The 144,179-nt window shown below is 47.8% G+C and overlaps 3 protein-coding genes across 3 annotated transcripts; all 3 read right to left on the bottom strand.

The window, feature by feature from the left end:
- Positions 1-8,618: 8,618 nt before the first annotated feature.
- MRPL51 (mitochondrial ribosomal protein L51) lies at positions 8,619-15,183 on the bottom strand. Its single transcript, XM_083149694.1, has 4 exons — positions 15,032-15,183; positions 12,753-12,834; positions 10,092-10,196; positions 8,619-8,875 (listed from the first exon to the last, which is right to left on the bottom strand). The coding sequence occupies exons 2-4, from the start codon at positions 12,832-12,834 to the stop codon at positions 8,679-8,681; spliced, it is 384 nt and encodes a 127-aa protein (XP_083005820.1). The 5' UTR covers positions 15,032-15,183; the 3' UTR covers positions 8,619-8,678.
- Positions 15,184-31,171: 15,988 nt separating this feature from the next.
- On the bottom strand, positions 31,172-62,112 carry TNFRSF1A (TNF receptor superfamily member 1A). The gene is made up of 10 exons (XM_083149693.1): positions 61,762-62,112; positions 57,286-57,493; positions 42,875-43,003; positions 41,773-41,922; positions 40,847-40,931; positions 39,789-39,850; positions 37,716-37,859; positions 37,291-37,313; positions 35,103-35,271; positions 31,172-34,199 (listed from the first exon to the last, which is right to left on the bottom strand). The coding sequence occupies exons 1-10, from the start codon at positions 61,780-61,782 to the stop codon at positions 33,940-33,942; spliced, it is 1,251 nt and encodes a 416-aa protein (XP_083005819.1). The 5' UTR covers positions 61,783-62,112; the 3' UTR covers positions 31,172-33,939.
- A 16,622-nt stretch (positions 62,113-78,734) lies between these two features.
- SCNN1A (sodium channel epithelial 1 subunit alpha) lies at positions 78,735-136,697 on the bottom strand. Its single transcript, XM_083149692.1, has 13 exons — positions 136,564-136,697; positions 117,878-118,186; positions 117,095-117,359; positions 115,819-116,009; positions 108,316-108,422; positions 105,687-105,850; positions 104,454-104,552; positions 99,184-99,301; positions 97,309-97,387; positions 94,400-94,457; positions 93,377-93,420; positions 92,385-92,460; positions 78,735-80,120 (listed from the first exon to the last, which is right to left on the bottom strand). The coding sequence occupies exons 2-13, from the start codon at positions 118,183-118,185 to the stop codon at positions 79,734-79,736; spliced, it is 1,896 nt and encodes a 631-aa protein (XP_083005818.1). The 5' UTR covers position 118,186; positions 136,564-136,697; the 3' UTR covers positions 78,735-79,733.
- Between the last annotated feature and the right edge of the window lie 7,482 nt (positions 136,698-144,179).

The raw sequence follows: 144,179 nt of genomic DNA, 5'->3' as shown, positions 1-144,179 counted from the left end.
GGGAGCTGCTGCGTGTCCGGAGAGTGGGAGCTGCTGCGTGTCTGGAGAGTGGGAGCTGCCACGGGCTGCACTTCACTCCGGCTGGGCGGTACAACGGGCGTCTCCCTCTCTCCTGGCCCGGACGACGGCACCCGACTGGGGAGGTACCCCTCAGACCAATGCGGAACCCCCCCACCCCCGTGTAGTAGGTGGGCACCGGGGTGCCCCGATCCCCCTTCGCCTGGGGCGCTTCGTGCCTTGCACCGGCCCTGGGTCTACTGGATCCAGCTCGTAACAAAGACACCTCCCGGCGCCGGGGACTGGTGTAACCACAGGGTTACACCAGTCCCCGGCGCCGGGAGGTGTCTTTGTTACGAGCTGGATCCAGCAGACCGCCAAAAATTTAAAGGCGTCTCAGACTAAAGTGATCCGAGATCCACAGCAGCTGCCGCACTCCGGACACGCGGCAGCTCCCACTCTCCAGACACGCGGCAGCTCCCACTCTCCAGACACGCGGCAGCTCCCACTCTCCAGACACGCGGCAGCTCCCACTCTCCAGACACGCGGCAGCTCCCACTCTCCAGACACGCGGCAGCTCCCACTCTCCAGACACGCGGCAGCTCCCACTCTCCAGACACGCGGCAGCTCCCACTCTCCAGACACGCGGCAGCTCCCACTCTCCAGACACGCGGCAGCTCCCACTCTCCAGACACGCGGCAGCTCCCACTCTCCAGACACGCGGCAGCTCCCACTCTCCAGACACGCGGCAGCTCCCACTCTCCAGACACGCGGCAGCTCCCACTCTCCAGACACGCGGCAGCTCCCACTCTCCAGACACGCGGCAGCTCCCACTCCCCGGACACGCAGCAGCTGCCACACTCCGGACAACGATAGGATGAACCGAATGAAGCACGCGGTGGGATGAGTTTGGCGTCTGCATTATAAGCTGGGACACTAAACATCCTTGAAAAAGTGCGCTAGTCGTATGAAACGCGTTGGGACCAAGCGAGAAGACCAGCACGCTGACCCGACACCCGCTTCACAACACCATCCCGCGGCCGCGGCACCACTTCCGGCAACTTCCGGTTTTGGCGGGAGCAGACGCCGGGGACCAAAGACAGCAAGTAACATCAAGCGGCGCCCGGCCCCGCAGCAGCGAATCACAACAAACAGCTGCCCCTGCAAGAGACGCCGCCTCCACACAACAACAAAAGGAGGTAACCTCTTTTCAGGAGAGTCAGGGTTGTAGTAGGGACAGCAAGCTGGTCACTTTTAAACATCCACCCAAAATATTCCCCAAAAGGGTGTAAACAATTTAACTAACCTGTTTTATTCCACAGGTACCACTCAAACTTTTTTCTATCCTTTCACCTTCCCCCCCTCCCCACTATATACCAATTTTCATAATATAAACATGTACACTTCCCCCATAGAAATCAGCGCTCTTCATTAACCTTCCATTACGGTGTACATGTTTGGCGTGCGCCTTCGGCTCGCACTGTCCCTATTTTCAGTTTGTCTGGCTCCTACACTTTCATCCCGGCTCCTAGATTTTAAAGAAATTCGTAGAGCCCTGGCTTATTAAGCAGCGTGTGATTTGCCAGGGGGTGTGGAACTACAAGCCAGGACCAATGAGAGCATAACACCAGCAGAGCTATCAGTATACTCTAAAGCAGGCATGGCCAAACTGTGGCCCTCCAACTACATATCCCAGCATGCCTTGCCATAGTTTCAGCATTCCCTAATAGCAAAACTGTGGCAAGGCATGATGGGACTTGCAGTTTCACAACAGCTGGAGAGCCATAGCTTGGCCATGCCTGCTCTAAAGTGACATGTCACAGCTTACACAGTGGTGCAGAGATATGGCCTGGTGCAGCAGGTAACAGTGTACTTCTGCCCCCCAGCCGCTGCAATGTGCTGTGTACTGACACTATGGGCCTGATTCAGACCAGAATCGTATAATCGCTGCCTAGCAAGCATACAAACTCCGCCGAAGATGGCCCGATTCGGGATGCCGGCCCAAGCAGGATTCAATACGTGTGCATAGGAAAAGGGGGGATTGGGGTGCGCTACTAGATATAAACTCTGTACCTCCCAAAACACAATTATAATAACATTTATATAGAATTTCTTTAAAATTTCATTAAAATTTCATTCTCTTGAATTTTCATCCACAATGATTAGACCCAGTCCATGTCTGGAAAAATATTTCTTTTATTAAAGATCAGAAACCCGACGCGTTTCGTCTAAAAGACTTCATCAGGGGTGATCACGATTGGAAAAAAGACAATTTCATGCAGCTGATCCTGGTATGGAATATTTCTGATGATCGAATAATATGTAAAATCACAGTTTAGGTATAAATGGTAAGAACCGATAATAAGATCCGATAGTAGTAAGATCCGATAGTGGACCTTTTCTGATCTTCGATAGATTTGTGGGTATCCTTTATTATCTCAGGACAATAGCTTCAATGACCTCCTCGCTCTACATCCAAAGTGGGAATGAGCTCATTCCCACTTTGGATGTAGAGCGAGGAGGTCATTGAAGCTATTGTCCTGAGATAATAAAGGATACCCACAAATCTATCGAAGATCAGAAAAGGTCCACTATCGGATCTTACTACTATCGGATCTTATTATCGGTTCTTACCATTTATACCTAAACTGTGATTTTACATATTATTCGATCATCAGAAATATTCCATACCAGGATCAGCTGCATGAAATTGTCTTTTTTCCAATCGTGATCACCCCTGATGAAGTCTTTTAGACGAAACGCGTCGGGTTTCTGATCTTTAATAAAAGAAATATTTTTCCAGACATGGACTGGGTCTAATCATTGTGGATGAAAATTCAAGAGAATGAAATTTTAATGAAATTTTAAAGAAATTCTATATAAATGTTATTATAATTGTGTTTTGGGAGGTACAGAGTTTATATCTAGTAGCGCACCCCAATCCCCCCTTTTCCTATTCATTACTATATTGTTCCTCACTAACAGGAGGAACTTTGGTGGTGCTGCACACACAAATTAGCGCAGAAACAGAGTCAACCCCCCTCTTCTGTTCAATACGTGTGCATTCGCTGAATCAGGCCCTATGTTACCTAGTAATGTAACTGCACAATGCAGAACTCACATTATCTTCAGCTGTTCCTGCAGATTTTCTCCACCTGCCTCTGAAGTGGGTTATATACAGTCCCAGGACTCGGCCCAGCCCACACTGCAGCACTGGTGATGTCACATACCCGGGCAGACACCAGTAGCTGCAGGGACAACACCGGCATCAGAAATTCTCATCAGAATCCAAAATACAGGAGTAGCTGTATGAAGAGGAGAAGTGGCCCATGGCAACCAATCAGCACTGAAGTAACATCGTTAATTTGCATACTATAAAATATTACAGAGCAGATGATTGGCTGCCATGGGCCACTTCTCCTCTGGCTCACTTCTCCTCCCTTATCACTGCTTCATACATTTACCCCCAAAGACACTTCCGACCGTCTGTTGGGTCTGACGTAGGGATCTGTAAGATGTACAGCGTAAGGTTATATTATCAATATATGACAGTACAGTACCTATATCTATCTCATATCGCGACTGGGTTTAATGTTGGTACTGTCCAATGGTTTCAGATATTTAGAATGACTCACAAAGAAGACAGGAGAACCCACTTCAAGAGCGTGCACTCATCCCTCTGCCGAATAAATGGTTAAATCAGTACTTTACTGATAGAATATTATTACAATTATTCCATGAGTCTGATCACATATTATACTTGATTAAGGGTGTATTACCCGCATTACTTTACTATTTAGAAAGTGCCCTAAAGGGGTATAGTGATGATTTAAAATCAAACCCTGTGTGTTTTTATATGTTACTTGGATACTCCCCTGGGATGTCCATATCTGTATGTGCTAGGGTGTAGTAATGTTCATAGGTCCCATTAATAACAGAGCTGTATAATCTTATATCAGGTTTATGTGCATACTTGCCTACTTTTGAAAACTAGTTTCAGGGAGATTATAGTCGGTAATAGAATTTTGCAAAGCCCCCCATTGAGGGGGCGTGTCATGCTCCTCCCAAAGGGCGTGTCTAGTTCCATATATGGAGAGATTGTGAAAAGAGATTGTGAACGTGGCACCTAGAAGCGTGGGTGTGTACTGCTACATCTGAGAGGAATTTTTTAAAATGACATATATACAAATGTAGATGAGCCACAAAGCAGTTAGCAAGAGCTACTATACTTGGTAAAGTGCTGGGAAATGGTGCAGATGACTCAATGTAACTGTATCTATCTCTCATTCCTTTTTTCCTCAAAAATGAAACAGTGTAATGTGGGCTAGGTGACATGAGGGAGATTGCTAGACTAATGAGGGAGAGGGAGATTGCTGCTATGTCAGGGAGTCTCCTGCAGAATGCAGGAGGGGAGGTAACTATGATGTAACAGTGTAATGTGGGCTAGGTGACATGAGGGAGATTGCTAGACTAATGAGGGAGAGAGGGAGATTGCTGTTATGTCAGGGAGTCTCCTGCAGAATGCAGGAGGGGAGGTAACTATGGTGTAACAGTGTAATGTGGGCTAGGTGATATGAGGGAGATTGCTAGACTAATGAGGGAGAGAGGGAGATTGCTGCTATTTCAGGGAGTCTCCTGAATGCAGGAGGGGAGGTAACTATGATGTAACAGTGTAATGTGGGCTAGGTGACATGAGGGAGATTGCTAGACTATTGCAGGAGGGTAGGTAACTATGTTTATGTGTATTAACCTCTTCAGTGGTGTTTTTTTTTTGTAGGGAGCACCCCTGACTGGGTGAGTTTTTTGGGGGGGATCGCTGCCTAAAAAAACTCTACCACTGTGTCACGCTGTACACAGCCGGGGGGAGGGGGCGGAGCAGCGGCTGAAGCTCTGCACTCAGCTCAATGGCGCTGCCCAGCAGGAGGGGGCGCAGAATTTTCTGGGTTTGCAAGTCTGGGCACCGCAGCATAAGCCCAGAAAATTCTCGGGAGTACCACTGAAGGGGTTAAGGCATAGGGCGGTATTCAATGTGAATACCGGCGACGTGCAGCGAATCCTGTTTAGGATTCGCTGCACATTCGCCACTGGTCGTCGCGTTCCGGAGCCTCGCCGGCTCCGGTATTCAACGAGTCAGGGGCTCGCTGCCCCTGACCGGCGAATATGAGCTCCTGCGGCGAACGCCCGCAGGGAGCCTGAGGACGGTGGCAGGCAGGGAGATGGAAGTCTCCCTGCCTGCCCCAGAACGTTTGTGGGGGGGAGGTGGGCTCCCCGGGAGCCAGGCAGCACAGGCTGCCCCCCGGGGGTGCCAGCAGGGGACCGGGTATATTCACTACACCCGATCATAATTATATAATGATCGGGTGAAGTGAATATATGAATATCTAATGAGCGGCTCGGCTCCGGCCCCCTGCTGGCTGGTCTGTGTAAAAAAAAAAAATATATATATATATATATTTTTTTTTTTTATTAAATATATATTCATGTGCTTACAGCACATGAATAAAAATAGCATGCCCCTCCTCAGAATAAAATTCCAGAATTTTTGACACCAAATGTAAAAAACAAAACACTTTATTTTAAAAGTTCACATTCCACTTCACCATAAAAAGATAGCGATTGCTACTCGGTGAATCCTGGCGAAAAAAACCTTGAAATGTATTCGCCATCTGGTCATTGAATAGGGTGATTCACCGTTTTAGTCAGAAATTCGCCAAACAGCACAAAATCGCCATAAAAACCTGGCGAATCAGCCTCATTGAATACCGCCCATAGTGAATGATCAAATGCACAATATAGATGGCAAGTAAGACCTCTTATATTAGATAGGATATCTCCAATACCTCACATCACGTTAATGCAATGTTCTAAACATTCGCTTCTGATGATAGTGTTTATATTTCATCAGAGTGTTTTGGGGCCTACACACGTGGCGATGCTGCCGAGAGATCTGTCAGGGACAGTGTTCTCCAGTGAGAAAAGCAGAACAGGGTGGTGCTAGCGGGGCGCTCAACATGAGGAGCTTGACCTATTGTAGCAGCTGCAAAGTCGCGGGTAGTCGTACCCGATGGTGAAACAAAAGGAGAAGGTTTCAAGCAGCGCAAATTGTTAGTAAATAATAGATAACACTGACAATTGGATGATCTTTAAATAAAAAATATTTAATTTCATTAAAAAAAATCTAATTGACATACATTAAAACACACATGAAAATATGGATAGCACATAATGGACTTTATTCTGGTTGATTCGAGTCCACCAGACACCGGCCTGCGAATGCCGATACGCACACCCCATTTGTTTGCAGGGTCTGTGAATGGGGGAACGTCCACATCAGTCAATAGTTGCCGACCATGAAATGATGTGGAAGGCGCACGCACATCTAAGGATACTCTGAGGTAACCTTAGCTGTGCGCGGACGGGCAGCTGACATCCGGTGAGGTCACCTGCCTGCCCCCACGTCACAGCCCGATTACCATGGGAACACAGCGTTTTCATAGAAACACCCACTAAACGCTGGGCGTTCCCATGGGCGCGGCTATCCACCGCCGCCCCACGCCCGCAATGTCGGGTGTGTACACCCTGCAAACATTCTTTTCGCCGTGGACGCAAGCACCAGGTGCATGCACATGTGCAGAAATGCGGCTGTGCAGACGCCAAACATCGGTTCCCGTGCGAACGGACCAGAATAACCCCCAATAACCCTTGACCATATATGGCATAGGGGTGGGTCTGATCCTAGATTGCCCTCGCACTAGCAGCCCATCCTAATAAGGGAATGGGTGATAGCAATGTCTATAATAGGGTGTCCACACCGGATATGGATAAGTCCTCCCGGTCTGTGGCAGATGAATTAGGTTACGGTGCAAATCCCCAAAGGCCGATTGGAGGTCTATATCCAATGGGGTCAGTGTGTCCTCACCTGTGATAGGACCAGAGTGGGGTGCACAATTGCCCAAGTGAATGGACCAGAATAAGGGCCTTTGTCTCTAGTATTAAAGTGCTTTGTTCTGCAGATGGGATGTCTATTAATCACATGATAAGGTCATGTGACTACGGTGTATGGGGATTACAGATTCGATTCTGACTTCTGTCACCAGCACTTAATATCCAGAGAAAAAGGTTATAACATGTGTCCCCATGGGTATGGGTTGACACATAAAAAACCGACCATGGTCCCGCCAATCACACGTCGGTGTCTATCTACTTACCGCTGCTGACTGTCTTTACTCATCTAACAAAGCTGGTTCAACTGGGTGGTCAGCTATAACATGGTCAATCTAAACCCCATCGACCCAGCATCCTGATACCGCGTGTACACAGCTTTAGATTAGACTTTAACCTAGAATATCACAGCGGGATCTCTGCTCAGTCCATGTACTGTATTATAAGGAAAACATTTCCTATCACCCTGATGCACTCCGCAAGGGACCAGCATTCAGCCCCAGTATAGCCCAATAGACCACATTACCCCTGAACTTTTGTCCATCCAACACTATACAACATATGGCTCCAGCTGCTACCTACAGAGACCCAGGGTAGAACTATAGGACATAAGAGATGCTAGATGCCCATATTCCGCCAAGAAAGCCATAACCCACGGGCGATATCACTTGTCTACTTCAATTACAGGAAGTTAAACAGATATAATGTTCCTGTACCATCTAAGCGGAAGGTTTGAGCTTGTTTTGCCTCAGTGGCAGTAATTAAATGAACTCAAGCCCCCAAAACAATTCAGGATAACCAATACTCGGTCATTTGAGCTTCTGTGACATCACACCCACTGCCCCTCCCATGCGGAACACACAGTGCATTGTTAGAGTGGAAACCTACCAGAGAACCACAATTACCTTAAAGCAGCAACTGCTGCGCTGGAGGGAATGGCTGGGTGGTGGATAGAAGATCAAGCTCCACACCCCCTTAATTCCGTGACCCTTATACTGTGTTGGACCGGGGCATGAGGGGCCCACATGGGGGAATGCAGTCACCCCATGATTAAGGGGTGACTTAGCATATGGCTCGCTCCCACAGAGACTTGGCCAGTCTTAAAGACCCCGTAATTGACCCTCTAATAGAGTATAAAGAATATATAACTTGATTGCACACGGGCAAATGTATTAAGCCTGGTAAAGGGATAAAGTAGAAGGTGGAAATGCACCAGCCAATCAGCTCCTACTTGCATTTTTTTCAAACACAGCTGATTGGCTGGTGCATAACCACTTTCTACATGATCACTATACCAGGCTTAATACATCGGCCCCAGAGTCTGGAACTTTACTTTAGAGGAAAGAGCAGGAATTTTCTGTTACCCAATCTGACCCCACACCCTTACTTATAACAGAGCCTGAAATGTCCATATAGTGAAGCTCCACACTCGTTTATATGCGATTGACGGGTAGATGATAAGGGAGGAGGTGAGCCAGAGAAGTTGCCAATGGCAACCAATCAGCTGCTCTATATAATTTTATACAGTATTATGCAAATGATAGAAGTTACTTCAGTGCTGATTGGTTGCCACGGGCCACTGCTCCTCCCTTATCACTGCTTTATACATCTGCCCCTCAGTGACTGAATTGATCACAGGAATACTTTACCGCCCCAATAAAGACACTGTGCAGCCAATGACAAATATAATATGAAATAGTTTATTAGGTGCTTGCAGAGGTGACACAGCCCCGGCGGCCTCAGCGGTGTTTTCCGTAGCGGTTGAATCTCCGGTACAGGTAACTGATCCTCTTCTCCAGGTTATGTCTCTCCTTATAGAACATCCTGCTCCCGATCATCATCTTCTTCCTGATGCACCTCTGCAGCTCGTTCCCTTTCCAGCCTCTCAGCCAGTTGGGCCCGATAATCAGGTGTTTGGGGTGCGCTTTAAAGTCGCCTGCAGTGGAAAAAACAAAAGAGGACATAAGGGTTGACACATGAAAAAAAAAAAATGGGAAAAACTAAATGATAACTTAAATGTAACAGTAGAACCTGAAAGGAAATTTCCAATAATTTGAGTGGTAACCCCAATAATATATTGAGGGTACACACCTAGTGTTCATTCTAGTACCCTGCAGAACCTGTGCAGTTCCTCTTTCCTGCCTGGGTTGTCGCTCTCTGGTGTGATGCTTCTAGCACAGTGTGGTCTGTATATCAGTGCTGAAATACAGGCCAGGCTGTGCAAGAGCACCACAGCAGACGGTGACACCACAGTCAGGAGAGAGGAACTGCATCGGTTCTGTAAGGTGCAGGGTGTTAGAATAAAACACTACCATCCCACATTTTTTGGAAATCTCCTTTAAAATTCCACAAAGCAATTTTCATTTTATTTTTCCATTTTGTTATATCATTTATTTGCAATGGGACCTAAAAACCTTTGTTGCCCATTACATTACGGCATATTTTATTTTTTCCTATTTTTATTTATAAATCCATATTTGATTTCTACATTCTGCTGGGAGTTCCTTGGGTTGTATCTCCTTCCAAGGAAATGCTAAGCTTACAGCGCACCCCGGACCCCTCTGATACACAGTGTACACTATCCTAGATCTTTATGTGGGACACACGTCACTGACTCCTAGTCATGTGCCACTGAGGACAATTCCACAGCTCCACACATTGGGCCCGATTCAGAACTTTTACCCAGACTGAATATATTAGTGCACCGAGAGGACGCGTGCACTTTAATCGGTGTCCATGTCAACATTCGGGACAAAAAAAACGTGAAAAACCCACGTCGACCTTCCCAATGTCTAACTAATGCTTGTGCCGACCTTATGACCGTGTCAACATAAAGCAATGTAGACCTTTTTTTACGTGTTGACCTAAAACCTGTCGTCCTAATAATCGACACAATGCGCACACGTCCTAGAACCCTCTGATCGCATCATTCTCTAAGCACTTTTCCCGTTGGCTGGCTCTCACACTATGGGGTACATAGCTGTAGACCTGTACGCAGCTCCGCCTTCCTCTCTCTATTAACGCACGGTCTCCTCTTTACCTCTGTAATATGCTGGAGGATGGGACGGGACAGACGGACAGATGGACATGCTGGCACTACAGAAATAAATGTTAATAGTAACACTGCCGGACTACACAAATAACACACTTACCCAAAATGCCAATATTATCATAAGAACCGTATAGCGATCTCTTAGGGTCCCAGCGATCGATGTTTTTGGGCTGTGGTAAGGGTTTCCAGACCTGACAGCAGCGTCCTGCAAGAAACACAGCACCCTGAGTCCTGGTGTATGGTAATCGCCAGCACTACCTCCTAGCAGCGAGGTAAGTAGTGAGCGATGTTATATAACACAATAGTGCACGGATGGAGGGGGGAATGGGAGGGGGCGATGATGACATCACCCTGAGTCCTGGTGTATGGTAATCACCTGCACTACCTCCTAGCAGCGAGGTAAGTAGTGAGCGATGTTATATAACACAATAGTGCACGGATGGAGGGGGGAATGGGAGGGGGCGATGATGACATCACCCTGAGTCCTGGTGTATGGTAATCACCTGCACTACCTCCTAGCAGCGAGGTAAGTAGTGAGCGATGTTATATAACACAATAGTGCACGGATGAGGGGGGAATGGAAGGGAGCGATGATGACATCACCATGAGTCCTGGTGTATGGTAATCGCCGCACTACCACCTAGCAGCGAGGTAAGTAGTGAGCGATGTTATATAACACAATAGTGCACGGATGAGGGGGGAATGGGAGGTAGCGATGATGACATCACCCTGAGTCCTGGTGTATGGTAATCGCCCGCACTACCTCCTAGCAGCGAGGTAAGTAGTGACCGATGTTATATAACACAAAAGTGCAGGGATGAGGGGGGAATGGGAGGGGGCGATGATGACATCACCCTGAGTCCTGGTGTATGTAATCGCCCGCACTACCTCCTAGCAGCGAGGTAAGTAGTGACCGATGTTATATAACACAATAGTGCACGGATGAGGGGGGAATGGGAGGGGGCGATGATGACAGCACCCTGAGTCCTGGTGTATGGTAATCGCCCGCACTACCTCCTAGCAGCGAGGTAAGTAGTGAGCGATGTTATATAACACAATAGTGCACGGATGAGGGGGGAATGGGAGGGGGGAATGATGACATCACCCTGAGTCCTGGTGTATGGTAATCACCCGCACTACCTCCTAGCAGCGAGGTATGTAGTGAGCGATGTTATATAACACAATAGTGCAGGGATGAGGGGGGAATGGGAGGGGGGAATGATGACATCACCCTGAGTCCTGGTGTAAGGTAATCGCCGCACTACCTCCTAGCAGCGAGGTAAGTAGTGAGCGATGTTATATAACACAATAGTGCACGGATGGAGGGGGGAATGGGAGGGGGGAATGATGACATCACCCTGAGTCCTGGTGTAAGGTAATCGCCGCACTACCTCCTAGCAGCGAGGTAAGTAGTGAGCGATGTTATATAACACAATAGTGCAGGGATGATGGGGGAATGGGAGGTGGCGATGATGACATCACCATGAGTCCTGGTGTGTGGTAATCGCCGCACTACCTCCTAGCAGCGAGGTAAGTAGTGAGCGATGTTATATAACACAATAGTGCACGGATGAGGGGGGAATGGGAGGGGGCGATGATGACATCACCCTGAGTCCTGGTGTATGGTAATCGCCCGCACTACCTCCTAGCAGCGAGGTAAGTAGTGACAGATGTTATATAACACAATAGTGCAGGGATGAGGGGGGAATGGGAGGGGGCGATAATGACATCACCCTGAGTCCTGGTGTATGGTAATCGCCGCACTACCTCCTAGCAGCGAGGTAAGTAGTGAGCGATGTTATATAACACAATAGTGCACGGATGAGGGGGGAATGGGAGGGGGCGATGATGACATCACCATGAGTCCTGGTGTATGGTAATCGCCGCACTACCACCTAGCAGCGAGGTAAGTAGTGAGCGATGTTATATAACACAATAGTGCACGGATGAGGGGGGAATGGGAGGGGGCGATGATGACATCACACTGAGTCCTGGTGTATGGTAATCGCCCGCACTACCTCCTAGCAGCGAGGTAAGTAGTGAGCGATGTTATATAACACAATAGTGCACGGATGAGGGGGGAATGGAAGGGAGCGATGATGACATCACCCTGAGTCCTGGTGTATGGTAATCCCCCGCACTACCTCCTAGCAGCGAGGTAAGTAGTGAGCGATGTTATATAACACAATAGTGCACAGATGAGGGGGGAATGGGAGGGGGCGATGATGACATCACCCTGAGTCCTGGTGTATGGTAATCGCCCGCACTCCCTCCTAGCAGCGAGGTAAGTAGTGACCGATGTTATATAACACAATAGTGCACAGATGAGGGGGGGGGAATGGGAGGTGGGTCGGCGATGATGACATCACCCTGAGTCCTGGTGTATGGTAATTAAAGTAAGTAAGTAAGTAAATACCCCCCTGCGGACTTGGAATCTTTTGGGGTGGACCCAGACCTGGAGCCTGTCTCCCAATAACAGGGAGAGAAAAACCATCTATTGCATTATAGCAAAAACCGGTGCTCTGATATAGGATCTGGACTTCCACCATTTCTCCACAGGGGAGAACCACAGTTGATGCGGGACTGGTAACTATTGCTCATTATATAAATGTGATATTGTCTCAGCCAAGAGTGCAGCCATATAAGCCTCATAGCCAGCCCACGCCTTATGTGTTTTATGTTGTATGTCTTATTTGAGTGTCATGAAACTGTACCACAAAGATCAACCAGAGCACAATGTCTTATTTACAGAGAAACTCACCGAGAGAGAACGTGCGGGAGGCTTGGGACAACAGGGGGCCCAGAGGGCGGCTGCCCCCCAGCAACTGTGTCACACTCCACATCTGCAACAACACACAACAGCTGCGTTACTGGCGGTGGCAGGCGGAATCAGATTGTGTAGAAAAGAAGAAAGAACCTCTGACCCTTGTCATTGATGTCATTTCCAGAGACAGCTACAGTCCCCGCCCACTTGTGTAATTTACCATCCTCACTCATCACACCCCACCTCATAATGATATCACAGACACTTCTTATAACCATAACAATATGTCACATTGGGCCTGAATCAGACCAAGCGATTATTGAACAACTGCACGTTTGTGGACGGCACGCCTGAGTTTTCTAGGATTCATTGGGAGGGAGAGCCGCTGATGTCAGCAGCAGCCTCCTTCTCCCCACAGCCATCGCAGTCGTATTTGCAGCTGTGCACTCTGATAGTGCTGCATTTTCCTGATCGCAGGACTTCAAAGATTTGCAGCCCAGCAATCAGGTTGGAATCAGGCCCATTGTCTCGTCATGTCTCAGTCAAATGCACACATACCACTGTCACATGCTGGACATTACACACAGGAGAAGTGGTACTGTGCAGTCACGTGCATACATAACGCTGTCACATACTGGGCATGACACACAGGAGAAGTGGTACTGTGCAGTCACATGCAACACATAACACGGTCACAAACTGGGCATGACACACAGGAGAAGTGGTACTGTGCAGTCACATGCAACACATAACACGGTCACATACTGGGCATGACACACAGGAGAAGTGGTACTGTGCAGTCACATGCACACATAACACGGTCACATACTGATCACTACACACAGGAGAAGTGGCACTGTGCAGTTACATGCATACATAACACTGTCACATACTGCACATTACACACAGGAGAAGTGGTACTGTGCAGTCACGTGCACACATAACACTGTCACATACTGCACATTACACACAGGAGAAGTGGCACTGTGCAGTTACATGCATACATAACACTGTCACATACTGCACATTACACACAGGAGAAGTGGTACTGTGCAGTCACATGCACACATAACACTGTCACATACTGGGCATTAAACACAGGAGAAGTGGTACTGTGCAGTCACATGCACACATAACACTGTCACATACTGGGCATTACACACAGGAGAAGTGGTACTGTGCAGTCACATGCACACATAACACTGCCACATACTGCGCATCACACACAGGAGAAGTGGTACTGTGCAGTCACATGCATACATAACACTGTCACATACTGCGCATCACACACAGGAGAAGTGGTACTGTGCAGTCACATACATGCATACATAACACTAACATACTGCGCATCACACACAGGAGAAGTGGTACTGTGCAGTTACATGCATACATAACACTAACATACTGGGCATCACACACAGGAGAAGTGGTACTGTGCAGTCACATGCATACATAACACTGTCCCATACTGCGCATTACACACAGAAGTAGTGGTACTGTGCAGTCACGTGCACACATAACACTGTCCCATACTGCGCATTACACACAGGAGAAGTGGTACTGTACAGTCACGTGCACACATAACACTGTCACATACTGCGCATTACACACAGGAGATATGGTACTGTGCAGTCACGTGCATACATAACACTGTCACATACTGGGCATGACACACAGGAGAAGTGGTACTGTGCAGTCACATGCACACATAACACTGCCACATACTGGGCATGACACACAGGAGAAGTGGTACTGTACAGTCACGTGCACACATAACACTGTCACATACTGCGCATTACACACAGGAGAAGTGGTACTGTGCAGTCACATGCACACATAACACTGTCACATACTGGGCATGACACACAGGAGAAGTGGTACTGTGCAGTCACATGCACACATAACACTGCCACATACTGGGCATGACACACAGGAGAAGTGGTACTGTGCAGTCACATGCACACATAACACTGTCACATACTGGGCATCACACGCAGGAGAAGTGGCACTGTGCAGTCACATGCACACATAACACTGTCACATACTGCGCATTACACACAGGAGAAGTGGTACTGTGCAGTCACATGCATACATAACACTATCACATGCTGCGCATTACACACAGGAGAAGTGGTACTGTGCAGTCACATGCACACATAACACTGTCACATACTGCGCATCACACACAGGAGAAGTGGTACTGTGCAGTCACATACACACATAACACTGTCACATACTGCGCATCACACACAGGGGAAGTGGTACTACGCAGCTACCTCACAACACAGCCACCTCTGCTCCGATCACAGGTCACCTGCTCCTCACAGACGTCGCCATATTGCTCCCAGGAAGCCACGCCCACACCGCAAATACGACCAGAGCGAGTTTTGTGACCGCTAGAGGTGATGTGCCGCCATTTTGTTGTAGACACAGAGCGCGGTCACCGTCCGAGATAGAGAGAGAGAGAGAGAGAGAGAGAGATAGAGAGAGCAGCAGCGCTCCCGTGTGTCTGCAAAGCAGAACTGCTCCTATAGAAGCGATCAGAGGAGAGCTGGTGCTGGCTGGGTGCATCAGCCTGCTACTTCATACAAGATTCATGGTTGGTCCAATATTCTGGATATTATTACTACTAGGTGATTCATCGCGCCCTACGGGCGCTCTTCACACCGGCGTAAGGGGCTACGCCCCCTTAATTTGTGAACATTTGTATTGTGAGAAATATGGTTAGAATTGTATGAAAGATGCCTGTATTGCAGCTTCTGGCAGTGGGTGAGGGTCCAGCGTGGCAGCACAGGAGTACCCGACAGTGGCCCTGAGTCAGTGTCTCCTCCTACTGGGTGGGAGTAAGGGTGCATGAGAGCAGGAGGCTGGGATATGAGGCATGATAGGGGTATGTGGGCAACACAGCGTCAGCGATTACCCAGTGGTGGAAGTTACGGTTCAGGAGAGCAGGAAGCTGGGTAGTGATAGGGGTGTGTGGGCATACGGGGGACTAAAGAGGGTGGTGGACACTGTGCAGCTTCTGCCAGTGGGTGAGGGTCCAGCGTGGCAGCACAGAAATACAGGAGTCAGTGTCTCCTCCGACTGGGTGGGAGTTAGGGTGCATGAGAGCAGGAGGCTGGGCGGTAAAGCATGATAGGGGAATGTGGGCAACACAGGGTGAGCGGGTCTCCACTGGCGGAAGTTAGGGGGCAGGAGAACAGGAGGCAGGGCAGTGTCCTCCCACATTGATGGCAAAAGTATTCAACATCGGCCATAAACCATCGATTATTTGAAAATCATTGATGGTCAATGGGCATCCCTAGAACTGGAGGAGGGTGGGGGACAGTATGCAGCTCCCGGCAGTGGGTGAGCGTCTCCTCCCACTGGGAGGGAGTGAGCGTGCATGAGAGCAGGAGGCTGTATAATAGTGGTATGTGGGCAAGACATTGATAAAAGTTGTGGCGCTGGTGCAGAGGGCAGTGGGGAAACCTGCAGTGCGGCAGCCAGGGCCGGATTTCCCACCTAGGGGCGGTACCTGCTTGTGGTGGTACAGGATCCCCCATTGTCACGGGGGTACGTGAAATGCTGGAGCGGGGGCCGCGGTGGTCCGCTGGGGGGTGGAATTGCCGGAAGGGGGTCTGGGGGGTCTGCAAATTGCGGGAGGGGGGGGGGTGGTGTGTGGGGATCCGCGGTTAGCGGGAGGGGGCGGGGGTCCGCAAATCGTGGGCGGGGGCGCGGGAGGGCTTGAATCGTGGGAAGGGGGGTCCGCAAATTGCGGGAGGGGGGTTGTCGGGGTTAGTGAATTGCGGGAGGGGGGGTTGCGGAGGTCCGTGAATTGCGGGAGGGGCGCGTGGGGTGCCGTGAGTCAAGGGGGGGTGGTGCGGGGGTCCGTGAATCACGGGAGGGGTCATGAATCGCAGGAGGCGGGGGTCGTGGGGGGGCTGCAAATCGCAGGAGGGGGGGTGTGGGGGGTTGCCGTGAATTGCATGAGGGGGGCGTGAATCAAGGGAGGGTGGGCGCAGGGGGGTGGTGCGGGGGTCCGTGAATCGCGGGAGGGGGCATGAATTGCGGGAGAAGGGGTCGTGGGGGGTTCCGAATCGCAGGAAGGGGGGTATGGGGGGTGCCGTGAATTGCGTGAGGGGGGCATGAATCGTGGGAGGGGGGGTCCCCGAATGTGGGAATTACGGGGCGGTCGCAAATCGCGAGAGGTGCCGAGGGGGCCCGCAAATTGCGGGAGGGGGGCGCTACGGGGGGTTTCGTGAATCGCGGGAGGGGGGGTCGTGGGGGGTTGCGAATCGCAGGAAGGGGGGTGTGGGGGGTGCCGTGAATTGCGTGAGGGGGGCATGAATCGCGGGAGGTGGGGTCCCCGAATGTGTGAATTAGGGGGCGGTCGCAAATCGCGAGAAGTGCCGAGGGGGCCCGCAAATCGCGGGAGGGGGGCGCTACGGGGGGTTCCGTGAATCGCGGGAGGGGGCGTCGCGAATCGCGGGAGGGGGGTCGCAAATCACAGTAGGGGGGGGTGCCGTGAATCGCGGGAGGGGGGGGCGCGGGGGGCCCTTTTAATGCCGGGAGGGGGGGTCGCAGGGGTCCCGCGAATCGCGGGAGGGGAGGATGCAGGGGTCCTTCGAATCGCGGGAGGGGGCTCGCGGGAGGGAGGGGTCGCTGGGGTCCCGCGATTTGCGGGAGGGTCGCGGGGGTCCCGCGTTTCGCGGGAGGGGGTGGTTGCGGAGGTCCAGCGAATCACGGGAGGGGGTGGTCGGGTCTGGGACGGATATTAGACAGCACTTACATCGACAGCCATTACATCGACACCATTAGTTCGACAGCTCAATAGGTCGACATGGTTTTAGGTCGACATACCATTAGGTCGACATGTCATTATGTCGACAGCTCATTAGGTCGACAGCTCATTAGGTCGACATGTTTTTAGGTCGACACTGCCATTAGGTCGACAGAGTCTATGTCGACAGTCAAAAGGTCGACATGGGTTTTTTTGGCCGAAATGTCGACACAGTCGACATGGACACAGTTTGAAGTGTACCGCAGCCGCTCGCTATGCTTCGGGCACGGTGCCTCGCTGCGCTCGGCACACTATTTTATTCTCCCACCACGCCCTAGTGGATAGTAGGGCATGAAATACCGCCTGTCGGCACATGTCGGCTCAATAAACAGTGAAAAAACCCATGTCGACCTTTTGACTGTCGACATAGACACTGTCGACCTAATGGCAGTGTCGACCTAAAAACATGTCGACCTAATGAGCTGGCGACCTAATGAGCTGTCGACCTAATGAGCTGTCGACCTAATGAGCTGTCGACATAATAACATGTCGACCTAATGGTATGTCGACCTAAAACCATGTCGACCTACTGAGGTGTCGAACTAATGGTGTCGATGTAATGGCTGTCGATGTAAGTGCTGTCTAACAATAGTCCGGATACCGTGGTGGTCGTGGGGGTCCCGCGAATCGCGGGAGGGGGGTCGCAGGGGGTCCCGCGAATCGCGGGAGGGGGGGTTCGCGGGGGGTCCCGCGACTCGCGGGAGGGTGGAAAGCGGGGGACCCGCGAATCGCGGGAGGGGGGTGCGGGGTCCTGCGAATGGCGGGAGTGGGGGTCATGGGGGTCCCGCGAATCGTGGGGGGGGTCGCGGGGGTCCCGCAAATCGCGGGAGGGGGGTCGCGGGGGTCCCGCGATTCGCGGGAGGGGGGGGTCGCGGGGGTCCCGCGATTCGCGGGAGGGGGGGGTCACGGGGGTCCCGCGAATCGCGGGAGGGGGGGTCCCGCAAATCGCGGGAGGGGGGGGTCGCGGGGGGTCCCGCGAATCGCGGGAGGGGAGTCGCGGGGGTCCTGGCAGAGGGTAGGGATGTGCAGGAGTAATGGTGGATGGTGGCTGTGGAGTAATGGTGGATGGTGGGCGTGTACTGTAGCCCTGGCTGGGCGGGGGGAGGTGATGTCAAGGGGGTGGAACGTCAGACACATGAAAGTGAAACTGTTCTACACAGGAACGTTCTCCACAGGGGTTGAGTGACAGATCTGGCTAAATATATAAAAGATAATCATAATTATTATTATTAGTATTGTAGAGGTACTATTTGGCGTGCCTCAGACTTTGTGACTTGGCTAATGCAACAAAAGTCCATTGCAAGTTCACAAGGGCCATATTAACAATGGGGCAGATGGGTCTAAGTCGCGCCAAGAGTTACACGCCATATGGTGCAAACATATTAGGCAAATGAGGACATATTTGCAGCTACCAACTTATAGAATCCAAAACCTATGAATGTAATGTTGAGCATTGTATTCATCACATACTTGATGACTTTTGGAGGGTGGAGGTCAGTACTATAGGTGGGCAGTGCAGGGGTATAAAGGCATGATTGTGTCATTGTCGCTCCGACCCCGGCTATACAATGCCCATTGGGAATTTTTTTGGCGGCGCTGTGATAATGCGATTCATTGTGAATTGTGTCCATGCCCCGCCCACCTCTGCACTGCAAACAGGCGGAAGAGGGACTAGGGGTGTAGGAAGAGCAATTCTGGGAGACTTACCGGCTTTTCCAGGTGTCCAGGAGTGCCACTCCCTTTTCGGGAGCCTCCCGGCTTTTGGGGGAGATTAGGCAAGTATGATTCAACATGGATGTATTGATTAATGGACATAAATGGACATTTCCAATAAGGCTCTTCCACAGACAGATGGATCTTTGGCGGCATGGACAGATGGGTGTTGTAGTTACTGATAGAACTAATGTACACAGGGGATGCAGTCAGTTTACCTACAGTCACAATCCCAAAGGTCAAAATGCTGACCACCATTGACCGACGATCAAAATACCGTTATGTTGAAAATACCGACATTCATTATACCGGCATGGTCAAAATGCTGACACGGTCAAAATACCAACATTTAAAACGTTGACGGGGCTGACCTCATCCTTCGTGGTCATAACATATTCTTTCCCATTTCAGAGTCATCCGTTGCACGTCCCTGGCTGGTCACCACATGACTCAGCATCCCGAAGTGCAGACGGGGTAAGGTAAGTACCCGAATACTGCACACCACACCCTCCGCCTTTGCCTTCTCTTAGGTTGATTTCCCTTGGATTACAAAAATAAGTTATGTGCTTTATTTATTAATGGCAGCTTTATATGAGGACAGCGAGGAGCAGCGCAGATTTCCCCCATTTCTGTGACGTGTTTTTCATGTTTTATTTGCCTCTGAAATTGGCTTTACTGTTCCCACGGCCTTCTGTTCCTTTATCACGTTATCGTGACTTAAAAATGCAATATATTATTTTAGCAGAAAGGCATCCCTTTGGGTTTGCAGCCAAACTCATACTCACCAGGTTTATAAAACCTGATTGTACACTAATAGGTCAGTGCTATGAGACCCCCCTAACAGGGATCCCCTTGTTACTGGCACAGGAGAATACAGACTTGGCCAAGCTAGCACTATATGAATTGTATCACTTACGCAGGGGAGAAGCGCAGAGCATTTCTTTATTTGTATCTCAAATTGATTTTTTTGTTTCGTCTGCAAATCACTGTCATTTTTATTATTATTAATAACAGTTTCTTATACAGCGCACACATATTCAGAAGTGCTTTACAGAGAATATTTGAACCTTCACATCACTCCTTGTATGAAGATTTAGGTTTTCAATAAACACAAAGCTTTGGAAGCTACAGGAAATTTTTATACAAAGATTGGAATTGTGGATTACAGATAACTAATCTATTCGGAGTATTAGGCTGTGGGCACACGGGGCGGAATGTACCAGTCCATATTACACCGTAGTTTCCCTTCTTCACATGACATCACACAGTGCCACTTGTACACATTCTACTGCAGCTGCACATAGGGTCACACTGCATTGCAGCACACACACAGGGTTACATCACACTGCACCAGCAAACACACAAGGTTACACCGTACTGCACCAGCAGCATAGTGTTACAGTGCACCTCGAATACAGTGTGGGTTACAGTGTGCATCAGATACAGTGCAGGATACAGTGTTGGTCAGATACAGTGCAGGATACAGTGTTGGTCAGATACTTTGCAGGATACAGTGTTGGTCAGATACTGTGCAGGACACAGTGTTGGTCAGATACAGTGCAGGATACAGTGTTGGTCAGATACTGTGCAGGATACAGTGTTGGTCAGATACTGTGCAGGATACAGTGTTGGTCAGATACTGTGCAGGATACCGTGTTGGTCAGATACTGTGCAGGATACAGTGTTGGTCAGTCAGATACTGTGCAGGATATAGTGTTGGTCAGATACTGTGCAGGATACAGTGTTGGTCAGATACAGTGCAGGATACAGTGTTGGTCAGATACTGTGCAGGATACAGTGTTGGTCAGATACAGTGCAGGATACAGTGTTGGTCAGATACTGTGCAGGATACAGTGTGGATTAGATACAGTGCAGGATACAGTGTTGGTCAGATGCTGTGCAAGATACAGTGTGGGTCAGATACTGTGCAGGATACAGTGTTGGTCAGATACTGTGCAGGATACAGTGTTGGTCAGATACAGTGCAGGATACAGTGTTGGTCAGATACTGTGCAGGATACAGTGTTGGTCAGATACAGTGCAGGATACAGTGTTGGTCAGATACTGTGCAGGATACAGTGTGGATCAGATACAGTGCAGGATACAGTGTTGGTCAGATGCTGTGCAAGATACAGTGTGGGTCAGATACTGTGCAGGATACAGTGTTGGTCAGATACTGTGCAGGATACAGTGTTGGTCAGATACTGTGCAGGATACAGTGTTGGTCAGATACAGTGCAGGATACAGTGTTGGTCAGATACAGTGCAGGATACAGTGTTGGCCAGATACTGTGCAGGATACAGTGTTGGTCAGATACAGTGCAGGATACAGTGTTGGTCAGATACTGTGAAGGATACAGTGTTGGTCAGATACTGTGCAGGATACAGTGTTGGTCAGATAATGTGCAGGATACAGTGTTGGTCAGATACTGTGCAGGATACAGTGTTGGTCAGATACTCTGTTGGTTATAGTTTGCTTCGGATACAGTGCGGGACACAGAGCAGGTTAGATACAGTGCGGGATACAGTGTTGGTCAGATACTGTGCAGGATACAGTGTTGGTCAGATACAGTGCAGGATACAGTGTTGGTCATATACTGTGCAGGATACAGTGTGGATCAGATACAGTGCAGGATACAGTGTTGGTCAGATACAGTGCAGGATACAGTGTTGGCCATATACTGTGCAGGATACAGTGTGGATCAGATACAGTGCAGGATACAGTGTTGGTCAGATACTGTGCAGGATACAGTGTTGGTCAGATACTGTGCAGGATACAGTGTTGGTCAGATACTGTGCAGGATACAGTGTTGGTCAGATACTGTGCAGGATACAGTGTTGGTCAGATAATGTGTTGGTTATAGTTTGCTTTGGATACAGTGCGGGACACAGAGCAGGTTAGATACAGTGCGGGATACAGTGTTGGTCAGATACTGTGCAGGATACAGTGTTGGTCAGATACAGTGCAGGATACAGCGTTGGTCATATACTGTGCAGGATACAGCGTGGATCAGATACAGTGCAGGATACAGTGTTGGTCAGATACTGTGCAAGATACAGTGTTGGTCAGATACAGTGCAGGATACAGTGTTGGTCAGATACTGTGCAGGATAAAGTGTTGGTCAGATACTGTCCAGGATTCAGTGTGGGTCAGATAATGAGCAGGATACAGTGTGGATCAGATACAGTGCAGGATACAGTGTTGGTCAGATACTGTGCAGGATACAGTGTGGGTCAGATACTGTGCAGGATACAGTGTTGGTCAGATAGAGTGCAGGATACAGTGTTGGTCAGATCAAGTGCAGGATACAGTGTTGGTCAGATACAGTGCAGGATACAGTGTTGGTCAGATACTGTGCAGGATACAGTGTTGGTCAGATACTGTGCAGGATACAGTGTTGGTCAGATACTGTGCAGGATACAGTGTTGGTCAGATACTGTGCAGGATACAGTGTTGGTCAGATACTGTGCAGGATACAGTGTTGGTCAGATACTGTGCGGGATACAGTGTTGTTCAGATACTGTGCGGGATACAGTGTTGGTCAGATACAGTGCAGGATACAGTATTGGTCAGATACAGTGCAGGATACAGTGTTGGTCAGATACTGTGCAGGACACAGTGTTGGTCAGATACTGTGCAGGATACAGTGTTGGTCAGATACTGTGCAGGATACAGTGTTGGTCAGATACAGTGCAGGATACAGTGTTGTTCAGATACTGTGCGGGATACAGTGTTGGTCAGATACAGTGCAGGATACAGTGTTGGTCAGATACAGTGCAGGATACAGTGTTGGTCAGATACTGTGCAGGACACAGTGTTGGTCAGATACTGTGCATGATACAGTGTTGGTCAGATCAAGTGCAGGATACAGTGTTGGTCAGATACTGTGCAGGATACAGTGTTGGTCAGATACTGTGCAGGATACAGTGTTGGTCAGATTCTGTGCAGGATACAGTGTTGGTCAGATACTGTGCGGGATACAGTGTTGTTCAGATACCGTGCAGGATACAGTGTTGGTCAGATACAGTGCAGGATACAGTGTTGGTCAGATCAAGTGCAGGATACAGTGTTGGTCAGATACTGTGCAGGATACAGTGTTGGTCAGATACAGTGCAGGATACAGTGTTGGTCAGATACTGTGCAGGATACAGTGTTGGTCATATACAGTGCAGGATACAGTGTTGGTCAGATACTGTGCAGGATACAGTGTTGGTCAGATACTGTGCGGGATACAGTGTTGTTCAGATACTGTGCGGGATACAGTGTTGGTCAGATACAGTGCAGGATACAGTGTTGGTCAGATACAGTGCAGGATACAGTGTTGGTCAGATACTGTGCAGGACACAGTGTTGGTCAGATACTGTGCAGGATACAGTGTTGGTCAGATACTGTGCAGGATACAGTGTTGGTCAGATACAGTGCAGGATACAGTGTTGGTCAGATCAAGTGCAGGATACAGTGTTGGTCAGATACTGTGCAGGATACAGTGTTGGTCAGATACTGTGCAGGATACAGTGTTGGTCAGATTCTGTGCAGGATACAGTGTTGGTCAGATACTGTGCGGGATACAGTGTTGGTCAGATACCGTGCAGGATACAGTGTTGGTCAGATACAGTGCAGGATACAGTGTTGGTCAGATACAGTGCAGGATACAGTGTTGGTCAGATACTGTGCAGGATACAGTGTTGGTCAGATACTGTGCAGGATACAGTGTTGGTCAGATACAGTGCAGGATACAGTGTTGGTCAGATACTGTGCAGGATACAGTGTTGGTCATATACAGTGCAGGATACAGTGTTGGTCAGATACTGTGCAGGATACAGTGTTGGTCAGATACTGTGCAGGATACAGTGTTGGTCAGATACTGTGCAGGATACAGTGTTGGTCAGATACAGTGCAGGATACAGTGTTGGTCAGATACTGTGCAGGATACAGTGTTGGTCAGATACTGTGCAGGATACAGTGTTGGTCAGATACAGTGCAGGATACAGTGTTGGTCAGATACTGTGCAGGATACAGTGTGGATCAGATACAGTGTCGGTTATAGTGTGTTTCGGATACAGTGCGGGACACAGAGCAGGTTAGATACAGTGCGGGATACCATGAGGGTTGGATACAGTGCAGATTAGATTAGTTACATAGTTACATAGTAGGTAAGGCTGAAAAAAGACTTGCGTCCATCTAGTTCAACCTGGTATAGATATCCATTGCTGATTTGGTAGGTTCTGGTATTTTACAGACAAATTATATTTCTTATTTGTACCCATGGATTTTTTTCTCCAGTAAATGTTTGTCCAACTTTGCCTTGAATGAGCCAGCCGTTACCACCTCTCTGGGAAGAGAGTTCCAGAGTTTGACTGTTCTGACCGTAAAGAAATTCTTTCTACTAGCTGAATGAAATCTTTTTTCTTCTATTCTATACTCATGTCCTCGTGTCCTAGATTCCTTTCTAGTAGAAAATAGGGTGTGTTACAGTTCCTTATATTGGCCCTTGATATACTTGTACATGTTGAGCATGTCCCCCCTTAAACGTCTCTTTTCTAATGTAAATAGTCCCAAATTGCTTAATCTCTCCCCGTAGCTTAAATTCTCCATTCCCCTAATAAGCTTTGTTGCTCGCCTTTGGACTTTTTCTAATTCTATGATGTCCTTTTTATAGTGTGGGGCCCAGAACTGTACTCCGTACTCCAGGTGAGGTCTCACCAATGCTTTGTACAGTGGCATAATTACCCTTGAGTCCCTAGTTTCCATTCCCCTCTTAATACATGCCAGAATTTTGTTGGCCTTTTTTGTAGCTACGGGATATAGAGCACTTTGAATACAATGCGGGAGACAGAGCGTGTTTGGTACAATGCGGGACAAAGAGCGGGTTGGATATAGGGCCTGATTCACACCTGCTGGCTGGGCTGCGAGTGTTTGGAGCCCAGCGAGCAGGGAACGCCGCACTGCCCATGTGCACGGATCTGATTGCAGCTGTGCACACAAGGGAAAATTCATCGCTCACCATTGAATGGATCCCCAGCTGCTCGCAAGCGCCCAGTAAGTTCTCATGGAGTAGTGCAGGCGGGGGATTGGGGGCACATGGGCGTTTCCATGCAAATGTCACCGTGACATGGGTGCCGTGCATGTAACTTCACCAGATGTCAGCTGCCCATCCTGCGGGCACCGCAAATCTGAGTCACGCAAGGCCGCAAATGGATTTTTATACATTTGCTGTGCTTGCTGGGGACAGGCGTTCATGCGGGCGACATTTAGTTGGCGGTGTTGGCAGTGCAGGGGTGACTGCGGTGTCCTCAGAGCTGGGTGGTGGCAGTGCTGGAGTATTGGCTGTGTCGGCTGTACAGGTCTGTGGTGGAGGGAGACAATGCAGCAGTGTCAACATTTTTCAGGCGTGCCAGCGGTGTGTGTATTGCCGGGTGGTGGTTGTGTCGGCATTGCAGCAGTGCCAGCGATATCGTCAGTGCAGTGGCTGTGTCGACAGTGTGTGTGTGTATGTGTGTTGGGGGGGGGGGGGTAAGAGGCAAGCACCCAGGAGCAGAGAAGTACAGGGAACAGACAACGGTGAGCAGGCTGGAGATTTGAAAAGTCCTATTGAACTCAATGGGAAACCACTGATTGGTTGAGAGCTGTGACATTGATTTCAATGGGACTTTTGAAATCTCCAACATGTCTGCTGCTTTCGCTGCCTGTTCCCCACGACTGTAAACGATTACAGACAGATTTGGTCATAATTATGAACTGCAACATCAGAGATGTAATCTACTGTATCTCATGCTCCTTCAACCAGAAATATGTAGGAATGACCCCAAGGCCATTCAAACAGCGCATATTAGAACATGTTGGCTCAATTCAGAATGCAGCAGCTGATCTAGCCAGGAAGAAAACATTTCATTAGCTCATCACTTTCATACCAAGCATACTAATACTTGGAGAGATTTAAGGGTACTGCGGACAACCAATATTATTAGGTATATACTATACGTTGATTCATCTTCACACTGCTGTTTTGTTCTGCTTTTCGATGGGACTGTACCGCTTGGTTTAGCAATAATTTATGTTCCCTGCAATGCACACTAGTGCAACAGAGGACAAATTAATAGCCATTTCCATAGCTTAAAACCTCCCACTGCATCTATCCTTTCATTCCTAGCGCCAGTGTGTCACTCTCTCATTCCCTGTCCTATACCCAAAGGGCAAGAAAGGAGAACAGCAGAAGTGTCACACACCTTTGAGGTGCAGCTATTTTTTTGTTATACCACATATCTATAGTGATAAAAGAAATACTACAAAGCATACCTCATCAAACAACCCAGGGATAGTCATTTCTTAATTTTCCCCAAAAATTGTTCAGGTAAAACGAACCTACTGTATGATTTAAATCCTATATATTATTTACCAATTTTTTTTTATAACATAATGGTAGATGAGATGAAGGTCACTATATAATTTATCATGATTTTGCCCGGACCGATAAATAGCTTATTAGGCTTTAACATTTAACACCAACATATTTTTGACACCATAGAGGTGTCTCTGATCTGTGAGCGCTGGAGCCCATCAAATAATTTCTTTCCCGCACCCTAGGCTGCGAATGGATGATTATGCAAATCTTCCATTTGCAGCCGTGTGGGGGATCGCGGGTGCGATGGCGGCCGGCACTGCGGGTGGCATTTAGTTTACACGCAACGTTGCAAATTTCGCAGTGTTTCGTCCTAAGTTTCTTTTCTTCTTCTCCTCTCTTGGTTGTATACTTACTTATTATTTGACTCGGAGGTGCACCAATGACAGTCACCAGATCCAGCACAAAAACTTCTCAATTGTGCTGGGTGACCAATTGGCAATCTACGTTATGGGGGAAATTTACTAATATGGATTCGTAGAAAAAAGGTGTATTCGTAGGGAGAAATACACCTTTTGTTTACGAATTTTTATTTTTGGGATTTACTATCCCAAAAATACAACAATTCGTAGTCCTAGGGATGGAACATTCGTATTTGTATTTACAAATACGAATGTCTACACCATTGATAGAATACGACAGAAATCACCATTCAAAAGAATGGTGGTTCCTGATTTACTAAGCAGCCGTATTTTCTATACGGCTGCTTTTGTCCACGAAAATAAGGCAGAAAAATAGAACACCATTTTCCTGTCGTATTTGCTTTAAGCCTGCACGGATCAGTCAGATCCGTGCAGGCTGCGGTGTAAAAATAAAATAAAAAATAAAAAAACGGCGTAGGGTCCCCCCCACAGCCGAAACCAGCACCAGGCTGACGGAGCCGGTAATTAAAAATCAGGGAACCCGACAAATAGGGGTTCCCTGATTTTTAACAACCTGCCCCAGGCTCCTGCTCTGGGGCTGGTTCCCAAAATACGGGGGACAAAATGACTGGGGGTCCCCCGTATTTTAAGAACCAGCCCCAGGCAAAACCAGCCAGCAGGGTAATGCCACAGCCGGGGGGAGACTTTTTATGCAAGTCCCCCCGGCCAAAGCATTCAGCCCTACCGACCAGTCAGCCTGGCCAGGGGCCCTGGGGGAGTGGGGACTCCCCCCCTCCAGGACTTACCTGACCAGGCTGAAGCCTGGTACTGTCCCCGATGCCCCTGGGCGGTGGGCATCGGGCTGATTATGGTGTAAAAAAAAAAAGATAAAACTATTGTTTTTTTACTGTGGCACTACAAGTGCCAGCAAGCCTCCCCAGCAAGCTGGGACTTAGAGAACCACAAGTCCCAGCCTGCTGGGCAAAAAGATAAAACTATTGTTTTTTACTGTGGCACTGCAAGTGCCAGCAAGCCTCCCCAGCAAGCTGGGACTTAGAGAACCACAAGTCCCAGCCTGCTGGGCATTAAAAGTTTAATACACACATCACAAACACACTGATACTTACCTATCTTGATCCCGTCGGTAGGTCGCTGGCTCCGGTGTCGGCGGATCCGGTGTCGGCGGCTCCGGGTGGGCAGCTCCGAGGTCGGCGTCCTGTCTGAAGAAAATCCATGTTGGACCTGTGGAAGTAAATCCTACTCACCAGGTCCTCCATGGATGGTCTTCTGTCTTCTCTCTTCTTTTCCAGGACTTATTTCTTTATCTTCTGTCTTCTGTCTTCTTCTTTCTCCAAGCTGCCAGCTGCCGGGACTTTCAGAGCTGGAGAGATGTTGCCTCCTCGACGTCTGGACTAAGAATGAATTCTAGCCAATCAGGAGCCGCCTAGTGGCCAATCAGGAGCCAGTAAAGTCGGCTCCTGATTGGCTAGAATTCATTCTTAGTCCAGACGTCGAGGAGGCAACATCTCTCCAGCTCTGAAAGTCCCGGGAGCTGCCGGCAGCGTAAAGAAAGAAGAAGACAGAAGACAGAAGATAAAGAAATAAGTCCTGGAAAAGAAGAGAGAAGACAGAAGACCATCCATGGAGGACCTGGTGAGTAGGATTTACTTCCACAGGTCCAACATGGATTTTCTTCAGACAGGACGCCGACCTCGGAGCCGCCGACCCGGAGCCGCCGGCACTGAAGCCGCCGACACCGGAGCCGCCGACACCGGAGCCAGCGACCTACCGACGGGATCAAGATAGGTAAGTATCAGTGTGTTTGTGATGCGTGTATTAAACTTTTATTTAAAATGTGTGTCAGTGTGTTTTGTGTTCTATTTTTTTAACTGTGGAACCACAAGTGCCAGCGGGCCCTTTAATGCCCAGCAGGCTGGGACTTGTGGTTCTCCAAGTCCCAGCTTGCTGGGGAGGCTTGCTGGCACTTGTAGTGCCACAGTAAAAAACAATAGTTTTATCTTTTTTTTTTACACCATAATCAGCCCGATGCCCACCGCCCAGGGGCATCGGGGACAGTACCAGGCTTCAGCCTGGTCAGGTAAGTCCTGGAGGGGGGGGGACCCCTTCATTGGGGGGGTCCCCACTCCCCCAGGGCCCCTGGCCAGGCTGACTGGTCGGTAGGGCTGAATGCTTTGGCCGGGGGGACTTGCATAAAAAGTCTCCCCCCGGCTGTGGCATTACCCTGCTGGCTGGTTTTGCCTGGGGCTGGTTCTTAAAATACAGGGGACCCCCAGTCATTTTGTCCCCCGTATTTTGGGAACCAGCCCCAGAGCAGGAGCCTGGGGCTGGTTGTTAAAAATCAGGGAACCCCTATTTGTCGGGTTCCCTGATTTTTAATTACCGGCTCCAGGCTCCGTCAGCCTGGTGCTGGTTTCGGCTGTGGGGGGGACCCCACGCCGTTTTTTTTTTCCATTTATTTATTTTTGTACATTTTTTTTACACCTTGCAGCCTGCACGGATCTGTTTGATCCGTGCAGACTGCTACAAATAATTCGTATTAGCAGCCGTATATACGGCCGCTAATACGAATGGTTACACCATCGGAGGGTTACAAAGCAGTCGTATATGACTGCTTTGTAATTTCCCCTCCGGAACACGACTTTGCATACGACTGAAACAGTCGTATGCAGCCGTAGGGGAAATACCAATACGAAAAACTAGGTTTTTCATATTGGTAAATGTCCCCCTATATGTCAATTGTCTCAGAGAATTATACAAATTTTTGCTTATACGAAAAGGGGGTTATTCCCACAATCAGGTGCGGTATCGCTCCAAAAAGCTCTCCACTTTCTACCCCAGTATTGCACCCTAAACCCCCCAGACACTGCCCCCACAGGAAAAAATAAAACACGACAAAATGAAGAAAAAACACATTGGCCTCCCACAGGGAAAAAACAAAACACATTGTCCCCACAGTACAAAAATAAATATATACACTTTCTGCTCCTGTACAAATAGCCGCCGGGTGCGGTGAGTATGTAGCCATGGATGGAGGGGTTAGGTTTAGGCACATACTGGGGGGGGGGGGGGGGGGAGTTAGGCTGCTAGGAGGGAAGGTTAGGGTTAAGCACCACCTGGGGGTTTAGGGTTAGGCAATAAGGGCATAGGGTTATGTTTAAGCTGTGGGGACGGAGGGTTATGGTTAGGCACTAAGGGGGAGGGAGGGTTAGAGGGAGAATAGAACCTGTGGTGAGCTAAGCAAACCACCGAGCCCTCAAGGGGCTTACCTGTGCTCGCCCTCCTGTCGGAGCAGCAGCAGTCGGGATTCCGATGTCAGGATACTGACCGTCGGTATCCCGATTGTCGGACCGCCATACCACACCCAGCTGTTGGAGGGAGGGTCGGTTAAAGGATAGGGAAGGGGGAACTTACCTTCAGAGCCCCTGTCGTTGTGCTATTCACCTAATCACCTCCTCCCACTCCTGTGGTCAAGACTTCTCTTGAGCTGCCCCCCTGCACTGGAACAACCTCCCGCCACCCATCAGGCTTTCTGATTCCCTTACCTCCTTCAAGCGCTCCCTCAAAACCCACTTCTTCCGACTAGCCTATCCCTCCTCCTCCTAACCTCTTTCACTCCTCCTATCCTACCTACCCTACCCCTCCATCTGTTCCCATCCGTTCCTACTTATCATATTGTTTTTCGTTCGTCCACCCACCTCCTTTTAGTATGTTAACTCTTATGAGTAGGGCCCTCCTTCCTCACATACTCACCCTACCTCATTACCTCACCTGTGCTCCTGCCCTGTTCTTCCCTTCCTCTACTTCATCTTCAGTCTCCTTGTCAATTTGGACACCTACTTCAGAACTGATGCTGATTTTAGTTCTATCAGCTATACCCCTATTTATGCTGTATTTTATCATCACACCCTGTACGTTACCTTGTCATTTGTTTTTTGTTTGCTATGTACGGCGCTGCAGACACTTTGTGGCGCCTTATAAATAAACAAACTACTACTACTACTGCTATTGCCCGCATGCAATTGCATGGCTTGTCCACCCCTAGAACATCCCTGACAGCAGCGAGTGATGACCGAGTCACTTTACAGAATGTAACTCCAATATTATGTGCAAAACTAAATGGAGAACTTTATTTGATGAACAGAAAAATTTACAAAGACCTGCACTGAATGATGTCATATCTGTATCTGTATAAAACAGTAGATGACCCATGAGGGTAAATGACGCTTTATAAAAACACCTAGAAAAGATATTTACACAGGTGCATTGTATTAAGCAATATCGCAAAACACATCTGCAGGAATACTTAACTCAAAATATACATTGTGTACAACAAATAATTCAGCCTCGCCATTTACATTATTGCAAGAAAAAATACAGCTTTTGTTTTGATGCTGTTCCAGGCTTGTTTCCTGCTAAGAAATACGCCAGCTGTATATAAGGCCCATCTTTATGATAAGTTTCATTATAAGTACTCTGGAAGGAGACTGGGAGTAGCCTGGTTTTATTAAACAACTATAAGGTTTGGTTTTAGAAGCATACTATATCCCATTTAGTCATTACCTTATACTGTATCTGAGGTTGTCCATTGTCCTGCTTCCTTTTATTGCTTTGGCACTACACTAGCTTTACTGTGGAGCTGACTATTTGTGACCACACAAAGCCACCAGCAGAAGGGAACTTTTGGCACTCCAGCTTTTCTTGAACTACACATACCAGCATGCCCTGCTAAAGTTTTGCTATTTGGCCATGCTAAAACTGTTGCAAGGCATGCTGGGATATGTAGTTCAACAACAGCTTGAGTTCCAAAGGTTCCCTAAACCTGAGATAAAGGGTTAGATGAGGGCAGTGGTTTCAAAAACTCGGTCCTCAAGGCACTGTCTGTAACATACAAGGTTTTAAGGACAGACATATACTGTATACTGGCAGACGATCAATCAGTTTAGTGATATCTCTCAGGTGCGTGAAAGGGAGGGGTAATCTTGAGTAAGAAAAACACATTTTCCGCAGCACACTGAATGATACCAGTAACCAGTTTTAAAAATCTGGTTTATTTTGCAGTGTAAATGGTTGGCGCTTTAAACAAAAATAAGAAAAACTCCCAAAATCCCTCACTGCTTCTCACTCCCTATTACATTTTAGTAGAATTCAGAGATCTTGGTCCCATCCGTCAAGGCTCCTCTGTGTTTTGGGGTCCCTAATTCTACAGTATATCTAGGTGCGGGGTGCAGCACCCTAAAAATCAGCATATGCCAGAAAGCCCAGAGAAGTACACCATTGAGAAAACTAAAGTATAAATGTTAGTGTTAGTGTTAAGAAGCCAGAGCTATGTACAGAAAGTGATACAAAATATTAAAGGAATAGTGTTAGCAAGATTATTAGCAAGAGAGAAGTGTTAAACAAAATGTAATAGTGCGCCACCTCAGTGCCATCCAGCCGCACCAATCCAGGGGCACCGCATCCCATACCTGTGTTATGTTTCCCCAATCTGGGTCCTATAATTAACTAGTATAGAGCCACATGATAATGGCTCTTACTTAAATTTACCTTAACTTATGGGGCCTTGATCGCATAGAAAAAGCCCCTACATCCTTCCGTGGGTAGGGGCCATAGCGATAGGGATGCACGTCCCCGTGCGTCGCTATCGCCCAGCGATTAATATCCAGCACACTGGATAAATCTAATTAATCACCAGTGTCAGTGTCAGTGTTCTCAGTTTTAAGGATATCCATGCTTAAGCACAGCTGATTTGCTGGTATCTCATGTTTTGCTCAGTGGAAAAGGGTCGGGAAAAAAAAAAAACCTGGTCCATTGATTCGGGAATCCAACCTGTATATCGGCCAGGGCTGGGCCTGGGAAATACTGAAGTAAAGGTGCAGCATGGGGACAGCCCATGTCTCCATCAGTTAATTTGAGTATCTGTGCACAAGCATAGACATCCTTAAAATGTACTATTAGGGTACCATGAGAACTGTGTTTGGGAATCACTGGATTATGGAGAAGTGGTGGCCCCTGGTAGGGGAGTAGAGTGGGCGGGGGATGGTGGAATGTGGAGGTGAAGAGTTTAGAGCTAAGAGCAGGCCAAGATGATCAATAGAAAAAGTTAAAAAAAGTTATCCATATACCCTGAGATGGCGATATCCAACTAGATTGTTTTAGATGTAACTGGCTGCAAATTGCAATAAGTGCCTATATAGAACTTTGATAACCATAAAAATCTGACTGGGATATCAAAAATGTCCAACGTCCCGAATAGATAATCCATAGGAATGATTACTGTACATCTGTTGACGTGCCTCATTGTCTTTCCAGTCTACGAGGATCCCACACTTGTGTTGCCAAAATGGCCGCAGATCCAGTTGAGAACATGTAAGAACATGTTATGAAGACAGCTTTCTGTAGCTGACGATGAAGATGACTTTTGTGTGTAACAAGCCTGAGGGGGGAAGTATGGAGAACGCTGAACGCTGTATTTTGCATTCCATGGTTATATCTGGATATCTGGTTTCCTTCAAGTCCACAAAATGGCAGCCCCCATTTGCTACAGGAGCTTCTGATCTCTGGGAAGCTTTGCAGTCCTCGATTAAGTGTTAATGGGCGCAGATCCCTGTTTGGTCCTAGTATGAAATGGCAGCTTTAGTGTTAGTGGAACAAGTCACTTGTTGCCGTGGTATCACTACGGGATTGGTCAATTGTCAATCACTATTGATTAATCATCCTACGGAAGCGAATGTAAGGCCTGGTGGGATTGCGGGAGGCGGAGCCTCTACAGAAAGTAATGATGAACAAGATGGACAGTCTTTAAAAGTCATTTTTAATCCATCAATCTGTGATGATTCTATGTCCACATGCACGGATCCCTGAAATATGGTCACAAGCACTCCTCAATCCTCTCCACACAGCCGCCCAGATCCATGTCTCTCAGCACCCTGAACAAAAAGTCCTTGGTGGCTCCAGAGGATCCTACACTGTCCATCCAGATGCCGAGCATGGCGTACTGAGCGTCTTTGTAATGTTTGTGGTCCTTCTCGGAGGCCTCAATAGCATAGTTGCTGAGGCCCAGACGTCGGGCAAACTCCTTCCAGCGGCCGATGGGAATGGATTCGATGATCATGTACAGTACCTCCGGGCCTGGGAGCATAAAATAAGATGGGGAATGTTACACATTTAGCATAGAAGTCTCTTTTATAGCAGAGTAGAATACTTGTCACGGCTCTTGGTGGCTATAACTCGTTTACGCTAGACGAATCTTCCCAGATCACAGTCACTTATACAACTACCTCCAGTATTCTCCTAAATCCTGGGAAATCTCTGTACAGTACCTATATCCGAGGAGATTGCTCTGTTGACCTGTTACTCTATAAATTGTGCCATCAACATACAATCTATGGAGTCAAAAGGTCAAAAAGTGGACATGGACTTATGTTGACAGGGTCAATAAATAAAAAAAATCTTTTTTATCAAAACAGAAAAGGTCAACATTTTATTATTACCCTAATCTTAGCTCCCCTAATCCCCTGGTACTTAAACCTAACCTTCTCCCTGGTCCCTATCTTCCAAAGCCTAACCCTAAGCCACCCCAAGTCCCTAACCCTAATAAATATAACTCTAGCCATTAAGAAAAACAAAAACGTGTCAACCCTGTGTTGACCATTTGCATGTCAACTTTTCACCATTTCAACCTTTTGAACACTGTCCACCCGAGGCCGTGTTGACCATATACCAATTGTCCTTTTGACATTGTTGACCATCTGGTGTCCACCTATTAACTGTCTTTCTCCCATCCAGCTATCCTACATACTATGGGTGGTTTTGGCCTGCATGTCCCACTGGACACCCCCCCCACACACACCTCCGGTGCCCATTCCTCCAACACTCTTTTCCTCTTTACCCCTTTCAGACCATCACCCACCCCTCTCTAGTCTCTTTTATTGTCACACCCTTCCCCTGCCCTGACACTTTTGTTACTGTCCTGTTTAGCCCCATTCTTCTTCCCCAAGGACCTAACAGCAGGTGACACCTGGTTCCACTCACTCTGCAGGCATGGCGCGGCGGTTTGTAGCGTGACGTCGGGTAACTGAAGTGTAGAACTTTGTGTTGCGTTATTTTTTGCACTTTGTTGTACAATATGAACATTGTCCAACGCACATGGTGTGTATCCAGGGAGAGGCTGACAGGTGTGTGTCATTGTGGTGCCCTCCATCTGCAGGAACAAAACAACACAACATTTAATGTTTTCTCCTTCATTTATCTGGTGTTAGTAAGACTTCTATCCCCCGCAGATCCTATGGATCAGAGCACACTGCTTGGTCTTCTCTATTTATAGCTCTTTTTGTGCCAATGGTATTGTCGTCTAATATAAGATCAGTAATAGACCTAATATGCCACTGCTGAGATACAAAAGAGGTTGTATTTCCCATTACCCTCCACCCAGATCTTGTAATACAGAAGCACCTGGAAGTGCGGACTAATGTGCCCAGCACTGTGAGGTCAGTCACTAATAGGCTAATGTGCCCAGCACTGTGAGGTCAGTCACTAATAGGCTAATGTGCCCAGCACTGTGAGGTCAGTCACTAATAGGCTAATGTGCCCAGCACTGTGAGGTCAGTCACTAATAGGCTAATGTGCCCAGCACTGTGAGGTCAGTCACTAATAGGTTAATGTGCCCAGCACTGTGAGGTCAGTCACTGATAGGCTAATGTGCCCAGCACTGTGAGGTCAGTCACTAATAGGCTAATGCGCCCAGCACTGTGAGGTCAGTCACTAATAGGCTAATGCGCTCAGCACTGTGAGGTCAGTCACTAATAGGCTAATGTGCCCAGCACTGTGAGTTCAGTCACTAATAGGCTAATGTGCCCAGCACTGTGAGGTCAGTCACTAATAGGCTAATGTGCCCAGCACTGTAAGGTCAGTCACTTGTAGGCTAATGTGCCCAGCACTGTGAGGTCAGTTACTAATAGGCTAATGTGCCCAGCACTGTGAGGTCAGTCACTAATAGGCTAATGTGCCCAGCACTGTGAGCTCAGTAATTAATAGGCTAATGTGCCCAGCACTGTGAGGTCAGTCACTAATAGGCTAATGTGCCCAGCACTGTGAGGTCAGTCACTAATAGGCTAATGTGCCCAGCACTGTGAGGTCAGTCACTAATAGGCTAATGTGCCCAGCACTGTGAGGTCAGTCACTAATAGGCTTATGTACCCGGCACTGTGAGGTCAGTCACTAATAGGCTAATGTGCCCAGCACTGTGAGGTCAGTCTCTAATAGGCTAATGTGCCCAGCACTCTGAGGTCAGTCACTAATAGGCTTATGTACCAGGCACTGTGAGGTCAGTCTCTAATAGGCTAATGTGCCCAGCACTGTGAGGTCAGTCACTAATAGGCTAATGTGCCCAGCACTGTGAGGTCAGTCACTAATAGGCTTATGTACCAGGCACTGTGACTTCAGTCACTAATACGATAATGTACCCAGCACTGTGCGGTCAGTCACTAATAGGCTAATGCATGTGGCACTGTGAGGTCAGTCATTAACAGGTTACTTCACCTGGCACTGTGCTGCTAGAAACTAATAGGATAATTCACCCAGGACTGTGAGGTCAGTCACTAACAGGATAAAGCACCCGTCACTGTGAGGTCAGTCCAGGGCCGGTGCAAGGCACCAGAGCGCCCCAGGCAAGTTGGGGTGGGGGCGCCCCAGTGTCTGCCGCCTGGGAACCTGTCCTGCGGCGCTGTAAAGCTGGCGGCGGCAGCGGGGGTCCCTGCAGTCAATAAGAAATAACAAGCGCTATCCCCCGGGCTATGCGAAAGCGCTTCTGTTTTGGAAACACTGGCCGCACGGCGCACGCTGATTGGCTGAATCTCAGCCAATCAGCGTGCGGCCAGTGTTTCCAAAACAGAAGCGCTTCCGCATAGCCCGGCGGATAGCGCTCGTTATTTCTTATTGACTGCAGGGACCCCCCGCTGCCGCCAGCTTTTACGCGCATATACGCCGCAGGACAGGTACCCGGGCGGCAAGGGGGGGGCGAAATACCGCCCTCCAGTGGCCGGCGCCCTAGGCAAATGCCTAGATTTGCCTAGTGGTGGCGCCGGCCCTGGGTCAGTCACTAACAGGATAATGCACCATACATGTTGTGGGTGGTACTACAGAGGGTTGGGGACATCCAAAACTGACTAGGCAAACGATTAATTCACAGTACGCCATAAAGGGATAGAACCATCAGACTTACCAAGGGAGTCTGTACAATAGTTCCTGCAAGAGATGAAACATAACATATAAGAAATCTATAGAACTACATAACAAGCTAAGTCCAGTAATACACAACTGCTGCTTGTAAGGGGGAACCCTCACATATCTGTGTATCACCTAGGCCACAGATTCTCAAACTCGCTCCTCAGGACCCCACACAGTGCATGTTGTGCAGGTCTCCTCACAGAATCAAGTGAAATAATTAGCTCCACCTGTGGATCTTTTAAAATGTGTCAGTGAGTAATGAGTGCACCTGTGCACCTGTTGGGTGACCTGGAAAACATGAACTGTGTGGGGTCCTGAGGACCGAGTTTGAGAATCCCCGCTAGGGACAAGCACTGACTGACATTGTCCGCAGCACGCCGCCATATCATTTCCCCAGGTAGTCCTCGGAGCGCAGCGTACCTTCTATGACGGTGGGAGGAGAGCATGTCTTATTCTGGAGATAGGTGGAGATCCTCTTGCGATGCAGCCACGTAATATAAGCCACCATACACAGAAGGGCCACGGCGAGGGCTATTCCTAATGCCACCATCGGCACTTTGTGTTCTGAAACATACATAGCAAATATTGAACATATATGGGTGTGTAGATAGAAATGTATATTCCTCAATCGTACAATAAAAAGATGCTGTCAGCTAACACACGTGGAGGTGGCGGGTTCCCAAGTGTGGCCGAAACGCGTCAGTTTTGTGGACTCATTGGTTATACTGAAATGGAGTAATTAAAAAAGACCCCCATCGTCTTTTTTTATTTTTAACAAAATAAAAATGTTCCATCGTAATGAATAAACTTAAAATCTTATACACAACCAGCTGCAACAGCGTCTTCTTCAAATATCATTGGCGCGGGCCATGTGACGCACCGTCGCCGTTCTTGTTGTGTATTCAGATGCTGTAAACCCTCTGCTCCAATCTCCATGTGCTCCACTGCAACTTTACTGCCTGACCAGACATCTCCCGGCTGCCAGAAATGAGTAGGGTTCCTTTATCATGTCTTCAATTCAATTCAGCGCAGGATGAATGGCGCAGGGAAGGCGCTCCCATAGCTATTCAATTAATTATGTCGGCAAGTGCTGGTTCTAATGACTTGATCTGGGTGTGCAGTGGCGAGAACCAGAATTCTCCGACATGCGGGCCTGCCGCAATGCTTTTTGAGTCACGCAAAAGGCAAGGGAGGAAGGGTGTTTGAGGCTATTGCCAGTAATACCTGTGACTCCGTGCCTGCCAGGGAGGACTAACTGTCCCTCCCTGTGGCTCAGTTTTTGAATCGGGCCCTGGATAGTCTCAAAGGGACATGTATGTTAACAATTTTGGGTGTTCTCAAGACAGATCTCTCAGTAGCCCTGAGTAGGGGATACATACGGATGACCAGCATCACAAAGGAGGGAATCCCAATAGGGTTCAGGTAAGTATACTTAACTTCCCCTGCCTCCCTAACCCTCCCCGCAGCCTTATCTTTACCCTCCCCCTTCGGCCTGACCCTAACCTTCCCGATGGTGCTTAAACCTAGCCCCCGCACCCCTCCGTCCAAACCTAACCAGAAAATTATTTGTGAATAAAATAATAGACCAATGCAAAAGTCCCTTTAAATCCAAGTCCTTGCATTAATACTGCCCTCTATAGTCGACCGTCGCCTCTCCTCTACCCTGGTCATGGCTTCCCATGCTCGAGTTCAATATTTTGCCCGTTCTGCTCCCCTTCAGTGGAACGCGTTCCCCCCCGCTCCATTAGACTCTCCCCGATCTTGCAAAGCTTCAAGCTAGAACTGAAAACTCACCTATTCATCAAACTGTACCCTTCCGCTGCATAACCTAGTCCCGAGGATGCTCCTCCAACCAACACCTCATGCATACACATCCTGAAATCAGGCCACCTCCCGCTTGCTATACCTCATGTCATCTGTCGGTCGCCCCTTCCCACTAGATCACAGGTTACTAAACTCGGTCCTCAGGACCCCACACGGTGCATGTTTTGCAGGTCTCCTCACAGAATCACAAGTGAAATAATTAGTGCCGTCTGTGTATCATTTAAAATGTGTCAATGAGTAATGACCTGGAAAACGTGAACTGTGTGGGGTCCTGGCGACCGAGTTTAGAACCCCTGCACTAGATTGTTAGCTTCTCAGAGCAGGGCCATCTTCTCTCCTGACAATTCACTAACTGCGCTCTTCTACTACTCCCATCTAAGCTGTAATGTGTATTGAATTGTGGTGCTTCCTGTTACCTGCACGCGATTGTTATTTATGTACTGTAATGTTAAGTTTAGTCTCCCTGTACTGTTCCATTGTATGCCCTCTGTACGGCACTGCGAAACACACGTGGCGCCTTATAAATAAAATGTAATAACAATAATAACAATTTACATTTATGGGTTGTGCTGGGGTTTCAGACCCAAGATGCTAGCGGGAATTTATTACAAGTGGAAATTAGCTGCATATCTCCATAGAGGTTTGTTCTGTTGGAGGCATCGGACTTACCTGGAGGATTGTGAGACTTCAGAGCTGGGGGACAGTGATCTTTACAGTCAGAACTGTGACACCTAGAATCATATACAACGGTTATAACAATGATAACAGAAGTTTATACAGAACAATATAGCACCAGTTTTCCAAATTGTGGAAAACTTACTGAGCTGCAGTACCACTTACAGCCAGCAGGTGGTGATCGAAGTTTATATAGTTATCTATATGTATAAAAGGCTGCTAACTACGCATCACCTCTATGAGGTGAAGTACTGCCAGTGACCACCAGAGGCCACTCAATGGACCAAATTACTCCTTTGTGTGCTAAAAGATGTCACAACAGAAAGTGCAAGCACATTTTGCAGGGACACTGATCTGATTCAAACTTGCTGGCTATGGAGAGAGGGGGCTGTGAAGACAGATATTGGAGATAGCAGCAGATTGGGACTGGGGGGTGGGGTGGAGAGTTTGTAGGTGAAAAACTGTCACAGCTCAAAGTGAAAGTAAAAACGGTCACAGCTCAAAGCGAAAGTAAATTGCAGAAGCCGTCATTTTGACGGGCTTTTAGTTAGTTAAAAAAATATCCCTGTATGTACCTGTATCACGATGAAGACTATTTTAGATTAATATATTATATTAAATTATTATTATTTAATAGAAACTTAAGTTAGTATAGGATTTGGTACCTAGTTAGGTATATATCGTATGATATTCCTAAAGAAGAACCAATTCCTTCATGAAACTGGCCCTGTACAGTCTCTAGGGGCTACTGGCAAATGGGGCGCAAGTAGCGCCATGGATTTGTAATGAAGTACAGATGGAGCGCCTCCCAGCCAGCCTGCAGGATCGCCAAATGTCCTGAGCTGGAGCAGGCTGGTGGACAGGGGCTACATCTGACGGTGAACCATGTCCCAACAGCGCGGCGGCGGGGAGCGGCTTCCCTGCCCTTCTCCGCTTCAGGGAGACAGATAGGGGATCGGGGGCAGCTGGGGGGGCTGCCGGGGAGGTAGTGGCAGCTGGCGAATGTCGATAGATCATTGATCCCAGTAGTCTCAGTGTATTACTTTACTTACTCTTCGCATGAGCGACACTTTCTGATTCCCTCGTCAAAGAAGAATCCGTTAAAACATTGGCAAATGCTGTCATGGACGTCATGGCCTGCGAGGGAAACATTCAGCGTTAATGGTATTGTATATAGGGGCCGATTCAGAGACAATCGTTAGGGTCTGAATTCTGTACCTTCTCCAATGATCGGGGTTTGCACGTGGGAGTGAAGGGGGAGCGGGCAGGGGTACACCCAGTGTTTTATCGGCGTCCCCATAAATATGCCGGACGTTCCCCTTCAGGCGCAGGTGTGGCGATGCCTGCTTGGGGTGAGCGGCTGAAGTCGCGTGATGCCAGCGCCCACCCCGAATTCGGAGAACTGCGGTTGCTAGAAAAGTCAGTCCAGTCTGACTTTTCTTAGCGATGGCAGGAGAATTTATTCGATGGTGAGCCGGCGATGTTTAACTGTTCGCAGTCTAGCGACCAGGTCCGAATCAGGCCCATTCGGAAGTACATGACAGATAGAGAGAATCGATAACAAGAACATTCACAAATAAACGTTTAACCAACTGCCACATTTTATCGGCTGCCCCATTTCCCAGTGCCTTGCGCTGATGACATGGTTTCTTCTTTATCGCGCCTCTCAGTCATTACGTTATACCATCAGGCTAGTCATTACTCTAGGCAAGGCCAAACAAAGGCCCTCCAGCTGTTGTAAAACTACAAGTCCCATCATGCCTTGCCACAGTTTTGCTATTAGGGAATGTTAAATCTATGGCAGGGCATGCTGGGATGTGTAGTTTTACCACAGCTGGAGGGCCACAGTTTGGGTAATGGTTCAGACATGGGACACGGTATTCAGGAGGCAACTTTGTGCTTGGCCAGCAGAGGCAAACCACCGTGCCTGATGGCCACTCCTCACTAAGAATAGGGGCGGGGATAGGGGGGGACGTACATTTGGTTAACACTGTTCCGTTATTGCATTTGCTGCACTCCAGGCATATGAAGTTAATTTTTTCATTTTTCGACTTGAACCGACCCTCAGGACACCCACACACGACATCTTTGTGCGGCATACAGTCAGACGACTTAATTTGGCCATTTTCTAAAAGAAAGAAAGAAAAAAATTATTAATTATCTGCTGATCCATCCAGCCCCACCAGCCATAGGGAAGAAGAGGAGGCTGCAGGCAGGAAGTCAGTTATCAATGACCGTGGCGGGATATTAGTGTCAGGATTGCAATGCAGACTGAGATGATATCAGGTGTATGTATAACCCGGTGGCAGGCAGGTTCCGACCATGGGAATCACTGACAGCCTGATGCCATTCTGCGTTCGTCTTGTAGGGCATAGTATGAATAATTGGTAATTTGCAGCAGACAATTTAAAAGAATGGTGGACCAATCAGAACCTGAGGGCAGGGCTTCACTGGTGTCAAGGGACGGAGATATGCTCTGTGTCTCGGCACATTATAAAAACAACAACACAGAAGCATTGGGTGGTTTTGTACCATCGATGGCAAATCTATAAACCATCGGTCATAAACCATTGATGATTTGGGATCATTTATGGTTGATGGCCATTCCTAAGTTGAAATAGATCTATGAATGTCACCATATATGCCATATCCGAGGTCCCCCATAGGTTACAGGTGACCGCCAGCCCACTGATGCTCAGCTCTACTTTACTTCCCAGAACTTTTTAGAGTTTTGGAAGAGGATAGGGCTTGTTGTGCTATGCTGAGATAACCAACGCCATCTTCAGATGGCCTTCTGCTTCTTCCTATGGGAAGGATTTCCTGGCTGCAATGTGGAATCCGGTCCCCCGTCCCAGCGCCCTCACCAGAAGTGAGCCTGCGTAAACTTGGTTCCCGATTGGTCGCAGCAGTGTAAAATCCTACCGTGGCGGAATATTATGTCGGTATCATGGGATGGCAGTGAGTGAGCGGTCAGACATGAAAGACGTGTGTTGTATGGAGGATAAGTCACACGACACCCACAGCTGACGGCCATTGTATTGCAGCATTGCTAAGGACTGTTTAGATGTGTGGGCACTTACGCGATAAGCACTCACTGCAGGGGTGACAGAATTTAGAGCTGCTGGAAGTATCCATATAGGAACCATCGTCACATTTAGCACACTCTGTGCGATCTCCGGCCTTAGCACAAGGTTTGATCACTTTTAATCCTGGAAGCAGAGATAGGACATCAGTTAGATACAACACCTGCAGGCGGATTCCGTGTTTTCTTGTAAATAATCCAGTCATTCACAGTAAGTGCAGCAATCCAGAATAAACCCAGCTTTCTGAAAGATGCGCAAAATATCCGCTAAAAATGCCCCAGCGTCGCTCACATTTGTTATATAAATTCCAATAAAATATGTGTAAAAAAAAATAATTATATTTCCTATAAAAAAAGGAAACATTACAGGTCATTACAGAAGCCCATTTTATGTGATGTTTCATATTTTAGATGCCGAACTCCTGATCCGATAAAAGCCTGTACACACTGAGCTAATTCTAGCACAGAACAGTGGCCCTTATTCAGATCTGATCGCAGTGCAAATTTGGTCTCAAAATGGGCAAAACCATGTGCACTGCAGGTGGGGCAGATGTAACATGTGCAGAGAGAGTTACTTTTGGGTGGGGTGAGTTTAAACTGAAATCTAAATGGCAGTGTATAAATAATGCAGCCAGTATTTACCCTGCACAGAAACAAAATAACTCCCCCAAATCTAACTCTCTCTGCACATGTTACATCTGCCCCACCTGCAGTGCACATGGTTTTGCCCATTTTGAGAACACATTTGTACTGCGATCAGATCTGAATAAGAGCCTGTATGTACGGGGCTTACTGGGGGTCAGCTACTAAATACAGACAGCAGTACAAGATGGGATTTGGTGATGGGATTTGGGGTGGAGAAAGCCGCATCTCATCCCAACCCAACTGCAAACATACATTTTGGGAGATGATGCTACTGGTTCCCAGTGATTGGATATCTGCATTCTCAGTGATACAAATGGTTCCTTAATTTCAGGATGTTGTTTGAAGATTCTGCCAAAGCAAAACACTCTCCCTGCTCTCACCCAGGTCTGTAAAATGAAGTGGGCCCACCATGATCGCCAATTCCCTGCAATTCTGGCTCCATGGCTCACGATGTCACCAGAGTCAGGACATTTTTATATATACTGTATAAGTAAATATCCTTAGGCTATATAGATCACTGGTAGGGCCTCATCTAGATACTGTGACCAGTTCTGTATAGGTCACTGGTACGGACTTATCTACATACTGTGTCCAGTTCTGTGTAGGTCACTGTATAGGTCACTGTATAGGCCTCATCTAGAATACTGTGTCCAGTTCTGTATAGGTCACTGGTACGGCCTCATCTAGATACTGTGACCAGTTCTGTATAGGTCACTGGTACGGCCTCATCTAGAATACTGTGTCCAGTTCTGTATAGGTCATTGGTACGGCCTCATCTAGATACTGTGACCAGTTCTGTATAGGTCACTGGTACGGACTTATCTACATACTGTGTCCAGTTCTGTATAGGTCACTGTATAGGTCACTGTATAGGCCTCATCTAGAATACTGTGTCCAGTTCTGTATAGGTCACTGGTACGGCCTCATCTAGATACTGTGACCAGTTCTGTATAGGTCACTGGTACGGCCTCATCTAGATACTGTGTCCAGTTCTGTATAGGTCATTGGTACGGCCACATCTAGATACTGTGACCAGTTCTGTATAGGTCACTGGTGCGGCCTCATCTAGATACTGTGACCAGGTCTGTATAGGTCACTGGTACGGCCTCATCTATATACTGTGCCCAGTTCTGTATAGGTCATTGGTACGGCCTCATCTAGATACTGTGCCCAGTTCTGTATAGATCACTGGTAGGGCCTCATCTAGATACTGTGACCAGTTCTGTATAGGTCACTGGTACGGCCTCATCTAGATACTGTGTCCAGTTCTGTATAGGTCATTGGTATGGCCTCGTCTATATACTGTGCCCAGTTCTGTATAGGTCACTGGTACGGCCTCATCTAGATACTGTGCCCAGTTCTGTATAGGTCACTGTATAGGCCTCATCTAGAATACTGTGTCCAGTTCTGTATAGGTCACTGGTACGGCCTCCTCTAGATACTGTGACCAGTTCTGTATAGGTCACTGGTACGGCCTAATCTAGAATACTGTGTCCAGTTCTGTATAGGTCATTGGTACGGCCTCATCTAGATACTGTGACCAGTTCTGTATAGGTCACTGGTACGGCCTCATCTAGAATACTGTGTTCAGTTCTGTATAGGTCATTGGTACGGCCTCATCTAGAATACTGTGCCCAGTTCTGTATAGGTCATTGGTACGGCCTCATCTAGAATACTGTGCCCATTTCGTATAAGTCATTGGTACGACCTCATCTAGATACTGTGTCCAGTTCTGTATAGGTCACTGGTACGGCCTCATCTAGAATACTGTGTCCAGTTCTGTATAGGTCATTGGTACGGCCTCATCTAGAATACTGTTCCCAGTTTTGTATAAGTCATTGGTACGACCTCATCTAGATACTCTGTCCAGTTCTTTATAGGTCATTGGTACGGCCTCATGTAGAATACTGTGTCCAGTTCTGTATAGGTCATTGGTACAGACTTATCTACATGCTGTGTCCAGTTCTGTATAGGTAATTGGTATGGACTTATCTACATACTGTGTCCAGTTCTGTATAGGTCATTGGTGCGGCCTCATCTAGAATACTGTGTCCAGTTCTGTATAGGTCATTGGTACGGACTTATCTACATACTGTGTCCAGTTCTGTATAGGTCATTGGTATGGCCACATCTAGAATACTGTGTCCAGTTCTGTATAGGTCATTGGTACGGCCTCATCTAGATACTGTGTCCAGTTCTGTTTAGGTCACTGGTATGGCCTTATCTAGATACTGTGTCCAGTTCTGTATAGGTCATTGGTATGGCCTCATCTAGAATACTGTGTACAGTTCTGTATAGGTCATTGGTATGGCCTCAAATACTGTGTCCAGTTCTGTATAGGTCATTGGTGCGGCCTCATCTAGATACTGTGTCCAGTTCTGTATAGGTCATTGGTACGGCCTCATCTAGAATACTGTGTCCAGTTCTGTATAAGCCATTGGTACGGCCTCATCTAGATACTGTGTCCAGTTCTGTATAGGTCATTGGTGCGGCCTCATCTAGATACTGTGTCCAGTTCTGTATAGGTCATTGGTACGGCCTCATCTAGAATACTGTGTCCAGTTCTGTATGAGCCATTGGTACGGCCTCATCTAGATACTGTGTCCAGTTCTGTATAGGTCATTGGTATGGCCTCATCTAGATACTGTGCCCAGTTCTGTATAGGTCACTGGTACAACCTCATCTAGATACTGTGCCCAGTTCTGTATAGGTCACTGGTACGGCCTCATCTAGATACTGTGCCCAGTTCTGTATAGGTCATTGGTACGGCCTCATCTAGCTACTGTGCCCAGTTCTGTATAGGTCACTGGTACGGCCTCATCTAGCTACTGTGCCCAGTTCTGTATAGGTCACTGGTATGGCCTCATCTAGAATACTGTGTCCAGTTCTGTATACAGTAGGTCAATGGTACGGCCTCATCTAGAATACTCTGTGACAAGTTCTGTATAGGTTGTTATCTGCTGTCAAATTTAGTATTTCGAATTATGAAAATCATGTCAGCAACTCGATACATAAAAATATGCAGGCATGGTCAAGAGGTTCAAACTGCAGAATGGGGTAAAAATGTGATGCAAGTGACTTTGACACTGGAATCATTGCCGGTGCCTGATGTATTGGTGCTGGGAGAGGGATGGGGGGGGGGATTAATTACCTAGGCCCAGACTTGTCTGAGTGTCCTGGGCCAGCAGCAGGGAGAAGAAAGCTGAGGCGTGATGTTTTTCTGAGTTGATCTGGCCATGCCCCCAGGATTTGGCCACATCTCCCTATTACCCCATGCGTTTAAGTTGCACTAAGCATCTGCGCCGATGGCCTAACGACGCAGGCAGAATTTTTCCTGGTTCTGGTGCATTTGTCAACCTACAACTGCAATTTCTCCAGCATCTTAATTTACATGGCTAGACTGCAAGACTGTAACCTGCGACCAATGCTGCATCTTTATACACAGCAGCCGGGGCTCGCAATGCTGCTGGCGGGCGCCTCAGTACAATCCAGGGGGCTGCAGCATTTGCACTGAATCACAGCTGTAACTGCTGAGTCAGTCCCTAATGTGTTACCTCTGACATGTATGAACACATGTCTCACCAAACCGGATCATTAATGTATAACTATATAACAGCCCGACCCACCCACTTACTGCACATTTCCGTGACAAGTTCAGACGAGCAGTATTAGTGTTATGCATGAGACAGGCCTGCGATGTGTGGGCAGATATAGGAGAGAAACATTTATACCTGTCTATCATTGCTTTATGACATCCACCACACAGGACACTAGAACACGCGCGGTGCCACTGTAAGAGGTTATTACAGGCCGAATAGTGTCCCTGAATCTACACTATGTATGATGCGGTATAGTGTATGTCCATATGTATGATGTGGTATAGTGTACCGTCCTTATGTATGATGCGGTATAGTGTACCGTCCTTATGTATGATGCGGTATAGTGTACCGTCCTTATGTATGATGCGGTATAGAGTACCGTCCTTATGTATGATGCTGTATAGTGTACCGTCCTTATGTATGATGCGGTATAGTGTACCGTCCTTATGTATGATGCTGTATAGAGTACCGTCCTTATGTATGATGGGGTATAGTGTATGTCCTTATGTATGATGCGGTATAGTGTATGTACTTATGTATGATGCGGTATAGTGTACCGTCCTTATGTATGATGCGGTATAGTGTACCGTCCTTATGTATGATGCTGTATAGTGTACTGTCCTTATGTATGATGGGGTATAGTGTATGTCCTTATGTGTGATGCGGTATAGTGTATGTCCTTATGTATGATGCGGTATAGTGTATGTCCATATGTATGATGCGGTATAGTGTACCGTCCTTATGTATGATGCTGTATAGTGTTCCGTCCTTATGTATGATGCGGTATAGTGTACCGTCCTTATTTATGATGCGGTATAGTGTACCGTCCTTATGTATGATGCGGTATAGTGTATGTCCTTATGTGTGATGCGGTATAGTGTACCGTCCTTATGTGTGATGCGGTATAGTGTACCGTCCTTATGTATGATGCGGTATAGTGTACCGTCCTTATGTATGATGCTGTATAGCAGGCATGTCCAACGTTGGCCCTCCAGATGTTTTGAAACTACACATCCCAGCATGCTTTGCCACAGTTTTGCTATTAGAGAATGCTAAAACTATTGCAAAGCATGCTGGGATGTGTAGTTTCAAAACATCTGGAGGGCCAACGTTGGACATGCCTGCTGTATAGTGTACCGTAATTATGTATGATGCGGTATAGTGTACCGTCCTTATGTATGATGCTGTATAGTGTACCGTCCTTATGTATGATGCGGTATAGTGTAAGTCCTTATGTATGATGCGGTATAGTGTATGTCCTTATGTATGATGCGGTATAGTGTACCGTCCTTATGTATGATGCGGTATAGTGTATGTCCTTATGTATGATGCGGTATAGTGTATGTCCTTATGTGTGATGCGGTAAAGTGTACCGTCATGTGTGATGCGGTATAGTGTACCGTCCATATGTATGATGCGGTATAGTGTACCGTCCTTATGTATGATGCTGTATAGCAGGCATGTCCAACGTTGGCCCTCCAGATGTTTTGAAACTACACATCCCAGCATGCTTTGCCACAGTTTTGCTATTAGAGAATGCTAAAACTATTGCAAAGCATGCTGGGATGTGTAGTTTCAAAACATCTGGAGGGCCAACGTTGGACATGCCTGCTGTATAGTGTACCGTAATTATGTATGATGCGGTATAGTGTACCGTCCTTATGTATGATGCGGTATAGTGTATGTCCTTATATATGATGCGGTATAGTGTATGTCCTTATGTATGATGCGGTATAGTGTATGTCCTTATGTATGATGCTGTATGGTGTACCGTCCTTATGTATGATGCTGTATAGTGTATGTCCTTATATATGATGCGGTATAGTGTATGTCCTTATGTATGATGCGGTATAGTGTATGTCCTTATGTATGATGCGGTATAGTGTACCATCCTTATGTATGATGCTGTATAGTGTACGTCCTTATGTATGATGCGGTATAGTGTATGTCCTTATGTATGATGCGGTATAGTGTATGTCCTTATGTATGATGCGGTATAGTGTATGTCCTTATGTATGATGCGGTATAGTGTATTCCTTATGTATGATGCGGTATAGTGTACCGTCCTTATGTATGATGCAGTATAGTGTATGTCCTTATATATGATGCGGTATAGTGTATGTCCTTATGTATGATGCGGTATAGTGTATGTCCTTATGTATGATGCGGTATAGTGTATGTCCTTATGTATGATGCGGTATAGTGTATGTCCTTATGTATGATGCGGTATAGTGTATGTCCTTATGTATGATGCGGTATAGTGTATGTCCAGTGGCGTAACTATAATACAGCAGCCCCCGCGATGGCTTGGAGGAGCTGGGGTCTGCGGGGCGCCCTAAAAATACCTTGGTCCTGACAGTATATGCTGCTCGTGACAGGGGCATCAGCAGAGAATGTGACGCTGGGAGAGCGCCTTTCTGCTGCCACATCCATGGGAGTAGCGCCCGGCACCAGGGTCACTCTGCCTCCTCCCGCTCTGCGAGCTGCTTCTTCCCCCTACAACCTCATCTCCCAGCCCGGCCGCGGGTTCTCCACAGTGACCGGCAGCAGCACTTCACTGCCAGCGCTGTGACACTGGGAGAGCACCTCTGCTGCCAGGGCAGTCCCTGCTGCTGCACTACCACGTCCGTGGGAGTAGCGCCCGGTGCCAGGGTCACTCTGCCTCCTCCCGCTCTGCAAGCTGCCTTCTTCCCCCTCTGTCCTAATCTCCCAGCGCGGCGGTGGGTTCTCCACAGTGACCGGCAGCAGCACTTCACTGCCAGCGCCGGCCGGAGACCGCTGCATGGACATCTTCCTGCATGCCTCCGACAGCAGGCACAACGCACACACTGAGGTGAACGGGGATGGGGGCAGTTGTGTGCTGCGGGAGGGAAGGAATGAGGGGTGGTGAAGCCCTGAGGCAGCCCTCTGTGCACCTGTGACAGAGTGGGGACTCAGCATCTGGGGGTCTGTACATAAAGCATGCTGTGCTGCAAGGGATAGAAGGAGGGGGGGGGGGCACCAGACACTTTTTTAGCTTGGGGGCGCAAAATTTCAAGTTACGCCACTGTGTATGTCCTTATGTATGATGCGGTATAGTGTATGTCCTTATGTATGATGCGGTATAGTGTACCGTCCTTATGTATGATGCGGTATAGTGTATGTCCTTATGTATGATGCGGTATAGTGTATGTCCTTATGTATGATGCGGTATAGTGTATGTCCTTATGTATGATGCGGTATAGTGTACCGTCCTTATGTATGATGCGGTATAGTGTATGTCCTTATGTATGATGCGGTATAGTGTATGTCCTTATGTATGATGCGGTATAGTGTATATCCTTTTGTATGATGCGGTATAGTGTATGTCCTTATGTATGATGCGGTATAGTGTACCGTCCTTATGTATGATGCGGTATAGTGTATGTCCTTATGTATGATGCGGTATAGTGTATGTCCTTATGTATGATGCGGTATAGTGTACCGTCCTTATGTATGATGCGGTATAGTGTATGTCCTTATGTATAATGCGGTATAGTGTACCGTCCTTATGTATGATGTGGTATAGTGTATGTCCTTATGTATGATGTGGTATAGTGTATGTCATTTTGTATGATGCGGTATAGTGTATGTCCTTATGTATGATGCGGTATAGTGTATGTCCTTATGTATGATGCGGTATAGTGTACCGTCCTTATGTATGATACGGTATAGTGTACCGTCCTTATGTATGATGCGGTATAGTGTACCGTCCTTATGTATGATACGGTATAGTGTACCGTCCTTTTGTATGATGCGGTATAGTGTATGTCCTTTTGTATGATGCGGTATAGTGTATGTCCTTATGTATGATGTGGTATAGTGTACCGTCCTTATGTATGATGTGGTATAGTGTATGTCCTTATGTATGATGTGGTATAGTGTATGTCCTTTTGTATGATGCGGTATAGTGTATGTCCTTATGTATGATGCGGTATAGTGTACCGTCCTTATGTATGATACGGTATAGTGTACCGTCCTTATGTATGATGCGGTATAGTGTACCGTCCTTATGTATGATACGGTATAGTGTATGTCCTTTTGTATGATGCGGTATAGTGTATGTCCTTATGTATGATGCGGTATAGTGTATGTCCTTATGTATGATGCGGTATAGTGTATGTCCTTATGTATGATGCGGTATAGTGTATGTCCTTATGTATGATGCGGTATAGTGTACCGTCCTTATGTATGATACGGTATAGTGTACCGTCCTTATGTATGATGCGGTATAGTGTACCGTCCTTATGTATGATACGGTATAGTGTACCGTCCTTTTGTATGATGCGGTATAGTGTATGTCCTTATGTATGATGCGGTATAGTGTATGTCCTTATGTATGATGCGGTATAGTGTACCGTCCTTATGTATGATGCGGTATAGTGTATGTCCTTATATATGATGCGGTATAGTGTATGTCCTTATGTATGATGCGGTATAGTGTATGTCCATATGTATGATGCGGTATAGTGTATGTCCTTATGTATGATGCGGTATAGTGTATGTCCTTATGTATGATGCGGTATAGTGTATGTCCTTATGTATGATGCGGTATAGTGTATGTCCTTATGTATGATGCGGTATAGTGTATGTCCTTATGTATGATGCGGTATAGTGTACCGTCCTTATGTATGATGCGGTATAGTGTATGTCCTTATGTATGATGCGGTATAGTGTATGTCCTTATGTATGATGCGGTATAGTGTATGTCCTTATGTATGATGCGGTATAGTGTACCGTCCTTATGTATGATGCGGTATAGTGTATGTCCTTATGTATGATGCGGTATAGTGTATGTCCTTATGTATGATGTGGTATAGTGTATATCCTTTTGTATGATGCGGTATAGTGTATGTCCTTATGTATGATGCGGTATAGTGTACCGTCCTTATGTATGATGCGGTATAGTGTATGTCCTTATGTATGATGCGGTATAGTGTACCGTCCTTATGTATGATGCGGTATAGTGTACCGTCCTTATGTATGATGCGGTATAGTGTATGTCCTTATGTATAATGCGGTATAGTGTACCGTCCTTATGTATGATGTGGTATAGTGTATGTCCTTATGTATGATGTGGTATAGTGTATGTCCTTTTGTATGATGCGGTATAGTGTATGTCCTTATGTATGATGCGGTATAGTGTATGTCCTTATGTATGATGCGATATAGTGTACCGTCCTTATGTATGATACGGTATAGTGTACCGTCCTTATGTATGATGCGGTATAGTGTACCGTCCTTATGTATGATACGGTATAGTGTACCGTCCTTTTGTATGATGCGGTATAGTGTATGTCCTTATGTATGATGCGGTATAGTGTATGTCCTTATGTATGATGCGGTATAGTGTATGTCCTTATGTATGATGCGGTATAGTGTATGTCCTTATGTATGATGCGGTATAGTGTACCGTCCTTATGTATGATACGGTATAGTGTACCGTCCTTATGTATGATGCGGTATAGTGTACCGTCCTTATGTATGATACGGTATAGTGTACCGTCCTTTTGTATGATGCGGTATAGTGTATGTCCTTATGTATGATGCGGTATAGTGTATGTCCTTATGTATGATGCGGTATAGTGTATGTCCTTATGTATGATGCGGTATAGTGTATGTCCTTATGTATGATGCGGTATAGTGTATGTCCTTATGTATGATGCGGTATAGTGTATGTCCTTATGTATGATGCGGTATAGTGTATGTCCTTATGTATGATGTGGTATAGTGTATGTCCTTATGTATGATGCGGTATAGTGTATGTCCTTATGTATGATGCGGTATAGTGTATGTCCTTATGTATGATGTGGTATAGTGTATGTCCTTTTGTATGATGCGGTATAGTGTATGTCCTTATGTATGATGTGGTATAGTGTACCGTCCTTATGTATGATGTGGTATAGTGTATGTCCTTATGTATGATGTGGTATAGTGTATGTCCTTTTGTATGATGCGGTATAGTGTATGTCCTTATGTATGATGCGGTATAGTGTATGTCCTTATGTATAATGCGGTATAGTGTACCGTCCTTATGTATGATACGGTATAGTGTACCGTCCTTATGTATGATGCGGTATAGTGTACCGTCCTTATGTATGATACGGTATAGTGTACCGTCCTTTTGTATGATGCGGTATAGTGTATGTCCTTATGTATGATGCGGTATAGTGTATGTCCTTATGTATGATGCGGTATAGTGTATGTCCTTATGTATGATGCGGTATAGTGTATGTCCTTATGTATGATGCGGTATAGTGTACCGTCCTTATGTATGATACGGTATAGTGTACCGTCCTTATGTATGATGCGGTATAGTGTACCGTCCTTATGTATGATACGGTATAGTGTACCGTCCTTTTGTATGATGCGGTATAGTGTATGTCCTTATGTATGATGCGGTATAGTGTATGTCCTTATGTATGATGCGGTATAGTGTATGTCCTTATGTATGATGCGGTATAGTGTATGTCCTTATGTATGATGCGGTATAGTGTATGTCCTTATGTATGATGCGGTATAGTGTATGTCCTTATGTATGATGTGGTATAGTGTATGTCCTTATGTATGATGCGGTATAGTGTATGTCCTTATGTATGATGCGGTATAGTGTATGTCCTTATGTATGATGTGGTATAGTGTATGTCCTTTTGTATGATGCGGTATAGTGTATGTCCTTATGTATGATGCGGTATAGTGTACCGTCCTTATGTATGATGCGGTATAGTGTATGTCCTTATGTATGATGCGGTATAGTGTATGTCTTTATGTATGATGCGGTATAGTGTACCGTCCTTATGTATGATGCGGTATAGTGTATGTCCTTATGTATAATGCGGTATAGTGTACCGTCCTTATGTATGATGTGGTATAGTGTATGTCCTTATGTATGATGTGGTATAGTGTATGTTCTTTTGTATGATGCGGTATAGTGTATGTCCTTATGTATGATGCGGTATAGTGTATGTCCTTATGTATGATACGGTATAGTGTACCGTCCTTATGTATGATGCGGTATAGTGTACCGTCCTTATGTATGATACGGTATAGTGTACCGTCCTTTTGTATGATGCGGTATAGTGTATGTCCTTATGTATGATGCGGTATAGTGTATGTCCTTATGTATGATGCGGTATAGTGTATGTCCTTATGTATGATGCGGTATAGTGTATGTCCTTATGTATGATGCGGTATAGTGTACCGTCCTTATGTATGATACGGTATAGTGTACCGTCCTTATGTATGATGCGGTATAGTGTACCGTCCTTATGTATGATACGGTATAGTGTACCGTCCTTTTGTATGATGCGGTATAGTGTATGTCCTTATGTATGATGCGGTATAGTGTATGTCCTTATGTATGATGCGGTATAGTGTATGTCCTTATGTATGATGCGGTATAGTGTATGTCCTTATGTATGATGCGGTATAGTGTATGTCCTTATGTATGATGCGGTATAGTGTATGTCCTTATGTATGATGCGGTATAGTGTATGTCCTTATGTATGATGTGGTATAGTGTATGTCCTTATGTATGATGCGGTATAGTGTATGTCCTTATGTATGATGCGGTATAGTGTATGTCCTTATGTATGATGTGGTATAGTGTATGTCCTTTTGTATGATGCGGTATAGTGTATGTCCTTATGTATGATGTGGTATAGTGTACCGTCCTTATGTATGATGTGGTATAGTGTATGTCCTTATGTATGATGTGGTATAGTGTATGTCCTTTTGTATGATGCGGTATAGTGTATGTCCTTATGTATGATGCGGTATAGTGTATGTCCTTATGTATAATGCGGTATAGTGTACCGTCCTTATGTATGATACGGTATAGTGTACCGTCCTTATGTATGATGCGGTATAGTGTACCGTCCTTATGTATGATACGGTATAGTGTACCGTCCTTTTGTATGATGCGGTATAGTGTATGTCCTTATGTATGATGCGGTATAGTGTATGTCCTTATGTATGATGCGGTATAGTGTATGTCCTTATGTATGATGCGGTATAGTGTATGTCCTTATGTATGATGCGGTATAGTGTACCGTCCTTATGTATGATACGGTATAGTGTACCGTCCTTATGTATGATGCGGTATAGTGTACCGTCCTTATGTATGATACGGTATAGTGTACCGTCCTTTTGTATGATGCGGTATAGTGTATGTCCTTATGTATGATGCGGTATAGTGTATGTCCTTATGTATGATGCGGTATAGTGTATGTCCTTATGTATGATGCGGTATAGTGTATGTCCTTATGTATGATGCGGTATAGTGTATGTCCTTATGTATGATGCGGTATAGTGTATGTCCTTATGTATGATGCGGTATAGTGTATGTCCTTATGTATGATGTGGTATAGTGTATGTCCTTATGTATGATGCGGTATAGTGTATGTCCTTATGTATGATGCGGTATAGTGTATGTCCTTATGTATGATGTGGTATAGTGTATGTCCTTTTGTATGATGCGGTATAGTGTATGTCCTTATGTATGATGCGGTATAGTGTACCGTCCTTATGTATGATGCGGTATAGTGTATGTCCTTATGTATGATGCGGTATAGTGTATGTCTTTATGTATGATGCGGTATAGTGTACCGTCCTTATGTATGATGCGGTATAGTGTATGTCCTTATGTATAATGCGGTATAGTGTACCGTCCTTATGTATGATGTGGTATAGTGTATGTCCTTATGTATGATGTGGTATAGTGTATGTTCTTTTGTATGATGCGGTATAGTGTATGTCCTTATGTATGATGCGGTATAGTGTATGTCCTTATGTATGATGCGGTATAGTGTACCGTCCTTATGTATGATACGGTATAGTGTACCGTCCTTATGTATGATGCGGTATAGTGTACCCTCCTTATGTATGATACGGTATAGTGTACCGTCCTTTTGTATGATGCGGTATAGTGTATGTCCTTATGTATGATGCGGTATAGTGTATGTCCTTATGTATGATGCGGTATAGTGTATGTCCTTATGTATGATGCGGTATAGTGTATGTCTTATGTATGATGCGGTATAGTGTACCGTCCTTATGTATGATACGGTATAGTGTACCGTCCTTATGTATGATGCGGTATAGTGTACCGTCCTTATGTATGATACGGTATAGTGTACCGTCCTTTTGTATGATGCGGTATAGTGTATGTACTTATGTATGATGCGGTATAGTGTATGTCCTTATGTATGATGCGGTATAGTGTATGTCCTTATGTATGATGCGGTATAGTGTATGTCCTTATGTATGATGCGGTATAGTGTATGTCCTTATGTATGATGCGGTATAGTGTATGTCCTTATGTATGATGCGGTATAGTGTATGTCCTTATGTATGATGCGGTATAGTGTATGTCCTTATGTATGATGCGGTATAGTGTATGTCCTTATGTATGATGCTGTATAGTGTATGTCCTTATGTATGATGCGGTATAGTGTATGTCCTTATGTATGATGCGGTATAGTGTATGTCCTTATGAATGATGCGGTATAGTGTATGTCCTTATGTATGATGCGGTATAGTGTATGTCCTTATGTATGATGCGGTATAGTGTATGTCCTTATGTATGATGCGGTATAGTGTATGTCCTTATGTATGATGCGGTATAGTGTATGTCCTTATGTATGATGCGGTATAGTGTATGTCCTTATGTATGATGCGGTATAGTGTATGTCCTTATGTATGATGCGGTATAGTGTATGTCCTTATGTATGATGCGGTATAGTGTATGTCCTTATGTATGATGCGGTATAGTGTATGTCCTTATGTATGATGCGGTATAGTGTATGTCCTTATGTATGATGCGGTATAGTGTATGTCCTTATGTATGATGCGGTATAGTGTATGTCCTTATGTATGATGCTGTATAGTGTATGTCCTTATGTATGATGCGGTATAGTGTATGTCCTTATGTATGATGCGGTATAGTGTATGTCCTTATGAATGATGCGGTATATAATTTTACCAATTAGTGTGCCAAGCTGAATGAGGACCAGTGTACGTCAAGCTGTATAACAGAATGGTCTCGCAAGTAGCTATACAGTGCCATCCTTATATCTATGACTTACTAAACATCACGCTTTATGCCTCGCACATTGAGGCGGATGAGGAGGTAAGTAGACGTACTCACCCGGCTCACATTTGTTGCAGCAGTGATTCTGCCTCCTGGGTTGGTATTCATATATCTGACATTCTATTTTCTCGTTTCCTGTGTCCGCTCGTTTGTGTCTGCGAAGAGGCGCAGTAAATCCCACAGGCGCACCCTGTACTAGCACCGCAGCTCCGAAGGGTATATCATACGCCGGACATATGCTGGGGAAGACCCAGATTATAGACACCTGCAACACAGAAATCATAATGCAGTGTTTAATCGTATACAGTACTGACCCGTAGAAAATATATAAAGGTAAAATTAATATAAGCGACCAAATAACAGTAGAGGCAGCTTTTTAGGCGACTAGGTGTGTGCCGAATTTTGGATTTAGCCATTTTGCAAAGTGTTTTACTCAACCTTTTCCTAACATTAACATTAAGTAAGACTTTGAGCAACAATCCATTCCAGCCTGGCTCGCCATGCGACCCGGGAACCATTCACCGCAATGAATTAGCCGGCGCTTGGAGATGCTCTTACGGGCTTCACTTTGCAAAAATTACCAGGAGAGGGTTCCTGAGGAATCCTCCCTGTCACTGGCCAACTCCTGTTCAGAGCGACCACGGCCCAAATAGAGAAGCGGAATTATTTATTATGCAATCATCTCCCTTCTTTGCACATTGCATGGACGGAATCTATTAGAACATTTGGGGCGGGATGTATTAATATACATCGCCGCCCTTCGCTGCCCGCCCGCCGCGATGCCAGCACATATGTACTAACATATGCGGCTGGCATCGCGGTGCAGTAACGGACCCCCGCGATACTTGTACTGTGGTGTGCGGGGGGTCTCCGTCTCCTCCCTGCCGCCTCCTGCTGCCTACACGCCGGGGACAGCTAAGCAGGCTGTCCCCGGCGCCTCCTCCTCCCCCTGCAGCCGGAAGGATGTCTGGCTGCGCTGCTAGGGGGAGGAAGGGCTTACGTTCCGGGGTCCAGGAGGACCTGCAAGAAGGTAAGCCCAAGGGAGGGGGAGAGGGGGGGGTCGGCGAGGCGGCGGGGTTACGGTGGGCGGCAAAAAGAAGCCCAGCAGCTTCTATAGGGTATCGCCACTCTGGCCGGCGAAATCCTGTGCGGCCAGGTAATAGTACATATGAAAATGCGGTAAAACGGGGGTTTTACTGCATTTTAATTTTGATACATCTCGCCCATGGGGGAAAACTTAATTTCTTGTTATTGCAAATAGCGGAATTAAAAAAAAAATGATTGGGTCTGAAATTGTAATTAATTAGTAAACAGGCGGCTAGTAGATGGAGTAAGTGGTTAAGTTGCTCAAAGTAACCAATCAGCATCTCTGACATTATACTTGAATGACAATAAGAAGCTGATTGGTTGTTTTAGCGCAGGCCTGGCCGATCTGTGGCTCTCTTGTAAAACTACACATCCCAGCATGCCTTGCCACACGTTTAGCATTTCCTAATAGCAAAACGGTGGCAAGGCATGCTGGGACTTGTAGTTTTACAACAGCCGGAGGTTGGCCAGGCCTGTTTCAGCAACTTTCTCTCTCTCCAAGCCTTGATACATTTCCCCCTGTGAATTAGATCTAGCCTACAGAAGAGTTCAGTAACAGGGTGTAAATCAAACTAAGGTTGACATGCTTTGAGTCGACCACTGAAGGTCTACAGGCCTTAGGTCGACACATGAAAAAGATTGACATGGCTAAAGTCGGCATGGTCAAAAGCTCGGCACAAGCATTAGGTTGACATTGGGAAGGTCGACAGTCAAAAAGTCAACATGGGTTTTTCACTTTGTCTTTGTACAGAGTTTCAACACCGTCGACACGGACACTGAAAAAAGTGCACAGCATCCCCTCGCATGGCTCGCTGCGATCGCCATGCTTCGGGCACTGTTATATTCACCCTCCACGCCCTAGTGGATGGTAGGGCATGAAATACTACCTGTCGGCACATGTCGGTTAAAAAAAAAAAAGTGAAAAACCCACAGCAACCTTTTGACTGTCGACATTTTGATCCTGTTGACTTTAGCCATGTTGACCTTTTTCATTTGACGACCGCCTTCAGTGGTCGACGCAATGCATGTCAAAATTAATACTGTCGACCTAACAACCGTGTACACAGTAAAAATAGAATTATTCAGTTGGCCATGGGCGCAGATTGCCATCATGAGGAGATAAGTATCATGTCTTTGGAAGAGGACTAGGGGCACCGTTGTCCATAGCAACCATCAGATTCCAGCTATCCTTTATCTTGTACAATCTATGAAACGAGAGCTAGCGCCAGTTTGCAGCATGTGGGCCGGTGACATTGGGCCAGATTCTCTACGCTTCAAAAGTGATAAAATGGAGAGTGATAAACAGCCAGCCAATCAGCTCCTGCCTGACATGTCACAGACTGTGTTTGAAAAATGTCAGGCAGGAGCTGATTGGCTGGCTGTTTCCACTCTCTATTTCATGGGTCTTCAAACTGTGGCCCTCCAGATGTTGTGGAACTACATGTCCCAGCATGCCCTGACAGTTTTGGCATGCTCTTATAGGAAAAAATGTGGCAATGCATGCTGGAACATGTAGTTTCACAACATCTGGAGGGCCACAGTTTGAAGACCCATGCGTCTATTTGATCACTTTTGAAGCTTAAAGAATCTGGCCCATTTCCAGGAAACCGTCTGCGGGTTAAACGGACACTGATGAGAGCACAGCTAATATATACGCCGGGAACTGGGGACATTATTGAGGCACGAGGCACGGCTTTGCCTTATAAATCCCTGCGATGGAGGCAGAGCACTTGCTGGCGGGGGAGGAGCGGGCACAATCCCTGCTGTGTGTGCAACACCAGCCTGTGACTGTACCATTTCCCGTAACACACAGATTTCCTAATCCAGGAAACACAACTGTGTTCTCCTACTGCCGAGAGGGGAACCTGCTGGTCACTGGCAGACGCCAGCACGCTGCACCAAGGACCAGCACCGTACATACCAGTGCAATGGCCTGCGCCGGGCCCGGCTCACTTCCGAACCACAATACCATAGAATATGTGTACATTGCTTATAGCACAGTAATATTGGGCTGAATTGACTATAATCACACAAATCCTATTGTCAGGTTTGTTTCAGGTTTGTACATACTGACACGTATAGGACACAAACTGACACTGTTTACACCTGTGCACAGAACCCTTACCCAGGCCAACAGACAGTACGGTATACGATATACGGCAGTTTTTTTCTACCACCGTGCCATGGCACACTAGTGCGCCTTGAGCTGTTCTCAAGTGTGCCCCCAGATCTAGAGATGCCCGAACCAGTTTACAGCCACCACCAGTTCAACTGTTATTTACTGGTCTCTTCATGTAAAGGGCCAATGTATTTTATTTTAGTTATCTGTGGGGACCAATGTGATTGTTTTTTTTTATATGGGGGCCAATAGTTTTTTTTTCCTATGGGGGCCAATGTGTTTTGCCCTGACAATTTTAAAATCTTATTTAGTGTACCGCAAGGTAAAAAGGATGAAAATGACTGATATATACGGTATACAATGGATATAGGCAGATATTTATACGGATAGAAAGACTGGGGCAGATCTACTAAGCCTTGGGGAGAGAGAGATCAAGCACCAGCCAAGCAGCTCTCAACTGTCATTTTTCAAACACAGCCTGTAGCACGGCAATAAGGAGCTGAGGAGGGTCAGTTGTGTTAAGCCTGGTGAAGTGATAAAGTAGGAGGCGATAAAGCACCGGCCAATCAGCCCCTAACAGTCAAGTTTAAAACTGAAAAATGTCAGTTATGAGCTGACTGGCTGCTGCATGATCATCTTTATCACTTCAGAAGTTTGAATACATCTGCCCCTGATTGCCTGGTACTTTATCTCTCTCCGGCTTAGTACACCTTTGCCAGAGAGACGTACATAGAGGCCTATTCATCAAGGTGGATGGGTACATTTAAACAAATCCTGTAACAGTTCGTAGCTGATTGGCCGGTCATTTATCACTCACCACTTTATCACCGGATAAGGCTTAATACATTTGGTCCATTATACCATGGGTGCAATGCAGGGGGTATCACAGACGGCACAGTTCCCATGCCCTGTGCCTCCCCATTCTCTAACATGGGGAACATCCAAACACGGAAAATTCAGATGGCGTTATAGCCTGCAGACCCCGGCGCTCTCTTACTGGAAGGAGATCCGGAGGATTAAGTGGGACCCGTTAGGATCATGCTGCCACCATCGGTCCTCGCATTGTCACACTGTCACCGGGAGGATCTGGGCAATGCAAGTGTTTGTGTAGCTGCCGGGGATTGCAACACTGGAGCAAAACTGAATTACTTCAGTTGATTTGGATTAAGAGACAGATAGATAGATAGATAGATATGGGTGGGATAGATAGATAGAGTTCTTCCACCTTTAATAAACATATTAGTAGGACTTTTCAGTGGAAAGAATTCTTAATGTGACACTGCAGATAGCAGCACCCCAGTGACAGCTTGTGTTAACCCATTACTCACCACAAGTAAGATCCCAGTCATTTTTCAGGTGCACCCCAGGTTATTTCCGTCGCACGGTCGGACAGAAGATTTGACGCATTTTTTTCTGAACGCGTTGGAAGCCTCTTCGGGCCGGGAGCGACCCCTAGAGCGGCCTGTCTGTCACTGGTGCCTCAGGGGTTAATCACGCTCTTGACATGTCTGTGCTTGTGTTGTGCTGCCAGTTCCTTTGGACAATGTCAAACTTCAGATCCCAGGGAGGTCTGTCTGATCCCCCCCCCTGTGCTTCTTACGGTCTCATTTCTGGTCTGTCTGCTGTGTGATGGCCTCTCCCTGCCTCTCTCTTTCCCAAACTGGTGAAGTGAAGTGTGTAAAGAAAGTCAGGAAGTGACAGCACTGGGAGGGAGCGAGCAGGCGGGGGTGGAGAGCGATACATATTCTGACAGTCGTCTAATTCTAAAGTATTACAATGTTCCATGGTCACTTCCTGCTGCTATTCACCCTGCTGATCTTGAGTGGGGGGCAGTGGCGTAACTAGAAATGTTGTGCCCCCCCACGCCAGAAAAGTTTCTTGTGCCCAAATCCCCACACATTCATAATACATTTGGTTCTTGTGTATTAGCAGGGCCCCCGTTATGCAGTTTGCGTAGCGGCGATGTCAGAATCAGCGTAGTGTTCTCACGCGCAGCGTAGTCAGTGCAGTCTTACTTTACTTTGTGTTCCATGTCCCCTCGCGGGGCTCGCTACGCTCACCACGCTTCGGGCTCGGTGGGTTTGAAAAGGAGGCATTTGTCAGTATGTAACATGGAGCACTGGCAAATGCGTCCTTTATTTTGCATAAGATGCACTTGTGCCCACATACCCCCTTTGTGCAGGAGACGCAAGTGCGCCCGCATGCCCCTAACCCAGTCGGCAGGGTTGCTGTATCCTGCCGCAATAATTACTGAGACGCACCTGCATCTTAGACAGCTGGAGCTCCTCTCTGCCGGCCCCCGCATGATCCCCTCTCCGCCGGTGTCCCCCAGCGCAAGGGATCTGGCGGTTACCGGCGCTGTGTGAGAGGTACTTACTAGGCTTGCCATGGACGCCGGGGACAGAGCTGGGCTGCCGCGGAGTCACTACGCTAACTACACTAGGCAGCCGTTTCGACCCACTATACCATAACCAAGGAATGTAGGCCATACTTACCTACACTCCCCAAATGTATTTATTTATTAGCAGTTTCTTATATAGCGCATACATATTCCGCAGCGCTGTGCAGAGAATATTTGAACATTCACATCAGTCCCTGCCCCAGAGGAGCTTACAATCTGTATTCCCTACCACATGTACACGCACACAGACATTCTAGGGTTAATTTTGTTGGAAGCCAATCGACCTACCAGTATATTTTTGGATTGTGGGAGGAAACCGGAGCACCCGGAGGAAACCGGAGCACCCGGAGGAAACCCACGCAAGTACGGGGAGAATATACAAACTCTGCACAGTTAGAGCCATGGTGGGAATCGAACCCATGACCTCTGTGAGGCAGTAATGCTAACCATTACACCATCTGTACTGACCCAAGTGGCCAGGAGGGTCCCGGAAATCAGGTCCCCCTCTCGTCTACCCCCCCCCCCCCACCCCCGGGACCCAGAATCAGCCTCAGCACCGCCCTCCCTCTGTCGGTCATATAATTTAGAACCACCCCCTCTCCGAAGAGCCGCGAATCACGGCATTTACAGGAATGGGGGCGGGGCTTAATAAGGCGGGGTTGTGAGAGATGTGCAAAATATCCACTAAAAATGCCAGCGTCACTCACATTTGTTATATAGATTTAAAAAATATAAAAATATTGTGTAAAAAAAAAAAGATTATGGGGCAGATTTATTAAGCTCGGTGAAGTGATAAACTGTCTGGTTTTTATCACCGGCCAATCAGCTCCTACCTGTGTAGTTACAGGCTTGGTTTGAAAAATGACAGGTACGAGCTGATTGGCCAGTGATAAAAACCAGACACTTTATCACTTCACCGAGCTTAATAAACCTACCCCTATATTTCCTATATAAAGTAACCTTACAGGTCATTCTGATGAATACAAATGTTTGCTTGGCAATTTTCACACCTATTTTGACTTCCCTCAAAGGGTTAATGGATGGTAAAATCGCGGCTCATCAGACACAACGCTAATGACATTGAGCCCCTGACATGCTCTCGCTCTGAACGTGAGGCTGAGCCAAGCTGTGTTTTGGAATAAATGCAGAAACGGTTCCTTTATAGAGGGAAATGCTGTAATGTGTTGAGGTTGATTTATCATTTGCACTTTCATATAGTTCTGCTCCAGCTGCTTCCACCTCCGTGCACCTAACCACACTCTTCAGGTCATATGTACAAAGCCGCAGGTGACCTCAACACATTAAACAGCATTAATGATAAGCGCAGACCACACCAGGCGTAGCACTTCATATTAGTGCCACTTTACAGTTTGTGGTCGCTGCCGCTTGATAAATATATCACCTACTGTAGCCATCAAAGGTGTTTCACAAGAACAGAGAGCGGTCTGGGTATTTACCCAGGTGCAGTATAAAGTGGTTTTTGGAGCAGATTAATAAGGGAGAATAATTTTTTTAGGGCAGAACAGATGGCGTAGTGGTGAGCACTACCGCCTCCCACCACTGTGGGCATGAGTTATATTCCTGGTCCATCTGTGTGGAGTTTGTATGTCCTTCCACGGCGGGCATGGGCTTCCTGGATTCCACTCAATGGATAGACTGTGTCTAGTTAGACCAGGGATGGGGAAACTTTGGCCCTCCCGCTGTTGCTGAACTATGCATCCCAGCATGCCCTGCAACAGTTTTAAAATGGCCAAAAAGCAAAACTGTAGGAGGGCATGCTGGGATATGTAGTTTAACAACAGCTGGGGGGGGTCAAAGGTTCCCCAGACATTAGACAGTCAAAAGGTCAACACGTTTTTTTTTCAACTTTTGCTTTATTAACTATCCAGTTGGCCCTCGATTGGGAATAGTAACCTGTGGCGAGGGCAGAGCGGCACCTTGCCCAACGTGGTTCTTAGCAAAGCTGTAATGGTTTACTTTTCCACTAATCGTGGTTCTCGGGGCAGATGACAAGATTATAAGAGCAAAAGGCATCATCGTGACCTATGTCCCGCCCACTTCACTCGCTGCACTCGGCACACTATTACATTCTCCCTACATGCTGTAGTGGATAGGGCATGAAATACTGCCTGTCAGCACACGTCGAATAAAAAAAAAAATCCTGAAAAACTTATGTCGATCTTTTGATTGTCGACTTTCCCATTGTCAACGTAATGCTTGTGTCCCGTGTGTGATAGGCGATATGCACTGTATTCTCCACTGGGGCAGGGGCTGTGACTGAAATAATCTCTGCTTAGTGTGTGTTTGTGCATTACCGTACCTGGACGAGGGAGGAACCTGTACTCCGTTACTATACATAGGACATTCCTGCATATAATTTAGGGTGGGTATCCTGAATCATTTGGGGACAGAGTCTCGCTGAAGCTTAGCTAGGGAGCCCACGCGTAATATCACACTTACACACTGTGTGGGACAAACCTAGCATCCAGCGATGATCAGACGGTATGATTACTGCCAGGGCACAGACAGAAAAGGAGGTGTTAGATTAGGTGTAACTGTGTATATATAAAGGGGAAGTACTGCATGTACAGGACACAGACATGAGCGGAGGGGAAGCACTGCTGTTGTTGTGCACCTTATAGGCCTGTTCTGACCTGGATCTGGCTTGTGCTGTTGTTGGGGCACGCGATCTCCCTGATTTGATGGAAATAAGAGTGGGAGGAATAGGAGGGGCTAGGTTTAGTATGTATGTAACAAGAAACATTATTAATAGGGTATACGGATTCTGTGGGGTTCAGGCTAGAGGAGGGCGCCGGGAACTAAGATTTGGATTTAGATTCCTCGCCTGGATCTGAATTATTCGTTTTTTTTTATGCGCAGCTTGTATAACACTGCGTAGAGGCAGAACAATCACACACAGAACTTCTGACAGTATAATATATGGTGTATACTATTGGGGTGCAGTACACACAAAAAAAATAACGAAAAGCAATTTTTTTTGTTGTTGTTGTGGACGGGGCTTGTATAACACTGTGTGGAGGCAGAACAACCACACACGGAGCTTCTGACAGTGTAGTATATGGTGTATTGGATTGCAGTGCAGCACACCACAATGAAAAAAAAAAATGAAAAGCTGACTGACAGCCTGTGTACTGTACCCCACTACACTGACTGACAGCCTCTGCCCTCTGCACACTGACACAGCCTGCCTAACACACGACCAGTACCAGTGGCGTAACTATAGCACCGCAGCCCCCGCGGTCGCGGGGGGGCGCTGTGCATATGGGGGCGCCGGGGGGGCTGCGGTGCTATAGCAATCCCCCCGCATACTTACCTGTCCGCGCATCCCGGCTCCCCTCCTGGCTTCAATCAATGCTATGGAGACGGACCACAATAAAATGGCCGCCCCATAAAGCAGACTGTTCTCTGAAACTGTCTGCGGTATGGGGGCGGCCATTTTATTGTGGTCCGTCTGCATAGAATTTATTGAAGCCGGGACGCGTGGACAGGTAAGCATGCGGCAATGGGGGGAGGGGGCAGGCACGGGGGGCCGGACGGCCGGGGAGCCCTAAAACAAAGCTACGCCGCTGACCAGTACATTACCCAGCACAACACCCCTCTGCACTGCACAACACCCCTCTGCACTGCACAACACCCCTTTGCACTGCACAACACCCCTCTGCACTGCACAACACCCCTTTGCACTGCACAACACCCCTCTGCACTGCACAACACCCCTTTGCACTGCACAACACCCCTCTGCACTGCACAACACCCCTTTGCACTGCACAACACCCCTCTGAGTCTGCACAACACCCAAGGGTTTGGGATTGTTTGGTCTACAGCATGTTGGTCGACAAGCATTAGGTCAACATGGTGAAAGGTCGACATGGTTCTAGGTTGACATGGGACAAGGTCGACATGGGTCTCGGTCGACAGGTCGACACAAGCATTAGGTTGACCTAGACACAAGGGCGGGCGGCATTAAAATGACACGCAAACCTGCAAAATTCACAGCTTTGTGTATCAACCAGAATAAGGGCCATGTAGTGCACTCCTCTAGGAAGGCAAAAACCCTTTAACAAGATGGCCACCACCTGGTCTTCTGCATGTGCTGCCCCAATGTATGCGAGCAGGGCCCTCATGCCTCTTTGTCTCTGTTAGTACTCTTTGTTCTCAAATGTGAAGCGCAACGGTATAAGCCTGCGTTATATAATAAAGATTTATACATTTACCAGTAATATCATTATCACCGTCAGATCTCTTCCTCCCGGCTTACGAAAATTTCCGTCCATCCAATTCTCTACCTTGGGCTCATTAACCCTTTGAGTGCCAACAGCTCTGTGAGATACTGTATGAAAAATATTGGCTAAAAATGCCAGTGTCGCTCACATTTGTTATATGAATTCAAATCAAAAAATTTTATTAAAAAAAAAGATTATATTTCCTATATAAGGAAAACATTACAGGTCATTATGATGTATAAAAATGTTTGCTTGGCAATTTTCAAACCAATTTTGACAAATTCACTTGGCACTCAAAGGGTGAAAGGCTTCGGAGAAACCCACATAATGTTCCCCCATGGGACAGCAGTTCTTCCTAATCTACACTCCCGGCTGCTCTCCTCCGCAGCCGTCTCCCCCAGATGATTCCCAGCAACGTCCTGTAAGCGGGCCATACAGTTCTCTGATTTTGGGCCAAGAAGCCTCAGGCCAGTCCCATGGCGATGGTTGGTCGCACACGGAATTCTTCCTTCCTTTATTTATTTATTTGAATTTTTTTATTTATTAAAGAGTCAGAAATTCCAATCCAGATACGATGAAATGCACGGCGGAGAGGATAACACAAACACACTTATATTACTTACGGTTCAAATTTGTCTTGGGGGGGGGGGGTTACTGGATTGAGTCCAATTCACCCACAGTTTATAGCAGGCAGCAAAGTTCCTCAGAATACTGGTCATAGGTTCCAACACTTTTAATCCAAATGTGGTTAGAGGGTTCTCTTTGCTACTATTGAGCAATGTAAACTGATTCGGTAATGTATGGGATGGCCAGCACGAGACACTGGAGGATACAACATATAAATCTACTAGTGACCAGTCCTTCAATATGACTAAACAGAATAGTAATCTCAGCGCCGGCTGATTCGATGTGCGGCATAGCTGCCTACCCTCCTGCATTCTGCAGGAGACTCCCTGAAATAGCAGCAATCTCCCTCTCTCCCTTATTAGTCTAGCAATCTCCCTCATTTCACCTAGCCCACATTACACTGTTACATCATAGTTACCTCCCCTTCTGCATGAGACTCCCTGAAATAGCAGCAATCTCCCTCTCTCCCTCATTAGTCTAGCAATCTCCCTCATTTCACCTAGCCCACATTACACTGTTACATCATAGTTACCTCCCCTTCTGCATGAGACTCCCTGAAATAGCAGCAATCTCCCTCTCTCCCTCATTAGTCTAGCAATCTCCCTCATTTCACCTAGCCCACATTACACTGTTACATCATAGTTACCTCCCCTCCTGCATTCTGCAGGAGACTCCCTGACATAGCAGCAATCTCCCTCTCTCCCTCATTAGTCTAGCAATCTCCCCCATGTCACCTAGCCCACATTACACTGTTACACCATAGTTACTGTACCTCCCCTCCTGCATTCTGCAGGAGACTCCCTGACATCAGCAATCTCCCTCTCTCCCGCATTAGTCTAGCAATCTCCCTCATGTCACCTAGCCCACATTACACTGTTACATCATAGTTACCTCCCCTCCTGCATTCTGCAGGAGACTCCCTCATGTATCGTAGCCAACATTACAGTTACATTTTTTGGGAAAAAGGGAATAAGAGACAGATACATTTACATTGAATCATCAGCGCCATTTTCCAGCACTTTAGCCAGTATAGTAACTCTTGCTAACTGCTTTGGGGCTCATCTACATTTGTATATAAGTCATTTTACAAGATTCCTCTCAGATCTAGCAGTACACACCCATGATTCTAGGGGCCTCATTTACAATATCTCCATATATGGAACTAACCACGCCCTTTAGTTGGAGCAAGACTGGTCCCCTCAATGGGGCGCTGTGGAAAATTCTATTACCAACTATAATCTCCCTGAAACTAGTTTTCAAAAGTAGGCAAGTATATGCGGTTCCGTTTATAAAGGATTTTTTTTTTCTTTGACCAATTTAACCCTGGGGACTACTGTATGGTTTAACAGTTGCGCATGTCTTAGAGTTTAGCCTATCAGCTCCTACCTGTAATTTTTCAAACCCAGCCCATAACATGACAGTTAGGAGCTGATTGGCTGGCTGTTTATCTCTCTCCATTTTATCACTTTTTGAAGCTTAGCGCATCTGGCCCGGAGTTCGATTTCTTGCTTAGCAAAAGGCGGAAATACACCGGCAGTTTTGTCAGGGTTGATTTTAAAATTGGAGAGGGATCCAAACGGCTGTAGTAGAGCAGGGTTGCCTACAATCCCGGATATTGGAATGCAGGGGGCGTGGCAATGACAACGAAATCACAATGGCCACGCCCGCAAATACAGCACAGATTTGTTTTCAGCCCTGCCTCCAGCCACGCCCCTTCACAGCATCTCCGCCCCCTTATACAGCTAGCTGGCTGCCTTCTCCCGGAGTAGGCAACCCTGTAGTAGAGTAGAGTCATTTCCTGTGCATGTAAATCACTAGCGTCAGGAGGAAGACTCCGGAGTGTACCCCTGTAAGATATTGGAAAAGTGTATTTTGCCCTGAATCAGGCGAGCTGTATTTACGGTAGTCGTTCACTGTGATAGAGACCTATGTGATAACAGGAGGGTTGCTGGAAAGGGCCTCATTCAGAGGTGGACACAATGCAGATGTTTCTGCAGTTTAATTAATTAAAAATGTTAATTGTGCGTTCTTAGGGCGGGATGTATTAAATAAAAACTGCTGTAAAAACCCTGTTTTCTGGGTTTATTATTTTTAGATGTATGGATTGATATCCAACTTGCCAATGCTGAGGGTAATAGTTACCCTATAGAAGCCTATGGGCTTCTTTCTACGTTCCATCAAATCCGCCGCCACTCATATCCTGTCCTGAGAGCCCCCGCGCACATTCCCATATCCAATGACCTTCTCCCTAGCACCTCCCACTTCACCTTCTGGGTCCAGGGAGGAGGAGGAGCCTGGGAGTCGCTGCATATGGTGGGTGTGGTACGCCGGGCCGATGGTCGGGATTCAGACGGACAGTATACCGACATTGGAATCCTGATTGCCGGTATTCTGACAGGGGGGCGAAGAAGCCCATTGCAGCTCCCCACAGGTTCTATTCTCCCTCATGGGGGTCGTGGCCTCCATGAGGGAGAATAACCCTTGTAAGTCAGAATCCTGACCGCCGGGCATTTAACAGTTGGAATCCCAATTGTTGAGAGGTCAACCGGCACCAGTAGGCGGCACCCGGGGGTGTAGGAGGCAAAGGCCACCTGCGGGCACCCTCTCACTCATTGGCGGTGCCTTCGCAAAGTGCAGCTCTTTTCGGAAGAATTGTCCTTTGTCATTCTAATCACATATGTTAATACATAGGCAATTAGTATCATTGCGACGCTTGGTGGCTTGTATTCCGCACTGATAATACATCCCACTCTTACGGTTTTAAATCGGCGGCACAGCCGCCTGTGTAATCCATATGTCTCACTGATTAAAGGGATATTAAAGAAATTATAACAACACATTATTATGTAAACATAACGCCAAAATACTTCTCTATTCTGGTATTAGTAAGTCTGCTTGCAGAGTTCACATTCAACAGAGATTACTTTGTTTGCCTTCCCTTCCCCATTATCTCCTCTCTAGAACTTGCCTGTTTATGTTACAGAAGTGATATTCTTTCACAATATAGTAGCTTGGGGAGTTCTAGGTAAGCCTAGGGATGGCCATCGACGATTCAAAATCATCGATGGTTATTGGCCAATGTCAAAATCTTTTGCCATCGATGGGGTAGAACCCTCCATCAATGGCACATCAAAACGGATGTTTTGTTTTTATTTTTTCAAAGTGCCGGGACACGGAGCATAGCTCCGCCCCTGATACTCGTGAAGCCCTGCCCCCAAATTCTGATTGGCCCACGGGCCATTCAGTGAAAGAAAATGGATGACTATCGAAATGAGTGACCATCTTTTTTATGTTCAAATATTTTTATTGAAGAGAAAAGAGAAGCATAACAAATTTAGGTACATTGGTTACATAGTTAACACGGGAGCCGGTGACCGATAGGGGGGAGTGCAACAGGGTCACTGAGCAATACGTTCCCTGAGAGAGGATGTACCTAGAAGAACTAATAAGAAAAGTGGGGAGGGTGAATAGGTGCGGGGTTAGAGGATCGAGAGTTGGGTGGGGAAGTGAGAGTGTTGGACGAGGAGGGGAGGGGGGAGGTAAGTGGGGAGAGAGAAGAGGAGATATGGAGGGAAGGCGTTGAGGTTTGTGGGGGATCAGGTAATGATGGGGGGAGGAGCTGGGTGAGATCAGAGTGAAGTTACTCGAAGAGCGCGAAAACTAAGGGGGAGGTTGGTCGGGCTGCTAGGGGAAGAGGACATGGACGCAATGGCAATCAAGACAATCCCGGGAGGTTTTTTGAGGCGTACCAGGGCTCCCATACCTTATGGTACTTCTCCACTGTGTTATTTTGGAGGCTGGTTATGTATTCCATTTTGGAGACAAACCAGATTCGGTTTAGTAATTCTTGGTAGGTTGGGGGAGTAGGGTTTTTCCAGGCCTTGGCAATCTGGAGCTTAGCGGCGCAGGTGATGTGTAGGATTAATTTATTAGAAGGGGGGGGTTAACCGGTCGACTGGGGCACACAGAAGCATTGTGGTAGGTGTGAGTGGGGGGCAAGTTGGGATGGTTGAGTTTATAACCGATTGTACCGTGTTCCAGAACGGCCTGATGCGTGGGCAGGTCCACCAGATGTGAAAGAAAGTACCTTCGCATCCACATTGTCGCCAGCATGCGTTGGGGACAGACGGATAAATAGCATGGAGGCGTGTAGGTACAAGGTACCATCGGGTGTAAATTTTGTATGATGTTTCCTTAATAGCTACACTTATGGAGCATTTAGAGATTGCTAGGCGGATCTCTTTCCAAGAGTCTTCTCCTAGAGAGTTCTCCAGGTCCGTTTCCCAGGCAATTTCGTGAGTTTCTAGAGGATGGCTGTCTGGCGTGAGAACAAAGTGGTATAGGTACGAAATGATGCCTTTATCCATAGGTCTTTGGGAGCAAAGACTTTCTATGGGGGTAGGATTTCTAAGAGAGCCCGTCCCAGAGAGGGAGGAATTAATAAAGCTCCGGATTTGGAGGAACTGGTAAAAGAGGGAGTGTGGTAGGTGATGTTTTTCCTGGAGATCGGCAAAGGATAGCAGCGCATTTTTGTCGTGGACGTGTCGCAAGCATGTTATACCTGCGGAGGACCACGTGGAGGCCATGTGTAGGGATTGACCGGGGGGAAAGGATGGATTTTGCCAGAGAGGAGTCATGGGGGAGGGATGTGTAGTGAGTGAGAGCTTGGTGGTGAGGGAGTCCCAGACTGAGAGGGTGAGGGATATTGTGGGTATGGCTAAGGCTGAAGAAGGTCTAAGTCGACGTGGGACCCAAGGTAAATAGGAAACAGAGAGTGTCTTTGCGAGGTCGGATTCCATGTCGACCCATCTTTTCATATTGCGGGGGGAATGCCAAGCGACTAGTTGACTGAGTCTGGAAGTGTAATAGTATTTGGAGAGAAGGGGGAGGCTCAAACCGCCGGAGGTAGGATTCTTGGCAAGTATGTCTCGGCGTATGCGGGGTTTCTTGTGGTTCCAAACAAATTTACAATAAGTGGTTTGGAGGGTGGCGAGAGTTCGTTTGGGGACAGCGATGGGGAGAGTCTGGAAGAGATAAAGAAGCTTTGGGAGCACAGACATTTTGATGACGTTTGTACATCCTGTCCAGGATATGAAAAGTTTACTCCACCTGTCAAGGTCTTGTGTGATAGCCCGAAAGAGAGGGGGGGGGGGGGGTAGTTAAATTTATAGAGGTCAGCATAAGTTTTTGTCAGATGTATGCCCAAGTATTTAATGGAGTCTCTACGCCAGGAAAAGGTGAAGTTAGATTGAAGGAGGTCAAGAGAAGGTTTGGGGATGTGAAATGGGAGTGCTTCAGATTTGTCGTGATTGATTTTGTAACCAGAGAAGTGGCCATATAAGGAGAGTTCTTGGAACAGGTTGGGAAGGGATATTGAGGGGTTTGTTAGTGTGAGGAGGACTCATGGGCGAAGAGAGAGATTTTATAATCCGCGTCTCCTACCATGATTCCTGAGATATTGGGGTTGGATCTAATCCGGCTGGCCAGGGGTTCTATGATTAGTGCAAAGATAAGTGGGGATAATGGGCAGCCCTGTCTAGTCCCGTTTGAAATGCTAAATGAGTCAGAGGTTATACCTCCTGCAGAGACTGATGTGGAAGGATTGTAGTACAGGGCTTGAATAGCCTGTAGAAATTGTCCCTGAAAGCCAAACCTACGAAGGGTGTGAGTGAGAAAGGACCATGAGACCCGGCCGAAGGCCTTTTCTGCGTCTAGGGCCAGCAGTAGGGAGGGAAGTTTTAGAGAGTTAGCATGGTGGATCATTAATGGTTCTTCTGGTGTTGTCGAGGGCTTGCCTCGTTGGGACAAAGCCTACTTGGTCGGGGTGAATAAGGGAAGGGAGGATGGGGTTGAGCCTGTTTGCGAGTATTTTTGCAAAGAGTTTCAGGTCTGTCTTTAGGAGAGAAATTGGCCTGTAATTTGAGACTAGTTGGGGGTCTTTGCCAGGTTTTGGTATAACCGTAATCACAGCTCTGGTAGTGTCTGGATGGAAATATTCCCAATTTAGAATAGGGTTGAAGGTAGAGGAAAGGTGAGGGATGAGGGTTTGTTGGAAAGTTTTGTAATATGAGAAGGTGAATCCATCGGGGCCTGGAGCTTTGGAGGGTTTTTGTGATTTGAGAGCAGTCATGATCTCGTCTGGGGATATGGGGCGGCATAGTGTGGCAGAGGTGTTGGGGTCGATCTCGGGGAGAGAACTGGAGGACAGGTAGTCGGATGGTGAAGACGACGTGGCGGAGGAGGAAGCGGGAGTGGGGGAGTTATATATAGTAGTTTGTAGAAATCCTTGAATATATTATTAATATTGGTGGGGTGGTAGCAAGTAGTGTTTGAAGGGTTTTTGAAGGATGGGATGGCCGATCGAACTTTACGGGCTTTTAGTTGATTGGCTAGGAGTGCATCCGCTTTGTTACCTTTTTCGTAGAAGCGCTGATTCGTCCAGCGGAGCGTCCTTTAGATTTTCTCTGAAAGGATTGCATTAAGGGAGGCTTTAGCCTTGGTAAGTTGCTTGTAATTTTCATCGGTTGGGGATCGCTTATGACGGACGTCTAGTTGGGAGACTTGTTCTAGAAGGGATTGAAATTTTTGTTTCTGCTCTTTATTTCTATGGAAGGCGTAGCTAATAATATGGCCGCGGATTACTGCTTTGTGTGCTTCCCAGACTAGTGGAGTGCAACCCTGAGCGTTAACTTTAAGTGTGAAGTAGTCAAGTAAGGCTTCATTTATCTTGTTTTGAAAGTTTGGAATTTTCAGGAGGGTCTCATTAATGCGCCAGGAAGGTTTGGATGCCGGTGTGTCCATCAGGTTGAAGGTTGAGGTGAGGAAGGAGTGATCTGACCAGGAGTTGGGGGTGATGTGAGAGTCTGTCAAGTGGGTTGAGGCCATTGGGCAGCAAAAGATAAAATCTATTCTTGAGTGTGAGTTGTGAGGCGGGGAGAAAAAGGTGTAGTCTCTGGCGGAGGGGTTTACAGCGCGCCAGGTGTCAATGAGATTTGTTTCTTTTACATGCTTTGCCAGTGCGCGGGGTAGGGGGTCCGGGCTAGTGGGGTGTTGGGGGTAGAATTTGTCTAGATTTGGGTCTAGAACGCAGTTGAAGTCACCGCCTAGAGTGACCATCTTTTAATTATCGATGGGTGATTGCAGTATTACCATCAATGGCGACTGCACTGATGGCCATCCCTAGGCAAGCCTAACACTACATGACTATATGCGGTGTCATCACACCCCCTTTTTTTTTTTTTTTTTAACGCCCCCTGTCAACTGTCCAGTGTCGGCAGGTATACACGCACAATAACAATGTTATAGAATGCATTGAAAACGAGACAACACCAGGGTACGTGATCATGTCAGACCACAGATTTACTTTGTTAAAATATTTATTCAGTATTCCAGTTACAATCACATGAGTAATTTCTTCATTTATATTTTGTGTTTCATTTTATATTAGCAATAATATTATCATACAGAACCTAGTTATCCATAAACATTGATTAATAGTGCACAGTAGAACATAAAAGGGGACCAGTCACCTACACACAGCTAGGGCAGCCATTGTGCCTCGTGCCTCAGTGATAACATTAGTCATGCCTACCAATAGTCATCCCTACCTAAATGAGGTGTCACTTATATGGCAGCAGGTGGGTCTTCACCAAAATCGATGGAGTGTGGCAGTTTTGGGTGCAAGTGGGGAGTGCCGGGCTATGTTTATTGATGTTGTAGGCAAACTGTTACTATAGCAGTTAGTTTATTGGCTGCAGTCTTGGCACACCGTTCCCGCTCACAAAATGGCTGCCCCTTCTGTTTGCAGGCCGCTGGTCTGCTTGAACAGTTTTGAAAACAGTAAAGAGGAACATACAGCTACAAAACCAGCTGTGGCTATTATTATACAGTGCCACATGCCGGGTATACAGTGAACAGCGGAGTGTACAAATCATTGGAAAGTACAGTATGATGAATGCCCAATAAATCTAGAAATGAACATACAAAGTTACGTTGTGGACTGTAATTGTACAAAGACTCAGAGAAAAATTGCAAGATTCCTGCAGATAGAAATGATTCACTTTACAGCTCGCCATCTCTACGGCGCTAACTAAAGCGTTTAACGATATTATCGTGCATATCATCTGGTATGTACCCACTATGTTGATACTGATGCATGTTCAGATGGCGAACCGGCCCTAAGTGGGGGTGGGGGGTTTGTGGGGTCAAATGACGTGATTGCGCCACTTTAGCCCTGCCCCCCGCAGTGCAATGCATGAAATATCGGCTTTGCACGGCGGGGGCGTGGCTAAAATGACACAATCACTCTAGGCACGCCCCCAACAGGTCAGCCCATCTGTGGCTCAGCCCCGAAATCTGCTTTTTTTTTTTACTCACGGCGATGGCCCCGATGCCTGCCTAACTGAGATGGCTGCCCTCAGGAGAGGCTTAAAAGTTGGCAAGTATGAGGTAACGTCACTGCATGATATCGTTCAGTGTTTTACAACTCAGGGGTAGATTTATTAAGCTCGGTGAAGAGATAAAAAGTGTCTGGTTTTTATCACCGGGCAATCAGCTCTGTTATTTTTCAAACCAAGCCTGTAACTTCGCAGTTAGGAGCTGATTGGCCGGTGATAAAAACCTTCACCAAGCTTAATAAATCTGCCCCTAAGTTGGTTGACACGTGACACGAATCGTCCAGTGTGTAACCAGCTTTAGGGAGGAAATTCACATAGTTACTGCAGTGTCACATTTATAATTCTTTCCACAAAATGGCTGTCCCCGGTGATTACATGTCTGGGCAACAGGTTTGACACCTACGGCTTTTTTTCCCCAAAAAGTGTTGTAACAACATTACATTTCTCTACAAACTAGAAGCATCGCTGTTATCTAATAATTAAGAAATGAGTACTGTAGTGAGTAAAACAAGGTTACGTTACTGCTGTGTAGCGTGTAAGGCTGAAACACACGGCAGCAAGGGGGGGGGATTTCACTTTAGCAAAGAGGAAACTGAGGGCCCATAGGTCATGACTCATGGGTAAAGAACCTCTAGGTTACTGCACACAGAGCGATTATGGAAAGGATTCACACAAGTGGAATCAGCGTGATAAATACTTCTCCAAAACAGTAACTGTGCTCAAATAAAGACGCTGCTTACAGTGTAAAACAATATTTACCTCAGTGAGAGCGGCCATAGGTAAACGGATCACATGTTATAAGTCAATATATTAATATTTATTCAGAATTTATATTTAAATAGTAAACGGCTACTGTCATTACCAAGATAGTCCATATACAAAGTTATTCTTCCACAAGAACTAGCTCCATTAAAGTGCACCAGTACCATACAGTGAAGGCGGCCATTTTGTAAGCTTAGCGTGACAATAAAAGCAGCTCACTTCACTTGGAATCAGTGAAAGCATCAAGCACTTTTGCTACTCAGTATTATTATCATCATAATTTATTTATATGGTGCCACAAGGGTTCCATAAATGAACAAAAAGCAAAACAATAAGTACATGGTTCATAAAGACATTTGCATCAAGGGTCAGGACACTGAAGTTATTATTAGGGTGGCAGAGACCAAGGGTTGCATGGAGTAAAAAACAAAAAACAAAAAAAAAAAACGTTTAACTACTCCCTCTGGGCGAGATGTATTAAACAGAAAATGCGGTAAAACCCCGGTTTTACCCCTTTTTCCGATGTATCAAAACCCAGCTGCACCGATACCGCATTGTAGGGTATCGCCACCTTTGGGTGGCGATACCCTATAGAAGCCTATGAGCTTCTTTTCGCCGCCTCCTCCTGGACCCTGGAAGGTAAACCACTCCTCCCCCTAGTGAAGCAGCCGGACATCCTTCCGGCTGCAGGGGGGAGGAGGAGGCGCCGGAGACAGCCTGCTTAGCTGTCCCCGGCGTGAGGGGAGAGTGTGGCGACAGGGAGGTGACGGAGACCCATCGCACACCACAGTACAGGTATCGTGGGGGGCCTCAGTCACCGCACCGCAATGCCAGCTGCATATGTTAGTACATATGCGCTGGCATCGCGGCGGGGGGGCCGCGAAAGGCGGCGATGTATTTTAATACATCTCGCCCTCTGTGAGGTAAATTACCGCCTCTAGACGGTCCAAATCACTTCTTTGTGCACTAAAAGATGCCATAACAGAAAGTGAAAGCAATTTTTGCAGGGACACTGATCCGTTTTAAACTTGCTGGATATGGAGAGGGGGAGGTGTGAAGACAGAGATTGGAGGTAGGAGTAAGAATGGTCATTGTTGCCATCGATGGTTGGCAATAGTGCAAGTATATTGCATATAGTGTTAAAATATGCAATGAATGACCATCGATATTTTTAACTAAATATGCTCCGTGCCCCGGCACTTTAAAAAAAAAAAAAAGCAAAAATCCTTTTGCTGGGCCATCGATGGAGGGAAACCCATGTGGTAAGAGTATTCAACTTCGGCCATAAATCTTCGATGATTTTGAATCATTGACGGTCATCCCTAGGTAGGAGCAAATAGGGGCTGGGGGTGGGGTGGAGTGGAGAGTGTGTGGGCTAAAAACTGTCACAGCTCAAAGTATATTGCTGAAGCCATAGTTTTGATGGGTTTTTGACTAGAAAATTAAGAGAGAAAAAAAGCACATGAGGAGAGAGGGCCCAAGAGCTTACATTCTAGCATTGAAATCATTTTGGAGCATTTGCTGAGGCATCTGTTAATCCTGACATTTTGTACTTACTGCTGAGGAACACACAAAATGGCAGCATCTGTTCGGACAATATTTTTACGAACTGACTGAAAAAAAATAGAGTGCGTCTTGAATAATCAAGACACATTTCACTGCTCGTGTAAGGAGAAATGTCTTCCTATTAATAAAACACAGATTTTTGTAGTGTCTCCATCTACAGTATGTTATTGGGGCCAGATTCTCTAAGCTTCAAAAGTGATAAAATGGAGAGTGATAAACAGCCAGCCAATCAGCTCCTACCTGACATGGCACATACTGTGTTTGAAAAATGTCAGACAGGAGGTGATTGGCTGGCTGTTTATCAATCTCCATTTTATCACTTTTGAAGCTTAGAGAATCTGGCCCTTGGATTTTTTAAGTAGCCAGCTGCTATTGTTTTAGGATTTCCTGCCCTCTCCCTCTCTGTTATCCCCTTTCCTCCCAGAGCCCAAAACGCTTCCAAAACAGTTCAGTCTATGTGAAGGTTTCAGGGTCAACTAAAGGAATGAACAGCAATTGGCAGCATGGACCTGAAGTCTCCTGTATAATTCACTGACCGCAGTAAAAGGCAACGCTGGACTACAGGAATGCTGAGAGAGCTGGCGGCCCGGTGTAAAATAACAGGCTAGGGTTGTTTAGCTTTATACCGTAGGTATAGCAACAGACGATTTCCTTTCATGGTTTTTTTTCGACCGAGAACCGGATTATAGAGTCTAATCAATTTAACACTTTGAGTGCCACGTGATTTTGTCACAATAGATGTAAAAAATTGCCAAGCAAACATGTTTTTTCATCATAATAACCTGTAATGTTTACCTTATATAGGAAATATAATCTTAAAAAAATAAAATATTTGAATTGATATAACAAATGTGAGCGAAGCTGACATTTTTAGCTGCTATTTTGCTCATAGAGATGTTGTCACTCCCAGGGCTGATATAGAGGGGTTTTCCCGAAATACATTTTTGACTGTCCATTCACATGGGTACGGTTACTTCGAAGTTCCGAATATATACAGTATATTTTTGAAAAATGTTTTTATTTGAGACAAAGGTAAAAAAAAAAAAACGTTCATTATCATTTGAATGAGCAGAGCTTAGATCAGCAGGAAACGAACCGCTTTACCCGATACTATTTTCTCAGCTTAATGACCACGTAGCTCGTTTTTCCTCTACAGCGATAAACTAGGTCAAATCGTAGAGATTTTTTGTTTGTTTTGTTTTTGCTTTCTGAAGTGACTAGATTTTCCCATACCCCTCTCAACCTTGGTTAGCTATCTAAAATACATAACTATTCATTCACCCTTTTCTTCTAAATGACTTTCCTTATTCTTCTTTCCATGTGGATGTGGTGTGGTGGGAAGCGCTACTACATACGCTGGGTGAACGGGAAGATCTGCCTCCTAGAGAGCTCAGGTCCAAGGTCTCGTAGGCCGGTGGTGGGGTGATATCCGCTACGACCCTCATTTGGCTGTCTGAGGGGACATTGCGATGAATCGAAGCATTCCTCGCTTCTCTAGGCCCAAGGGACGAATCGTCGGTCTGGGCCCTGTGCGTCTCTTGATTCTGCTGGCTTGCATAACGGTGGAGGAGAATTATTACTCCAATGGCAATAACATCGAAGACCAACTCGCCCATTTCCACCACCGAGAGAACGGAGGAGCCAAACCAAAGGCTCCACTGGCTTCCCAATAAGGACAAGAGCGTCACCATCTGAAAGAAAAAGAACAATAAGGGCCAGGTTCACAAAAGGCTATTTATTAGTATTTCGTAAGATTAACTGGGATTTGTATCTCTGGGGCAAACCACCATTGAGAACTCTGTTCGGACAGTTCTGCAGATGGGGAGAGGAATAGTCTGATTCAGTCACCTACCGCAGGGCTGCGGTGTGCATGCGTGGGGTCCCTCTGCAAACGAAGCCAGTGATAGCTTGTCAATCTTTAGCAAACTTCTTGACCGGTGACTCTGTACATTCTAGGCAGGCCTATGGGGCCCCAAAAATGTGCATTGGGCCCCAAGATTTCAATTCCAGGCCCTTAGGCTTGCTTTCATCTTCTCTGGTCCGGGGCCCCTCCTATCTGACATCATTACATCACACGTACAAAGTGGTTTATACTAGAGATATGTGGGTTTAGCTTTACTTCGATTTTAGAATGGCTTCTTATTGGCTATCCAGCTGTCATGTGTTTTGTATGGCCAATAAGAAAAATATGGATAAATCTAAACGTGGCATTAAGAGATTCCTGGTCGACCGATTGGCTGTTGCTCCAGACACTGAAGTCCATTTGATCCGCAAACGGGATTAGAGGATGTAGCTGAAACCAGAAGTGATTTTCATGTACGTTCTGTTCATTTGTCCGTAATCACTTCCTCCTGTCATATTTCCTTATAATATTTCCAGCTTGTACAGGTTTATAATGATTAACAGGGGTTTGGAACATTATCTTTGCACTGGTTTACTAGAACAGAAAACGCACCGCTTCACCCTATTCCTTTAGAAAGGATTTCAGTAAATGTCGTCCTAAAAGCAGAATTTGCCAATATGAATATTTAGTGCTGCTCATATCTTACTATCTGTCTGACAAATCATTGTCAGTGGCGTAACTACGGTTCCTCAGACCCCGCTGTGGCTTGGGGGAGCCAACCCCAGCATGGGGGTATCACTGTTCTGCATCACAGCATGGGGGGGAGGGTGTAATCTCATGTCATCAGTGGGCTTATTTATCTAGCTGCCCATCTCCCTGTCATCAGGGGGCAATGTGATGGGGCCACCACCCACTAACCCCTATGTACAGTGTCCCTTATATAAGCAAGTGGCTGTCTCACTGTCATCATGGGTGTAATGTGATTGGTGCTCTCACCCACCCATTAGCCCCATATACAGTGACCACTATGTACCTAGGTGTCTATCTCACTGTCATCATGGGTGCTATATGATGGAAATCATCCAACCATAGGTAAGGGGCATTTTGCTGTGGCGTAATGTGTACGGGGCATTACAGTGTGTGTCGTATATAGTGTACGCTGCATTATGGTGTGTGGCATGTAATGTAAGGGGCATTACGGTATGTGGCGTATAGTGTAAAAGGCATTATGGTGTGTGGTATGTAGTGTAAGGGGCATTACGGCGTGTGGCGTACAGTGTAAGGGGCATTACAAGGGGGGGGGGGGTGGAGCCAGAAACTACTTTAGCTGGGGGGAGCAAATGTTATAGTTACAGTAACCCACTGCACAGTAGGGCTAATTTACCAAGCTATGATAAAATGTAGCTTTCTGGCGATTCACCCTGATCATTAACACAATCTGAAAATGGTGTTCCCCCTTCTAATGTTGATTTGGCAAGCATCGCTGGAGAAGGATCTTTTGATCCCTTTCCATCAAGCTCCAAGCTCTTCTGATCAATATTTCTTTACTGCATTCCTTTTCACTAGGATTTTTAGATTTATTGAGAAATCTCGACTAAAAACACAATTTCTCATTCTTGCTATCAGAAATGAGCTTGTGTCGCACCCCACTTCCACCAATGATAAACTGGGGAATGTAATCACCGAAATTAGACAACACAAGGTCCATTTGAACGTGACACTCCTGTAACTAACAACAACTCATCCATTGGTAATGTAGAAGAAGTTGTACCTGTTTTACTGTTCTCCTTGTGCTCTTGTCTCACTGAATTGGGTGCTTTGTATTTGTGGTTTATTTTATAAATTACAGCCGGATGCACAGCGGCAGAGCCAGTGTATGTGTGAGGGCAGGCTGCAAACACTAGTGCATAACTAGTGACCCACTATGCATCTTGTGGTTACAGCGAGCTTTGTTCTGAAGGAGAACTTGGCAACAGAACACCTTCATGCCTTCATAAACCTGAATTACTTTTACACTCTAAATACAGTATCTTGGGTACTTGTTTCCTAGCACGGCGCCCAAGATTTCCATCTTATTATAATTTTATTATTATAATTTTATTTATAAGGCGCCACAAGTGTTTCGCAGCGCCTTACAAAGGAACAATACAGGGAGACAAAACTTGGCATAACATTGAATAAATAACAAAAATACAGTACAAATAAAAGAGCACCACAGTTCAATACACATTACAGCTTAAATGTAAGTAGTGAGGACCCAATCAACATACAACTAGAGGCTTGAGGCCAATGATGGAGATGAGTATGAAGATGGTCACTGAGTGTTGGATTAAAGGAGAGCTGTGAGTGAAATGTGAAGAGAAGTGGGCTTTGACAACAGGAGGGAAGAGGGCCCTACTCGGAGGAGCTTACAATCTAGTAAAATCTAGTACAATCTTATGCCATCGCATGCCATATAGCCGCATACGATGGATGCGATGCGATTTTTAATTGTATAAGCACCCTATACGATGTTTAATTGTATAAGCACCCTATACGATGTTTAATTGTATAAGCACCCTATACAATGTTTAATTGTATAAGCACCCTATATGATGTTTAATTGTATAAGCACCCTATACAATGTTTAATTGTATAAGCACCCTATACGATGTTTAATTGTATAAGCACCCTATACGATGTTTAATTGTATAAGCACCCTATACAATGTTTAATTGTATAAGCACCCTATACGATGGTTAATTCTATAAGCACCCTATACAATGTTTAATTGTATAAGCACCCTATACGATGTTTAATTGTATAAGCACCCTAATGGGTGCTTAGAATGTTAAATGCACCCCCACTATCAACGCGAACCCGAAGCGTGGTGAGCGCAGCGAGCCCACGAGGGGCGGTGGTACGTGTCCTCCGACATTTTCATACCCCCACTATCCACGTCGGTGTGGAGTTAATTTTAGATAGTGTGGAGAGCGCAGCGAGCCACCAAGCCCGAAGCGTGGCGAGCGCAGGAAGCCCCGCGAGGGGACACGTATTACTTTACATGTATTCAGCGTTCCATCGCCACGCTTCGGGCTCGCTGCGCTCGCCACACTATCTAAAATTAACTTTTATTGTACAATAAAAAAATCGTATACCATCGCATTGTATGGCACACAATGCCAATTTTTTTATTGTACAACATCGCATCGCATACCATCGTATACCTTATTTAGTCTTATGGTATACAATTCGATGGGCGCCGTGCTAGGAAACAAGTACCATATCTTGTTTTTCCCCTAAAAAAATGTCACCTTTTATGGGCCATAACTTTTATACCTTAAAAAAAAAAAAGCCAAAAAAATACAAAAATACACGAATAGCCCATGTCAACCTTTTACTTGGTTGACTATGACATTTTGTCATAGTCGACCTTGTGCATGTTGACTTATCAACCTGGACACCATGCGGGAAGGGTCCTGCGTACTCACCCACAGTGTACACTCTTGTGGCTGACGCTGCGTCTTCACACACCAGCATGGGGGAGGTGGCGAATGACTGAGTTATTCAATCTATTTATAACCTCTGTGACCTAATTTCCCTATGCAAATGTCTCTGGCCTCATTATTATTTGGGCGTGGTATGAAAGGCACAGCTCGCAGTAAAAGGCATCATATTGCCAGCATAATCTGGTTAGCGTACATCTCTAAATCAGGCTACAAAACCATATATATGGAATTGTTGGATGAGGAGCGCTGAGCGCGGCCGGCATCCACACTACAGTGACAGGCAACATGAGCTGGTGGTCACTAGGACCCCCTGCTGGTCAGGAGGAGTTCTGACCTCTGACATGCGCTGCTGTACATGCAGAATTGAGCCCTACAGGTGGCACCACCGCAATCAGAGGGACCTAGCACCATTATATATGGGTGCTTACATCATCCTGACACCAACGCCCAGAAATACCGTCACACTCCATGATAATATACCCATTATATTCCTGTGTCTCTATGCCACTCGTTCTACCTGGTACAACAAACCAAGGACCTGGTTAAGCTGTACCACTCATGGACTAACTGCCACCTGCGCAAATCTGCTGCACAAACACACAACGTCTGATTCACTCAAGTCTACGCTACTATATATTACCACCCAGTGTCTTCCCTGGTGCCCTCCCCTATACTCTGCTTCTCCACACCTCTGCATACGCGCGACTTCCATTTAGTGCTGGGGGGGGGGGACTCGCCAGTCATACTGCCCATGTGCATGTAATGCTGCTATACACACACGTGTATGGGCGCTCAGGGACTCGCCAGTCATACTACCCATGTGCATGTAATGCTGCTATACACACACACATGTATGGGTGCTCAAGGACTCACCAGTCATACTGCCCATGTGCATGTAATGCTGCTATACACACACGTGTACGGGCGCTCAGGGACTCACCAGTCATACTGCCCATGTGCATGTAATGCTGCTATACACACACGTGTACGGGCGCTCAGGGACTCACCAGTCATACTGCCCATGTGCATGTAATGCTGCTATACACACACGTGTACGGGCGCTCAGGGACTCACCAGTCATACTGCCCATGTGCATGTAATGCTGCTATACACACACACGTGTATGGGCGCTCAGGGACTCACCAGTCATACTGCCCATGTGCATGTACTGCTGCTTTACACACACGTGTACGGGCGCTCAGGGACTCACCAGTCATACTGCCCATGTGCATGTAATGCTGCTATACACGCGTGTATGGGTGCTCAGGGACTCGCCAGTCATAGTGCCCATGTGCATGTAATGCTGCTATACACACGTGTACGGGCGCTCAGGGACTCGCCAGTCATACTGCCCATGTGCATGTAATGCTGCTATACACACGTGTATGGGCGCTCAGGGACTCGCCAGTCATACTGCCCATGTGCATGTAATGCTGCTGTATACACGTGTATGGGTGCTCAGGGACTCGCCAGTCATACTGCCCATGTGCATGTAATGCTGCTATACACATGTGTATGGGCGCTCAGGGACTCACCAGTCATACTGCCCATGTGCATGTAATGCTGTTATACACACGTGTATGGGCGCTCAGGGACTCACCAGTCATACTGTCCATGTGCATGTAATGCTGTTATACACACACGTGTATGGGCGCTCAGGGACTCGCCAGTCATACTGCCCATGTGCATGTAATGCTGCTATACACACACGTGTATGGGCACTCAGGGACTCGCCAGTCATACTGCCCATGTGCATGTAATGCTGCTATGCACACACACACACACACACACACACGTGTACAGGCGCTCAAGGACTCACCAGTCATACTACCCATGTGCATGTAATGCTGCTATACACACGTGTATGGGCGCTCAGGGACTCGCCAGTCATACTGCCCATGTGCATGTAATGCTGCTATACACATGGGTTTGGGCGCTCAGGGATTTATAAGCCGTGTCTCCCAGTGGGCAGATAAGGCTCTAATAGGAGTTACTCAGGGCAACGTTAAAAAAATATATCCCAGCATATGATTAATTCCCTTTCAAGTACCGGGTGATGACATATGCAGTGTACGTACTACATGCAAATCCAGATCCCTGCCTCCAGCTGGTATGAGGGCCGGAATGTGGGATATCACAGCAGCGCCAGCACCGCACTTTGTTAATCTCTGTCCACAACTAGAGCACACTCGCTCACAGGATAAAGAAGGGGGGGACACCAGAAGCAGGTATCCGGATGGCTCGCACACGTCTAGGTAGACAGTCAATGGGTAGACATCAAAAGGTCAACATTTAGAAAAATGTTGACCTGCAGTAGACTGAATTTTCATAAAAAGGGTCAACATGTCAATGGTCGACACACAAAGTTTCACGTTTAAAAAAAAAAAAATTGTGGACTTTTCCATGCTGTACCGTCTACGTAGCCTCCGATCGGGACCAGAACCACGCCCGAAGCATGGCGAGTGCATGTGCTACTTTAATTGGGACGATCCACACGCTCAGGTGTCAACACTGCCACCCGAAAAAAATCATGAAAAACTTATGTCTACCTTTTTAATGTGTCAACCTTTTTCCATGTGTAACTTTTGCTTGTGTCAACCTTTGTCAATGTTGACCGTAGTGCATGTCGACCATTTGTCTCTGTCAACCCAGTTCATGTCGACCTAGAGATGGTCTGTGAGCTAATCCACCCCCTTGGAAATGAGCCAGACTTGTGACTGAAAGAATACTTGGCCCATATACAGCAACCCCCAGATGAATGGCATCAAAGGTACGTTAAACAATTAAGCAGACGCATTCCACAGTCTGAGGGGGAACAGGTTACACCGGCCCAGCAGCAACCGCTGTGCCAAGACCATAGTCTGCTGTTACCAAATGACACATTTCCCAGAACCCCACCCCAGCTCTGTCCGGGAACAACCGGCCTCCGTCCAATCAGACGTCTCTGTGGCCTGAATAGGTCTATGCTTCCATTATACTTAGATTCTCACATGGAGTTCCTTCCTCTTGTGATAAAGGAGAAGAATATTATGTAAATACAGGTGACGTCTGCAGAGCACAGCGCACAGGGACAAGCTGCAAGTACGGGGTGACAGGACCCTTGGGGGTTTAGGCAATGCTTAGATCTTTCCCAAACGGTCTGGCTGTAGGTCCACATTACCCACCGTCACCGATCCCAGTACTGCAGCAGTATTCAGGACTGGATAAGGGTACATAGGGGGCCCAGGGCAGGTAACTTATGGGGGGCCCCAACAATCAAAGTGGCACAATTATATACTATACTCCTTGCCCCATCTGTGTTTTTTCTTTTTTTATCAGTATGCAGGCCCCCCCCCCCCCCAAGGAGAGAGATAAAGTTATGGGGGAAAAATATACCAGCTACTGTCTGTCATTTTTTACCTCGCTCTCCACTTTATCACTCCCCTAGGCTTAGGGCCACACCCTCTCCACACTGCAGTCTCACAGCCCCATTGGCTAACTTTCTTCTAACATTGCTCATCTGTCTAAAGACTTACGGCCCACATACACTATGAGATTTGGGCCCGATTTTACCCCAGTCGGGTGGATCAGGCAGTAAAATCGGGTCAAATCGCATGTGTAGACATCCCATCAGACCCGATGCGTGGTCCTGTGCACATCGGAGTCGTCCGGAGGTCGGACCGGCTGCACATAAGCTTTGCTAAATCTTATGTGCAGCCTCCGGGCGGGGGATCATGCGAGGTGGGCAAGGGCAGCTGACACAGAGGGGAGGGTGAGGGGAATGGAGAGCCGGGTAGGAGGAGCAGGGAGCTGAAAGAACAAAAAAAAACCAAAACAATACAAATGAATGGGTAGTCAGTGATTGGCTGAGTGCTCTCTCTTAGCCAATTGCTGATTGGCTGAGAGAGCTCTCAGTCAATCACTGGCTGCCCATTCATTTGCATCGGCTTTTTTTTTCTTGCAGTACAGACAGCTCCCTGCTCCCCCTGCCCAGCTCTCAGTTACCCTCGCCGGCATCTCCTGCCCGCCGCCTCTATGGCCGCCGCCCCCCTGCTCCCTCCACCTGAGGCTCCCCGGGAGTTGCATGCGATTTATTCTTTGCAAAACTTGTCACATTAAGTGTCTAATCGTTTGTCCCCCTCCTGGGGAGCTGCCTTTACAGGGGTAAATTTAGCAACCAATCAGATTATATCTATTACATTCTAGAAAGTGCTGAATAAATAAGTAGTAGATTCTGATAGGTTGCCCAAAGTAACATCTCATGAAATAGAACACCCATCTTAATGAATTTACCCCACAGTCCACTGACACTGGCCCTGTGAGCTCCTACCTATAAGAACTGGATAGGAAAAGAATTACTCTATGGATGCCGGCTCTGAGGAAGCTAACTTGTGAAACACGTGTCAGCCTTTAGCTGGCTACAAATGTTTCTAACCATATTGAAATGTATAAATAATGAAACAATGTTATGCTGCTTTCCCACTGCTGAAACGGGTCATTACCCATTTTTTTTAAACGGGTTTTTAAACGGCAAGAGCCATAAAGACCCTTTCCCACTGCAGCTTTTAAACGGTAAATTACCGTTTAAAAGCTGTTTTTTGGCACATTCACACTGCCGTTTAAAAACCCATTTAACCCATAAAAATATGAGGGGGGGGGGGGGGATTAAAAAAAAAAAAAAACAGCGTGGGGTCCCCCCTACAGCTGTAACCAGCACCAGGCTGAAAGAGCCGGGGCCGGTAATTAAAAATCAGGGAACCTGACAAATAGGGGCTCCCCGATTTTTAACAACCAGCCCCAGGCTCCAGATCTGGGGCTGGTTCCAAAAATACGGGGGGACAAAATTAGTAGGGGTCCCCCGTATTTTAAGAACCAGCCCCAGGCACAACCAGCCAGCAGGGTAATGCCACAGCCGGGGGGAGACTTTTTATACAAGTCCCCCCGGCCAAAGCCTTCATCCCTACCGACCAGTCAGCCTGGCCAGGGGCCCTGGGGGAGTGGGACCCCCCCAATAAAGGGGTCCCCCCCCTCCAGGACTTACCTGACCAGGCTGAAGCCTGGTGCTGTCCCCGGTGGCCCTGTGCGGTGGCCACCGGTCTGATCATTGTGTAAAAAAATTGATGAAAAACCTAATGTTTTAAACTGTGGAACTATGAGTCCCAGCAAGCCTCCCCCGCAAGCTGGGACTTGGAGAACCACAAGTCCCAGCCTGCGGGGCATTAAAGGGCCCGCTGGGTCTTGTAGTTCCACAGTAAAAAAAATAGATAAATAAATACACACTGACACATTAGAAAAATAAAAGTTTAATACATACATTACACAAACACACTGATACTTACCTATCTTGATCCCGTAGCTTGGTCCCAGGGTCTGGTGGCTTGGTTCCGGGGCTGGTCCGGGGCTCCAGGGCTGAAGAGTCCGGGGTCCTGGATCCGTAGTAATCCAAAGGGGTACCTGGGGAAGGAAATCCTACTCACCTGCTCCTGTGGCGACCACCCCGGCAGCGCGGCTTCAGCCTGGTCAGGTAAGTCCTGGAGGGGGGGTACCCCTTTATTGGGGGGGTCCCCACTCCCCCAGGGCACCTGGCCAGGCTGACTGGTCGGTAGGGATGAATGCTTTGGCCGGGGGGACTTGTATAAAAAGTCTCCCCCCGGCTGTGGCATTACCCTGCTGGCTGGTTGTGCCTGGTTCTTAAAATACGGGGGGACCCCTACTCATTTTGTTCCCCGTATTTTGGGAACCAGCCCCGGCCCTTGAGCCCTATTTGTTGGGTTTCCTGATTTTTTTAATGCCAGCCCCGGCTCTTCAGCCTGGTGCTGGTTACGGCAGTGAGGGGGACCCCACGCCGATTTTTTTTTTTAACTAAATACCGTTTCAGAGGCATTCCCACTGCCTCAAAAACGGTATTTAACCGTGTAGGACTCTGCTTTTAAAACGGGTTGAAATACCGGTTATCTTTAACCGGTATTTCAACTCTGGCACTTTCCCACTGCAGCCTTAAACGGTAAATTGCGCTGAAAAATCGGCAATTTACCATTTTAGACCTGCAGTGAGAAAGGGGCATAACTGTGAAATATGTTTGTAGATAGTGAAGTCCTAGACAGGGAGATACAGTAAAGGTGTTTGTAGATATTTAACCCTACACAGGGAAGTCAGCTATCATCTCAAACTTATGCTGGGAGGGATCCGTGACGGATCCCTCACACACCGCTGCGGTAAGAAGCCCATAGGCTTCTGCAGGGAACCGCCAGCTTTTGCTGGCGATTCCCTCCGCATGCTGGGAGGGATCCGTGACGGATCCCTCACACACCGCTGCGGTAAGAAGCCCATAGGCTTCTGCAGGGAACCGCCAGCTTTTGCTGGCGATTCCCTCCGCAGCGGTGACACTGCGGAGGGAGGTTAGAGAATACAGAAATGCGGTAAAAACCCGATAACGGGGTTTTTACCGCATTTCTGTAATAGAGAATCTCGCCCTTAGCCCTAGATAGGGAGATACAGTAAAAGGTGTCTGCAGATATTTAACCCTATATAGGGAAGTCAGCTATCATCTTAAACCTGTCAGTTTCAGGAATTTACAGTGTACCATCATTTACTAATCCTATCTTAGCCGAACTAATATAAGCAATATATTAAAATGTTTAGCATAAGGCCAAAACTCTAATACCAATATTTTCTATGTATTAAAGGGCAACCAACATACTATCTCACACCAAACACCAGGTATCCAAATGAATGGATATAAGCCCCAAATATCAGACCAGATAGAGTTATAATAGGTCCTTTTGAGACAGCGGAGTATTAACTCACCTGATGAACAGATTGCGAAGATGCAGAGTTTTTGACATGTACCTTAAGGCAAGGTGGCTCACTGATAATACGCAGAAACTAGAATTGCAGAAGTGAATTTTGGGACCAATACTGCAATAATACATCTTTAGCAGTATTAACAGCTCTGTGAGAGAGAGACTTAATACCCAATAAATGGCTCACCTGTGACATGCAGAAATAGTAACTGCACAGGTGAAATCCCACAGGGAAGTGACCATATAAAATAATAGCCACCTTGGCGAATGAGATGCATGTGACTCTGTAATATACATTCACCACTTATAAAGATAATTCAAAATGCTGACAGTTGTATATATATAATAAATCTTTGAAGAGTGGGAATTAAAACCCTAGAATAACACCTTTTCTGACTGGGAATTGAACCCATAAGAAGTACTACAAAATAAATTCACAGTATCACCTGTAGCCGGCTTAAGGGGAACCTTTTATCCCTATAAACATCACTTTTCTTTCTTTCGTGCTTCTGCACGACACCAATATTTGTTGTGTGTATGTATGTCTAAAGTCTTTTTAAACTCTTGAAATTTTCACAAATACCAGAAGGAGCTCACCCTGTGATATTCTATATACTAAAAAAAAAAAAAAATCGACACAGGACGTTTTTCTCTCTTCTTTTTAGTTCAAATACTAATAAAAGTTAAATTTCAACATTTTGGGATTATTCCCTCAATAATACTCTTTTCTCTCTTTTGGTGTGCATTCATAGCGCAATTATTTTCCTATCCAGTTCTTGTCTTCATCATATTGCCTGGATTGCACCCACCGCCTAAATATACTAATAAGGCGACTCAAAACCTATTCCCAATATTTCACTGGGGATACCTGTCCCAATAGGTGTGTGCGGACCCTTAACATCCCCCTCTCCCCCATTCCAAGCTCCTACCTATAACCTGGCATGATATGTTCCTAAATAAAATCCCCTAGGCACATGGGGGTAAATTTACTCAAGCTTCTAAAAATGAAACAAGGTGATGTTGCCCTTAGCAACCAATCAGATTTGGATAATTTTCTAGGATGCAATGGAGTACTGACAGAATCTGGTTGGTTGCTATGGGAACTTCTTTTCTTTTTTAGAAGCTAATAAAATACACAACACAAAAATATAGCAAGTTAATAGCAACGGGTCCACCAGACCAATTACACACTCCTATCTACCGCCAGTGAGTGTGTCGCTTCTCCTTTGATGTGGTGTGCCAACATTGGAGCCACACTCTTTATATGGTAGGGATGGTGGTGATGTCAGCTGCCGACCCCCGGGTCATCAGCTCTTTAGCATGGGAACACCCATGAAACGCTGGGCGCTCCCATATGCTAATGTGCTGCCTCGCCCCCTCACCTGCAAGGATGGGTTTGTTCGCCGTGGGCACCCAGCGCATGCGCAAACAACAAACAAACATCGGCCAAGTGCGTACGAAGGAAACCATGTAAATCGACCTGACTAAGGTCCACAGTGTCAAAAAGTCTATGGAGAGTACAGGAGCCACTTGCAGCAAACCCTTCACTGCCCTGTTACCAGCCCAACCAGAGCTGTAAGCCCAGGCCTCAGCTCACACGCAGACACCTTGCAGTGTGTGGCTAAAGCAGGATTCAACATGTTTGGAAGCCTGGTCTTCATAGTGGGCGTACCTATGCCTCGTAAGGTTGTAAAATGTGATGGCGGAAGTTGTGGGGGGAACCGTATTCCCGCTGTGACACTGCTAGGCCCCACTCTCAGTGGCCCAACCTGGGTACCTTTTGGCACCAAGAAAATGACACAATAAAGGTTCAAGCAGCAAACTAGGCCATGATCCACTTACAATAATTGTCGGAGATTCCTGAAAGGTTTTAAAATTCATTTCTTCAAAGTAGATGTTCAGTTTTGCAATCCCATTCCTGGTAACATAAACGGAAAATAGACTGAGACTTCTCATTCCCAAGCATTGCCGATAGGAAGAGCGGAGCAGAGGGAATATGGAAGCCAATGAGGTTAGATGGTGAATTACTAATAAATCCAATATATCAAGTATAAAAAGAAATTACTGAGGTAAAAAAAAAATTGTGACAGAGGCTGCAATCCCCATAAACAGATGGGGATTCTTTTGCAATTCTATTGCCATACGCCGTCCCCCGCCAGCCACTGGAGTCGGACAGAATGGGGCGCTCACGCACCCTATTCTGTCGGAAGCCCTGCAGCCGGCTGCCCGCTCTCCCTGCAGTGGAGACGAACAGGGAAGCACCCAGTCCCCGCCGCCTTGCAGATTGGGACGCAGGAACGAGTGCACCGCCCGTGCGCCCCCGTCCACACCCCCAGCCAGTGCTATGGATATGTCCTGCTGGCGGCCTGGTTCTATGGGGAATGTCAGAAAGCAATACTAAATAAGCATAAACCCTTATACCTAAACTGCGAGAAGGTGGCAAGATTCCTTTGTCCACACCTCCCAACTGTCCCGCTTTCTGCAGGAACGTCCCCAAAGGCCAGGGGGCGGAGGCAGTTGGGAGTGTGCATGCGCACAGTGTCTATTCCCGCAGGGGGAGGGGCAAGTGGCTGGCGAGCAACTTACAGAGAAAAGCATCTAAAACTACCTGGGTCAAGGAAAACATATCCTGCTATCAAATGAATCCACGTTTGAATTAGTTTTTCTTTAGTACCAAAGGAATTTGCTATGAAATGACCATACCTGGATGCAGAGGCCTGAGATATACAGGGCATGGGGTGTCAGCAGGAGTCGCGCATGCGGAATGCAGATCTTATATATTTCTGTATATAATGACGGACAGTACAGCAGATGGTTACAGATTCCTGTCTTACCTGTCAGTAAAATTGGACTGTGACAATGTGTGGAATACCCAGTTCTGGAACAAGAGAAGAGGTCACATAAATATTGGATTTAATTATACATAGTGTTCATTGTAGCACCGTGCACCTTTCAAAATCCATGCAGTTTCCTGCCTGCGGTGTCGCTCTCTGCGTTAGATTTTGTAGCACAGTCTGGGCTGTATTTCATTGCTGAGATGCAGACAGCGACTCCCCAGGTAGGAAAGAGGAACTACAGGGGTTTTAAAAGTGCACAGAGCTAGATTGAACACTAATGCAACTATGAATGAGTGCACACAACATGAATATTTTAATCTCTGGAACGCTCTTGGAGTTTCATATAATGGAATTATGCAGTAGAGATGCAGATGACATTGCAACCTAAAAGTCTGTAGGGAAAGAACTACAATTGCCCTCCTAGCAACCTACAGGGAAAGGACTCACCTCACTGCACTACTAGCAACCTACAGGGAAATGACTCACCACACTGCACTACTTGCAACCTACAGGGAAATGACTCACCACACTGCACTACTTGCAACCTACAGGGAAATGACTCACCACACTGCACTACTAGCAACCTACAGGGAAAGGACTCACCACACTGCACTACTTGCAACCTACAGGGAAATGACTCACCACACTGCACTAGTAGCAACCTACAGGGAAAGGACTCACCACACTGCACTACTAGCAACGTACAGGGAAAGGACTCACCACACTGCACTACAACCTACAGGGAAATGACTCACCACACTGCACTACTAGCAACCTACAGGGAAAGGACTCACCACACTGCACTACTAGCAACATGCAAGGAAAGGACTCCTCTCACTGCACTACAACCTACAGGGAAATGACTCACCACACTGCACTATTAGCAACCTACAGGGAAAGGACTCACCACACTGCACTACAACCTACAGGGAAATGACTCACCACACTGCACTACTAGCAACATGCAAGGAAAGGACTCACCACACTGCACTAATAGCAAACTAAAGGAAAATTACTCACCTCACTGACTTTGGTTGGCCAACGAGAATATCCTGCATTAAGTTGATATTCAGTCAACCTGTAAGAAGAAATGTAGACATCAACCCTCCTGCATTTACAGAGTGGTAACAAATAGGACAGCTATTCAGTTATAAGCACCATACCACAGAATGAAATGTTCCTTCCACAAAGTCAGTCTTTCGCACTTCTAATGCTTATCACCACTTTAAACCACTATTGCAATGGTGACCGCGTATAACAGGGTAGAACAATTGGTCGTCTGTGTTCTTTCACAGGTAAAACGCACAAACTTTATTAGGTATATGTATTGAGGGGATAGTTAGACAAACTTTCAGGTACGTGCAGATTATGATTAACACAAAGTGAATTAGGGCATTACAATGTGGCATAAAGTGAATTAGGGCATTACAATGCTGCATAATGTGAATTAGGGGAAGTTTATGGCAATGATTAGAACTAGGGTACTGTGTGGCATTAATGTAAACTAGAGGCACTGTGGGACTTATGTGAACTGGAGGCAGTTTCCAAAATTACATGGATTTGAGTAGCAGTGGGGATGCATAATGTTAACAACAGTGTGGCATAATGCGAACTAGGTGCAGTTTGTAACAATGATGTGACCAGAGTGCATTGTGGGACTCTGGTTCGGTCCTATTAGGTGCAGAGGATTTGCACTCGCGAATCATCACGGCACCAGGCGCATTTTACGGAGGACAGAATTAGCTTAAAAGTGCTCGCACCTCCATAGGGCAGCAAGCAATTTTAAGCGAATTTAGCCAAGCAAAGGGTGCGAGATCGGCTTAATTCAGGTGCCGTTTTCAGCATTTATACGGTACACGAACAGCACTTCGCACCCTTCGGCGCTAATAGGATCGACCCCTAAATGTTAACTAGGGTCACTGTGTGGCTCTAATGTGAGCTGGGGTCATTACAGTGTGGCATCTCTTCAACTGGGGGCACTGTAGAGGATTAAAAACAATTGCAGCATTGGGAGTATATCCATAGAATTTCACCAATACGTCATTTAGGAAATGTTATTAGTAATTTACTGGCTGCTTCATGCCATGTTGTGACACTGGCCCTCCAGCTGGTAACCACACCGGCCCCGTGGCTGGCCACGTCCCTTGAGTGGGCCCCTGTCATTGTGCCTTCCTGGTGGGCCCCAGTCTGACACTGTACTGCATATCAATAAAGCACCAACAGTATTTAAGGCCTCCGTTGGTCTGAGTCACCAGCGTGCTCTGGTTGTGTAACTTAGTGGCGGGCAGCAGAGCAGGGTCTGAAAGGACAGACTTCTGAGAACTGTTGTAACCGGTGCGGGAAAGGGATGGGTTTTTCAAGATGATGGTTATATACTGACAAAATCCTTAATTAGGGGATCTGTAGGACAGAGATCTGGGGTTCTAGAGTTACAACATCAGCATTCCCACGGATCCTTGGATCTAACTGTTTTATATACAATTATTTTTACTGCACTATAAGCCACATAAAACTTTGTTTGCGGATTGCAAAGCTCTGTAAAATAGGGAAGTAGGTAGCATGGACGTGTGTTGTAAACTTCCTAAAATGTCTCAAATCACGAGCGTTCAAGGTTGCAACATCGTCACAGCGTCACCATGACACCGACAATGTCTCCACGCAGTAAGTTGGAAAATATTGCGCCATTGGATGTGTTTCCTCCACTGCCAGCGGAGCCATCGATAGTGCCAGCCAAAATGCAGACACCACATAATACTCAGACTTCCATACATTTAATAATCCGTCATTTCTGCTATGACCAAAAAAAAGATAGAGAACAGCTAAAAAAAAGTAAAAAGCTCAAAAGAAAAGAGAATATAAAAATGCTCAGATCTGCATTTGGGAACAGAATCGGCTGCATCTAGAGTGCTGCACTGCCTTTATCCATCTACTTATGGAAGTAACTGCCATCACCAGTGGGACGACCCCCCCCCCCCACATTACTTTCCGCTCGCCTTATGTGGTCATATTCCCAGTGATATTTGGGTCGATGGCTTATGTACAGAAGATATCCAGGCTTGTGACCCAATGCTTTGCTCTCAATGCCGGGAGACGCTCCTTTAGTCTTCATTGTCAATTCCACTTGCCAAAATGTTATTCTGAGAATTACCCGTAAAATACCACCAACCTCAATATACAAAATTATTTCTATAAAAAAAAATACCTACTATTCTCATGATAGAATTGACAGAATTTCTGGTAGCGGGACGGAGATGGTTCCATGTACTGTACACAAACTTTGTATAAAAGGTACAAAAATTATTAAAAATCCTTAAATAGAACAGAAGAAAGTCCCCAAGGCGCGTCTGTCTGTCTGAATACCGGTGGTATTTAATACATTCTGAATTCACCAGAGGTGCCAGATGCCAACCGAATTCTGATGTTTTTTTAAAGCACCATGATTTTCAAGGCAAAACAACACCTTGTAAAGGATTGCCGCTTTAAAAAAAATCATCCGAGTTCGGCCAGCATCCTCTGGTGAACTCTGTATAACCTCCCGTCGGTAGTATAACATGACCTTCACTCTATGGCATACGTAAAATATAAATTCATCCCGCGTTTAGACTTGTATCCCATCTCCAAGATAGGTCACTATGGGATGCAAGTTTTCCAAAGTACAGAAAAAAAAATCAGTTATCCATAATACAGACCTTCTAGATATTATGGTTGCTAGGTCGACAGTATGGTTGCTAGGTCGACAGTATGAAGGTCAACAAACATTAGGTTGCTACTAAAGGTCTACAGAACTTAGGTCAACACGTGAAATAGGTCAAGCTATTCAACCAGTTATTAAATATTTATGGGCTTTTCAGAAGGAAGACAATATAAAAAATTCCTCTTGGGTCACGTCTTATACAGGAGACCTGCGGCTGGCGGTAGGAGGTACTTACAGGCATGGCTTCCGGCACTTGGTGAAGCATCCCAGCTCGTGCTGGCTGAATTCCTTACTGAGCTTATAGTAACAGTAACCTGTTGGGTTATAAAAAAACAAAACAATTCTTCTTAAAACTTCGGTTTAATGAAGGTGTATTGGTGTAAAATAAAGACCGTAATGATGGCGCTACCCTCAAATAAGACACCGTCGCTACAGCGTGAGCTTCTCATTCATTCATGAACTTGACTTGGGAGCTTTTTGTTAGTCATTACACTGACTTTTAGGGTATGGGTCGTAGTGTTGACACTAATTACCGAAAGTCAACACTATTGGTCGAAAGTCAAAAGTTGACATGCATTAAGTCAACATGGTCAAAATGTCAACAATCGCTCGAGTCAACCTTTTGACCACATTGACCTAATGTATGTCGACCTTTTTCAGGTGTTGACCTATTGACTGTCGACCAATAGTGGTAGACTTATTAACTGTCTACCTAATAACTGTTGACCTATCTGCCGAATTCCGTCTATTATTACATTTCAAGTTACTGATATACACCCAGGTTTCGAACCCAGTGCCTGTGGCATTGCAGTCACACTTTCTATTCATTTGTTATATGACCCTGCATAGAAAGCCTCTCCCCTCCACAGGCATGTACCTTATGTCCCTATTGGAAAAATAGGGCGATGGAGGGCGCCAATTCTCTTTCTGGCACAGGGCAACAAAAAAATCTAGTTATGGCTCTGGGTGCTAATGGTTCCTAGAAGGACAGCATTGCTGGGAGTAGTAGTCCACCTGCAAAAAGCGTTCCTTTTCTTATTATTTTATTTAAACCTCTTTCGTTTGTCAACTTGCTGACAATTATATCCGATGAGTTGTATGTTTAACACTAGAGACATCAGGGGGACACATTGTTTTGGGGTGATAACTGTTACATTTCCCCTACTGTCATGTTTCCAGTGCCGGTCAAACCATGGAGAATGAAGGCCATCGAGAACTTACAGTGTCCGTAGTAGATCCAAGTGCCCCCATTATGGATACATTATATGAACAAGGTTAAAACTCCTGATCTTTTGTGCCACCTTACTCTTTGCACCCTCTTGTCCATTGGTGCTAGTCACTTGTGGGGTGGGATGTACTAAAGAGAAAATGTGGCCAAAAATCCCAAAACTGTAGTTTTCATAAATACTGATCTAGGGGCTTGGTTGTAGTGCGTAACACCAAATTCTTTTTGCAATTCCCATGTCAAGAGATCCAATCGGACCTCTTCCAGAACCCCCTGTCCTTGGCGATACCAAACTTTCCATTGAAACCAAATTGCTGCCTTGCCCTGGGATGATGAAAATCCATATTTCAGTCCCGTCTTGGGTCCTTGTATGCCACGCTCTTACCCAGGAGCGAACTGAGAATGAAAAATGGCCCTGGAAACATTTCTAGAAAATCAAATGTAGGTGGGACCAACACCAAAATAGGCGGGATTAATACATCACTTGGGTGGACGCCATTGGTGGTTTAGTGGCTACCAGACCTTTAAGCTGCTGTGACCAACCACAAACCTCCACGTCACATAATGCCCCCACAGAGACAGAACAAAGACACTAAACCCTCCATCACACAAACAACTCATTACCATAACCCCATACCATAACCCCCAAATATCCCCAGGAACACTCCAGAAATTGTTGCACCCCCAGATAGCACCACCTCCTGCCCCTTTAACAGATGTCACAATGGATATAGATGGTCACCCGCCATAGATGAGTATTTGCAATGTCTGTGACCAGGCAAAAGTTCCTGAGCGGCAAACAGGAAGGGGTGGGACCACAATTCTGTCAGGGCCTACCAGGAATCTTCCCTGTAAGGTCTATGGCCAATCCGCCCCTGCTCTTACCCCAGCTCTTGTGCTTGTTGTAGTCACAATACACCGCTCCGGCCGGCAGGGGATAGAAGGCGTAGGCACAACCGCAGCGGTTCACCATCTTAGCTTGGAAGCAGGAGCGTACGCAGACCTAGATAAGAAGGACAGTAGAGGAGACAGCAGGAAATCACTAAGATGCCATGAAGCACAGACCAGCCACAATGATTAATGAACATCTTAACTAACTGCACCGCCGCCATACAAACAATATTTTGTTCTGATACATGATCGTGATGGTCATCAAAAAATAATAAAATAACAGATGTGAGCGAGTTATTAGGAATATAATAAGTAAGACGTGATGCGGGTGTATGACCAAAGGTTATTTATGATGACTACAGAATTCTGAATTAGATTCTGTTTAAATATTACGTAACCTCTCTGTGATTTTAGAGGAGTCAGTGGATTAAAAAATTAAATATAAAAAATTAGGATGACCAGAGTTTTATAGCAGGGCCACCCTTCAAATAGAATAGTTAATCATCGGTAGGGACAATGGGGGCGTTACTCTAATTCATTTGGTCCCCCGAAAGTTTTGCCACTGCGCATGTGCATAATGTTTTCTGCGCATTTGCAAAGTTTTTTGGCGAACGGCTTTGGTGATTTGCTTAGTCCTGAAGAAATCATTCAATGATCGGGGACCATTTCTATGTGCAGCGGTCACATATGAGGGGATGTATCTTCGTGAAACACCCCCTCACATGGTTGTGAGGGGATACGGCGCCGGCAGGGGGCGGGGAATTTATCAAACCTTATAAAGAAAACAAGTGGAAAAGTCCACAGTAACCAATCAAAGTATAGATAACATTTATTTAGTACATGCTATAAACTGATAAAGTAGCAGGAATCGGATTGGTTGGTATGTGCAACGTCTCCATCTGTCCTCTTTAGAAGGCTTGGTGCCTCGCCCTCAAAAAGTCCAGATGAAAGCCAATAGGCGGTTTCAACAAGTGCACCAACAGGAAACTAAGTTCCATCCAAGGGATTTCCTATGGTCTGAGGCTCTGCGTGGTTGCATACCTGTAGGCACTAAGCAGTGTGCTCAGTTTGGGGCTGTGGGCACGAGTTTGGGTTGCCACAAGATAAACTGCAAAGAGCAGGTTCCAAAGTTCAATGGAGGATAGGGCTAATGTGACAATGTCACTAGATACTAGTTATAGGACTTTAAAAATATAGCACAGCTCAGTAAATGTATATAATGAAGTCTCTTGGTAATGCCTGTAAAGGAGTAGTTGGAAGATCCATCCTTATATTATACGGAATCACTTCACTGCTGTATAACAGAGAATAAACCATAATCTCCCCTGAAAGAGCTAAATTAGTAGAATAAATGCATACTAGGATCTGGCTTTGAGTTGCACACAGCGCTGTGAACCAGGGATTTTCCTCATCCAAGATGAAGAAACGCATCTCTGCAGATCTGCAGGCTGTGTAGAGCACCACATGACCGAACCGCTTCTCAGGCATAGGGCTATTACGCAGTGCGTAGGGAATTTACGCAGTGCGTAGGGAATTTACGCAGTGCGTAGGGAATTTACGCAGTGCGTAGGGAATTTACGCAGTGCGTAGGGAATTTACGCAGTGCGTAGGGAATTTACGCAGTGCGTAGGGAATTTACGCAGTGCGTAGGGAATTTACGCAGTGCGTAGGGAATTTACGCAGTGCGTAGGGAATTTACGCAGTGCGTAGGGAATTTACGCAGTGCGTAGGGAATTTACGCAGTGCGTAGGGAATTTACGCAGTGCGTAGGGAATTTACGCAGTGCGTAGGGCTATTACGCAGTGCGTAGGGCTATTACGCAGTGCGTAGGGATATGGACGCCTTTAAGAGATCATAAGCCGGAGAGTGGACTCCTTCTATCCCTGAGTAACACGGCTGTTAAGCGTCTTTTGCCGTGAACCTCGCCAGACTGCGAGCGTAGGCAGAACCTGGGTGGGAGGGCAGTACGTGCGATACCATCAAACCGTACGCCCAGCTCAAAGGACTCCCATTTTCTCCACCATAAAATCCTAACACACAGGAAAAACCTGGCAGTGTGGCATCCTGAGGAGGAGTACTAGTGTGGAAGCGGCAGTGGCCCTGCCAAATAGAAACATTTAACATCAGTTGATTAAAAGGTGAACAATACGTCCCCAGGAGGTCCGGTGAGCTTACAAATCTTTTTTGATTAAGGAACTGTTTTTTATATATATTTTCTCATTTTTACTGGTTTTGTTTTTTTTAAATAAAGAGACTGTGTTATTTTTAAGAAATTCATGAAGGTCATATATATTTTTTGAAGTCCCCATTGGAAAAATGAATCCTGCAGATCCTACAGAAAAACACCAATAAAAAACTAATATAAAGCATTGATTACTACTATTACAAAGACCGCACAGTCCAAAACAATAATTATCAAATCAAAAAAAGGAAACCTGGTGTACGATTGTTCTCTGAATAACAGCAATTACATACTGAATTCTAATGGCTGCAGTGAATGCGGAAGTGAGGAACAGCGATAGTGAGGAAGGAAAGTGATCTTACAACATTCCGTTTCAGATGTCCCACAAACTGGAACCACGAGATAGAGTCACGTGAACCTAACACACTGTTATCGCACCAGCTACAGTTATTATAGATGTGGGGAAAAGGTAAATGGGGAAATGACTGTACGTTGGATCAATTGGAAAAAATAATAACTGTTTTAATTATATATAAGAAATGTATAAAAGGGGCAATAAAGGTTTCGTTGTACCAGACAATGTTTTCAAAGTTTGAAAAAAGTTGTCTGGTACAACGAAACGCGTCAGCCAGCACAGAAGAACACTATACCATGGACATTCATTGGGGACTCTTTACTATTAGGACCAGTGTTCCCTCTAAGCTGTGCGCACACAACTTGACGAGCGTGCGCACAGACATTACAACAGAGCGCACAAAGCAGCCGTGGTCCCTTTTTGCAATTAATGTGTGTTTCACCCATTAACTACATTGTGTGCTGTGTTTTGAATGTTTAAATGTTTAATATAATTTTGAAGTAAAGTTAACACAAATGCTGAACGTCATTTTCCAGTTATATATAAGTGACGCACAAAAATTAAAATTTCCTTCCAAAGTTGCACAGCCAAAATCTTTTGCCGCACACAGCCTTCGTAAAATTAGAGGGAACATTGATTAGGACTGCGCAATATAGGAACAAGCGGGACTCACACTAAGTATATATTTTTTTTATTGTGTCCTTTTTATTATGTCCGTATATCTGCGGCGCACATGCTTAGGATCTACTTAATTTCATGTTTTATACTTATATTATATATAATTAAAACAGCCAAACTTTCTTACTACTGTACGAGAACATCTGGGAGACTCACAAATTCTGGAGAGAGTGTCCAGAGTCTCCTAGAGGAGCAAGCGACTGTCCCGCCTTCCCACTCGCTAAGGTGCACAACAAAGCAATTCTCTAAGAACCGTTGAAGTAGGAATAAACTATTGTGCATACGCCATACTGGTTCCTGCAGCGAGGCTTCATTCACTAAACAAAGATGGCTGCTGAACCTACTACTGCACAGGTGCTGTGCCATCTTGCCACTGAGTTAGAGTACCACAGCTGCTGGGATGTTTCCCATAGCAACCAATCAGATTCTATTATCTTCTAGAGATCGCTAAATAAATACACTAGGGCGATATTGCATACAATCCTTCAATTTCGACCAAATCTGTGTGATAAATCGAAGGATTGTATGCCCGTCGAATGGGACACCCGTCTCCATGCACAGGCCCGCCGGTCGAATATCACGTTGATAGAGATAATGCGCTGCGCGTAATAATTATAGAATTGCACGTGCTATCGCATGTGGCTATTAACCACATGCAATCGCTCGCAATGCAACTGGCAGGCGACGGGATCGTTGGTGGCGGGTTCGGGTGCGCTGTGCAAGAGGGCTGTCGGGCTGTGGTGGTCAGCAGCGGTGGCAGAATTTGAAAATAACTATTTAAAACACTGGGCAGCCCTCTGATTGGCTGAGAAAGAGCACTTTCAGTCAAGTCAACGGCAGCCTGAATGTGAGGCCTCTGAGTGTTTTCTCAGCCAATCAGAGGGCTGCCCAGTGTTTTTAATTGTTTTCTCAAATTCTGCCATAGCCACTGAGCCCCGCTGCCCTCCAGCCCACCTGCACAGCGTTGCGCTACACAGTCGCCAGCCCTCTTTCAGCACCCGATGTGGCATCGCAGATCGGGTGCTGGAAAAAAAGCACTTGGGCACCATAACATGCGATCGGATGCGATGGGACATCACATTGCGATGTCGCATCGCATCCGATTGCATAAGTGTAGGGGCACCATAAGTACAGCCAGCGCTGGCTCTACCATTAGGTAACTGCCTAGGGCGCCGGGATCTGGGGGGCAGCACCGAGTCTGCCTATCACAGAATGAACAATGTCTATGAGGAAGACACATCCGTGTTGTACTTAATGCTGGTGTCACCTGTGGAACTTCTAAAGGTGCCAATAAACTGCTGCGACGAGAGAACGCGCATTACTTCAGACATATTACGTGTCCGCTCGCCACGCTTTGGGCTCGGTGGCTCGCTGCGCTTGCCACACTATATAGAATCAACTCCACGCCGACGTGGATAGTGGGGGTATGAAAAGGTCCGAGGACGCGTACCGCTGCCCCTCGCTGGGTCGCTGCGCTCGCCACGCTTCGGGTTGACGTTGATCGTGGCGTTGCATTCACAATGGGGGGGCATTTCACATAATTAACCATGAGGGTGGGTTTACAATTAAAAATGGGGTCTGGGGGGAATTTAACATTGGATCCAATGTAAAATCGGGTCTCAGGGACCATTTTTACATTGGGTCCAATGTAAAAATCGGGTCCGTCGCGTCGCATCGCATGCCATTATAATGGCATGCGATGCGACCGATTTTTAAAGTGTACTAAAAACCTCTTTAAAGGCCGAAAATCGGGTCGGTCGGGTCCTTAAGTCAAGGTATGCGATGGGACCCGACGGGCGCCGTGCTAGGAAACAAGTACCGAAGTTTTGACTATCGTGCCGAGAAGCCTTACCCTGCCTGGGATGGCACACTTTTTTGCATGGGCTGTCCCGTCAAAAGTTTTCACATAAACATGGTAAACATAGGTCTGCGAATACCAGCGAGACATCCCGCCAATTCTGCTACCGCTGCAAGGAGACACTTTGCGGTTATTTATTTTTGCCGCTTTGCCGAACCTGTAATGATTTCACGATCCCCTGATTCTGTTACCTGCTGGGTGTATTCACTGTTGAACAGACCCTTCACATCGATGTCCGAACCATCCTCCGAGCAATCACTGTAATCCCCGCCCAGACGAGACACCATTTCCTGTAGATGAGAGAAAAAAAACATGATCTTATTCTACAAATCGGTCCTGCAATGGCCGCTGTACTTGGTGGTGAAGATCTTACATAGGGCCACATGCACTAAGCTTCAAATAGCGACAAAATGGAGAGTGATAAACAACCAACCAATCAGCTCCTGCCTGACATTTTTCAAACACAGTCTGTGACATGGCAGGCAGGAGCTGATTGGCTGGCTGCTGATCACTCTCCATTTTACCACTGTTGAAGCTTAGAGAATCTGGCCCTAGAGTCAGGACTCTCAGATTTGTTCCTAAGTAACAGCACTATGATAATAACAACCCCAAGAGCACAGCGACACGTCACACCGGACACTTCTGTGCCTCCGCTATGGCATCATTCGGCCTAGTGGGCCAATATCTTGTCAAATAGCAATATCAACACCAGCTGGTGTTAAACGTAGCACTCGAGGCAGTAGAGAGCTTGGAAGGCCCAGGGCAATTGTCAGAGTGTATGGCCTAACTGTGGAAGGCATGGCCATGCACCCTTAGACTAAAATACAAAACAAAATAATACTTTAAGCACCTCCCTTTCCAAGTACATATCAGTATGTGCTGGGCTAAGAAGAGCTACTGCAGCAGCTGCTAACACAGGGCTGGGCAACACCGGCCCTCCAGATGTTGATGAACTACACATCCCAGCATGCCTTGCATCAGTTTCAGCATGGCCACATAGCAAAACTAATGCAAAGCATCCTGGGATGTGTAGTTCATTAACATCTGGAGGGCCGGTTTTGCCCAGCCCTGTGCTAACAGGTAACGGGGCCCGACTGAGCCCCTACATCAATCCTGTGCCTGTCATTAGTACCCCCCTCGCTCTCGGCACCATTGGCAGTAGTTGTCATGTCTGTGGATGTGCACGTCACTGGGGTGGAACGCTTGTCCGCCTGTCCGAATGATAGGACTGTTCTAATGTAGAACGCGGGGTGCCGCTGATTATTTGTATCCTCGATGTAGGGTCTGGTGCGATATGGGGGAGATGAGAGTTGATAACTAGGAGGTACTTTGTAGGTGAAATGTCCGGCATATTCTAGATTCCCATTGGCCAATATAGTACAAAGCCTTAGGTGACCCATACATGGGCGGGGCAAGTTACCTACTTTTTTCATACCAATGGAAGTCTCCACTCCAGGCTGGATGTTGAAGCCATTGTCATCCATGAAGGCTTGTTCCTTATGTCCGTGGACCAGTACACGAGCTCCGGCCACGGTTGACAGTAACGGGATGTAGTCATGTTGTTCTGTTCGTAGGACGAGGGATAGACCTGGAGGGCAGAAGGGACATTTGTGACTGGTAAGGAAGTCTCCTCTGACACACCCATGTACGCCATGGGTGTCATTAGTACAGTGGTTGTACAGGGATTAGTTATGAACCAATAGTAAGAGGGATAAATAGTTATCGCATCAAATAAACATTTCTTCTGTTAAACAAGAAACCTCACGGTGGCAAACAGAGCGATACACAGTTGTGATGCCAGCCCAAAGCGGTAAGGGTGGGTACACGTTAGGATGACAATTGGGCCGATAGTTGGTGTGTTTCCCTTCTTCCCGCACCATGCCATATTGCTGGCACACACTAGCCCAATGCAGTGCAGTGAAGGACACATTCTTGCTCCGTCCGCCTTTACACTGCACTGGGTCACAAGTGATATCTTCCGGGTGATACACAATGTTGGCACAGTTTGTCATAAGTGTGGGTCGATCCTGTTAGGTGCGGATCATGGCACTGGGCGCACTTTACGGCATACTGAATTTGCCTAGCACTTCCATCGGGTTGCAAGTAATTTTTGGGCAAATTCAGCCTAGTGAAGGGTGAGACATCGGCTTAATTTGGGCGTCATTTCTGGCATTTAAGCGGCACCCGAACGCCACCTCGCACCCTTTGGAGCGAATAGGATCGACTCGTTAGGAGCTGATTGGCTGATTCTTGATTTCTCTCTAACTTCCCTATTACAGACTGTGTTTATAAAACAGGAGCTGACTGGTTCGTACTTCCTCCCTCTCCACTTTATCACTCTCCACGGCTTCGTTACACAGGAGTGGCCAACCCCGGCGATAGAGCAGTGGTTCTCAGTCCTCAGGACCCCCACCCCCCCCAACAGTGCACGTTTTCCAGGTCTCCACACAGAATCACAGGTGACATAATTAGCTCCACCTGTGACCTTTTAAAAGGTCAGTAAATAATGAGTGCACCTGCCAGGTGAGCTGGAAAACATGTACTGTTGGGGGTCCTGAGGACTGAGGTTGAGAACCACCGCCCTAGAGAGATACCAACAGTTCATGTTTTCAGGCCACCTGTGGATCTGTAGAATGCGACGGAAAGTAATGACTGTACCTGTGCAACAGCTATGGGTCTGGGAAATGGGAAGTAATGACTACAGCTGTGCACCAGCTAGGGGTTTGGGAAATGTGACAGTTAGTAATGACTACACCTGTGCACCGGCTAGGTGGTCTGGGAAATGTGACAGTTAGTAATGACTGCTCCTGTTCACCAGAGATGTGGGCTGGGAAATGTGACAGTAATGACTACACATGTGCACCATATAGGTGGTCTGGTAAATGTGACAGTTAGTAATGACTACACATGTGCACCATATAGGTGGTCTGGTAAATGTGACAGTTAGTAATGACTACACATGTGCACCATATAGGTGGTCTGGTAAATGTGACAGTTAGTAATGACCATAACCTCCAACATGACCCATTCCATTAGGTACAAAATGCTCTGTTCCTGGACTTCCCTTCCATTTGCAGCTACCAAATTTAGGCTTCAGCACAGTCCAAAATTCAAAGAGGGGGAGTCACATCAACTGCCAGTGAGTCCAGGACAGTGATGTTTAGGGTGGCTCCCCTTTTTGAATTTTTGACTGTGCTGCAGCCCCACCTCTGCAGCTGCCACTGGCGAGGAAGTCCAGAAACAGAGCATTTTGTACCTTATGGAATGGGTCATGTTGGAGGGTATAAATGACTACACCTGTACACCAGCTAGGTGGTCTGGACAATGTGACAGTTAGTAATGACTACACCTGTGCACCGGCTAGGTGGTCTGGGAAATGTAACAGTTAGTAATGACTGCTCCTGTTCACCAGAGATGTGGGCTGGGAAATGTGACAGTTAGTAATGACTACACATGTGCACCATATAGGTGGTCTGGTAAATGTGACAGTTAGTAATGACCATACCCTCCAACATGACCCATTCCATTAGGTACAAAATGCTCTGTTCCTGGACTTCCCTGCCATTTGCAGCTACAGAAGTTAGGCTCCAGCACAGTCCAAAATTCAAAGAGGGGAAGTCACATCAACTGCCAGTGAGTCCAGGACAGTGATGTTTAGGGTGGCTCCCTTTTTGAATTTCGGACTGTGCTGCAGCCCCACCTCTGCAGCTGCCACTGGCGAGGAAGTCCAGAAACAGAGCATTTTGTACCTTATGGAATGGGTCATGTTGGAGGGTATAAATGACTACACCTGTACACCAGCTAGGCGGGCTGGGAAGGAGGACTGTTGGTAGGAGCATTGCATTAAGTCCCAGAGACCGCATCAGACTCCAAATCAGACCCTGTGAGTCCACTATAAGATATACAGCGGTGCGCAAGGGACCAGGGACTTCGTACATCCGCTGGGGCTATGGCTACACAAGCAACGCTTCCTTTCCTGCGGTTGCCATGGAAAGTGTCACACACAGAATTCCTGTAGACTGACCCATGGTAATATCAACAACATAAACCAACCATTTTTGATACCCGGCATCGAAGACCTCCAGGTCTCACTGTCAGAATGATTGAAGTTGAACGTGTAGCAGTTTCCGTATATGGCATGGTGGAACTGCTCGTAGCTCCTGGCAAGGCAACAAGAACATTACATTTATATCAGACCTCACAAATCGTGTTCGCAGATTGTTATACATAACACTGGCATCGGCCTCATAGCCACAGGGGTCCCCAGATCCGCATTGTCCTCTCCAATGTCTGACATGTCCTGCAATGTGCTTATTACAGAGCGGATACGGACACATAAGTGGACTATAAAATATATGTATACACACACACACACACACACAGATACAGGGGGCTCAACACTCACCATAATACACTAACTCACCTTAATACGCAGATAATCAAAGAAATAATGGGGTTTTAGATCATGAATTGATCAATACATTTAAGCGTGCAGCCCATCGCCAGGGGACCCCATTACGCTGTAAGTCCTACACAACAACTGGTCTCTGAAGAACCTGCTAACACATTAAGCTACATATTCTGAACTTGTGCTTGTTTCCTGGTTTAGAGCTCCCCTGACAAATTCCTTATGGCTTTTACAGGTGAGACAATCACCAACACAAGTCCTGAATTAGCACTAAGGGGGCAGCTGTCACAGGTGTAAGAGAAATGAGCTTACTGTACCGGCATTTTCACATATCACACACACACACAATAAGGGCAAATGTCAATGTCACATGCAGGATCCAATATGGCTGCATTTAGCAATTGTAGCAAACGGCACACCTACTTGGCCCCATCCCGCATGCAGTATTCCTCCCCTACTCACCCATCCTGCATGCAGCACTCCTCCTCCTCTACCTCACCCATCCTGCATGCAGCACTCCTCCTCCTCTACTCACCCACCCTGCATGCAGTACTCCTCCCCTACTCACCCATCCTGCATGCAGCACTCCTCCTCCTCTACTCACCCATCCGGAATGCAGCATTCCTCCTCCTCTACTCACCCATCCTGCATGCAGCACTCCTCCTCTACTCACCCATCCTGCATGCAGCACTCCTCCTCTACTCACCCATCCTGCATGCAGCACTCCTCCTCCTCTACTCACCCATCCGGAATGCAGCACTCCTCCTTCTCTACTCACCCATCCGGAATGCAGCACTCCTCCTCCTCTACTCACCCATCCTGCATGCAGCACTCCTCCTCCTCTACTCACCCATCCTGCATGCAGCACTCCTCCTCCCCTACTCACCCATCTTGCATGCAGCACTCCTCCTCCCCTACTCACCCATCCTGCATGCAGCACTCCTCCTCCCCTACTCACCCATCCTGCTTGCAGCACTCCTCCCCCCCTACTCACCCATCCTGCATGCAGCACTACCCCCCCCACTCACCCATCCTGCATGCAATACTCCTCCTCCCCCCTACTCACCAATCATGCATGCAATACTCCTCCTCCCCCCTACTGACCCATCCTGCAAGCAATACTCCTCCTCCCCTTCTCACCCATCCTGCAAGCAATACTCCTCCTCCCCTACTCACCCATCTTGCATGCAGCACTCCTCCTCCCCTACTCACCCATCCTGCATGCAGCACTCCTCCTCCCCTACTCACCCATCCTGCTTGCAGCACTCCTCCCCCCCTACTCACCCATCCTGCATGCAGCACTACCCCCCCCCCACTCACCCATCCTGCATGCAATACTCCTCCTCCCCCCTACTCACCAATCATGCATGCAATACTCCTCCTCCCCCCTACTGACCCATCCTGCAAGCAATACTCCTCCTCCCCTTCTCACCCATCCTGCAAGCAATACTCCTCCTCCTCTAATCACCCATCCTGCATGCAGCACTTCTCTTCCTCTACTCTCCCATCTGGAAACCAGTACTTTTCCCCTACTCACTCATCCCCCATGCAGTACTCCTCCTCCCCTACTCACCCATCTCATGCAGTTCTCCTCCCCTACTCACCCATCCCTCATGCAGTACTCCTCCTCCACTGCTCACCTATCCCGCATGCAGTATTCCTCACCTACTCACCCATCCCGCATGCAGTACTCCTCGCCTACTCACCAATCACTGCATGCAGTACTCCTGCTCACCTATCCCTCATGCAATAGTCCTCCTCACCATCCTGCATGCAGTACTCATCCTCACCCATCCTGCATGCAGTACTCCTCGCCTACTAAACAATCACTGCATGCAGTACTCCTGCTCACCCATCCCTCATGCAATAGTCCTCCTCACCATCCTGCATGCAGTACTCCTCCTCACCCATCCTGCATGCAGCACTCCTTCTCCCCTACTCAGCCATCCGGAATGCAGCACTCCTCCTCCTCTACTCACCCATCCGGAATGCAGCACTCCTCCTCCTCTACTCACCCATCCGGAATGCAGCACTCCTCCTCTACTCACCCATCCTGCATGCAGCACTCCTCCTCTCCTACTCACCCATCCTGCATGCAGCACTCCTCCTCCCCTACTCACCCATCCTGCTTGCAGCACTCCCCCCCTACTCACCCATCCTGCATGCAATACTCCTCCTCCCCCCTACTCACCAATCATGCATGCAATACTCCTCCTCCCCCTACTGACCCATCCTGCAAGCAATACTCCTCCTCCCCCCTACTGACCCATCCTGCAAGCAATACTCCTTCTCCTCTAATCACCCATCCTGCATGCAGCACTTCTCTTCCTCTACTCTCCCATCTGGAAACCAGTACTTTTCCCCTACTCACTCATCCCTCATGCAGTACTCCTCCTCCCCTACTCACCCATCCTGCATGCAGTTCTCCTCCCCTACTCACCCATCCCTCATGCAGTACTCCTCCACTGCTCACCTATCCCGCATGCAGTATTCCTCACCTACTCACCCATCCCGCATGCAGTACTCCTCGCCTACTCACCAATCACTGCATGCAGTACTCCTGCTCATCCATCCCTCATGCAATAGTCCTCCTCACCATCCTGCATGCAGCACTCCTTCTCCCCTACACACCAATCCTGCATGCAGCACTCCTCCACACCTAATCAACAATCATGCTTGAAGTATTCCTCACCCATCCCGCATGCAGCACTCCTCCTCACCCATCCCGCATGCAGGACTCCTCCTCACCCATCCCGCATGCAGGACTCCTCCTCACCCATCCCGCATGCAGGACTCCTCCTCACCCATCCCGCATGCAGCACTCCTCCTCACCCATCCCGCATGCAGGGCTCCTCCTCACCCATCCCGCATGCAGCGCTCCTCCTCACCCATCCCGCATGCAGCGCTCCTCCTCACCCATCTCGCATGCAGCGCTCCTCCTCACCCATCTCGCATGCAGCGCTCCTCCTCACCCATCCCGCATGCAGCGCTCCTCCTCACCCATCCCGCATGCAGCGCTCCTCCTCACCCATCCCGCATGCAGCGCTCCTCCTCACCCATCCTTCATGCAGCGCTCCTCCTCACCCATCCTGCATGCAGTACTCTTCGCCTACTCATCCATCCCGCATGCAGCACTGCACACCTACTCATCCACCCTGCATGCAGTGCTCCTCACCCATCCTGCATGCAGAGCTCTTCTTTGCCTACTCATCTAGCCCGCATGCACCACTCCTCAACTACTCATCCATCCTGCATGCAGTGCTCTTCCCTAACTACTCACCCATCATGCATGCAGTACTACTCCTCACGTACTCATTCCTCCCGCATGCAGTACTCCTCACCTACTGACCCATCCTGCATGCAGTACTCCTCCACCACTACTCACACATCCTGCATGCTCTACTCCTCGCCTACTCAGCCATCCTGCATGCAGCACTCCTCCTCCCCTGCTCACCCATCCTGCATGCAGCACTCCTCCTCCCCTGCTCACCCATCCTGCATGCAGCACTCCTCCTCCCCTGCTCACCCATCCTGCATGCAGCACTCCTCCTACCCTGATCACCCATCCTGCATGCAGCACTCCTCCTCCCCTGCTCACCCATCCTGCATGCAGCACTCCTCCTCCCCTGCTCACCCATCCTGCATGCAGCACTCCTCCTCCCCTGCTCACCCATCCTGCATGCAACACTCTTCACCTACTCACCCATCCTGCATGCATCACTCCTCCTCCGCTACTCACCCATCCCGCATGCTCTACTCTTCACATACTCACCCATCCTGCATGCAGCATTTCTCCTCCCCTACTCACCCATCCTGCATGCAGTACTCCTCCTCCCCTACTCATCCATCCTGCATGCAGTACTCTTCCTCCCCTACTCACCCATCCTGCATGCAGCACTCCTCCTCCTCTACTCACCCATCCTGCATGCAGCACTCCTTCTCCCCTACACACCCATCCTGCATGCAGCATTCCTCTACACCTAATCAACAATCATGCTTGAAGAATTCCTCACCCATCCTGCACTCAGTACTCCGCCTCACCCATCCTGCATGCAGTACGCCTCAACTACTCACCCATCCCGCATGCAGCACTCCTCCTCACCCATCCCGCACTCCTCCTCACCCATCCCGCATGCAGCGCTCCTCCTCACCCATCCCGCATGCAGCGCTCCTCCTCACCCATCCCGCATGCAGCGCTCCTCCTCACCCATCCCGCATGCAGCGCTCCTCCTCACCCATCCCGCATGCAGCGCTCCTCCTCACCCATCCCGCATGCAGCGCTCCTCCTCACCCATCCCGCATGCAGCGCTCCTCCTCACCCATCCCGCATGCAGCGCTCCTCCTCACCCATCCTGCATGCAGCACTCCTCCTCACCCATCCTGCATGCAGCACTCCTCCTCTCTTATTCACCCATCCTGCATGCAGCACTCCTCACCTACTCACCCATCCCTCATTCAATAGTCCGCCTCACCTACTCCTCATCCCGCATGCAGCACTCCTCCTCACCCATCCCGCATGCAGCACTCCTCCTCACCCATCCCGCATGCAGCACTCCTCCTCACCCATCCCGCATGCAGGGCTCCTCCTCACCCATCCCGCATGCAGCGCTCCTCCTCACCCATCCCGCATGCAGCGCTCCTCCTCACCCATCCCGCATGCAGCACTCCTCCTCACCCATCCTGCATGCAGCACTTCTCCTCACCCATCCTGCATGCAGCACTCCTCCTCACCCATCCTGCATGCAGCACTCCTCCTCTCTTATTCACCCATCCTGCATGCAGCACTCCTCTCTTATTCATCCATCCTGCATGCAGCACTCCTCACCTACTCACCAATCCTGCATGCAGTACTCCTCCTCATCTACTCACCCATCCTGCACTCAGTACTCCTCCTCACCCATCCTGCATGCAGTACTCCTCACCTACTCACCCATCCTGTATGCAGCACTCCTCACCTACTCACCCATCCCTCATTCAATAGTCCGCCTCACCTACTCCTCATCCTGCATGCAGTACTCCTCCTCACCCATCCTGCACGCAGTACTCCTCCTCACCCATCCTGCATGCAGTACTCTTCGCCTACTCATCCATCCCGCATGCAGCACTCCACACCTACTCATCCACCCCGCATGCAGTGCTCCTCACCCATCCTGCATGCAGAGCTCTTCTTTGCCTACTCATCTATCCCGCATGCACCACTCCTCAACTACTCATCCATCCTGCATGCAGTGCTCTTCCCTACCTACTCACCCATCATGCATGCAGTACTCCTCCTCACGTACTCATTCCTCCCACATGCAGTACTCCTCACCTACTGACCCATCCTGCATGCAGTACTCCTCCACCACTACTCACCCATCCTGCATGCTCTACTCCTCGCCTACTCAGCCATCCTGCATGCAGCACTCCTCCTCCCCTGCTCACCCATCCTGCATGCAGCACTCCTCCTCCCCTGATCACCCATCCTGCATGCAGCACTCCTCCTACCCTGATCACCCATCCTGCATGCAGCACTCCTCCTCCCCTGCTCACCCATCCTGCATGCAGCACTCCTCCTCCTCTACTCACCCATCCCGCATGCTCTACTCTTTACCTACTCACCCATCCTGCATGCAGCATTCCTCCTACCCTACTCACCCATCCTGCATGCAGTACTCCTCCTCCCCTACTCACCCATCCTGCATGCAGTACTCTTCCTCCCCTACTCACCCATCCTGCATGCAGCACTCCTCCTCCTCTACTCACCCATCCTGCATGCAGCACTCCTCCTCCCTCCCTCACCCATCCTGCATGCAGCACTCCTCCTACCCTGCTCACCCATCCTTCATGCAACACTCCTCCTCACCAATCCTGCATGCAGTACTCCTCCTCACCTACTCACCCATCCTGCACTCAGTACTCCTCCTCACCCATCCTGCATGCAGTACTCTTCGCCTACTCATCTATCCCGCATGCAGCACTCCTCACCTACTCATCCATCCTGCATGCAGTACTCCTCACCCATCCTGTATGCAGTGCTCTTCCCTACCTACTCACCCATCATGCATGCAGTACTCCTACTCACGTACTCATCCCTCCCGCATGCAGTACTCCTTACCTACTCACCCATCCTGCATGCAGCACTCCTCACCTACTGACCCATCCTGCATGCAGCACTCCTCCTCCCCTGCTCACCCATCCTGCATGCAGCACTCCTCCTCCCCTACTCACCCATCCTGCATGCAGTACTCCTCCTCCACTACTCACCCATCCTGCATGCAGCACTCCTCCTCCTCTACTCACCCATCCTGCATGCAGTACTCCTCTACTCACCCATCCTGCATGCAGCACTCCACCTCCCCCCTCACTCACCCTTCATGCAGCACTCCTCCTACCCTGCTCACCCATCCTGCATGTAGCACTCCTCCCCTACTCACTCATCCTGCATGCAGCACTCCTCCCCCCTACTCACCCATCCTGCATGCAGTACTCCTCCTCCACTACTCACCCATCCTGCATGCTCTACTCCTCGCCTACTCACCCATCCTGCATGCAGCACTCCTCCTCCCCTGCTCACCCATCCTGCATGCAGCACTCCTCCTCCCCTACTCACCCATCCTGCATGCAGTACTCCTCCTCCACTACTCACCCATCCTGCATGCAGCACTCCTCCTCCTCTACTCACCCATCCTGCATGCAGTACTCCTCTACTCACCCATCCTGCATGCAGCACTCCTCCTCCCCCCTCACTCACTCACCCATCCTTCATGCAGCACTCCTCCTACCCTGCTCACCCATCCTGCATGCAGCACTCCTCCCCTACTCACCCATCCTGCATGCAGCACTCCTCCCCCCTACTCACCCATCCTGCATGCAGTACTCCTCCCCTACTCACCCATCCTGCATGCAGCACTCCTACCCTGCTCACCCATCCTGCATTCAGCACTCCTCCTACCCTGCTCACCCATCCTGCATGCAGCACTCCTCCTCCTCTACTCACCCATCCTGCATGCAGCACTCCCCCTCCCCTACTCACCCTTGCTGCATGCAGCACTCCTCATCCCCTACTCACCCATCCTGCATGCAGTACTCCGCCTCCTCTACTCACCCATCCTGCATGCAGTATTCCTCATCTATTTACCCATCCTGCATGCTGCATTCCTACTCACCCATCCTGCATGCAGTACTCCTCGTTAAATCTGCAGGCGAAGACGAAGTTCTCCAGCACCTCCTTGCTGATGTTGTCATTGTTGGGTACTCTGGCGAGGATGTTTATGTAATGAAAGCGATACCATTCTCGGATGGCATCCACCCCTGAGCTGTAGGTCTGGTAGATGCAGTCTTCCCCGGTCTCATTACACTATGCAGATAATAACATGGCATTCAGTGTGTTTACGGCAAAATGTTTCATATTCTACTACATGCTTCAACTTGACTGACTGGTTCATGGACAAGTACCAGCCAATAAGGTCCGGCCATTTTCAAAACACAACCTGTAACATGGGAGTAAGGAGCTAATTGGCTGTAACTTTATCCCTCTCCAAGGCTTAGCACATAACCCCCTTGTTCTCAGGACTCCACACAGTTCATGGTCACCTGTGGATATTTATAATGTGACAGTTGGTTGCACACAGCGCACCTTCCAGGCGACCTGGAAAACATGACCTGTGTGGGGTCCTGAGGACCTAGTTTGAGAAACACTGCTCTGGAACTACGCTGCAGACCAGTTAGGGGTGTCGGGAATCGTGGTAATTGAACGTGCATCTTACCCGCTCTTGGTCTATACCAGTGGTAGCCAACCCTAGCCCTCAAGAGCTACCAACAGTTCACAGTTTCCAGCCAACCTAGCTGCTGCACAGCTGCACTCATTAATCACTGACACGTTTTAAAAGATACACAGATGGAGCTAATTAGCTCACTTGTGATTCTGTGAGGAGACCTGCAAAACATGCACTGTTGGTAGCTTTTGAGGACTAGGGTTGGCTACCCCAGGTCTATACTGTGTCGCTGCAGGCTATCATGTCTCAGTGTCACCTGTGGTCTGGCATCCCACTCTGCTATTACCACCTCCAGCTTCCTGAATTATCAACAGCATCCAGGCTACAGCACAGGATGCCTAAACCATCAGTGCCCAGAACGACCCCCGAGCCAAAAAAAAATTGTGAAAAAAAAACTCATGTCAACTTTTTCTTGTGTCGAACCATTTCCATGGGAACCTTTTGCTTGTTTCGACTTTTTGCCCATGTTGACGTAGTATATGTCAACCTTTTCGCTGTCGACCAATAGTGGTCGACCTATTGGCTATCAAACTAGTAAATTACCTAAATTATTAATTTTACACTCGCTTTATATCCCGGTCCACTGTCCACCCGAGTCTTAGTAAATGGAGCGCTAGAAGCTGTAACAGTGGGGGAGTTACCAGCGGGAGTCGGCCGTTGTACTCACCAGTTTGAAGCCTATATTCCAATCTTTGCGTTTGACTTGCATCTCTTCATTGTCGCTGGTGTCCGCGCTTCGGACCTCCCTATGAAGGCCCTCTCCAACCGGTATCCTCAGAAGAGGGTGAGGAAGCGGTGCGCTGGCTTCACGTCTTCTCCTGTTTTTGGGGATCCTTCCTCGTACCCCAGTAGCATTATACTTATACAGTGCATATAAGGTTTCCTGCGTTTCTCTGTCCAGAGTTTCCAGGTCATTCTGAATGGAGCGGTATCTGGCAATGGAAAGTCACCAAGATGCATGTTAGAAAAAAAATCTATATATAATACCTGCTGTTGCAAACTTGAGGCATCCGGGCTGGCCCCAAAATGAAATGTGCATGAGAATTCAACTTTCTGGAGCCAGACTTGCATCATGTGAAGAGAAGCGTTTTACATTTTAACATTCGACACTATGAAATGTCGTCATGGTCACTATGTCAAAGTATTTTTTCAGGTTTGCCTACCCTAATGTTGACATTTTAACCATGTTGTAACCATTTACAGTCTTTGCAAAAGATCTTACAATGTGGTCACATGGACCATCCTCTGGACACTCAAATTCACGCGTTTTGCATTGAATAAAAGTTGCATCTGTGCAATAACAGGAGCTAGCGCTCCCCAAATATAACGTGCAGCTTTGTGAAGGACCTCTACTGTAATTCTTTAATATTTGCTTTATTAAGTGATTTTGACCATCTCGTAGGTCCATTGCCTACAGGACTTCAGAGATGCTATTTCTGGCATTCCTCACCTGTAAGGGTTTAGGGTGCACACGGTCACCGCTGGGAACAGCAATCTGCCAGAGTTGACATTAAGATTAAGGCTTACTGGGTAACTGAAATACTGTCCAAAGAGAAGTCCAAACTGCCAGTACATGAGTCCAAAGCAGGCCAAGAACAAGACCAGCCAGAAAGCTGTTTTCATGCGGTTGTTTCGAGAACACACCAGCCGGATGGCCCCATGTATGGTTGTGTTGTTGCAGAAGAACTCAAAGAGTTCACGGTATGAGGAATAGAACTCAATGAGGGGTTCCTTGCCCGATTTTTCCTCCTCCGGCATCCTGGTGAAGACAAAATCAAATTTATGAATTAGGTCTACTGCTCCAAATATTAATTTATAGCAAGGCGCACATGAAAATCATTACCCATACAACTCAAATCGGGGTAGGTGCTATGAGCGATGTAGAGAGGTCCAAGGAGGCCCATAATGGAGGAGTCCTGTATACATACAAACATGCTAATACAGTATAAAGGCATTACTCTGATATGTTCTAACGTCATTCATTTTATTTGACGGTGTTAGATAAACCCTAGTTGATCAGATCTTCAGAACTGCAAGGACACTGGAACAGTGTTCCCCAAACTTGGTTCTCAAAACCCCCCCTTACAGTGCAGGTTTTAAAAGGTCATCCATTTCCACAGCTTGTTACCTGTGTTTCACCCCCCCCCCCCCCCCTAAAACCTGCTCGTGTCCCGGGGAAAAAAAAACACAGGTCACTAGTCCCAGTTTTTTTTTCTGTATAGCAGCAAAACACATTAAAAAACTGTTTTTTAGGCAGGTAGAAAACGGGTATTGGATGCAAATCACTTAAACCCTAAATAAATAAAGACACTGAGATGTAGATTTGTCAAAAACAGCTATAAAAAAAGAATTACGGTGGCAAAGAAAGAATGACCAGAAATCAGCCAATTTTGCATTGCCCGGGAAGGCATAGCAGGCGGATCAAGCCCTAAGTTCAACCATAACTCAGCGCACCTCAACCAACCATATTGCACTCGGTGACTGGTGACAAGCCATTCTTTCCCGCCACTGCACAACCAAAAACATGACTAAAAAAAAAAAAGGGAAGGGTGGGTGGAAAGCCTGGAAACAAAGAGGCCTTCCACTTACTCTATGGGGCTGAAATAAGCCATCATCTCTAGCACGCCCCTTATCGGCGATAGGCTACCATCTTGGTGATAAGCACCAAAGCCAGCCCCATCCTTGAGGATTAATCTACGTCTTTTCATATACATTTCATATTCTCTTCTGAGAAGTTTTTATTTATTTAATAAATCGGGTTAATCGCGCAAAATGGCCGCCTCCTCTGTAAGGCACCGTTCAAATGGAATAGCAGGTAAGGGATCCTTTAAAAATATGAACTGTTCTAATAAGTAGGGAGAATGGTTTGCGAGCCTTCAATTAAACAAAACATTGGAGAAGCAATAGATAATAATAACTGACTCAGACTATGAATATATCACATGGTGTTCCTCATGCAACGTGGGATTGGACTCAGGACTTGTCATTATCCTATTTATAGAGATAATACTAGCACTTAAGTGTTTTTAGCTGTGATGAATCCCAGATACTATTGGTACGTCGGACAATGTTGAAATTTACATATGACGTTTGCTGACACTACATGCAAACGTTCCAATGCCTCCTGTAATATGATATGGCCAATGAATATTATGCAATTCCTCATCTTAAAGGAAAATGTACACAGTACAATGTGCCTGATATTTTATAGATGTTTGCCGAGTGCTGGCTAGAGTCATAACTCTCTATTGCAGGGAACATTTGGAGAACCCCTTCAGTTCTGGGGGTGATGCTTGATGTAGAAGTCATCAAGTCCCGCCCCCCAGTTTGACAAATCCCACCATTAGCAGGTCTTCGAGGAGGAGGTGGGGCTAAAATGAGGAGATGGTACTAGGCGGCAGTTACGTAGTCGGCGTAGCGTCCCTGTCAGTATCAGCGTTGTGTTCCCGCCCATTCGCGGCTAGCCGGAGTTTACGTAGTTAGCGTAGTCAGTCAGCGCTTATTACATTGTGCAGGAACCATTGACCATTTTAACCTGCCTGACATGACAGGTGAGAATGTGTTCCTGAAACAATCCCACTATCCATGCCAGCCCGAAGCATGGCGAGCGCAGCATGGCAAGGGGACGCGGATTACTTGACATGTATGCGTCCTCCCAACTTGTTCATACCCCCACTATCCATGTCGGCGTGGAGTTGACTTTATAACAAACTGAAATGGAAACATTTGCCAGTATGTAACATGGAGCACTGGCAAATGCGTCCTTTATTGTGCATGAGACGCACTTGCGCACCGCACCCCCCCCTTTGTGCAGGAGACGCAAGTGCTACTGAACCCCTAACCCTGTCCGCCTTCCTGAGGCGGACACAGGCAGGGTTGCCGTACCCTGCTGCAATAATTACTGAGACGCTCCTGCATCTCTGACAGATGGCTCGCCTCTCTGCTGGTGCCCTCATGATCCCCTCTCCGCCGGCGTCTGCCAGCGTAGGGGATCTGGCAGTTACCGGCGCTGTGTGAGAGGCGCTCACAAGGCTTGCCAGGGATGCCGCGGAGTCACTACAGTGACTACGCTAGGCAGCTGTTGGGCTACGCTGACAACGTAGCTTAGGCTATGCTGAAAACGTAGCGTAGCCTGCCGCCATGAAACTACACAAGTACTGATGAGATTTGCATATTTGGTTCCTCCCCGGATAATGTAACGATGCCGCCAGGGGGGGGGGGGGGAGGTAGGCAATCCTTACCTATCCATAGGTCCGTTTTGGGGGAAATTGTTCCAGGGGCCATTTTAAATCCTCAATCCGCCCATTATAGAGGAGATGGAAGCCATTTTGGGAGAGACGTTTGTCACACCTGCCACCAATTCAGACAAACAGAACCCCTGACAAGACCGTACAATGCCCAGGAGTTTGATGGAGCCTCTGATTAAGAGAAGTGCAATCTGATCGTTAATTGCACTGTATTTATATGTAATGATGCATGATTTGTAGCAGATGTGCTAAATGACATGAGCGTTACTCATTATTGGAGCCACTCGTGAGTCTCTGGGCTACTAAATACAGAAACAACATAATACATAGCAGAGGTCTCCAGTGAGTTCCACAGTGATAGGCAGGGCGTAAAGTGGCCCTGGGAGGTGGTAGAACTCCTTTCCTCTTACACCGACCCCCCTTCATTAGGAAAAGCCGAGACCAGTGGCAGGTAATTTGCATACACATACACCGTGCCGGAAGAAGAAGCCGCTGATGCAGGCTTTTCTGTTGGAATCACTGTTCAGGGCTGTGGTAGAGGTGGAACTCTGTTCCACCCCGTCCCCCCTCACTTTAACCTCTGGTGATAGGACAGTCTGCCCCATAGTATTAACATTGTATTTCAGAACATAATTGGGGTGATAGTGTAGGGGGAGTTTGCTGGCCACACCCACACAGCAAAGGTCACACCCACACAACCCCTCCCCTTTGGGCTATAGACCATTGAACATTTTCAGCCCCAGAACCATGTGGCCCTAAACCCAGCCTTGATGCAATGTAATAAGCCCCAAAATCTATGTAGGGTAATCTTAAATCTGTACAGCAACCCGGTAAGAAGAAAGTATCTGGTGTTACCTCCCCAGATGTAATATGATCGGGTTCCTGGACACAAGAACCTGTGCTTCTTCTGCATCATTCTTTATATGTACATTGCCCCAAATACATACTTACCTATATTGAAAATCTCCTCTCTGGGATGGCCGGAAGAGGTTGAAGCAGGTGGCCAGCGAAGGGGGTGGTATAACTGGATAATTAGGCCCCACCTCCTCATGGGGATATGACCGCGATGGACACATATTTGCATAGGGGGCGTATTTTACCACACCATACTTCTGTTCCAGCACCCGGCTAACAGTATATAAGACCAGGTGTTTGAACAGGGATCTACAAATGGAGATTCCAGGCCTTCCCTTTTTCTAAGGATTCTGAAAACATGATAGGAATTCATTTGGATTTTATTGCGACCTGGATCGCGTTCGCACAGAACACTTGCGCATTTAATGTTCTCTACATTTTTATTTCTAGACTAGGTGATTCATCGCGCCCTACGGGCGCTCTTCACACCGTCGTAAGGGGCTGCGCCCCCTTAATTTGTGAACATTTGTATATGAGAAAGATGGTTAGAATTGTATGTAAGATGGCCTGTATTGCAACTTGAGTTATAGGTGAAATGTGTTAAATAGAGAGCATATGATGTGGAAGGGGGTGTGTATTGTTTTGTTTAATTAAAAAGCGGTTACAGAGTAAGATGTACATTGATAGTGTGGATGGTACAGTGACATTTGTGGGTGGGAGGGGGGGGGGGTGTGCATAAGGGGGACTAAAGAGGAGGGTGGGAGATACTGTACAGCTTCTGCCAGTGGGTGAGGGTCCAGCGTGGCAGTACAGGAGTACAGGATGGTGGCCCTTAGTCAGTGTCTCCTCCTACTGGGTGGGAGTTCGGGTGCATGAGAGCAGGAGGCTGGGCTATGAGGCATGATAGGGGCATGTGGGCAAAACAGCGTCAGCGACTCCCCAGTGGTGGAAGTTACGGTTCAGGAGAGCAGGAAGCTGGGTAGTGATAGGGGTGTGTGAGTATACGGGGGACTAAAGAGGGGCTTAGGGGTGCTGCCGTGGGTGGATGCCATGAATTGCGGGAGGGGGGGGGTGGGGGGTTGCAGTGAATCGCGGGAGGGTGGGTCGCGGGGGGTTGCCGCAATGACAGGAGGGGGGGTCAGGGGTGGGAATCGCGGTAGGGGGGTCGTGGGGGGCACCGTGAACAGCGAGAGGGGGGCACCGTGAACAGCGAGAGGGGGGCCCGGGGGGTTGGCGCGAATCGTGGGAGGGGGGGTCGCAGGGTGCCGCAATCGCAGGAGGGGGGGGTGTGTCATGGGGTGGGGCCGCGAATCGCGGGAGTCACCGGGGGTGCAGCGAATTGCGGGGGGTGTGCTGCAAATCGCGGGAGGGGGGTCGCGGGGGGTGCAGCGAATCGCCACAAGGAAAAATCAACACAGAAAGTTCAACACATGTAAATGTTGACATAAGTGTGGCACTTCATCGGTGTCCATGTCAACACATGAGAATGAATATGAAAACATAAAAAAAAAAGAAAAATAAATCTTCAAAAACTCATGTCAACCTTTTTCATTGTCGACCATAGCCGTGCCAGTGTTTTGCATGTGCCATTTAATCCTGGGGTTGCCGTGAATTGCGCGCGGGGGTGGGGGGGAGGAGGTGAGGGGTGTCCGCGAATCACGGGAGGAGGGGTTGTGGGTGGATGCCGTGAATTGCGGGAGGGGGGGTCGCGGGGGGGGGGGGGTGTATGTGCTGCGAATTGTGGGAGGGGGGGGGGGGCGCGGGGGGTTGCAGTGAATCGCGGGATGGTGGGTCGCGGGGGCGGGGGGTTGCTGCAATGACAGGAGAGGGGTTCAGGGATGGGGAATCGCGGTAGGGGGGGTCGTGGGGGGCACCGTGAACAGCGGGAGGGGGGGCCCGGGGGGTTGGCGCGAATCGTGGGAGGGGGGGGTCGCGGGGTGCCGCGAATCGCAGGAGGGGGGTGTCACGGGGTGGGGCCCCGAATCGCGGGAGTCACCGGGGGTGCCGCGAATTGAGGGGGGTGTGCTGCAAATCGCGGGAGGGGGGTCGCGGGGGGTGCCACGAATTGCCACAAGAAAAAATCAACACAGAAAGGTCAACACATGTAAATGTTGACATAAGTGTAGCACTTCATTGGTGTCCATGTCGACACATGAGAATGAATATGAAAACATTGAAAAAGTAAAAAATAAATCTTGTCAACCTTTTTCATTGTCGACCATAGCCATGTCAGTGTTTTGCATGTGCCATTTAATCGTGGGGATGCCGTGAATGGGGGGGGGGGGGGGGGGGGAGGGAGGTGCATACCTCCCAACATGACCCTCTCCAGGAAGGACACATTGCTATGTTTCTGGACTTTCTTCTTAATTTATGGATTACCATCACCTGTGCTTAAACACCTTTCTTATCAATTACCCTGTTTAAAACAGGTGATGACAATCATAAATTAAGATGGAAGTCCACAACCCAGCGTTACAGCTCCAGACACACTTTGAGTGACAGATGTAGCCAAATATATAAGAGACTAGGTGATTCATCGCGCCCTACGGGCGCTCTTCACACCGTCGTAAGGGGCTGCGCCCCCTTAATTTGTGAACGTTTGTATATGAGAAATATGGTTAGAATTGTATGAAAGATGCCTGTATTGCAACTTAGGTGTCCGCGAATCGCAGGAGGGGGGGTCGCGGGGGGTGCCGCGAATTGCAGGAGGGGGGGTTGTGGGGGGGTGGATGCTGCGAATCGCGGGAGGGGAGGGATTGCAGAGAATCGCGGGAGGGGGGTCGCGGGGTGGGTTGCCGCAAATCGCGGGAGGGGGTGTTACGGGGGCGGGGGTTGCGGCGAATCATGGTAGAGGGGGTCGCGGGGGGTGTGCCGTGAATTACGGGAGGGGGGGTCACGGGGTGGGGTGCCGAGAATCGCGGGGGGGTGTGTGTGTGCCGTGAATCGCGGGAGTGGGGGTTGCGGGGGGGGTGGGGGGGTGTGACACGAATCGCCACAAGAAAAAATCAACACAGAAAGGTCAACACATGTAAATGTTGACATAAGTGTTGACATATGTCGACACATGAGAATGAATATGAAAACATTCAAAAAATGAAAAAAAAAACTTCAAAAACTCATGTCAACCTTTTTCATTGTCGACCATAGCCATGTCAGTGTTTTCCATGTGCAATTTAATTTTGGAGCTGCTGCGAATCGCGGGGGGGTGCCGCGAATTGCGGGAGGGGGGGGGTCGCGGGGGTGGGTGCCGCGAATCGCGGGAGGGGGGTTACGGGGCGGGGGTTGCGGCGAATCATGGGAGGGGGGGTCGCGGGGGTGTGCCGTGAATCACGGGAGGGGGGGTCACGGGGTGGGGTGCCGAGAATCGCGGGGGAGGTGTGTGTGTGTGTGCCGTGAATCGCGGGAGTGGGGGTTGTGGGGGGGGGGGGGGTGTGACGCAAATCGCCACAAGAAAAAATCAACACAGAAAGGTCAACACATGTAAATGTTGACATAAGTGTGGCACTTCATTGGTGTCCATGTCGACACATGAGAATGAATATGAAAATATTTAAAAAATGAAAAAAAAAACCTTCAAAAACTCATGTCAACCTTTTTCATTGTCGACCATAGCCATGTCAGTGTTTTCCATGTGCCATTTAATCCTGGGGCTGCCGCGAATCGCGGGGGGTGCCGCGATTTGCGGGAGGGGTGGGGTTGCGGGGGGTGGGTGCTGCGAATCGCGGGAGAGCGGGGTTCCGGTGGGGGGTTGCCGCGAATTGCGGGGGGGGGGGGGGGTGTCGCGGGGGGGTGCCGCGAATCGCCGGAGGGGGGGTTGCGGGGGGTGTGACGCGAATCGCCACAAGAAAAAAATCAACACAGAAAGGTCAACACATGTAAATGTTGACATAAGTGTGGCACTTCATTGGTGTCCATGTCGACACGTGAGAATGAATATGAAATTATTCAAAAAATGACAAAAAAGCTTCAAAAACTCATGTCAACCTTTTTCATTGTCGACCATAGCCATGTCAGTGTTTTCCATGTGCAATTTAATTCTGGAGCTGCCGCGAATCACGGGGGGGGGGGGGGTGCCGCGAATTGCGGGGGGGGGGTCGCGGGGTGGGTGCCGCGAATCGCGGGAGGGCGGGGTTCACAGGGGTTCTGGTGGGGGGTTGCCGCGAATTGCGGGAGGTGGGGGGTCACGGGGGGTGCCGCGAATCGCGGGAGGGGGGGTTGCGGGGGGGTGTGACGCTAATCGCCACAAGAAAAAATCAACACAGAAAGGTCAACACATGTAAATGTTGACATAAGTGTGCCACTTCATTGGTGTCCATGTCGACACATGACAATGAATATGAAAAAATTAAAAAAATTAAAAATAAATCTTCAAAAACTCATGTCAACCTTTTTCATTGTCGACCATAGCCATGTCAGTGTTTTGCATGTGCCATTTAATCCTGGGGCTGCTGCGAATTGCAGGGGGGGGGGGGGGGGGGTGCCGCAAATCGCGGGAGGGGGGTCGCAGGGGGGGTGCCGCCAATCGTGCAAGGGGGGGGTCTTTTTGCCGCGAATCGCGGAAGGGAGGTCGCGGGGGGGTGTTTTTTCCGCGAATCGGGGGGGGTCACGGGGGAGGGTTTGCCGCGATTCGCGGGAGGGGGGGTCGCGGGGTGGTGGTTATGCCGCGAATTGCGGGAGGGGTCGTGGGGGGGTTCTTTTTGCAGCGAATCGCGGGAGGGGGGGTCACGGGGGTGTTTTTTTTCCTGCGAATCGCGGTAGGGGGGGTCGCGGGGGAGCGGGTGTTTTTGCCGCGAATCGCGGGAGGGGGGGGGCGCGGGGGGGGGTTTGCCGCAAATCGCGGGAGGGGGGCGCTCACCTGGTGGCTGTGGAGTAGCAGTGCTGGGCAACATGGGAAGTCAGTGGGTGTCTGGCACTGTCTGTGGGCTCACTGGGCTGGTTCTCTGTCACATACCTCCCAACATGACCCTCTCCAGGAGGGACACAATGCTCTGTTTCTAGACTTCCCCTTAATGTATGATTGCCATCACCTGTTTTAAACAGGTTAATTTCTCAGAAAGGTGTTCAGCACAGATGAAGGCAATCACACATTAAGAGGAAAGTCCAGGAACAGAGCGTTATAGACACAGACACCCACTTTGAGTGACAGATGTAGCCAAATATATAGGAGATTATGAACAAGGCATGTCTATGTCAGTGTTACATAGGTGAACAGGGAGTACAGTAATGGGGTCTGACAATGGGCTACAGTAACATTTTAATATTGTTGAAGGTGGTTAATGAAACAGCAAGTTCAGGAAAGAATGAAGCATAACTATGATTAACTATCATCTGCTAACACTAAGATTTTTGGACTATCCTGATTCTACAGAGCACCAGGTAAGCGCGGGGGGGGGGGGGGGTAGGGGGGAGAATACTCAAATGCAACAGTACACGCTCATCACATTATCAGGGTATTTTCCAAAAAATAAAATGGTGTTAGGTGAACAGAGGTGCCGGTTGTGATAAACGTGCCAGTAGTATACTATAGGGGTGATTTTATTTACACTTTTTTTTGTGACCTTATATATTTCAGTTGCATCTCATTTACTCTACATTTTTCTGGTGGTGTGCAATTCTTGATACAGTGTCCCAGCTATTGGAGTATTTGAGAGAGCAGAAGATTGGAAGAAATTGACTGGAGGCGCCTGGTTTTGTTTCTGTGGTTTTTTCCCTATTGATAAATAGGACCATGTGCATGTGTGTGTGTGCCTCTCTCTCTCTATGTCTTTTTGTAGTGTACAATGCTTTATACTGAAGCACTAACCAGTTGGGTTACACGGTGGATACTTGATAATGATATATTGAGCAGTTCTCGGAATGAAATAATAGGCAGCATGTTTACAAATAGATTAACTGTGTTATCCGTTCTCCTTCCTTGTAATAGATTCCAGTATTTATGATCAAGGTGCATGCGGTAGGATTTCACGCCTCACACTGCCAACCAAGCCGCCTCACAACACAGCAATGAGCAGAGAGGTGGAACCCCACGGCACTGACGCTGCCGTACGATCGGATACCACGGCACTGACGCTGCCGTACGATCGGATACCTCGGCACTGACACTGCCGTACGATCGGATACCACGGCACTGACGCTGCCGTGCGATCGGATACCACGGCACTGACACTGCCGTACTATCAGATACCACGGCCCTGACACTGCCGTACGATCAGATACCACGGCCCTGACACTGCCATACGATCAGATACCACGGCCCTGACACTGCCGTACGATCGGATACCACGGCCCTGACACTGCCGTACGATCAGATACCACGGCCCTGACACTGCCGTACGATCGGATACCACGGCCCTGACACTGCCGTACGATCGGATACCACGGCCCTGACACTGCCGTACGATCGGATACCACGGCCCTGACACTGCCGTACGATCGGATACCACGGCCCTGACACTGCCGTACGATCGGATACCTCGGCACTGACACTGCCGAACGATCGGATACCACGGCCCTGACACTGCCGTACGATCGGATACCTCGGCCCTGACACTGCCGTACGATCGGATACCACGGCCCTGACACTGCCGTACGATCGGATACCACGGCCCTGACACTCCCGTACGATCGGATACCACGGCCCTGACACTCCCGTACGATCGGATACCACAGCCCTGACACTGCCGTACGATCGGATACCACGGCCCTGACACTGCCGTACGATCAGATACCACGGCCCTGACACTGCCGTACGATCAGATACCACGGCCCTGACACTGCCGTACGATCGGATACCACGGCCCTGACACTGCCGTACGATCGGATACCACGGCCCTGACACTGCCGTACGATCGGATACCACGGCCCTGACACTGCCGTACGATCGGATACCACGGCCCTGACACTGCCGTACGATCGGATACCACGGCCCTGACACTGCCGTACGATCGGATACCACGGCCCTGACACTGCCGTACGATCGGATACCACGGCCCTGACACTGCCGTACGATCGGATACCACGGCCCTGACACTGCCGTACGATCGGATACCACTGCCCTGACACTGCCGTACGATCGGATACCACGGCCCTGACACTGCCGTACGATCGGATACCACGGCCCTGACACTGCCGTACGATCGGATACCACGGCCCTGACACTGCCGTACGACCGGATACCACGGCCCTGACACTGCCGTACGATCGGATACCACGGCCCTGACACTGCCGTACGATCGGATACCACGGCCCTGTCACTGCCGTACAATCGGATACCACGGCACTGACACTGCCGTACGATCCGATACCTCGGCCCTGACACTGCCGTACGATCGGATACCACGGCCCTGACACTGCCGTACGATCGGATACCACGGCCCTGACACTGCCGTACGATCGGATACCTCGGCACTGACACTGCCGTACGATCGGATACCACGGCACTGACACTGCCGTACGATCGGATACCACGGCCCTGACACTGCCGTACGATCGGATACCACGGCCCTGACACTGCCGTACGATCGGATACCACGGCCCTGACACTGCCGTACGATCGGATACCACGGCCCTGACACTGCCGTACGATCGGATACCACGGCCCTGACACTGCCGTACGATCGGATACCACGGCCCTGACACTGCCGTACGATCGGATACCACGGCACTGACACTGCCGTACGATCGGATACCACGGCACTGACACTGCCGTACGATCGGATACCACGGCACTGACACTGCCGTACGATCGGATACCACGGCACTGACACTGCCGTACGATCGGATACCACGGCACTGACAAGGCCGTACGATCGGATACCACGCCACTGACACTGCCGTACGATCGGATACCACGGCACTGACACTGCCGTACGATCGGATACCACGGCACTGACACTGCCGTACGATCGGATACCACGGCACTGACAAGGCCGTACGATCGGATACCACGGCACTGACACTGCCGTACGATCGGATACTACGGTACTGACACTGCCGTACGATCGGATACCACGGCACTGACTTTTACCTCGCCACCACAACCCTGGTCATTGAAATACTGTATATCTCTTTCATATTTCTATTTTACAAATTAGAAGTGAAGCCAGGGCTTCCATTATGCAGCATTAATCTTAAAAGAAGAGACCAGTAAATAACAGTTGGACTGGTGGTGGCTGTAAACTGGTTTGGGCATCTCTAGATCTGGGGGCACACTAGGGAACAGCTCAAGGCACACTCATGTGCCACGGCACAGTGGTTGAAAAACACGGACCTAGACTCTGCCGACCAAACGATCCACACCCCGACACTGGTCAGCATATGATAAATCGGATGTTCAGCCGTCAGCACATATCACGGCTGCTTTTTAGCACCCGAAGGGGCCCATTTATCAAAGTATATTTGCGACTAGAACGGGTGTTTTTAGGGGGTTAGCTGAAAATATTAGCCCCCCCCCCACATGTATGAAGGTATCTACAATACCTGCTGCAATCTCTTGATTGCCACACACAAAGATTTTATATATTTTTATGCACATGCGCATCGTTCCCTACATACACTGCATTATTTAATCATTCTCACAGTATATTACAGATCATGAAATAACCGGTCAGTAAAACTCCGTAACCAGAGACAGTATCTCCTCAGGAAAATATAGGTTTCATTATTTGTAGAGGCAGACGATGAACTATACAGATAAGACGGGGAAAATTCCCAGGATCAGCGAACCAAAACTCTGGCTGACTTATCTCGCAGGGAGATCTGACAAATACCCCATTGTGTTCCTATACAGAGTGTCCTACCCGGAGGGTGAGAGGCACCAAGGGCCAGAAATGAGCTCGGCAGAATCCCTGGAACCTTACTGGCCCCTCTGACTCCAAGCATAATGAGAGGTGCTTCTATCCTGATACTTGTAGTGCCACACACACACAAATGGATACAGGTGCACACACCAAACATTACAAACTAGTAAGCCTGATCAAAGCAAATGCTTGGAAAGCTAGTCTGCTACCCTGTGATTGCCTCTGTGTTTGTGCACGTGTGAGAGAAAGAAATGTAGTTTCACTCGCTGCCAACAGATGGCAGTGTTTTGCAGACACACAAATGGACATATATATGATCAGAATGAGTGTAATAAATTCTGCATTTTACTGTTGAGTAACAGTGAGGCTCTTGCATAATTGTGGGCCCACTGCCCATGTCCAGGTCACCTCATAAAGGTAGACCCCATTCCCCAGGTACAAGTCTGCTGCACAGGTGAGAGGTGCAGAGGCTCAGAAATGAGTAGGAGAGAATCACGAAACCTTGCTGGTAGTTTGTCAGTACTGCAGACCTGGCCAGCAACCAGAATGGTTTCATAATGTCCTGTGAGGGTTATTATTGTTTTACCTATTTAGCTGTGCTGTACAGAGCTGGGTGTGGTATAGGGTTCCGACAGTCATTTGCCGACGTCGGGATCCCGACTGGCCGGACTCAGACAGCATGGCGAGTGCAACAAAGCCCCTTGCGAGCACGGTGGTTCGTTACGCTCACCACCTATTTTATTCTCCCTCTATGGGGGTCGTGGACCCCCACGAGGGAGAATAGTCGGTGACCGTTGGGAACCCGTCTGTTGACGTTTAAACAGTCGGGATCCTGACGTCGGACCCCATTCGGCACCCACAGAGCTTAGGGGGAGGCAGAAGTGGAAGAGAAAATGACCCAGTCAGTAGATAAAGGGCGCAAGACTTTTTGTAATTGTAGAAGTGAAAGGAGAAAAATCAAATGAAGGAATAATAAGAAGACAGAGAGGGGCTCCGATCCCTCCTGCACCGCTTGCGGCTGCATCTATGGGGGATGTATCAACATGCCGGGGCTACCGCCATTCTGAGAGGGCGGTAGCCCAATGTAGCCTATGGGCTATAGACCGCACTGCTGGTGGAGCAGTGCGGTCAGCGCGGGTCAGCGATAACCGAGCATGAGCAGACTCCCCGGCACAGCAGATTGCTGAGACGGGATCCATTTGGAGCACCTGTCCCTGCGTCTGCAGTGACATACATCTGCCCGTTAGGATCGCATATTACAATAAGATCCGGCCCAGGTCACTTTGTATATACGATCCATAATATAATGGGCCCTAGAGTGAGAGGTTGGAGTAGGGGAACAAGGCAATAGCAGAGCATCTAAATTATCTATTTTTTTCTCAGTATTCACTACACAAGAAGGGATTACAGTTAAGTTTCAAGGACATTTGTAAAAATAAGGTAGATGAACGTACATTTACAGGAGGAGAAGTTCCAGAACAGAACTCAAAGTGCATGTATCCCATCTGGCCCCATTGATTTATCTAAGGATACTAAAAGAGCTAATTAACGGAATTATTCAACCAGTCACTAGATACATGTACAATACCTCATGACTGGAAAATACTGCATGTAGTTCCACTGTACAAAAGTGGAAGCAAGGAAGAAGCAAGGAACTAGGGGCCTGGTTCATTCAGAAATAACTGAAATTGTCCCCTACCCTGATGGTCGGGGTTTGCGCATGTGCAGACCACAACTGCAAACGGCCTTGGCAATTTACACTATAAAGGAGGGAGAGGGGCGGATAGGGGTGGTGGCTACTATGGGACATGGGAAAGACCAGAATTTTATGGGCATCCCCATAACACTGGGTATTCCCATGCAAATGCAGGCAGGACTTAGTGTGCAGGGGGGGCCTCAGACCCAGTATTTTGAACACATGACAGTGCAACAGAAGGTGATAGGCTGTCTCCCTGCCTGATGTCACAATCCTAAATCAGGAAACCAGAGAAATAGGATTGGAAGTAGTGGAGAAACATTGCTGGCATATTTCTACGCTACAGAGCATATGGTTAGAGCAACATGGACTGATGAGGAGAGGTGGGGAGGGAGGGAGATGCTTAGATAAGAGGGGAGGCAGACATTGCCAGGCAAATCACTGGCACTATAAAGGATTCTCTAATATATACATAAAAACATTTGTAATTGGTCCAGTACATAAACATCGACAAACAGGCTCATTTTTAGCTATAATACAAACATGTGAGCCATAAAGTCCATTACAAAAGACATCCACTGTTTTCTATGGGTGAAACGGGTTCAGTGTGAAAGGTACCAACCCAGTAATGAATCAGTAATATACTGGTTACAACTGGCCATGTGAAAGGGTTTTAACTTGCTCAGACCCGTTTAAAGAAAGGTTTTTAAATACTGGGTTAGAGCAGGTTTTGCGATGTGAAAGCAGTAAAACTGCTTTGGGGCTCATCTACATTTGTATATATGTCATTTAAAAAGATTCCTCTCAGATGTCGCAGTACACACCCACACTTCTAGGTGCCAGGTTCACAATCTCTTTTCACAATCTCTCCATATATGGAACTAGACACGCCCTTTGGGTGGAGCATGACACGCCCCCTTAATGGGGGTGCTTTGCTTAATTCTATTTCCCACTATAATCTCCCTGAAACTAGTTTTCAAAAGCAGTTAAGTATGATTAAAGGCAAAGTATGCCTTTTTGCAGGTGACTCAAATGTATGCAATAGAAAGCAAATGATTGATGCACTAGATAGACTAGAGGAATGGCCAGGGATGTGGTAGCTACAGCTTAATTCTAAAAAATGCAAAATTATGAACTTGGTGCAAGGGTCCTTGGCACCCTAGGCAAAACCTCTGCCAATTATTTATTTATTCCGTGAGGGCACCCATAGACAAAGGAGGGGTGAAGGGGTAATGGAACAAACATACAGGAAGCATTACAAATTGTGTGTGTGCATGTACATACACACACACACACACACACACACACACATATATATATATATATATATAATGTATATATACACATACAATGCCATACAATGCGATGCGATGAAACATTGTACCCTAATGGGTGCTTACAATGTTAAATGCACCCCCCGCCACCCCCCCACTATAAACGTGAACCCGAAGCGTGGCGAGAGCAGCAAGCCCGCGAGGGGCGGCGGTACGCGTCCTCCGACCTTTTCATACCCCCACTATCCATGTCGGCGTGGAGTTGAGAATAGAAAATGTGGCAAACGCAGCGAGCCACCGAGCCCGAAGCGTGGCGAGCCCCGTGAGGGGACGCGGATACCTGTGAAGGCCGCGAGGGGACTCCAATACCTGTGAAGGTATCCGCGTCCGCTCGCCACGCTTCGGGCTCGGTGCGCTCGCCACACTTTCTGTTCTCAACTCCACGCCGACGTGGATAGTGGGGGTATGAAAAGGTCGGAGGACGCGTACCGCTGCGCTCGCCACGCTTCGGGTTCACGTTTATAGTGGGGGGGTGGGGGGGTGGCGTGGGGGTGCATTTAACATTGTAAGCACCCATTACGGTGCTTAAAAGCACCCTTTAGGGTGCTTATACAATCTTTCATCGTATAGGGGGCAAAAATCGCATCGCATCGCATGCCATCGGGTGCATGGCATGCGATGCGATTAAAACATTGCGCGATGGGAATCGGGGGCGCCGCTATAATACACAAGTACCGAGCTGTCCTTTGTGGCATGGGTACATCCGGGTTCATGACACATGACTTTAGATGCTTTGGATGACGTGCGCGCCATCTCAGAGAAGTAGTGTTCATTCGAGCACCCACCAACTGCAGTTCCTCTTCCCTGCCTAGGGTGTCACTGTCTGCTGTAGTGCTTTTAGCACAGTGTGGTCTGTATATCAGCACTGATATGCCAACCAGACCTGTGCTAGAAACACCACAGCAGACAGCGACACCCCGGGCAGGGAAGTGGAACTGCATGGGTTTACAAAGTTGGCGAACACTAGAGAAGGGGTTGTGTTACCCACTGGCTTCAATCTTGAGAAAAGCAGCCAAGCTTCCTGCAAACTGCCTCCAGGCTTAGCACACCTGCCCCTGGTGTGTACGGGGCTATATGTAGGGAACCTAACATATAAGCCTGTGCACACTAGGGTCTATCACCAGCCAGTTCTGATTGTAGTGTGTAGGATGAAACTGGAGCCACATGAGGAAACCCATACACACACACACACACACACACACACATACAAACTCCACACGGGTAGGGCCATGGGTGAGACTGGAAGGTATCTGGATGATAGGTTGACAATGTCTAAAGTCAACAGTCAATAGGTCGACACCAAAAAGTCATCATTGACAAAGTGTTGACACATGAAAAAGTTTTTCAATATTTTTTTTTACTTTTTCAAACTTTACCATCTACTGTACATGGAAGTGGGAATGGTAAAGAGTGATGAGTGCAGTGGAGCCCCTGGCCCGAAGCATGGCGAGTGCGGCGAGCCCTGGGAGGGGACGCGAAACACTAATTGGTGGTGTTGATTTTTTAATGTGTCAATCCATACCTCCCAAACATGCAGCAAGTTAAGGAGGAACATATGGAAATAGGGGGCTTGGCCTCGCAGTCAGGGGTCATGACCTATGACCTGTGGGGGCATGGCCAGCACTCCTCGCATCCCTCTACCTCTGTGAATAGATGCTTAGCAGAGCAATGGTTAGTAGGGGAATACCAATGCAGAAAACTGGTGGCCACAAGTGGGATGAGTCCCTCATCCCACTCGTGGCCACCAGTTTTCTGCATTGGTATTCCCCTACTAACCATCATGGGACATGACTGTCCCAGTCAGCAAAAAAAAAAAAAAAAAAAAAATCGTGACAGTTGGGAGGTATCAAACTTTTGTCAATGTCAACGTTTTGATTTCGACCTGTGGACTGTACCTAGACACCGTCGACCCTTTTATCCATCACCAGAATGTAACTCTTGACAGCAATACTAACCACTACTCAACTCAATACAAATAAACTCTTTGGAACCATGTTTCAAACAAACAATGTATTCTGGAAACGAAAATGATTCATACGCGCTCAGAACTTTCATTAGCAAAATGGAGAGAGTTCCTGAGGGCAGCCAGCCAATCAGCAGCACTCACACGCACAAGCGGTGTGTCAGCATTCCGGGAGTGCATACATTATAGATCTATAACGTACATGTGATGTTTATATGTGTACAAACCACCGTCTACAATAGCTTCAGCAATGACGTTAACAACTACTAATGATGTGAATTCTGCATAAAAATAAGGAATGGCATAAATATATATACAGTATATACAGTATATATTATATATATTTATTTAAAAAAAAAAATTTATGCCATTCCTTGCTATGTGCAAAAAAAAATAATAATAATAAAAAAGATCTGTGGATTGGGATCATTAGGTCAACACCATTAGGTTGACATGGGAAAAGGTCGACATGGTCCTGGTGGAAAGGTCATTAGTTCGACAGGTCGTTAGTTCGATAAAGTTTAGGTCAACAGTCAAAAGGTCAACATGGGGGTTTTCACTGTTTTTACCTGAATGTCAACACAGTCGACATGGACACAGTTTAAAGTGCACCGCATCCCCTTGCATCACTTGCTAAACATCGGGCACACTATTTTATTCTCCCGCCATGCCCTAGTGGATGGTAGGGCATGAAATACCACCTGTCGGCACATGTTGGCACAAAAAGCAGTGAATAACCCCATGTCGACTTTTTGACTGTCGACCTAGACAATGTCGAACTAATGACCTGTTGAACTAACGACCTTTCAACCTAGAACCATGTTGACCTTTTCCTTTGTCGACCTAATGACTGTCGACCATCATGCTGTAGACCAAATGACCGCATCCCAGATCGGTGGCGCTGTCACATCCGGTGATCATCAGGAAACTATTCTGAGCAATATCCCAGGATCTCTGTGCACCTCTGGGTAATAACGCTGTGACTGCGCTGGTCATGAGTTGCCAGCAAAACAGTTGGAACGCCGACATCTTGCAGCCATCGCTCAGGACAGAATTTCTCCAGTTCCAGTAAATATAAAGCACCAGCTATTTCCTAACGCTAAGTATTTTCATTCGTGCGGGAGCTCGCTGCCTGATTGACACACGGGGGGCGTTTGGGGATGGGCACCCGTCATTTCACAAAAATGGTGGGTGCATCCATAGAAATGCTTGCAGACCCCACCAAACGCAGGCATGCCCCTACCTGCTCAGCACGGGCGGGTGACGTCAGCGCCCGCCCCCAATTCGTCCAAAAGCATTCATCTGAAAAGTCCTGGCTTAACCGATGGTGAGTATCAAATGATTTTTCCTCTGTGCGTGCGCATGCGAGTGGATAAGTAAGCGTACACATCCACTGCCAGCATAGCAGGGGGATCTGGGCAGCGGGGCAACTGTGTGATTAGCGGGGCAAGGCTGACCTGCTCGCTGAGCAGGTCTGAATTGGGCACTTAGAAACACAGAGATCACACAAAATATATATATATATATATATATATATATATATATATATATTGTTATTGGCTCAATTTTGGAATGTTTGCCCTTACCATTCCCATCGGTTCCCCTAACCCAGTTCTCCATGTAATTATTTATTCCCTTCTGCAGAATCAGACTGCAATCCATTAAGTCTGTGGTTCTCAACTCCCGTCCTCAAGCAGGTCATGTTTTCTGCACTCATTTTTAAGCAAAATTGCACAGGTGAGCTAATCTATGGCTGAGTCAGTAATTATCCCACCTGCTTCCACAGAGTCCAAAATCCTGCTGGGGGTGCTTGGAGACTGTAGTTGAGAACCCGTACATTAGGAGATATGACCCTGAGTATACAGGTAGAGGGGGCTTTTTTTTTTTAAACCATTCTCAGGTATCAAATGGAAATAAACCCTGTGCGAGACGGGACACCTCCCCCCTCACCGCTACCGAATGATCTACTACAGGTTCATCTGACACAAGTGACAAACCTGATCTCCTGGTGCTGCGCTGGGTCTGGGACCTTGTGTTAATTACTTGAGTGTCTTCTTTTTCTTTTAGCAGCAGATCTGCTTCTTGTAAGTATCCCAGGACAGTGTCGAGCTCATCACTCTGCTGAGAATGACCAGCTTACTATAGCACTCTCCTCACTCACCTGTCCTTGCTCCCCTCCCCTCCTCACTCACCTGTCTGTGCTCCCCTCCCCTCCTCACTCACCTGTCCCTTCCCCTCCCCTCAGTGGTTGAGCTGGACAAAGTAAAACTTGAACTGGTTTTTTTCCAGCTGAATCTGGCAGCCCGGTACCTGGGAACCTCCCCTCTCCCTCCCTTATGACCTGGTAACACAGCTTACCTTACATCACATCAACAGGTGAGATCAGCAATTCAAGCAAAGATCTGCCAGCGCTGGCTGTAAACAGTAAATTTTAGACGGTTCTCTTAGAAAATAATTTATTACCTCAAATAATATAAAATGGAAAATACAATATAATATAACTAAGACAATGCAAACACAAAATATATATATATAAAAAAAAAACTCGATGAATCGCATGAGCGATATCAAGGGTGGTATATTCAATAAGAAAAGATTTTAATGAGTCACTCATGAATATAAAAACTGGGTAATGACTTTTGCATATTACCATTGATACAGTCTCCGTGTATTTTAAGCAGCTTTAGTTAAGGCAATAGGCCGGTTTCACACACTCCGGCTCCTGCCGGACGGTAAAATCCCGCACGGCCAGGGAGCTGTGCCGCACACGTTAGTTTATCACGGAGGGGATGGCCACAGCCCGGCAGCCGTCCCTTCCAGTGACGGGATCCGGCCGTGGTCGTTCCGTGTGAATGGACACAATGGTGTCCATTCACAACTAATGTGTGCGGCACGGTGAAACCGGCCATAGAGTTTCCTTTAGTTGCTGTGTAAAGATGATTCATCTGCTCAAAGTATCTTTGTATTTAGGTATCCTGATGGCAGCCACTTGTCCTCTGGTGTGGGTCCTTAGGGATCGGACTAGGTATCCTAGATGTCTGTTAGACCACTTTACCAATCAGCGGCGTAACTAGATTTTCTGCGCCCCCCTGCCGACAATGCAGGAGGCGCCCCCCGGTAATAAAAAAAATGGCGTGGAGCCGGGGTACGGTGGGGGGGGGGGGGGGGGGGTCGGGGGTTGTGTTTCTGTGTGTGTGTGTTTGTATGTATGTGTGACGTGTTTGTGTGTATGTGTGTGTGTGTGTTACCTCTGGCCGGCGTGGCCGCATCCGTCTGCGCCGGGTCCCGGGCGGCTCTCCCGTTACTGCTGCTAATGAAAAAGCTTGGAAAATGGCTGCCCTTATACTGCAGACGAAAAACTGTCTGCGGTATGGGGGCAGCCATTTTCCAAGTGTCACCTTTTTGTATTAGAACAGCGCTGCGGCTGCCGGGACTCGGGAGAGCTGGGACCCGGTGCACTGCAAATAAAACCACCGGCGCCGCGGCAGAAGGCAAACAGTGAGTAACTATCGTCCCGCAGCCCCCCCGGCGCCCACATACCCTCAGCGCCTCCCCGCCACCGCGGGGGCTGCGGGACGATAGTTACGCCACTGTTATGAAAATGGCGATCTAGGTTTTCAGGTGTCCAATAAAGATACTTGCAAATGCAGTTCAATGGTGGATGATAGAGTCCCAGTATAGCAATGGATTTAAAAAGCTCAATGTGTTTCCCCGGACAATTTGTAACCTCCGGCTTCCTCAGGAGCAAGTGCTCCTTAAAATACACGGAGACTGTATCAATGGTAATATGCAAAAATCTTTACCCAGTTTTTATATTAATGACTCAATTCAACTAAAAATCTTTTTTTTATTGAATATACCACCCTTGATATTGCTGATGCGATTAATCGATAGTTGTTTTTTTTTAATTTTCATATTTTGTGTTTGCATTGTCTTAATTATATTATATTGTTTTTTTTCCATTTTATATTATTTGAGGTAATAAATAATTTTCGGTACTCTTTACCTAGAAGGGCGCCCATCGCGGCCATCGCATGCACTAAAAAATGGGGTGCGATGCGACCGACGTGATGCCCGCGATTTCCCATAGGGAACAATGTTAAATGTCCCAATTGACCCAATTTTCCTGTTCAATGTCTCAATTGACCCGATTTTTCCATAGGAAACAATGTTAAATGGGCCACAGAGGCCAAATAGGCACCCTGAAGTGTGAAATGGCCCCCACAATTGTTAACGCCACCCCACGATCAACGTCAACCCGAAGCGTGGCGAGCGGCGGCGGTACGCGTCCTACGACCTTTTCATACCCCCACTATCCACGTCGGCGTGGAGTTGAGAATAGAAAGTGTGGCGAGCGCAGCGAGCCACCGAGCCCGAAGCGTGGCGAGCGGACGCGGACACCTTCACAGGTATATGCGTCCCCTCGCGGGCTTCACAGCTGTCTGCGTCCGCTCGCCACGCTTCGGGCAAGCCACACTTTCTATTCTCAACTCCACGCCGACGTGGATAGTGGGGGTATGAAAAGGTCGTAGGACGCGTACCGCCGCCCCTCGCGGGCTCGCTGCGCTCGCCACGCTTCGGGTTCACGTTGATCGTGGGGTGGCGTTAACAATTGTGGGGGCCATTTCACACTTCAGGGTGCCTATTTGGCCTCTGTGGGCCATTTAACATTGTTTCCTATGGAAAAATCGGGTCAATTGAGACATTGAACAGGAAAATCGGGTCAATTGGGACATTTAACATTGTGAAATCGCGGGCATCGCGTCGGTCGCATCGCTCCGGAATTTTTAGTGCATGCGATACCCGCGATTTTTTACTAACAATGCCCACGATCAAAATCGTGGGCGCCCTTCTAGGTAAAGAGTACCTAATTTTCTAAGAGAACCGTTTACAGCCAGCGCTGGCAGATCTTTTCTTGACTTGCTGATCTCACCTGTTCAGGGGCGGAACTACCGCCGGTGCAGACGGTGCAGTGCACCGGGGCCCAAGGGATTCAAGGGGCCCGGTGCCACCGTCCGCCCGGCATTAAGAAAGTACTTTCTGTTATTTTATATGTGCGGCGCTGCCGCGTATGTCCGCGGGCGGGGAGGGGGGGGGTTTGGGGGTGGGTGTACGCGGCCGGGCGGCAGGTGCATGTCGGACACCCATGGATGCAGAGGCAGCGGCAGCAGCGCTAGTGTGTGTACCTCTGCATCCAATGCGGTCCGTCGATGACAATCTGGACTGTGTCTATGTTGGTAGCCCTAGCAACAAGCAGCCAATCGCAAGGCTGCCTGTTGCTGCTCTCACACAGTCTCGGAGTCAGGGCTCAGACAGGAAGTAGAATCCCGTCTGCTCTGAGGCTGACCACCACAGAACAAGACTCGAAGAGGAGCGACAGGGAAAGCAACAATGGCAGCCGCTGCCATAGGTAAGTTATTTTAAGGGGAGTTGGGGGCCACGGCTGAAACATCTCACATTATAAGGAGGAGGGGAAGGGGCGCATAAAACTTCTTAAAATAAAATAACAAAAAATGGGGTCTGGAGGCACAGAAACATTTTAAAATATAAGGGAGGGGGCACAAAAAAATATATAAACACAAAAAAAGCCTTTAAAAATATAATGGGGACACAAACCCTAACCATCCCAGCCTAACTCTAACCATACACCCCCCTCCCCTGCAGCCTAACATTAATTATATACTCCCCAGTAGCCTAACCCTATCTATACACCCCCCCACAGCCCAACCATTCACCACCCACCTGCAGCCTAACCCCACCCATCCCCCTCCCCACAGCCTAAACCTAACCATACACTCCCCTCTGCAGCCTAACTATACACCCCCGTGCAGCCTACAGTATAATACGAACCACACAGGCACATACCCCGCAGTCTATAACCCTTACCATATACACACACCCGCAGACTATAACCCTTACCATATACAAACACCCGCAGACTATAACCATTACCCCCCCACACACACACACGCAACCTATATCCCTAACCACACACACCTCGCAGCCTATAACCCTAACCATACACATACACACACTGCAGTCTATAGCCGTAACTACACACACCCCGCAGCCTATAACCCTAACCATACACACACCCCGCAGCCTATAACCCTAACCATACACACACCCCGCAGCCTATAACCCTAACCATACACACACCCCGCAGCCTATAACCCTAACCATACACACACCCCGCAGCCTATAACCCTAACCATACACACACCTCGCAGCCTATAACCCTAACCATACACACACACCGCAGCCTATAACCCTAACCATACACACACCCCGCAGCCTATAACCCTAACCATACACACACCCCGCAGCCTATAACCCTAACCATACACACACCCCGCAGCCTATAACCCTAACCATACACACACCTCGCAGCCTATAACCCTAACCATACACATACACACACTGCAGTCTATAGCCGTAACTACACACACCCCGCAGCCTATAACCCTAACCATACACACACCCCGCAGCCTATAACCCTAACCATACACACACCCCGCAGCCTATAACCCTAACCATACACACACACCCTGCAGCCTATAACCCTAACCATACACACACACACACACCCCACAGCCTATAACCCTAACCACACACACACCCCGCAGCCTATAACCCTAACCATACACACACACCCTGCAGCCTATAACCCTAACCACACACCCCACAGCCTATAACACTAACCATACACACACACACACACTGCAGCCTATAACCCTAACCACACACCCCACAGCCTATAACCCTAACCATACACACACACACACTGCAGCCTATAACCCTAACCATACACACACACACTGCAGCCTATAACCCTAACCACACACACTCCACAGCCTATAACCCAAACCACACACACACTCCCCGCAGCCTATAACCCTAACCATACACACACCCCGCAGCCTATAACCCTAACCATACACACACACCCCGCAGCCTATAACATTAACCATACACACACACCCCGCAGCCTATAACCCTAACCATACACACATACCCCGCAGCCTATAACCCTAACCATACACACACACCCTGCAGCCTATAACCCTAACCATACACACTCCCCGTAGCCTATAACCCTAACCATACACACACCCAGCAGCCTATAACCCTAACCACACACACACCCCACAGCCTATAACCCTAACCATACACACCCGCAGCCTATAACCCTAACCACACACCCCACAGCCTATAACCCTAACCATACACACACACCCCGCAGCCTATAACCCTAACCACACACACACACTGCAGACCATCTTTGGCGCACACTGTACCCATTTTGAATGTGTGTGGGGGGCCCAAAGCATATTTTTGCACCTGGGCCCACAACTCGCTTGTTCCGCCTCTGCACCTGTTAATGTGATGTAAGGTCAAGATCTTTTCTTGTTCATTGTTTTTTGGGGACTGACCACCCCCTTCTAGCTGCCGATAACTGCGCACCACACAACTTTCTTTTGAGATCGGCAAGTCACACTGAGCAGCCGGCTGCCGTAGACGCATGGAAATGTCCTATATGACGGCTGCCATACCCGCATGGCAATGTCCTATATAACGGCTGCCGTACCCGCATGGCAATGTCCTATATGACGGCTGCCGTACCCGCATGGCGATGTCCTATATGACGGCTGCCGTACCCGCATGGCGATGTCCTATATGACGGCTGCCGTACCCGCATGGCGATGTCCTATATGACGGCTGCCGTACCCGCAAGGCGATGTCCTATATGACGGCTGCCGTACCCGCATGGCAATGTCCTATATGACGGCTGCCGTACCCGCATGGCAATGTCCTATATGACGCCTGCCGTACCCGCATGGCAATGTCCTATATGACGGCTGCCGTACCCGCATGGCGATGTCCTATATGACGGCTGCCGTACCCGCATGGCAATGTCCTATATGACGGCTGCCGTACCCGCAAGGCGATGTCCTATATGACGGCTGCCGTACCCGCATGGCGATGTCCTATATGACGGCTGCCGTACCCGCATGGCGATGTCCTATATGACGGCTGCCGTACCCGCATGGCAATGTCCTATATGACGGCTGCCGTACCCGCATGGCAATGTCCTATATGACGGCTGCCGCACCCGCATGGCAATGTCCTATATAACGCCTGCCGTACCCGCATGGCAATGTCCTATATGACGGCTGCCGTACCCGCATGGCAATGTCCTATATAACGGCTGCCGTACCCGCATGGCAATGTCCTATATGACGCCTGCCGTACCCGCATGGCAATGTCCTATATGACGGCTGCTGTACCCGCATGGCAATGTCCTATATAACGCCTGCCGTACCCGCATGGCAATGTCCTATATGACGGCTGCCGTACCCGCATGGCAATGTCCTATATGACGGCTGCCGTACCCGCATGGCAATGTCCTATATGACGGCTGCCGTAACCGCATGGCAATGTCCTATATGACGGCTGCCGTAACCGCATGGCAATGTCCTATATGACGGCTGCCGTACCCGCATGGCAATGTCCTATATGACGGCTGCCGTACCCGCATGGCAATGTCCTATATGACGACTGCCGTACCCGCATGGCAATGTCCTATATGAAGGCTGCCGTACCCGCATGGCAATGTCCTATATGACGGCTGCCGTACCCGCATGGCAATGTCCTATATGACGGCTGCCGTACCCGCATGGCAATGTCCTATATGACGGCTGCCGTACCCGCATGGCGATGTCCTATATGACGGCTGCCGTACCCGCATGGCGATGTCCTATATGACAGCTGCCGTACCCGCATGGCGATGTCCTATATGACGGCTGCCGTATCCGCATGGCGATGTCCTATATGACGGCTGCCGTACCCGCATGGCGA

This window comes from Crinia signifera, chromosome 6, assembly GCF_055691185.1.
Source record: "Crinia signifera chromosome 6, ASM5569118v1, whole genome shotgun sequence".
Classification (NCBI taxonomy): domain Eukaryota; kingdom Metazoa; phylum Chordata; class Amphibia; order Anura; family Myobatrachidae; genus Crinia; species Crinia signifera.
Note: the sequence above shows the minus strand (reverse complement) of the source record. Positions and strands in the feature narration are given on the sequence as shown.

What these genes read in the sequence shown, in the direction of transcription:
- MRPL51 (XM_083149694.1), bottom strand. Translation starts at nt 12,834, where the DNA reads ATGTGGAGTGTGACACAGTTGCTGGGGGGCAGCCGCCCTCTGGGCCCC. An exon ending in CTCCCGCACGTTCTCTCTCG is followed by an intron (nt 10,197 to 12,752) that starts GTGAGTTTCTCT and finishes TGTTTCTTGCAG; the next exon opens with GACGCTGCTGTCAGGTCTGG. An exon ending in TGATAATATTGGCATTTTGG is followed by an intron (nt 8,876 to 10,091) that starts GTAAGTGTGTTA and finishes TTTCCACTGCAG; the next exon opens with GCGACTTTAAAGCGCACCCC.
- TNFRSF1A (XM_083149693.1), bottom strand. Translation starts at nt 61,782, where the DNA reads ATGACTGGGATCTTACTTGTG. An exon ending in CTGCAACAAATGTGAGCCGG is followed by an intron (nt 43,004 to 57,285) that starts GTGAGTACGTCT and finishes CTCTGCTTCCAG; the next exon opens with GATTAAAAGTGATCAAACCT. An exon ending in GAAGTCTCACAATCCTCCAG is followed by an intron (nt 37,860 to 39,788) that starts GTAAGTCCGATG and finishes TGTATGTTTCAG; the next exon opens with AACACAAAGTGCCGATGGTG.
- SCNN1A (XM_083149692.1), bottom strand. Translation starts at nt 118,185, where the DNA reads ATGCCGGAGGAGGAAAAATCGGGCAAGGAACCCCTCATTGAGTTCTAT. An exon ending in TGCACCCTAAACCCTTACAG is followed by an intron (nt 117,360 to 117,877) that starts GTGAGGAATGCC and finishes TTCCATTGCCAG; the next exon opens with ATACCGCTCCATTCAGAATG. An exon ending in CAACAAGCACAAGAGCTGGG is followed by an intron (nt 97,388 to 99,183) that starts GTAAGAGCAGGG and finishes ATAACCCAACAG; the next exon opens with GTTACTGTTACTATAAGCTC.